The sequence below is a fragment of the Dipteris shenzhenensis genome, chromosome 20 (assembly GCF_047967505.1).
Source record: "Dipteris shenzhenensis isolate YYH24624 ecotype China chromosome 20, Dip_SZ_1.0, whole genome shotgun sequence".
NCBI lineage: Eukaryota > Viridiplantae > Streptophyta > Polypodiopsida > Gleicheniales > Dipteridaceae > Dipteris > Dipteris shenzhenensis.
In genome coordinates, this window is record NC_141615.1 from 3637881 (window position 1) to 3754887 (window position 117007).

General features: G+C 41.7%; 2 protein-coding genes across 3 annotated transcripts; one reads left to right on the forward strand and one right to left on the reverse strand.

Moving 5' to 3' along the window:
• Nucleotides 1-15081: 15081 nt before the first annotated feature.
• LOC147889143 (uncharacterized) lies at nt 15082-17615 on the reverse strand. The gene is made up of 4 exons (XM_087391765.1): nt 17155-17615; nt 16189-16906; nt 15957-16103; nt 15082-15791 (listed from the first exon to the last, which is right to left on the reverse strand). The coding sequence occupies exons 2-4, from the start codon at nt 16728-16730 to the stop codon at nt 15377-15379; spliced, it is 1104 nt and encodes a 367-aa protein (XP_087247891.1). The 5' UTR covers nt 16731-16906; nt 17155-17615; the 3' UTR covers nt 15082-15376.
• A 33860-nt stretch (nt 17616-51475) lies between these two features.
• On the forward strand, nt 51476-112053 carry LOC147889144 (uncharacterized). Of its 2 annotated transcripts, none has more exons than XM_087391725.1 (4): nt 51476-52234; nt 78495-78590; nt 101284-101493; nt 111848-112053. In XM_087391725.1, the coding sequence occupies exons 1-4, from the start codon at nt 51530-51532 to the stop codon at nt 112013-112015; spliced, it is 1179 nt and encodes a 392-aa protein (XP_087247851.1). In that variant the 5' UTR covers nt 51476-51529; the 3' UTR covers nt 112016-112053. The 2 variants fall into 2 exon arrangements, with proteins under 2 accessions (XP_087247851.1, XP_087247852.1); XM_087391726.1 differs by having other exon boundaries at nt 51476-52001; nt 78541-78590.
• The last annotated feature ends 4954 nt before the right edge of the window (nt 112054-117007 follow it).

The window sequence follows — 117007 nt, forward strand, 5'->3', positions numbered from 1 at the left end:
AGTTTTGGGAAACTCAGGGAGTAGCGTATGGCTATGGGAGGAGATGTAGAACCCCATAGCTAGTGCAAGAATGGGATTGTTCTCTTATGTGGTAACATAGCCATGCTCTAGGTTGTCTCATGTCCTGTGGGTCATGAGTATGGGAGGTGGCGTGGCATGGGAGCACTTCAGGTTGTGGTGTAGCGGTTTTGTGAGCAATATGTTTTGTAGTAGCAAATTTGATTGTTTGGTATGGTGCAGCTTCATGATGGCAATGATTGCTCAATTGACGTTGGTAGGTAGACGGTGGTAGTAGTTGACAAGACCTTGTGTGGGACCACATGTGGTGTGTGCTCATTGTATGGTGAGCTAAATTCCATGAGTTAGAACAATGAACAATGATAATTACATGATCCTTATTCTTCGTCGGTAATTTGTGGGTCCCTTAGAGAATAGAACGCGTTTGACATCCAAGGAGAACAGATCTAGAAAGGGACGTGTTAAACCTAATTTGGCCTTTGCCCTCAATGTCTCTGGTCTTTTAAATTTATTTCTCTGCTGTTGCTCACCTACTCCCTCTCCACATGCTTCCTCCCTATGTGATGTCCTTTCCACAATGCCTCCTCTCCACATGCAACCCAATCCCCTCTTGTTTATGAGTCAATTGCATGTTGACTGAAAAATTAGTCGGTTGCATGGGTTTATGAGTTGGTTACATGTTGGTTGAAAATGCGCGATACATCTCCCATTTTAGCTCGTGGATTTTGAGGTTTGGTCCTTACCTTTTATAGGGACGAAAGGTGATTTCCCATGACTGTATGTACTTTCCTCGCAAGGTATCTACTTGAACAACTAAAAATAGACGTGCAAGTCTTTCCCTAAAGGTTTTTCATAACACAAGATGATCCTTGCTTGTGATTCTAAGGTACTCAAGCGACGAAATCATATTTCTTGCTACCAAACTTGTGATTTATATTAATACAATTGAAACTCCATTTCTTTTATATACATGACCTTAGCTTTCAATCAGGAAATACTTCAGTATGAGATTTTTTAGTATCATCTTTATGCCTATCTTAGCAATATTAGCCCCTTAAAAATATGTATTGTGCATATGTACGTTTGCCTAGTGAGTGTCATAATAGGTGCACGTATGTTGTTACATGTATGTTGTATGAGTGGTGTTGTGTGCATGCTAATAGGTAGTCATTTTTGTGTTCAAGGGTTGTTGTGCATGTTGTGTTCAAGGTAGTCCATATTTCGTGTGTTTGGTATGGGTGACGTGTTATGTGTGTCATGTCCATGGATATCAAATGTTATGCACTATTCATAACCAAAATAAGCTACTCCCCAATTCCAACATTACTAATCCTAGAGGCCCTTATCAACAATTGATGAACCACTTTGCAAGCCATTTTTGGGTAAATTTAGTACATATAGATGGACTTTTCTCCCCACCAAGCTTGAGGTTTCATTTTTTTTTTCAATAGATGATAACCTATGTGAGTAACTTATTAGGCGAAAAAAACTTTTGCAAATAATCTATCCTCAGATTTGGACCAAGTGGACTTGGGACTTAAAATTTGAGAATTCACATTCAATGCCTGGAGCAAAAAATGAGATCCCCAAAACACCTCATGTATGAGTCTTGTACTCATGGCTCAATATTGAGCATGGAAAGAAACTAGTTCTCCTAGTCCTCAAAACTCAAGGGTCAACATTCAGGATATGAATCTTCAATAATAATAGATGTAGCAATTGCTATAGATAAGTAGCCTTGGCATTCAAAACTTGAAAAAGAGTTCTACAACCAATCTATCCTTGGGGTTTGTGCCAAGTGGATTCTAGAGCTAGAGTCCAAGAACCGGCATCTAGTGCGCAAAACTTTACAATTAACATTGCAAAAACCCTTATCGATTTTATTTGGCATCCATAGCTTGAACTCTTAAGTGAGCATGGAGCCCGTTATCATGAATTTCGAACCCTGAGTTCGGCATCTTGAATAAATATACTCAGAATACATTAGGTACATCTAAAATTAGTAGCATGGATATACCCAAAATTTGGAGATAGTGAATCCAAAATGAATGAACTCATAATCTGCAGTAGGTGACTCTGTGATTTCAAAGAGGCATATCCTATCACATAATAAGTATGTTTAAAATTAGGAATGAATAACCTAGATCTCCCAAAGTATGTGGGTTTGGGATCTCGATTTTAGAGCAAGTACTCTTAGATACCAAATTAAGTATAGCTTGGATTTAGAGCAGATAGGTCTAGAATCAAGACTCTAGGTTGATTGACCCAACTCTCAAAGTTTTTATCAATTAGGGTGGAGGACCTGGATCAAGTAGGTCAAGATGTGGAGTTTGGAATAGGTGAATCAAGATCAATAATGTATAAGATAGGCACTTTAAGGGAAGTGTAATAAAATCTTGTCCACATATGTGAAGACTAACTAGGTATATTCCACAAGCATCAAATGCGAAAAGACCAACATATAATAAGTAATGTAGGTATGTAGTCAAAATCTAGAGTGCACAATATTTTAGTCCAAGTTGCCATGCCGAGATATATGCTTTTGGTGGAAAGGATGACATAGGGTTCAAACACACTCTATCTTTGGTGCTATGGACATGCCTATTACTTTGGAATGGGAGTTATTCTTTATGCTCCTAGACTTGTATACATGTAGAAATAGAAAACATGTAAACACCCAAATGACGAGTAAGATAGGTAAGAAACAAAAATCAAGGGTGCACAACATTTTACATCCAAAGTGCTATGCTAAGATCTATGATTTTGGTGAAAAGGATGACATGGGAATGGACACATTCTCCCTTTGGTTCTATGTATAAGCCCATCACGTTGGAATGTGCCCCACACCTTTTACTGGTCTCTAGTTAGATCACTTTTCAAATCTATTTGGCCATCATAGGTGGTTTGATGAGGGTTTTTAAAAAAATCTAGATATGGATTCTCCCAAGTCTCTAGATGCTCTTTCTTGACACTAGTGAACTAGAAGATGGGAATTTTGTATCATGTGTTGCAACATTCAATAATATTTTCAAACATGACTGAATTTATTGCTAGAAAAACATGGCATTTCCTATACACTATGATTCGAGCAATTCTTTTTTTTATCATTTGAATTTTTCCTTGGACAAGAAGAATTAGGATTAAACCCTTGAGCATTTTGGTATGAACAATTTGGATTGGCGTTGGCACGAGATTGATGGATAGGCAAGGTAATAATGGAGGCAAAGGTGGAAGTTTGCACCGAATTCCGCTGGTGTAAACTCAATACTTTGAGCAATGAGTTGGGTTTCATTCAAGGTCTTAGGGATCTTGATCTTGCATTTTGTGATATCTCCTTACATAATTAATGCCACACAAAAAAACACAATTTGAGGCCTTCAAGCATGTTTACATCTACCCTCAATTACAAATGCATCAGCTTGACCCTAAATTGCGAAACACTCTCTATTTGAAGTTGCTTCAATTCTTGCAATTGTATGGTTGCACCTCTGCATGTTTTCGAATTCCCAAATGCCATCATTAGAGTAGTGTAAAAATGAGGCCACTGTCTGATGAAATCCTTTGTTATTCTTGGTTGTATTCTATTTAGTAGGGATATGTTTTAACCATTGAACTTGACCGGCTTCTCTTGCTACTGTCCTAGTAATCTACATGAGCTATTGCAAATTTCTATGTGAACAAGACAAGCTACATGATTTCCAATCAGTCTATAGGATGGGAATGGATACCGTGAGGCCATTACACCGCCATGGTGAATCTTGGACATGTTGCGAAAGGTTGTGGAAGCCCCACCAGCTCAACGTGCATTTAATGTTTTGAAGAACAAACCCCCAACCTAAGCGCTTGGGTAGAGAGTCTTGGTTGCCCAATGGGCAAGTTGCATGATTTTTGGGGCCAATTGTGCCTCTCCATGTGACTAAACGTCCCTGCATTTTTGGCAGGCAGACGGGTAGGGACGATGTATAAAACGCACAGGCAAGACAACACATGGGCAATGGAAAAGAATGGTATTTTGAAGCCCAGACTCCTGTTGCATAAACTATAGTTCATGGAAGCCCAAAAAATATATATACAAATAAATTTTGTATTCCTCACAAAAGTAAGGACCATTTAATGATGTTGGACCATAGATCATGATATGTGTGTGTGTGGGGGGGGGGGGGGTAGTTTGTTAGAGTTTGGAGAGTAGAAAAATAAGGGTAGTAGAAAATGAGAATGAGGGGGAGTCTTGGTAAAGAGAGATAAAATAATAATAATAAAGAGAAAATAATAATAAAGAGAAAAAACATTTATAAGAAAATTTTATGGAGAGTAAAATAAAATATAGGGTAGTGGAAAAGTTGTAGTAAAGACGAAAATAAGAAATAAGTAAGACAGGACATTAAGAAAATAAGAAAATAAAGAAAATAAGAAAATGAGGAAATCAAGAATTAAGAAGATAAAGAGGTAGGAAATTAAGAAATTAAGTTGAACCAACAAACAAATAAGGAGACTCGAAAATAAGAAATAAATAAGAAAAGATTCAGAAAAAATTACAGTAAAAAAGGAAGAAATTAAGGGAAATTAATAAAAGGAAGAGAAATGAGAGATCTAGGGAAAAGGGGGAATTTTAAGTGAATGCAAAGGAAAATGGGGAATAATTAGTAGAGGGGATGAATATATAAAATAGGGGGGGGGGGCGGGGGGAAGAAGGTGAGAAGAAAATTAGAAAAAAGCTGTTCAAAAGGAGGAAGGGGTAGGAAGTGTGTGTGTGTGTGTACCCGCCTTTGCCCCAGCAGGGTACATCACACTAGGTGGGACAGTAGGTCATCGCCTAGTGTGATGACCTACTGTCTACCTAAAAAAGATAGAAGTGTAAATAAATCAAGCTTAAGTTGAGGAAAGGTATTCGAAGAGATGTAATTGTGGATAATATTTTTGTTCCTGTCAGGTTGGAAGCCATAGTGCTTGCAAATGTCAATGAGAGTGGATAGGTGAAGGAAAGCTTCAAAGCTATCTGAACAAGAATAGAGGATGGGCAAGATAAAGATTAGGCAGACTTGGTATGAGGAGAGAGGTCGGTTACTATGGAAATTGATAAGGGATATAGTGGGAAAATTGAGAAGTTTTTTCTTCCAAACGAATGTGGTAAAGAATTCTCTTAGGAAAGGAGTAGAAAGGGTGATGTACACGTTAAGAAAAGTGGTAGAGAGGTTGATGAGATTTTGATTAGAGTCACTACATTTAAGGGAAATAATGTGTAGAGGATAAATGGTAAAGGGGTCATCTTCATGGAGTGGTTTGGAAGGGTCAAGAAACTTGGTAATGGAAGGATTATTTATGAAGAGGATGTCGTCAACAAATCTGAAGGTATGGAGGAAGTCAGAGAGGAGGTGGGAATGACCAAGTCATGCAAGTTTTTTTATGAATTTAAATTCGAAAGAGGTAACATAAAGGTGGCACCAGAGAGGGGAGCATGCAAAACCCATGGGCATGCCTTGAGATTTGATCCAGCAATGTGGGCCAACTTGAATGACATAAAAGTGGAGTAGGAAGTGGTTGTAGCTAAGAAATGTATCAAAACTGTAGAGGGTTTGGACCTTGGATGATTTTGTAAGGAAAAAACAACCGTTTTTTTGGAATAATCCTTTAAAACCTAATTTGGTAGCAATATTACAAAAATACAATAGGAAATTTATGAGACTGGAGGTGCCATGATGAGGAATGGCTTCATAACAGTTTGCAATGTCAGAAGAGTAGAGAGAGTGGATTTCTTGGGGTAAATTAATAAGGAATTGTAAGTTTGAATCTATGCCCCATAGTAAATTGGTGTTTACATTAAGGAATCTTTTACAGGTAACATGGATTCTATCTGGAGATGACATTTTTAAGCTCCTTAAATCTTGAAGAAATAAGGTTGGTGAGAGGAGAGAAGATGCAGTCTCGAGCTTTAGTAAGCCAACAAAGTTGTGTTTGTGTGCTTTATAAGTGCACATGAGATAAGGAAGGTTATTGGAGTTGTAAGGAATCTTAAGGGAGTCAAGCATGTTTGAGATGGATGCTAGTGTATCAAAAGGTGAAGCAGTTTGGGGTACAAATACGGGAGAGATTATTAGGACAAGGGTGATTTTTTAGAATAAATATTTGCAAAGGAAAATGAGAGTTTGGGATGCTTTGTCCAAGCCAGTGATAAAAACATGGTTAGAAAGCCAATTTATTTCATCAAGAAGAGTTTTTTTTTCTAAAATGGAGTGTTGGGTTTTTAAGGTTGGGGAAATGAAAGAAGAATCTTTTCCAAAAAAGGTAGGAAAGACTTGCTTCATAAGTGGTGTGATCCAAATTAAGACAGAGACAAACTTCTTGGAAGATGATAGTGAGTGATTGAAGTGGTGCATGAGGATCTAAGGGGATAGTGGGAATGTTATTGAGGCCAAAAAGGTTATGAGAATGGACAAAGGGATGATGAAAGAAGTTGGGGTCCGAAGTGCAAACATGCAACAGATCATCAAAAGGTTTAAATCTCTTAAGTGAATTACATTGACAAGTTGAGCTAATTGAATTAGCTAGGAAGGTAAGTTTTGGTTTCTAAAGTAAAGATCTAAGGGGTGGAGTATACTTCCAACTAAATTAGGAAGAGTCGAAAGTGTGGAGAATGTCAGAATTAGTGTTTGCAGTGTAGCAGCAATGTATCTTTGAAAAGAGATTTAGGGGGGAATTAAGTCAAAATCTTGTTTGAATAAAGAACATGAAAGTAATTTGAACATTTTTTCTTTGGAATAGACTGAAAAAGAAATAACCCATTATTGAGTAATTTTATGGAACGTACCTCTAGAACCTTAGATGGAGCGATCTGCAAAAGCCAACAAGTTGGAGACGATCAGTGTTTATCCAAGTCGATGGAGTAGTGTGAGAAATCATCATTGTTTGGTGTTTTTCTTTTGGGAGCAAAGGTGGTGGAAGATTCTAGTTGGGACTCTTTAACATGAGAGGCGAGAGAAGGGTTGCTAAGCATGGTAGAAGGGATAAATTTCTAAAATTTAGGGATGTATTTTGGGGGGGATTTATGCCTTCTTTTGGTGTTGAGTGACTTGGACTGAAGTGTAGTATCCCAAGTGTACTTCTGCAAAGACAAGAAGAGGATTGGTAACAAAATTTGTGTAAAGTGTAGGTAATACCAGTTTAATGAAAGGAGTCAAGAAGCTAAAAAGCCTTGATGACTAAAGTGGACTATGTGCAACCGTCCAGAGTTGCAGGGGAAAGGACATGTGTGTGGGAGACAAGACAACAACCCCTTTGCATAGTTAAAAGACAAAAGAGTCAGGGAAAAGGATAGAAAGAGAACATTATAGAATTAAGGAGTGTTTGAATATGTAGCTACGTAAAGCACCTTCGAAATTGCATAAAAAGTATGTAAGAGTTTTGATAAGAAGTGCCAACAATGTTTTTGCAAAAAATTAGAGCTTGGTGAAGTTCTAACAACAAGCATCTCTTTTATTGAAGAGGAGAGTCTGCATAGCTGCCACCATCCAATAAGAAAACACGATAAGAACCAGATTAACTTTAGTTGGAAAGACATGTGTCATAAACACTCCTTCCTTGTTATTAGGATCACAATAAATTAGAAGCTTAACCAAGAACTTAGGAAGCTCAATGTAAAATTAAGAGTGAAAATGGATGTATTTAAAGAGTGTGAGGTGGAGTAAGAGGGTGAGAGATTTCGATGTGGAAGAAAAAAAGGAAAATTGGCTACGACAGTGCATGCAAGAGGATTGGGTCAGGACAACAAAGAACTAGAGGGGAAAAATTTAATTAAAGAGCTTAAGGGGTGATAGGTTGATGGGAGTGGATGATAATGAATAAGAGGGGGAATTAACAAATCTAAAGGGGGAGGAAGGAATTTTTTTTAAAAATCAATTAGAAAAGGTGATTAAAAAAATAGCAACGAAGATAAAATAACAAAGTTGAATAGATGTAAGAATAAAGGGAAATTTAATAAGAGCTTGAAATTTGGTGAAAGAGTTTAATTGAGCAAAGAAGCAATACGGTAAAAATTAGGGAGGGGAGGGGGGGAGGCCGGGGGGAAGTAGTAGGAGAAACTTTAGGGAAATTAGAAGAGAAAATATTAGGGCAGATAGAAGGGAGAATTGAAGGGAAAAATAAAGGGGGAGAATGTAAGTAGAAAAGGGGGACGGGAATGAAGGGATATAAGAAGAGGGAGAAATTGGGGTTTTATAAATGAGGAGAAGTTGAAATTTATACAAGGGACATAAGTTAATAAAATAAAGGGAAAATTTTAATAAAGTACATCATAAAAGGTAATGAAATAATGAAAGGGGAAAAAATCAACTAAGTGGGAACTTATAAAAAGTTAGAGCAATCAAATGTGAAAATAAGAAGGTAAAAATAAAGAAAAGAAAGAAATTAGAAAAAAAAAGGTTTAGAAGGTTTAAATAAAGAATTAGAAGGGGGGGAACAAAAAATTACTCGAGAAGGGGAAAGGGAATAAGTAGTAATAAATCGAGAGAGAAAATGTATTGGGGGAGGAAAAAATGTTTTAATGAATAAAAAGACAAAAAAGGGGGGGGGGTTGTTTCAAAGAACTTTGAAGTAAAGGTCAATAAGACCTATGAGTCCATTCGTGAAGAAGTGTGATGGTCAAAATACAAGATCGGGCATGACTCACGGAGCTAGGAAGACCAATCGATAGAGAGTGTGCAGATGGGTCAACGTAGATTCGTAGAAGGTGGAAGACTTGAGAGTCAATACTCGCAGGCATCATGTCAAGCATCAGTGTACCAGGGGGATTGAAGGTGCTATCGACATGAAGAACCGAGATTTAGTGCATAGTTTGAGTAAAGGCACTTGAAGACAGGAGAGTTAAGCCTCATGCAAGGTGAAAGGGTAGCATGAAACATGGTGTAGCAGTTGAGACTGAGTGGCCACTGTGGCGAGTTGCAGTCTCCGTCAGGGAATGTGAGGGATTAAGGAGTACTACAGAGTTGGGTCAGTGTAGAGGACATAATTCAATCAATGTAGGGAGTGGAATAGAGTTGTGGATGAATGCGAGGTAGGGAATTAATTGTAAGAAGGCGCATAGTCAAGTAGTGGAGGGTCAAGTGACTAGAACGGTTAAGAATCGAAGGGGTGGGGGAGTTGGGGAGTTTTTTTTTTTTTTTTGGTGAGGGGGGGTAGTTTGTTAGAGTTTGGAGAGTAGAAAAATAAGGGTAGTAGAAAATGAGAACGAGGGGGAGTCTTGGTAAAGAGAGAGAAAATAATAATAAAGAGAAAAAATATTTATAAGAAAATTTTATGGATAGTAAAATAAAATATCGAGTAGTAGAAAAGTCATAGTAAAAGAAATATAGGATGAGAGATGAAAATAATAAATAAGTAAGACAGGACATTAAGAAAATAAGAAACTGAGGAAATCAAGAATTAAGAAGATAAAGAGGCAGAAATTAAGAAGTTAAGTTGAATCAACAAACAAATAAGGAGACAAGAAAATACGAAATAAGTAAGAAATAAGAAAATATTTAAAAAAAATATAGTAAAAAAAAAGAAATTAAGGGAAATTAATAAAAGGAAGAGAAATGAGAGATCTAGGGGAAAAGGGAAATTTTAAGTGAATGCAAAGGAAAGTGGGGAATAATTAGTGGAGGGGATGAATAGGTAAAATAGGGGGGGGGGGGGGGGTTAAGAAGGTGGGAAGAAAATTAGAAAAAAGGTGTTCAAAAGGACGAAGGGGTAGGAAGTGTGTGTCCTCAAAAACTCATTGAGTGCTTCACACACAACACGACTAATATGCAAAAAGCAATAGTATTTTGCTACACCTCAATAAATTTTAAGGCATGGATACAAAGTTCCCTTGACATAATTATAAGGACCATCGAATTTGAAACAATATCAAGAAAATGCCATCAATGTATCAATTGGGGTTTTGGAACCATCTCAAAATATGCTATTTACCTTCCTTGCTTGGCCATTTTGACTCAAAAATTATGTTCAAAATAAATAAGGTATAAAGTGCACCATATTAAGGAATATGATAATTCTAGAGGTATTCCTTTAGCATGTCTCCATGCATGGTTTTCAAATTGAATGATATTGGAGGTAACCCATGTCTTGATTTCAATGAATGTGCATGCTAAAATTGGTAACCATTTAAAAGAAAAGAAATGTCAAAAAGTTGAGGAAGCCATCCCTCTCAAAAATCTAAGGTTGACTTGAGGGATCTCCCTCATCCTTCACCTCTTGCGGCCTAAGGGCTGGTGAGGATCCCTAACCCTACCTACTATTGATGAGGTGCTCAATGTTTGCAATTCTTCATGGCATGCTTGCTTGGTTTTCTGCAATCCACCTGAGTCCAAGCCCTCTGAAAGTCTAAACCCAAGGAGTCTAGGTTGCAAGTTGCTATCTATATGAATGCAGAGTCTGGATGCATGGCAGCCTCGTTGTTGACTCTTTGGTACTAGTAGACCTTATTGAGCCTTTGTCCTTACTGCATGAACCCATGAGAATCTTGGATATCCAAGAGACCAAAACCACACATTTCGTTAGATGCAAATGTTTAGTTAGAAGGTTCTACTTCAAAAAAGTTGAGAAAACTTCAAAAAAGATTTCCAGCATTTGTTTTTGAGGATGAAAACTCTCATTAAGTGGGTGTAATGTTATGACAACAGTAATTCTAGGATTCAAAGTGAGAGCAAGGCTGACAATGGACATGAAAATAGACTATGTTTGTAAAGCATCAGGCTAGATAAGCACAATCATAAAGTAAAGGTATGTGTCCTCAAGTTTGGGTTTAGTGGGAGCTAGTATAGTCACCGAGTGGACATGAGTGGTGCGCACTAAGGTGGTGTTCACGTATAGAGAGGGCCAGAAGTATGGTCAAGTAAGCTATATGAGGCAAGTTAGGTAAGGGAGAAAAGTACACAGATGGCTATATAGAGGCGTGATTGGGTGTGGTGAATTGCATGCTCTCAATCCTCTTCTCCTCTAGTGTCCTTACATTAGTCATTTTGTAAGAGTGACTGCAAACTTACCTTTATAATCAAATTTTGCACCATCGTTGAGATTTTTAGTATATGGTCAAGCAGAAACATTGTTATTACGCTATGGTAAAGGATTATTTCATTCTTAAAAGTATTATCTAGTAGCATTACATAAGTTGCAAGTGGGAGGTAGTTTTTGAATGTAGCAAATTTGTTGCTTTCTTGGAAATAATTCAAGGACTTCAAAGAATCCAGAGTTGAAAAAAAAAAGAATCACCCATGAATGTTAAGATCAATAAAGTTGAAAACAAGATGGGTGGATAAAGACAAGGAGCTACCCAAAAGTAGGGTTGGAAATTCAATAGCCCAATGAATATAAGAAAGCTTGGGATGATGTGCGTGTAGAACATCATTATTACACTATAGCAAAGGGTTAATTCTTTCTTGCAAGTGATAGGTCATTTTTTCCTATAGTAAATTTGTTGCTTTCTTGTAATTCGAGGAACCAAAGGTCTTCAAAGTTGGAAAACAAAGAATCACTCAAAGACTCCAAAATGGGGAAACAAGGATCACCTATGAATGATAAGTATTGATAAAATTGGAAATTGGGTAGAGACAAACAAGTGAGCAAATGTGGATTTGATGATTTGAGAACCTAAGGCATCTAAACAATAATAATGTATGTGTGTGGCGCATGCGTGCACACGTGCTTTTACAAAAAAAAAGTGTTTGTGTTTGTGAAGAATAATAGTTATTATATCCATCCATGGGTACTCAATCTAGAGAAGCAATAAATTGCTTACCATATAGATATGTTCTTTAATACTTTTTCTTTATGAGAAATTGATGTTGAAAGCTCGTCATTCAATTTTGTTTTACAACATTCCTCACCTTCTCCACCTTGAATAAATCTCTTGAAATCATAAGAATTTTTCAAGTGATACACTTGAGGCTCTAGACTATAAGATTCTTTCACAAGATCCATCATCTCTATGAAAGTGAATGCATCATTTCTTCCAAGCTTCTTAGAGAATGTATTGAACATTTGATTTATTTGATTAGTAAAGTATGACCAACAAAGAGGAGGCTTGCATATTTTCAACAATTCCCTTTTTCACAAGTGTACATGTTCATGAGAAATATTTGGTTTTTATTCTCTGAAGCTGCATTGTCAAGCTAGATATATACTATTCTTAGAAAGGGCTCTTCCCACAATGTGATAATGCAATAAGTTCATATGACTATTAGATATGGATCATTGTACAAATTTGTATAATTGAGAAATACCTTAGCTTGTAGCCTTTTGTGCTATAAAAGGTGTCCCACAAGGTGCATTCGCACAAGGGTTTCTTTTGTCACATCTTTTGGAACTCTCATGAAATGTGGCAAATATCTTCCTTTTATCCATACCATTCCATAAATATCCCTAAATATTTATCGAGATTCTTGAAGTACTTTCTTTTATGCTTCACCAATGTTGAGCGTTTTTTATCTCATTGCTCTCTATGGTGTTCAAGAGTACTATTGATTAAGCATTCTTGAGTGTTCTTGAGCTTGGTGCTCTCTATGATGCTTAAGAGAACTATTGGTTTAGCTGCATGTAAAAACACATAAAATTCATTAAACATGTTGAAAATCTTTTAAAGAATCAGCATGTACATGTGGTACCTCCTTTGCTTTGAGGTTTCTATGCTTTGCCATTGACTCTTGAGGTTTGAAATCACATACACTACATACTCCGATTCTTACTTTTTGGGCTATCTTAAAGAAGTTCTTCCACAATTTGCTAAAATGGTTGTAGCTAGCAAAACTTTATTGCCTTGTAATATCTCCTCCTATACAATATGTAAACCTCAAATCTTATGAGATTGTCCATCAAGTGCAAAGTCTTCCTATTGTGGTCATCGCTTTTGCATTCCTAGCAAAGTAGCTTCCCATTCGTTCCCCAAGCTATGAATGGTTTTAAAGACTGATCTACAAATCTGTATACTCATTAAACAATACTTTGCTTGCTCATTCTTCATAAGGGTGATTGTTGCATTGAAGTAATAATCTTTTTTCTCATGATTCAATCCCAAGTATTATGTCTTCATAGCTCTCAAATTTCTCACCCCTAGTTTTCCTAAACAATTCTAAACACAACACATGCTAGTGCATGTTTCCCTCAATTGAGCCTCTGACATCAAAATTGAATCCTCCTCCTCCCATCACTCATGAAGATTTTATCAACGTGCAATCTATTTTCTACAATTATTTTCTAGGTTATATGATGAGACTGAAGGCTCTTGGGGGGTGATGAAGCATACATTATGGAATGACATGAAGTCAGCCTTACAAGATCATAAGTTGAGACTAAGACCAACATCCCGAAGCTCACTGAAACACAAATAGAAACTAGGTACACCCACAATAATGAAATGCCCATAAAGAAATGCTAGGTTATATAGAGACATAGCATTGATCTAGCAAACATGCATCGTTACCCACCCCTAAAAATGGATTTATAAGAACCCAAAAGCACTAAAATAAGAAAAAAAAAAAAGGGCTTTTGAGGTCAACCTTTGATATAACCTTGGACTTAAAAACATTATTTATGTTGACTTGATCATCATGGTCTATAAATTCGTGAAGCATAGCCCTAATTCGTCATTACTTATTTTTCTCTAGATCTAACATCTCCACGCTCCCACCACTACTAATGAGCTCACATAAAAACATTGGCCCCATGTGATCAGTAAATATCTACGGCCACCTTCGGATTTCTTTCGCACTTTTCAAGTTTATACCATGGATGTACTTGATTATTTTAGCCATTATCATCCTGTTTCACTCCCTACGGCTTAAGCAGGCATGTAACTTCAGCTTCTATAGCTATTCTTTTTTCTTTCAAACAGTTAATAATATTCTCTTTTTCATGCAAAAAAAAAAGAAACTCTTTCTTTAATTGTAATCCTTTCATTATGGAGCACCTTTGATTAAAAAATTTAGGTCAAGCATTTTGACACACTTCTAATTTTTAAAGGCGTATATCTAAAATGGCTTCCAAAGTTAATCTATGTGACACCTTTGCAAATAGCTTCATTTTTGCTTTCTAATTCAAAACACAATTGTTTTCTAAAAGGATTGTTTTTGCCAAGATTTAGCAATTTACAATATATTAAAATCATAAAAATATATTAGCCTTTAGATTTGCTACCCAAAAATAAATGAAAACAAATGAACTTATGGAACCCTTAATAATGTGGTTCCATAAGACTTATGGCATGCTTATGACATTAAATATAGAAAATGAGAAAGGGGTGCATAAATTTCTTTTGTGCCTCATCTATGCATGTTTCAAAGGAAACTAAGACATCCTTACTCAATTCGCTAATTGATCACTCCTACATGATAGATTATCTTTCCATTTTTTATCCTACTTGAAAAATAAAGTGGAACTCATAGGTAAAAAATGTGTAAATAAGAGTAAAATATTATAACATGATAGTTTGTTGGGTATATATTTGTTATTCTTGAGCATTAGAAAATATTATGCAGTCTTTGTGAATTTTGTTTCTCATTCATTTAGAGTCCTTACTAATTATAAAAAAAGGGCATGTATAAACAAATGATCACTCTAGGAATATTGTATGCACCAATCATTTGCAATACCCAATTAAATTTTTCTTAGCATATCTATAGATTCTATAAAAGACCCAAACATATAGCAAGCATAAAATATAAGTTTCTCTATTCTTTCTAAGACATAAATGTAATGTTGGAATATGTATTCAAAAAGAGGCATTGTTAAAATACCACTTTGTTAGAAAGTTTTACATACATAAGGATTATCATTACTTAGTAAGAATTTAAGGTTTTAGTGGAATTTGCATTTGTAACTAACTATGGGGTTTTAATTACTCCCTAGACATAGGTGATATGGGGGATAAACAAAGTGGCCACCTTATACCTGTACTACTCAATTCCTCTTAATGTACTAGAAACATAAGATATCTTTGTGAAACTCAAAATGATACATCCTTTGCCAAACTTTTGAAGTAAGTGTTCCTATACTCACCTATTCGTAAGTGCTACCTAATCAAATATATTTTACAAAACTTTCTTCTACATCTTACAATACAAAATTCCATCTATTCAATCAAATGATGCATCTCAATTCATCACCTTGCCTAATACATTGGCAAGCCCCTAGCAAGAAACCCTACTAACCAAACTTAACAATTGATCGTCTAAGTGATTGCTCCTTGATGAGTATACTCCATGTCGATGGTATTTACTCAAGCAAAGGCCCTAAGAGTCCACATGATAATAGAAAGCATCAAATACAAAACTTCATTTGGGGGTTCTGTATTCCATTTGCAAGCTGGATATATATGCAAGTGATTGTATCAACTCCTAGGGAGATCTTCATTGGGAGCACGGATGAAGCTTATAGGTCCAAGAAAACCTTTGAGCAACCCTGGATTTGGGTGCATGTGGAGTGTATTATTGGCATCGATGTCATAAAATTGATCCACCATGCAATGATCAACTATAAGCTGCCCATTTAGACTTTGATCAACATTGTGTGGCGAAGATAAGATTTGTTGCTGATGATGAAGTTTAGGAGGGGCATGAGTACAAGTTGCTTCATCTTCAATCGCTTGCTCAACCAATTGAGCACGGAGAGAATCGCTAATCGGGTTGGGCCTATGATGTAAGTGAATTCCCTCATAGCTCACCTCTAAGATGCCTGGCTCTACACTTGAGCGCTCCACTTGCTTCTTCACATGGCATCTCGTATTTGTGCAACGGTAATAGCTCCTATAGAACCATTCCCACTAATTGACCTTAATCCACTAAAAAATAATCAAATCTATAATTTTCTTAAAGTCCATTTTATTTCTTTGCCAAGCCTACCATCGAGGTGTATACTTCATGTATGAAGTTTTGAAGGAGGAATCGAGAGAGAGCCAAAGTCTTGCATACCTTGGATGGGTGTTGCTTTTAATGAATTTTTGACCATACTTGCGCCACCGATATCCATCTTCCACCATGTCTAGTTCACTTTTGATCTTCAATGTGTATCTAGCTTCTGGGACGGTTCTCTTATGCACCTTGGTTGCCAAGATTGCCCTGAAATGTGCAGGCAAATTGTTTGATCATTCCCTTGCATTCTACATGGAATATAACATATAAATTAGAAATAATGATGGCTCACAATTTTTTCTCACGATCAACCCGAACAAGCTCTATAGCTTCCTGAGATTTTCGAGGTAAGAGAGTTGTCTGGCCTCCTTGTAGCTTAGGAGCGCCTTCTCGTGTAGATAGCAACATGCAGAGTGAAGTAGTTGCATCATGAACACTCCCTTGACAAGATGGTGATAAGCAAGGAGGGCACGTGTTGATTTGTGGAGTGGACAAAGCGACCGGACTCGTCAAAGCTAAGGCTGATTCGATGTCCATCAAGGTTGGCCCAGCCCATGTACGTTGGCTACATTTCTTGGAAACCGGCACCGAGTCACACGTGGCAAAGGATGGCTGATCAGCCTTGGCGTTGGCGGTGACGCCTTCCCAGTCCCAACTCTGCCTCGTCTTTGCACCTTCCATTGGAAAGTCAACAGCCGTGTCGCTGTAGTAGGGCGTAAATTTGGAGTTTTTATTTGTGCTCGATGGGAATTTGGCTGAAGGCGGGATTGATAGATCGCTGAAGAGGCCAGAAGAATGAAAAGGTAAGCTTGCAGCATCGTCCTGCAAAGACATCTCCGACAGTAAATGTTTATAGCTCGATAATGGCTCCCAACTAATCTGTAGTGTTACGATCGAAGGATTAAATCATTCCCATCTTCCGCTCCAGTCATCCTTATCATGCCCGTGCAGCTAACAGCCCCCGCCCGCAATCGCCACCGCTTTGTTCGCCTCCTGGTTACTACAAGTTTCTATATCAATCAGCCAGCGATGTTAGAATTACGACAAAGACCGACTGAAGCTGAAAAGAAATTGATTAGAGAACTCAAGCTCAAAATAGGGCGACCAAGCGCTGACATTTAGTGTTGCTATGGGAAAGACAAATCTGAATCGACGTTGTATTCTGTGAAAGACGTCAGATTTAAAGAAATGAAGCGAAAGTCCCAGTTATTGGGCAGAAGGCGATACAGCAAAATATGCAATTCGAGGGAGAACAAACCTGAATCGCTAAGTTTCGTAATATAGGAAGTCAAGTTCTCTAATCCAAGACTCTCGGGACTTTCCGTGCAATAAACGATTGCCCTGAGGATCTTAGCCGCCGAGCGAGCGTATAGTAGCCTATATATGCCATAGAGTAGTGAGGCCGTGGATCGAGATTGAGCAAAGAAGACGACAGAGTCACGGTTCACGAGGACACGAAGACTGGCGCACCAGAAGAGATGGACTCAGAGAAGGACCTAAGTGGCGGGGTGAGGGGATTGTTGACAAAAACTCTATACGATATGATGACTGGTGGGCGACTCGCTGGCGGTAGGTGCTGCATGCGTATGGATGATCGGGAGAGACGCGCCAGGACAAGGAAGAGGCGATTCAGCGACCCGAGAGAGAGAGACACACAGAGAGACAGAGAGAGACAGAGAGAGAGAGACGAGGGTGGCGGGTGACGCGACCGCTAATAACTTCGCAAGGCCAGCAACCAAGCTAACAAACACCGGATCATATCTGTATCAATAATGGAACCTCAAAAGTCTAGACATCGCGACGATAAAGCACTCTGTGATGATTGACGGAAGGCAAGAGTTGCTTGCCACTTCCAAAGGCAAATGTTAATGCTTCAGTTCACATTTTGCTTTCCAACCTCCAACTCTTCACTACAATCAGCGGCAGATCTCCCTACTTTTATTCAGTAGCTCCCATGGCGTTGTCGTTGGAACTTGCTTACGCTGCCCATGAACTTCTCATTGCTCGACATCAGCATCGCATGTCCAGTCGTGCACATGCTACCGCTCTCGAACCTGTGCTTTGCCCCAGCTAGACTTTTGTCAAGAATGACGCACGCACTCTAAGATATGAGTCGATGCTCGAGGGTTGATGGTAATATAATTGAACATCGATAGAGTTCGCTTTGGGAAAGGCTGACGCTCGTAGCTGACTCTATTCTCTGCCAATGTAGGATTCCCTACTTTTCCCAGACGAACGATTATCCCGTTGTCCGCTGGCGAGTCACGATATTCCTTTATCTCAAGCACGGACCTGGACGTGGACCTTCGCCTTTGTTTCCAGATGATTGGCCATCCACCAGCAACGAACGATCTCCGATTCTCCGCCCTCAAGGCTCACAACTGCCTAGCCTAAGGTAAATGATAAGCAACAAGCAGATATAATCATATAGCAAGTTTATCCTTATTTAATGCCTGCCCGCGCCTGTAGTAACACACCTAACTGTCTAGACAGCTCGCAACTAAAAGACTCTACGAGTGGGGCACGTACTCAGGAGTAACATCTCAACGGTTTTGCAACAAGAGGCCAAAGGATGATTGAAGATTGTTCATTGTGGGAATTTGTTGCCATTGCGAGATCAAACTTCGAACCTTCGAGATGTCCAATAGGAGGATTGTTGTTGGCCTGCCCTCAAGGTAGCCTTAGCAACGATGAGATTTTGGCAAAGCACAAATTAGGCATTTCTTGAATTTTTGGAAGTGCATTTTTTCTCTTGGCATTAGACTTGAATGTAAACTTTAAAGTGGTTGACTTTGTCTCTCTCTCTCTCTCTCTTTTCCCTTCCTAATCTCCTCAAGTCTTCTTACACACGATCTCCAGCTTTTCTCCCACACGCCCCCTTCTCTCTCTCTCTCTCTCTCTCTCTCTCTCTCTCCCTTTTATCTCCTCTTCCTTCATACGATTTTCAGTGGATTCCTTTTTGTTTACTTTTTTGATCTTGGGCAGGCCTTATGAATGATTGAATATCATTTACCTTGTTTCTCACACTTGACCAAGACGGAGGACAATCCATGTCGGACCACACTTCTAAGTTTTAAATTGAAGCCTCTTCTACAAAAATGGAATTCTAAACCTTTTAAAGGAAGTTTGAATTTGTTAACTCTGAAATATACACTTAGAAAAGTTTCAATAAGATTCGAATAAAGCACTACCACACATAAAAATGCTTAACAAAGTCTAGAAACATAGGAGGGAGTATGCTCATGAAGTGCAAAATGTCATTATCTTTTTACAACCATTCGAGTGGGGGGGCTCTACCTCGTCAACAGGGTCAAGCACCCCCCTCCACATTGAGTATCTTCACATGCATCTCTCTCTCTCTCTCTCTCTCTCTCTCTCTCTCTCTCTCACACACACACACACACACACACACACACTCTCACTCAAAGAACTCATCTAAGTATGGATATAATTAGCAATTGCCTTGGGCATGCAAGTCACGTATATTTCATAGAAATATTAAAGCTTTGAAGGTTTGTACTTGGTGTTGGCTTTTGTAATACATTCACCTCCATTCTCCCAATGAAAACTCATAATATGCCAATCATTTGTCATCACTTTATACTACTATATAGAGAAGATTAGTAGATCTCCATTGTCTAATTAGGCTAAGTTCTAGCCCATAATCCACATGAGTTTCATAGAGGGCCCTGGCTTTGTAATTCTCTAATCATAATGCAAGAACACTACAAGTTATTGGCCAAATTTTGACACAAATTTCAATGAAAATTTGTGAAGAATATAGAAATTTTCTAAAAAAGAAAACGTTGGTATACTGGCTGGACGAAACATGCATCCAAATGAGATCAAAATGAACTCATTAGTGCAGTCATTGCTACCTGGTGCAGTTTTCATATAAAATTTCAGTACAAGGAGATTGGCGCTTTTCAATTGATACATACTTGACATAAAATACATTTCAATTTTTTCCTTCTAACATTGAAAATGTCGGTATGTTAGTTCGAATGTCCATTGCAAAGAGGACGTCGGTATGTGTGTCGGTAACTTATAGCCACTGATTGTTTGCATTGATGTCGGTATGTTTGTTGGCAAATTTCGACACTATCTTCTCTACAAAAAAATTGTGGAGCAAAATAGGGCTTGTTTGAGCCCCATCCTACCCCACTATAATTGTCACATCTTAGTTCCTTACTGAAGAGTGTAGTACGAAAATGAATAAGTACAGGATAAGTAATGCCACAAAAGAGCTACACAATGGTGAAAATACTACATAAATCTCATGTCATGTAGTACAAAAACGAATACAAGATGGCCGAACGAGGGCTATGTACAAGATGGCAAAATGTCCAAAAGGTGACTATATCCAAGATGGCATCATGGCCTAAAGATGGCTATGTACAACATCATAGATATACTAAGCCAAAAAATCTTCTAATCATCCTCCTCACCTTCATCATTCTCATTCTCGTCCTCTGGATCTCTGCCATTGCCACCTCCCTCACTGAAACCCTCACCTGCAAGTCTAGATTCTGAGCCCTCATCTGTGTCGTTGCTTGGTCCACTCATGCTCTAAGGATGTTGTATGTAACAATTTGGAAACTATGATGAAAGATATATTTTAAAAATGGAAAGGAAGATGATTGAGAAGGAGGATGATCGAAGACTAACATGTGGGTGTGCAGTTGCCATCCAATCGATTGTGGTTCCCTCCCTCTCCAACTTCTAGAAACAAACATGCATGCCATGGCTCCATGAATAGTCCATTTCATCCTTTGTCAGAGCCCACCTAATCCCTGATATCTTGTGAATCCAAATAAATTTTTTTTGATGAATTGCTACGAGCAAAAGAATGTATTCAAATGAAAGCTAAAAATTACAAAAGAACTATGTAGCACAAATACATACAATGACGATTTTGGACCTCGCACCGCTCCCAAGGTGTGAAGCACCTCTCTTTCACAAGTAGGCTCACGCTGCTTTTCCTTGCTTTTTTCACTTCTCTAGTTCTTCATCCATCTCCTGGATGGCCCGCTCCCAATCATTTGGGTGTACATGTTGGGGCTTTGGCTTTCCTTCACTCAATGCACGATGTATATCCGATCAATGATGTTTTAAAACTTTGCCCATGCAATGTTTCATCCACTTGCTACTATAGTCTAACTCACGACCAGGAGACCATGGTATCTCTGAAGCATTTCTACGATATAGCCTTTCTTGTGGAGAGATTGCTGTGGCCAGGGATCCATGATATCTTGATCAAGGACTACACTCATTATTTGCCTCATGTGAGTCACAACCTTGTCACCTTGTGCATCCATAATGAGTTCCTTTGATGCATCCGCATCATATTTTAATAGTTTGTCTAACAGATGCTAGAAGTTTTGGGTGGGGCTATAGTACCAAATGGAGTCTAAGTAGTTCCTATATCTAATGGCATGGCTCGTGTGGTGGGAGAGGTACTAGGTGGCATGGAGGCAAGCCATTAAGATGGGGTCGTAAAGGGGGACTCTACTACATCGTCTGCACCACCACTTCTGTAACATGACCCTGATCTACAATGATGATGACGTCGTCGGCCCCCATGAGCTATTGACGATGCCTGACTATGAGCTGGCGACTCCTGGCCACCATGAGGTGGCTTGCTATAGGGACCGGTCGCCTGACTTGTTAGAGAGGACCGAATCGACACCTAGTGATGAGACTGGATAGCCCATTGGAGTATGTCTAGCTGATCTGACTCATGCTAGCTATAAACTCATTTAGCTGGATTGGACTCATTTGTGAGATCCGTTCATTCACAGATCTATACATGGATCTCTGGCTACTCTCCAATCCTAAATACCTGCGACTAGACATAGCTATTACATTGATGGGACACAAACAAAACAAAACAAAAAAAGCTTGAATCAATATGTGTTGAATTAACCAAACTAAGCTTGAAACTAATTAACATGAAAATTGCAATGGAGAAAAGGAAGAGAGGGGATGCGAAATGCAGAATGTGGAATGCGAAAAAGAGACAGAGTGTAGAAAATAGAGGAAATGTAGAATGCGAAATGCAAAAAAACATGAGAATGCAAAATGCAAAAAAGAGCAAGAATGCGAAATGCATAATGTAGAAAAGAGATGGAGCGTGAAATGCAGAATGCAAAAAAGAGAGCGTGTGTGGAATGTAGAAAAGAGAGATTGCAGAGTGAGGGAATGCAAAAAAGAGAAGGGATTTTTAATACGGAATGCAAAAAGTGAGGAAGTGCGGAAAGCAAAAAAGAGAGGATGCCAAATGAGGAATGTGAAAAAGAGAAGGGATCAAAAAGTGGAATGCGAAAAAATGAGGGAATGCAGAATGTGAAAAAGAGAGGGAGTGCGGAATGCAAAATGCAAAAAAGAGAAGGGATACGAAATGAGGGAATGTGAAAAAGGGAAGGGATGCATAATGCAGAATGTGAAAAAGGGCGGGAATACAGAATGTGGAAAAAGAGAAGGGATGCAGAATGCGGAATGCAAAAAAGAGAAGGGATGTGGTATGCCAAATGCAAAAAAGAGGAAAAGGGAAAAGAAAAGAGAAAAAGGGAGAAGAAACGAGGAAAAAAGATGGAATGCGGAATGCGAAAAAGAGGAGAGATGTGGCATGTTGAAGGTGGAAAAGACATGGAATGTGGAATGCAAAATGCAAAAAGAGAAAAAAAGGACAATATAAGGGGAAAAGGAAGAAGAAAAGGGAACAAAAGGAGAAGAAAAGTGAAGAGAAGAGGGGGAAAAGGGAAGGAAAGGAGAAAAAACAAGGGAGAATAAAAGGGAAGGCAAGGAGAAGGGAAGGAAAGAAAAGACAAGGTAGGGAGACAAAAAGAGGGAAAAAGAGAAGAAAAGAGGGAAAAGAGAAGAGGAGGAGGAGACAAGAGAGGAAGGATAAGAAAAGAGAAGAAAAGGAAAAGAGAGGAAAAAACAGGGAAAGGAGAAGAAAAGAGGAAAGTGGGAAAAACAAAAGAGAAGGAGAAGAAAAGAGAAGGGATGGAGAAGAGAAAGGGGAAGGAGAAAAGCGACGGGAGTGTGGAGTGAAAAAGGAGAAGAGAAGAAGAAGAGAGAAGAGAGGGAGAAGAAAAGAGAGCGGAAGTAGAAGAAAAACAGAAAAAGAGAGGAAAAGGGAAGGGAGAAGAAAAGGGAAGGGAAGGAGAAGAAAAGAGAAGGTAGGGAGAAGAAAAGAGGGAAAAAGAGAAGAAAAGAGGGTAAAAGAGAAGAGAAGAAGAAGAAAAGAGAGGAAGGAGAAGAAGAAAAGACAAGGGAGGGAGAAGAGAGAAGGGAAGGACAAAAGAGAAGGTAGTACAGAATGAAAGAGAGGAAAAAAAAGAAGGGAGGGAGAAGGGAAGGAGAAGAGAGATGGGAGGAAGAAGAAAAGAAAGGAAAGGAGAGGGGAAGTAGAAGAAAATAGAAAAAGAGAGGAAAAAGGACACGACAAGAAAAGGGAAGGGAAGGAGAGGAAAAGAGAAGGTAGGGAGAAGGAAAGAGGGGAAAAGAGAAGAAAAGAGGGGAAAGGAGAAGAGAAGGAGAAGAATAGAGAGGAAGGAGAAGAAAAGACGGGGGGAAAAGCAAAAAGGAGAAGAAAAGAAAAGGGAAAGAGAAGAAAATAGGGGAAAAGAGAAGACAAGGAGAAGAAAGAGAGGAAGGAGAAGAAACAGAGGAAGGGGAAGAAAAGAGAAGGAGGGAGAAGAGAGAAGGAAAGGAGAAAAGAGAAGGGTGTGCGGAATGAAAAAGAGGAAAAAGGAGAATAGCAGAAGGAGAAGAGAAAAAGAAGGGAGAAGAAACAAGAAGAAAAAAGAGGGAAGTAGAGAGAAGAGAAAAAAAGAAAGGAAGGAGGTGAAAAGAGAAGGAAAAAGAGGGGAAGTAGAAGAGGAGAGAAAAAGAGAAAGGAAGGAGGTGAAAAGAGAAGGAAAGGAGAACAAAATAGGGGAAAGAGAATGGAGGGAGAAGAAAAGAGAAGAAAGAGGAGGGAGGGAGGATGGAGAAGAAAAGAGGAGGGGGGAAGGATAGAAAAACAAAAAAGAGAAGAGAAGAGGGAAAGAGGGAGTGAGAAAAAGAAAATTCTATGCCCAACTCATTTGCTAATGCTTAAGGCATTGCAAATGGCCAATATAAGACATAATGTGAACAAAAAAAGAGAGAAAAGAAGAGTTCCTTACCTAGAGCTTGGATGCTAGGAAAAGAGAGAGATTAGGGTACCCTGTGGATGCCTCTATAAAAGAAAAAATCATACCATTTTTCATTATAAGAACTAATGAGAAACAAGAAAGGAAGGAAAAGGAGGCAAAGCAAAGCAAGAGAAAGAGTAGCAACAAAGCAAGGCAAAAGAGCAAAGCAAAGGAGAAACCACAAAGCAAGGCAAAGGAGAAAGCAAAGCAAAAGAGAAACAACAAAGCAAGAGGTATTCGTATTGTTGCTTCTTTCATGAAAGGGGATCAATTACCTTGACAGAACTTGAAGAAGCTTAATGGAGAAGAAGCAGGTGGAGAGGAAGCAATGTGGGAAAGGAGCTTGGTGGAGAGAGAGCTGGGTGGAGAGGGAGCCTGGTGGAGAGGGCTTGGTGCCAAACTTTTTTTAAATCGAAGGGAAGAAATTGAAAGCTAGGTCGTGAGTTGTGAGGTGAAAAGTGTTCAAGTTTCTCATTTTTTGTTCTTAGAGCCATCAGTATATCCATTGGTGGTAGAAATACACACGTCAATATGTCTATTGGTATTTTAGTCACTAAATACCGATGCCAGATGTGTGCACTTGATATATTTGGCATGTTTTTAATTTTTGCAGATGGATAGGGAAAGTGGAAGCTCAAATGCAAAAGGCCCAACGCATGGGAGCAAAGAGTGGCTTCCCGCCGTAAGGTGCATTTGTCCTTGCAATAAATGCAAGCAAATTCGATGTGAGCAGCAAATTCGATGTGAGCACCTTATTATTCTCAAACACATGCAAGAATATGGGGAAATCACATAAGATGCTTTTCAAATTCTCGACGCTCATTCAGCGATGAGTCGATGGTGCTCAAGTTCATGATTACTTGCGTATTTCCAAACTAGCGCTATTTACAAGTTCGTACCCATTTTATAGGATGCGGAGGGGGAGAGACCACCGGTTACACTTGCACTTGACTTGGGCATGCAATCAAGGAGATTTAGGCAAGATTCAAGAGGTGATGCAAAAATGCATAGATCAGCCTTGGAGCTAGAGGATAGCTTTCCTAATGTCCCGAATGAGGATACTCTCCCTGATGTTGTGAATGAGGGTATGGACGACATGATCGATGCAATTTTTAGATGCACGTCATTATATGTACACATGATGTCCGAGTCTGAGAGTTTCTTGGGGGAGTTACAATCTACACCCTTTTTTTATGGTTCTCTCCTATTAAAATTATGGGCTTGCCTTTCGATAAATTTGCAAGCAACATATGATTGGTCAGAGATTAGTGTCTTGGCCTTATTGAGGTAATTGCATTTATATCAAGTGATGTTTGGATCTTATCTTAGCAATTATTCATATCTTATAAATTACGATAGGTTTCTCTAAAAGATGTTGCCTACACCAAACACATGCTTGCATCAAGGGATGTTGCGAAAAAGATGTTGACAATTGTGGGGATGGATTATAACACTATCCATGCTGGTCCTGATGATTGCATTCTCTTTTGTCAAGAGCATGAGATGAATGTAATTTATCCAAAGGGTGGGGTGCTTTGCTATCTATGAGCTTCGAAATTCTTCTCTCTTGGTATAATTTTGCTTTATCATCTTGACATAATGTTGGATTATTGTAGGACCCATTTGAGGTCGATCTCTTCTCATCTCGGCAATGCCTTGCTTGTAGTAGCTTCTATCGAGATCATTCACTGGCGCATTACCTCGGCCAAGTAGAAGGGCACTTTGTGGTTATCCACAAAAAGTTCTCACCATGAGGCACTGAGGACCTCCTCAATGCTTTTGGAATCAATTTTCAAGGTATGGCATTGACAGTAGTAGCCATGTCCCTAGCCAGCAACAATGACAAGTGCCTTGATGCTCTATAGACTAGGTTTAGATCTAGGAGTCTATTTGGGAATTCAACCAGCAACGCTGATACCTACCACCATCCAACATGCTTAAGTTAGGATATCTTAAACCAGAAGGGAAGATAAGTGTCATAGCATTACTAGACTTGTTATCAATGTCCAAAATATAGAGTAAAAGATTAGACCACGAAAAATAAAAGGATTAGGAAAATTCCTTAATCCTCATACACATAAAATATCCCCACATAAGCATAAAATTAATTATCCCATTATAAAGATATAGCCATATAAAAAAGCTAATGCTATTAGAAAAATATAGGAATGTACTTTTTTATTCTAAAAAACTTTTTCTTCAAACTTGGTAATGCATTTTCTTTTTGAAATTCTAATTTTCTACAAGATCTCATGTTTTGCCTACAACCCAATGAAAAATGCCTTTTAATAAGGAAAAACAACCTAAAGATTTTAAGGTACTTAAGGTATAAAGAGGTCGAAAAAGGCCTAAATGGACAACTGTCCAAAGGTCTGATGGTCCAGTTTAAAAAGTATCAAGGACCCAAGGTACAAGTAAAAGGTCCTAAGGTCCTAAGGTCACATTAAAGGGCCTAGACAATTTAGATGAATGGCCTTTAACATATGTAAGGCATAAGGTCCTTATAAAAATCCATCCCATGGCTCGAGGCCACAAGACTTGAGGGATCAAGGGATCTAGACTCCCACGCTATATGTCTTGGACTGTGTAGTCTAATTTAGGGTAAATGAAGAGCTTCACCACACTGCCCATCGCACAGTCCATTAATGGCTCTCTAGGACACCTAACTAAACGTCACCACACTACCCATTGCACAGTCCATTAATGGCTCTCTAGGACACCTGCCCGTGTGTTGGACCAGTCCAACATACCCAAGGGCCCATGGAGTTGGGACTCCCATGCCGCACTTGTTGTACTATGTACAATGTATATCAATGTATATGACTATGACCATCACTGCACTGCCCTGCATAAGCATTATTAATGGCATTGTGTATTACACTTAGCATATCGTGTGTATGCATAGTCAGTGTTGGTCATTTGGCTTAGAGACTCATGACTCAGCATTGTTCATGGAAGGCTAGTACATGCCTAAATATTTGGATAGAAGCGCCCACATACTTTGACCGTCAGAGGATTCAGGGTGCCTTACTTTGACCTGTTGACTGCGTAGGCATGTGGGGTTTAATGCATAAGCATTTCCTTATGCATCATTTTTCAAGTATGAAACGAAGGTGGGAGGTAGCATCCACTTACCTTGTGAAGCCGTCTCCATAGCCAATCGTAAAATCTTATGCACACATTTCTCAATGTTCCCCTCTTGAAGTAGAGGTGGCATTTATAGCAGTGCCTCCTCAATAAATGAAGGGCTATATTGGGAGACGAAGGGTCCTTTAGAACGATTCATTTTCCCTTATGTACACAAATCGTCTTAGTCTTGGGATCTCCAAAGAATCCCAATAATTACACAAAGATTAAGTAGTCTATAATTAGTTGTCCAGTGAATATTGGCCTTCGAGTCTTTAATAGCATGAGTATTCATGCATATCAAGAGACCCATTCTTTACCCAATACCCCATGATCATAGTACACACATTTTTTTTTCTTAAAAACCTTTTCTTTATGATTTCCCCTTTATAACAAGGCAAGAATTGTCCCTAATTCCACACTTCTCTTGAGTCCAAATTTTTTCTCCTTTTTAACGGTTAATTTTATGTAATTGCCATAGGCTACAGTCAATTATATATGCATTGGAGTTGTTATATCTTTGAATAAATATATAGGTCATGTGTCATTCGACCTATAGCATAGAAAAAATCCTTTTTATACATGGGACAAAAAACCCAATCCTTCCTGACCAGAATTGTCAGGAAGGTGTGTGTGTGTGTGTGTGCGCGCACGTGCGCATGCGTGTATGTGTGTATGTGTGTGTGTGTGTGTGTGAAAAAAGCTAGGTCTCAGTCTCTATAACATGTTATGTTAAATTTTACAATTTTTATTTTTTCACTTCCAAAAACTTACAATATGTTCTTACTTTCTTGTTTTAATTCGTTTCTTTTAGAGTGAATTTTACAATATATATATCTTAAAGTACTCCAAAATACGTATAGAAATGATCTGGGAGAGTACACTTTCCAAAAGTACTTACAAAAATGATTTTAGACATTGCACAATCCAAAATTAATGAAATGTGTGTTAAGGGAAGAATTTCCTTGCATGGATTTGCTTCTTGCAACTTGTTTAACCTTTCCCAAAGATTAAACAATAGACACATCAACTACATCTGTGGAACCTTTTCTTTCACTTGCTGTATTAATTTGAATAATTGGCTCAAAGTGGCTTACACGTGTGCATAGAACAATCATCATATAGAATCTATAAAGGATTTGCACAGAAAGTCTCGCCATACCTCACACAAATTCTCTTGTTTAATAACGACCATTCATAGATTGCCTTTTCCAAGTATGTTGATGCCCATAGAATAGGAAAGTGATCTCCCCATAAGGCACCTCGCAATGCTAAGATGCTCGTATGTGCTCATTATTCATCACAGGTTTGCACACCATGCAAGCTATGCAAAAATCCTTTGCATAAGTATGTTTTTAGGCAACCTATTGCCTACTCATTCTTCCTATTCAAAGAAGCAACAAATTTTTTGAATTGATTCAACTCGAATCATTTTGCTATTAAGTTTGTGTTTGCCAGATAGTGTATTGTGTCAAACAAGCAATCCCCCAGCCTATACCTTATAGTCTCTTTCACGAACATAGCTCCTTGTGTAAGACGATGTCAATTGAATTATTTTGTTCAATTTCTACTCAAAGATTCATTTTGTTCAATTTCTACTCAGACAGATGTTTTTGTAGATGTACCAAGGACAACAATTTCTTCTTGAAATAAGGCATCAACAAAGCAAAGGTCATTTATTGACAACAAGTCTTAAGTCTCTGCGACTTGCAAAGTCATAGCAGTGCTCTTCATAGCACATAGGGTTCTAGGTTTAGGACCTAGAGTTATTTCAATAATTGGTTCAAAATGAGAATAGTTCACAGTTCTATCATCATACAAAATTTGCAAAGGATTCAAAGTATATTTTTGCTCACATTGCATGCAAATTATTTTACTCCCTATTGGATTAGCCATCCAAGAGCCAACTGTTTTATTGACTATTAGAATAGCCATCCAAGAGCCATCCATTCAAGGTACTCTTTGCAATACTAGACCCCATGCAATGTGCGTACAAATTCCAAAGACAAACATATTTCTACACCATCCACCACTTGTTCATCATTATTGTGCAAAGATGCTATAAATTTCTGAGCTGTTGCAACACAAAGCTCCTCAGATGTCACACTTCCTTGTATTAGAAATCTTACTATGTTAAACAATCACATACTATAATTTATAGTTAGCTACACGATATATCCCCCGTTTTTGTAACATTTCATCAATTGTTTTGCATGTTGCCATTGCAAGAAACATTGCTTCTAGTTTTGATCCCCCTTTTGTTCCCCCTATCCCAAACAATTTCATTGTATGTTAAGGAGACCATTATGCCATGCATGCAAATGCCCAGCTTGAATTGAGATTGTCCTTATCAGGAGCCATAGCATAAAGATTCAATCTAGTGCAAAAAAACATGATAATATGAGTTTTCAAATGCATTCAACACACAACATTGTTGCAAAAACTATACTTTTAAGAAATGATTAATTAGATTACTTGAACAATAGTTTCTTTCAGGCCATGTGGGTTTGCAAAGTAGCTTTTCTTTCTATAGCACATAGTTTCTCAAAAATGGTTCTATAAATTGTCCAAACAACAACCTTTTTTTGGCTTTTACAACTTTTGTTGGATTGTTTAAAACAACTTTTCCAATCACACAGTACTGCTACCCAGCAACAATTATTGTTGCTAATCAAACAACATATTTGTAATTAGATTTTTCTTCGGTGTTAATGTCCTATGGTGTGTCATCATCTTCAAAATTCACCAATGGTGTGTAAGTGGTCAACAGGTTCCCAGATGTCAGCCCAAACTATCCATCAACACGTATAGCGTTAATTCAACACCAAAACTCCTTTTCATTCTTTTTTGAAATACTCATCGATAGAAGTGCTTATCCCTAAAAGGGGAGATATCCAAGAGTCTTTAACATTTGCTCAAACTTCGGCACTGATTCCTAACTATAGCCAATTCTCTAGCTCTCAGCTGTGGCATATGCAGTTGTAGATACTCTTGCCTATTCTTTATAATCTTGTTTGTGTTTTGCAAATTGAACATGAAGTAGAAAATAGATGAGCCATTTGTATGAATGTTAGCTCATTGTTACAGACCTGCAAGAAATAGAGTATAGTGGCAAGAGATGGTCATGTGCCAAATTCAAGTAGAACCACAAATTCATTAAATGTTGCCAAGAAGAAGAAAAAACCCCACAATATACTTTGCACTTACAAATTCAGTGATGTTGCCTTGGGCTTGGTAGTATTGGTAAAATCTTAGTGAATCTCTAAATAGTAGGTGCATCAGTTACTCGAGTAGATATTAAAAAGCTTGCAAACTGTAATTGCTTCTTACTAGTGTGCTTTCCAATTGTTGCATTTTTTATCACATAAATAGTAGGCCGTCCATCATTCAGTGCATTTAGCATCTCATTTTTCATGTGCTCATGATCACCATAAAACATTAGCCATGCAAATAATAGAGGAAGGAGGGTTAAAAAGGCAAAGGAGAAGAAAGAAGAAACTTGCATTAGTATTGATGTCTCACTCAAAAGCTAAACACCAACATCAACATTGTGAAGAAATCCACTTACAATTGAGCAATCATCTATGGTTGTGCCATCAGCAACTTTTAGGTAATAACTCATGAATTTCTCATTTTATGTGTCTTGGCATCTTTTAACATCATTGTGGCAATTGAGCCAACTGGATATGTAGCAATGCTTTGTAATAGTTTTGTGATTGATTTATTCTCAAAGAATGTTGATTCAATCTTGTATGTTGGGAGCAACATGATGACTATACTTCCTATTAATTTCAATGTTGACACTGAATCCCCCTTCTCCCATTCAAGATTCTTGGTAGCATTCCAAAAAAATTCAATTCTTACAGACTTACTTGACCTGATTATATTCTCATGCCTAGCAATAAGGTATATGCCAATCTACAATGTAATTATTGTAAGACCGTCCTTGTCCCTATGGAATACAATAGAGGACAATGACTCACATGCTATCAAGACACAATGTGGGCCCAAGCAAGCCCATTTTGACCTCAATGACACATGGCTAACACCAATACACATATTTGGAAACACTAAGATTTTTAGCTCTTTTTTTTAATAACTTAAAATTACGCTAAACACCTTCTTGTCCTTCAGGATAGGTTGGACAACCTCTGAGTCTATGGCTTGAGGTAGAAAAGATTAGTACAAAAACAAGCCAAGCATTTCTTAAAGTTGGGTTCCTCTAAGAAAAGGTACTTAATGTAACCTACTGGAACCCAAGGCTTTTTGTAGATTCATCAAGTTGATATGCAAAAGCATTTAACTTGTCTTGCATGTAGTTGATGGGATCTGTGAAGACATCCTTGGCTCTCATTCATGTGCCTAGGACATCTAAGGACTTGTCAAACATCAAAAAGATATTTGCTCTTACATTGGGGTACAACAAGTTCTTATTCCTATTATAGGTACCATAATGATTCAAAATTAATCCCTCAAATATAACTCATTGCATCCTTGGGATTATGTCTTTTATCATAATGACCTACAACTCAAAACTCTCTCTTTTGTGACTTTGCTACTTGCTACTATATAACGGCTCCTTGCTCTCATGCTTGCCATCTTTAGTGGTGGACATTTGAGAACCCTTCTTCTCAATACTAGCTATCGATCTCATTTTTTAGGCACTTGATGCCTCTCTCTTAGAAATAGACATTGCTTTTCTATTAACTAATGGACTTTACATGTGCACAAAAAAGCTTAGAATTTGACTATGCACGTTATATATGGAAGAAAGAGTGCGGCAAAGAAAATACTAGGACTGAGGAATTTGCAAAATCAAAGGCACTATCACTTTCAAACTTGTGACAATGGAGGAACAATACAAATAAAAGGCTTTAAAACTAAAGCAAGCAATCCTTTTGAATAAGCACACAACTTCAAAAACTCATATATCAGTAAATGTTTCGTCTTAGTATAGAAAATTTTGATTAAACCTACAAATTCCTTAAACCAAGTCTTTTGCATAGCTCTATGCCATGCTCATTATCATTGTTCGTACAAATGGTAGTACCCCGCATATTAATTATCATCACTTTTTTCTAAGTGCATTCTCCTTGTCAACATGTCAATTGCCGGGGCCAAGATATTGTTATTGCCTCATACTTCCTCTAATCAATCTCCTTGTAATCTTTATTAATTTAGAATCACTACCATACTGTTGTACCAAAACCATTCCTTGCAACCCCATGAAACCTAGTACTGTTGTAATCTAAGCAACACTTTTTTATGCCATTAGCAAACCACATAGATGACATTCTAATTTATTCACACAACCAAGCAAAAGTACAACCGGTTGTTAGAGAACAATGCACCCACCTATGAGCCTCCAATTTGTGGGGACAAATGGGCATAGGACAATTTGCATTGCATACCAGTAGCAAACACAGGCTTTTTGAGGCTAGGAATGAGCCGACTAGTAGGTTATCCTGCTAGCCCTGGACCCTAGCCCTGGACCTCGACTAGAAAGTCAGCCATGTTGTAACCCTTCTAGCCTTCTATATAAGGGGCCCCTTGCCCCCCTTATTTCTCATCAACTACAACCTCCACAAAATCCTATAGAGAGGTAGTGTGGAGCAAGAATAATCTACTAGAAGAGTTCCAACTTCAAGCTAGCCCCTTGCTAGATATCTTGCTCTCGCCCTAAGCTTGGTTTTGTGCATTATTTTCTGGAGGAATACATCCAAGTTCTCTCTCATCTTCTATCTCTTGTATATGTTGTCTATAATCTATCTGTTGAGTGAAGTTCTAGTGTGTGGTTTGCATTGTTAAGTGAGTGATATGGAGCTATTCCTCTTTTGTAGAGGGTGCGAGGTTAGATTGATTCTATCCCTCATTTCCAACGTGGTATTAAAGCACGGTTCTCAGCTCTAGTCGCTCTCACATTAAATGAAGGACTTCTTCAAGAAAGGGACTCCGATTCAAACCAGGTTTGTAGAGTTCCATTTCAACTACCGCACTTCTATTTGGAGATTCTTTGCTGTGTGAAATTTACAGCAAACGTGTCAAAGTCAGAAGCCTCTTTTGCCACTACTATTCATACTTCTTCCACCAGTCATGTTCCCTTTTATACCATCCCTAAGTTTGGAGAGTCTGGGAAGCTATATGGGACAAATTACCCCATCTAGGAGGTAAATATCCAGAGTCACCTTGTGGCCCAGAAACTATGGATGCTCACGGTGGGAGTGGTTGCAAAGTTGAAGGATGTTGTAGATTACAAAGGTAGGTTTTTTGATGCCGATGGTTGGACAAAGATGAACTTGAAGCATGGGAGTATAGAGGAGCCCAAGCCTCGGCTTTAATCATAGGGATGATGGTGGACTTTGTGATTCCTCATATCTAGATGGCTGATACATTAGTGGAGGCATGGGCCACTCTGAAGGACTTATATGAGCTAGATAACATTTCTCGTATCTTGACTCTCTAGCACCAGCTTTTCAATATGAACATGGATGAGGGAGAGTTTGTACATGAACACCAAGACAAAAGCCAAAGTGGTAACATATCAATTGGCATTGATTGGTCAAAAGGCAAACACATGTCAGCTGGCACAGTTGACACTCAAGGGTTTACTGCGCAGCTTCAAGGGATTCATCACTAATATGACAACAGGACAAAGGACCAAGCCTCTGACATTCAAAGAGATTGGTCCATTGTTACTATAAGAGGAATCTCAGGAGAAGTTGTACAATAGGGATGATGATAAAGCACTTTTGTGAAGTACAAGCCCGATAAGGGCAAGCCCAAGGACTCCAAACTTAAGGCCAATGACTCAGAGCAAAAAAAGAAGGTAAAATGTTTCTACTATGAAAATCTTGGTTATTATGTGAAAGAATACCAAAAGAAGGAGTCCCATAGCAAGGAGGAGCCCAAGATGGACCTAGCCAACATCACTAGATAGGTTTTATTGTGCATAGAGCACTACTCTGCTCATATAGAGAGTGACCACAAGGAGGCTTGGTACATGGGTAGTGGTTCCTCAAAACACGTCTAAAAGGCTGAACAAGTGGTGGCCCAAGGTGTTGAGGAGGATGGCTTATAGTGGTTACATGCTTTAGTTGTTCATGGGGACCATGGGCGCTCCAAATGTAGCATGAAAGGTTTGGTCATGTCAATTATGATACTCTTACAAAAATGCAAAAGTACAAGATGGTGGAGGGACTTTCACCTATCAGAAGCACAAAGAAAGTCTGCCAGCTTGCTTGGAGGGCAAGCAACATCAGGGAGCGACTCCCACAGGAGGCTACATCAAGGGCTAAGGGACCATTGGAGCTAGTGCACTCCAAAATTTGTGGACCAATTTCAACTAGCTCATTTGTAGGGCCCAGGTATACTCTTCTATTTGTGGATGACTTTAGTCAGAGATGACTTGCATCTACTGCTTGGCCAAGAAGTCTTAGGCATTTGAGAAATTCAAAGACTGGAAGACCAAGGTAGAGAAGTAAACAAGAAAGGATGTCAAAGCATTCTATATTGATTGAGGGGGGGAGTTCAGTGATTTTTGCAGAAGCATGGGATTAACTGTCAGCTTATTTGTGCTTGCACATCTCAGCAAAATGGGGTTGTTGAGCAAAAGCACCGAATGGTTATAGAGATGGGATTGGCCATGATCACAAGGAGAGATCTCTCAAAAGATTTCTAGGGTGAAGTAGTAAATACTACACTTCACATACTCAACATGACCAAGACCCATTGCAGATACGATGCCCTATGAAGCATACTATGGTAAGAAGCCCACTATCTCTCATCTAAGGATTTTTGGTTTTGATGCATTCATACATGTGCAAAGAACAAATCTAGATTCCAAGAGCAAGAAATGCATCTTTGTCGGGGGTATTATGAAGAATCTAAGGGATATCACATCTTCAAGCCGGTGAAGAGATAGATATCGATCAATAGGGATGTGGTCTTTGAGGAAGCAACGTTCCAAGCAAAAGAAAGGTCATCAAAGTTCCCAAAGTTTCAACACCTAAGTTGACCGTTACAGAGGTACCACTGACGGAAGATCCCAAGGAACTAGAGGAACTCGAGGAAGAGCAAGATGCACCAAATCCACCACTTGAAGCCAAATTTTGGTGATAGAAAGTTACCGACATGATATCTAAAGATTCTCGAGTCACAGACATTCTCGAATTGAGTTCTAGAGTTCGAAGGTCAAGACGCAATGTGTCTGCACCCTTAGCCAACTTCGACTTGGTGGCTCAGCTCCATGATCTCTAGACCTTTGAGGAGGCAAAAGATATACCAAAGTCGCATGCTACCATGCAGGCAAAGATGGACACCATTATGAAAAATAATACCGAGGACTTGGCGGCCAAACCCTACAAGCAAAAGGTAATAGGTACCAAGTGGGTGTACAAGCTAAATTTCAAGTCTGATGGGAGCTTGGACAAATATAAAGCAAGATTGATGGTAAAAGGCTATGCTTAGTAAGAGGGACTGGACTTTGATAAAACCTTTTGTCCTCACAGCCCGAATGGTCACTATTCAAACCATGATTGCTTTGGCTTCCCATCAGGGATGATCCCATATTCTAGATGGATGTGAAGTCATCATTATTGAATGGAACCCTGGAGGAGGAGGTATATTTTGATCAACCACTCGGTTTTTTGGTTCCAGGGTCAGCTTCAAAGATATGCAGAATAAAGAAGGCATGGTCTGCTGGGCTGAAAAAGGCCTCAAGAGTGTGATACCAGTACATTTATGTATTCTTAGACTCAAAGATTGGGTGAATCGAAGCCCATTGGATGTGAACTCTATCTCTTTTTAGAGGGGGTAAAAGACTAGTTCTAATCCAACATGCATGCAATCTGATCCTTACCAATGACCATACCAGGAAGATATCTTAGGTCAAGAAGCTACTCAAGGAGTTCGAGATGAAAGATTTGGGATCTCTCTCCACTACCTCCTTAGGATCAAGGTCAAGCAAAACAAGGATAACATCTTCATCTCGCTAAAGAAATACTACCGGGAGATACTAAAACGATTTGATATGGAGGATTGCGAGGATGTTGTGACACTAATGGAAGCTGGGAATAAGTTGAGCATTCATGACTCTTCAAATCTGGTAGATGCTAGTAGGTATGATGGTTGGTGGACAGTGTGCTTTATCTAACCAACACCAGGCCGGACATCTCCTTTACCATTAGGATGTTGTGTTAACTCTCTTGCAAAACCTAGGGAGAATCATTGGAAGGTAGGTCTATAGGTGTTGAGGTATCTGAAGGATACTTGCACACACAACATTACATACACCACAGGGATTGAGTTAGGTAGATTCTATGACTCAAATTTGGCAACTGACAACGATACTAGGTGTTCAACTTCAAGGTCCTGTTTTGTGCTTGCGTCAGGGGCCATTTCCTGGTGGCTAAACAAGAAACAACCCTTAGTTGCCCTTTCTTCTATAGAAGTGTAGTCCTGAGCTGTGTGTATTATTGCATGCAAGATATTGTGGCTCAAGTGGATACTTGAGGATATGGATGTGATTCAAGAGGAGGAGATGGTGGCAAGCAGAGTTGCATATCCCGCACAAAGAACCTATAGTATTTCATGCACAGATGACACACATCAAAGTCCATTACCAATTCATATGGGAGCTCATCATCGATGATGTCTTGGAGGTGATGTATTATCTCACCATCAAGACAACTTTTTAGACATTTTCACAAAGGCTCTCCCAAGGGAGAAAATGGAGCACCTCATTCAATGCATGGGGATTAGCCCACGTTTGTTTCACTGAGAGGGGGTATTAGATATCAATGCACCCACATATGAGTCCCTAATTTGTGGGGGGAAAGGGGCATTGGATCATAGGGGGATAGGGCGATAGTTTTGGGTTGCATACCAGTAGCAAATCGAGGCTTTTTGAGGCCAAGAAGGGGCCGACTAGCAGGTTGGCCTGCGAGCTCTAGGCTGCCGACCAGAAAGTTGGCCAAGTTATAGTCTTTCTAGCCTCTTATATAAGGGTCCCCTTTTCCCCCTCTTTTCTCATTAGCTAGCACAGCCTCCACAGAAGTGTGCAAAGAGGCAGCATGGAGTAGGAGTACTCTACTTGTCATGCTAGCCCCTTGCTAGATATCTTGTGCTCACCCAGAGCTTATTTTTCCCACTATTTGGTGGATGAATACATCTAATTTCTCAATCATATTCTCTCTTGTATATGTTATCTATACTCTATCTATTGATGAGGTTCTAGTCTGTGGTTTGTATCATTGAGTGAGTGAGATAGAGTTGTTCCTATTCCATAGAGGTTGCAAGGTTAAAGTGATTCTATCCCTAATTTCCAACATGGCCAATGTGCAGGAGCAACCAAATAGTGAAGAACACAATATCAGATCTCCCAACCAAGATGTAGCACCATGTGCTTCACACTTACAATAGATCCATCATAGGAAATTGTAGCTACACTTGTTTTTTGGAGGTAAAACATTACTTTCCCATGCAATGATTTGATGCTTTGATCCAGGTGTGCATTTAAAGCTTGGAGGTAAAGCATTGCTTGCTGTGAAATGATCCAATGCTTTGATCCAAATGTGTGTTTAAATCCTGATAACATGAATGCATAATATAATAAGTCGGGCCTATAAAGATACCCCAAATGTGCCAACTTGTGCAAAATTGCTATGTATTAATTAGGCCTAGAGACTAACAAGTCACTAGAATGTATGAAAGTCTCTATATCTTCTTTGGTTGTGATTCGACTGACTTGCCTCCATCTGTCCATTCTACTTTGATATTCAAAAACCTAGGAGAGATGTTGTGATCTTTTAACCCTTGAATATAGCTTTTCAATTGCTCTTGAAATTCATGAAGCCATCGGGCTCTCCATACCAATACAAAGCATATGGCACACCCTTGCCCCCATTGGAACAATAAACATGCCAACAAGCCTACCATCATTTTTCTTAGTGTAGAGCATTGGCATTGCTAGGCTTTGGATAAACTCACTCGGTGTTAAGAAAACCTTCCAATAAAATTTTTTTGGAGTGCCTTAATTAGAGTTGTCATGATCTTTTCTAAAGTATTATAGCATTAATCATGCAAATAAAACTCAAGTCTTTTTGCATCCCCATGTTCTCAAAGTAACCCTCAGTAATTTTTTTCTTCAAAAAGCTATAATAGCCAATTCTTTAGACCTAGCCATGGAACTTGCAATTAGAAAGAATGGACATTCATTCAATAAGAGCATAATAGTAGCTCAAAATACCATAAATCTTATCAAGACCCATCAATAAAATATCAACAAATACCATATCATATTTACTTCAAGAAGAGACAAGTAAAACAACACAGGAACAACAAATCCTTAGAACATTGCCTCCAAGAATGGCAATGTAGTGGAAGCTAAGATATGTAGAGCCCAAGTACAAAATTTCAAATGTTAGCACTATGACAAAACTGCGGTGCAATCAATATCCTTGATTGGTTGCATTTAATTACCAGGATCAAGGTTCCTTGACGAGAATAGGGGGCATGCAATATCTAGAGTCATTTGTTTCTTACGGTTTGCTCTAAGCATCATGCCCAATGAAACATGCTTGACAACCTTAACCTTAGTGGCCCATTGGTCATGGTGCTTGGGTTCAGCAAGCCAGCCGGCAACTGGGTCTTCAGATGGAACATCAATACCCAACATCTCAAAATTTGTATGATACCGCTTCACTTGGCTGACTCGCTCCTACCACTTGATCCCCATATCCTTACATAAATCATGTATGTTATCATGCATAGACCGAGGCTCTGTACATGATTGCCAATGAGTTGCTCGAGTTCCCATAAAAGCTTGCACTAGTAGATAGGTAACTCAACCATTGTAGGCTTGGGCAACTACCGTACTCAGTCTGTGCTCAGTCTTGAATATGTTGTGTTGCCCTTGAGTGTGCTCCTTCACAAAATCGTTGAAATCTTGTATTACCTTATCATATATTGAAATAACTTGTTGTACAAGCTCCAAAATTTCTTGGTGCATGGAGGGTGCAGTAAATACTTCATCAGCTCCTAGATGTCAATAAACCCTATAACGGTGGGCATCTCCTCCCTACACAGAATATGCCGCAAAACTTATGTGGTAGCCACAACAACTAGGAGACCTTCATCAAGCAAAATAGGTTTGGCATAGGCAATCTACTCCATTTGCACCTCCTTATCTGACACCTCAGCCCAAAACTCGGATCTACACTGATGCATCAAAATTGCAGTCCATTTGTATCACCTAGTCTATATATGTTATTATACTAAAGTGCAACATCGGTAAAGTTTGGCCATGACCCCTTCTGGCCCCTTTGTTTGTGAATTCCCCCCATGGGCTAATGAATGTTGGCCTAAGGTACCTATTTGTTTGCTCAGAACTGACTGTTTGAGCCCACCAGTTTGTCCATCAACTCAATCATTATCTAGTGGTTATCTGCAAGATAGGTTAATGGATGTTTGTCACTTGGAGAAGGCGGATGAGTTATTGGAGTAGCTAATATCTCCATCTTCGCTTGAAGCTATGCATTCTCCTCCCATATAGCCTACCCTTGTGCAACTATGTCCCTCAGGCACGCATCTTCCTATTCTAGCACCTCGACCTACTGGCTTTGGTCACCTACTACTGTGCGTGCTCGCGGTCTATACAGCACATTGCATGTTCATGTTCTTAGCAGCAATGGACACCACCATGCTCTGGGCCTTGTTTGTGAGGCTCTCCTGGTGTTCGAGCTCATGTTGCAGATTGCCATAATCTGTCCTTAATTCTGTATGCGCATACCACAACTAAGAGTGAGCATGGACCAGGTCATCATGAACTACTTGCTTGCTTTCCAACTGCTCTTTCAAGGACCTTTAGCCCTCTACAAGTTGGCAGTCTGCTCTTCAAAGAACCTGGTCACCTCTTCCTAGTACCCGTTCTGTAAGAACAAATAATGCTCTAGCATCTAGGGAGGGATCCAATGGTTGGCCAGATAGTTTACGGATTGCGCCACATAAACCATGTTCTCTCTCAACACCTGCCACCACTGACTTTCCATGATAGTGTGGTCTAGAAGCTCCTTCTTAGTGAGCATCGGGTTTGAGAGGAAATGGCTCTACAAGTCCAAGGCTCTGAAGAGGTGTAGGGATTAGTGGCAAAGTAAGAGGGGCAAGTGATGAGCCAACCCCTTATTGCTTGGCTTTGTGCACGGGCTCTCAGCTTCCTCCTCTTTTGGTGATTCTTGATCCATCGTTTCCCCACCTTCACCATTTCCTTTGCATTGGAGGTGCCCTAGTGGCTGCTATTCCCCTCCAATTGCTCTTGTTCCTTGGGGGTTCCCTTGCCGTTGTTCCCCTCATGATTGTTGTGTTCAGAGGTGCCCTCGCCACCGCTGTTCTCCTTTGGTTTCCCTATACCCTGGTTCTCGTTGCCTTGGTCATCATGATGTTCTTACTCTTGTGCCCCTTCTCCCTATTTATCTTGTTGTTCTTTGGCCTACTCCTCTTCACCTTCGTGCTCCTTGTCACGTCTCTCTCGGTCATTCTCTTCTTTCTTATGCTTCTGTTCCTTGTCTTGTCCACCTACTCTATAGTTCTCGACCCCTCCTCACGGTAGTGCACCTAGCCATGGTACTCGCCCTGACATTAGCCTATGATAAAGCATGCATAGTGGGGACCAAGCTTACAATTTGTTTGTTTGATGTTGACTGCTCGAAGCTAGTTTTCAAAAGCCTTTTCAAAAATCATAAACCCGAGTCTAGAATCTCTTCTACCAGCACCTCGTCATAGACATCTTTCCATGGCAGTTGAGCAAATTTCAAGATCTGATTTGACACAAAGATGCTAGTAAGAACATCATCTGAGAAATCTATGAAGGGGTGCAGAGGAGAAACATGAGAGCTACGCTTCCTCTTCTATCCCATTTGACAATCTGCCATCACAATAAAAATGACAAGGCCAAATACAAAGGAAGAAGGTTGTGAGGGGAGCTGTAGGTGAAGAGCAGACTGGCTTGACAAGGATAGAAAGCTCAAAGGGATGAGTGGAAGTGTAAAAATTAAAGCACAAAAGAGCTTAGAGATATCTTTTGGAGATGATGAAGATGATAACGAGTGAGTATACTAAATTTGCAAATGGTTTTAATCTCTGGAGCTTCTAATCAACTATAGTAGTCATTCAAAATATGTGAATACAGTGCCCATCAAATCAATGGTTGGATGATTCTCCCTTACTTCAGCATGATGTTTCAACATTTATGAGCCCTTAATGTTAATCATGCCATGTGGTGGCACATGATGCACATGGTTTAGCACAATTACAGCTAGCTGGCACACTATCTTGTGAAAAATTCACCGAGCCATTGTCGACTGAGTGATTTATTTCCAAGTTCAATATGTATGAGGAGCTCACTTCTCGTATGGGTTCACCTTGCTTCCATTGTGCAACTTGGAAAACACATTACCTTCCAAATCTGCGAGTTGTACCACCCCATTGTCAAAAACTTCTACCAACTGATAGGGTCCACTCCACCCCAACTTAAAAATGGTTTTGATAGGCCCCAACTTAGCAGTATAGAGTAATATAAGCATACCCTTCTTTAAATGCTTGGGCACAATATGTCAATCATGCCAGGCTGTCCTTCTATGCTATACTACTGTCTGGTGACCATGTAGCTTGGAGACGTAACTCATCCATGTAGCTTAGCTGATGCAATCATCCCTTGATTGGTTTTGGCTCACCTAAATGATGCTCGGTAGCTACTCAAAAACTCGGAACCACAAATTCTAAGGGAACAACTACTTCTAGTCTAAAGGCCATACGAAAATGTGTGAGGTTGATAGTTACCTTGTAAGCCATCTTATAAGCCCACAAAGAAGAGTATAGCTTGATGTCCCATTTACCTTAAGCACATTGTATTGTCTTTGTGAGAATGAGCTTCAAGGTCTTAGTTGACTCAGCTTCACCATTGCCATGAGCATAATAAGTAGTGGAAATTGTGTGCATAATTTTGAATTCATTTTTAAGTACCTACATCATATCATTGAGAAAATGTGCACCTTGACCACTGACAAGCTATAGAGGACATCCATGCTGACATACAATATTTGCATAGAAAAATTTAGCTATGCTTTGAGCCGAGTTATCTCATAATGCCTTTGCTTCTACCCACTTTGTAGCATAGTCAATGGCAATGAGTATATACTTGTTTTGAGTGAACTTTGCCGGTTTAAAAGGACCAACGAAATCCAAACCCCAACATTGGAAGGCTTCCCAAGACCTAGTGGGTTGCAAAGGCATAGATTGGTTAGCCAATAACCGTCCAGTGCATTGACACACATCACACTATGTACGCTTGATTTGAGCATCGTTGAACAATGTCTCCCACTATAAACTTGCTTGTAAGACTTTTCGAGCAGTTAACTCCCCTTGAAATTGCCCTCCTGATGGACTGGAGTGAGCCTTATGTAACACCACTACACGTTCATGGGGTAAAAACCCATCGGCAATAAGAATCCCATCTGCACACTGTCAGTAGAGCTGCCTACCAATCAGAGTATATTTCCAAGCATTAAGAGCTAATTGCCTGCGCTTATCTCGAGGCATAGTTTCAAGGAATATGCCTTGAGACAAGTAATTGACCAACTCAACATATTCATTCTCACAATAATCAATTGCAAACAAATCTACATCTGGTAATTCCATATCAACTCCTTGAGTTTGCTCGGGTGATGGTAACCTGGAAAAAAATCAACGCCCACATGGGTCCTACCTAGTTTATGTAGAATCTTGAAATTGAATCCTATTAGCAGAAGCATCCAACAAACAAGCCATCCTTGAATGATAGTCTTGTTAATAATGTAAAGTAAGGCTTGATGGTTTGCATAGAACACAAATGGGATTTTTGAGTAAATAATGCCTTAGGGTTTGCTCATTAAAACCATTCCCAAAGATTCCCGCTCAGTGGTGCTATAGTTAGACTCTGTAGGTGTAACTAACCGACTAGCATAATATACTGGATAGTTCAACCGACCATCCGGATGTGCTAGAATAATACCCAATGAATAACCAGAACCATCCACATGCACATGAAAAATGACATCCCATCCTGGTTGTCTAAGATTTGGAGAAGCCATTGCTCAGTTTTTCAAATCATTGAAACCTATAGTTAACTCGGCATTTCATTCAAACTTAGTATCCTTTTTTGTCAATTTATACAAGGGCGCTGCAATCTTAGCAAAGTCCTTGATGAACCTGCAGTAGAAACTGATAAACCCCACAAAAGAACATAATTGAGTTAAGTTCTAAGGTTCATACATCTCCTGGATGGCTTTGATTTTACTTGGATCAGTTCTGATTCCATCCTTAGAAATAACATGACCGAGTAGAATACCAACTCAGACAGAGAACACACTCTTAGCATGATTCAAAGAAATATCCAGTTGTCTACACCTCAGAACGACCTTCTCAAGATATCCCAAGTGATCGATATTCGACGAATACACACATAAATCATCTAAGTAAATTGCAATGAATTCAGTGAGGTAATCTCTAAAGGTTTCCACCATAAACTTCTGAAATGTGGACGGGGCATTCCTCAAACCAAAAGGCTTCACTTTGGTAGCATAAGCACCCCACTCTGTAATAAAAGCAGTCTTTGATTGATCTTCAGGAGCCACTGTAATTTGACTATGCCCACTGTAGCCATCCATTAATGAGTACATCTCATGGCGTGTGACTTGATCTAAAATTTCATCAGCAAAAGGTATGGGAAATGGATCTAGAACTGTCTCAGCATTTAATTTTTGATAATACACACACAAACTCCATTAACTCCATTAACCGAGATTCAACATCTTATGGAAATGGATCTTTAACTTCTAGATTCTTGGGGAACAACAACTCGAAACCTTTCGAGGATTGGTCGATATACACACATCTTGACATTCTGTCTTAATAGTCATCTCCTCTGTACCCCAATCATGGATTACTTTTGCACTTTTCATCCAAGGTCTCCCCAATAAAATTGGGTACACATGCTGCTCCATAGATCACAATAAAACTAACTGTATAATAGATACGGGCCTATTGAGGTGACCACATCTTGTAGCATACCCTTAGGATCAACTGGTCATTGATTTACCATATGAACTCAAAATGACGATGGTTTATATGAGTTGAAATTCAGCCTTTGGGAAATTTCTTTAGAAATTATGTTTACTCTTGATCCTCCATCCACTATTACACTTGGTATAGTATGCTTCTTAATCTTGATAGAGTGATGACTGGAACTTCTTCATCCACAACTAGTGTATCAATCATCACAGGCATCGTGGCTAAGGTTTGCACTTCTTTGGGTTGCTCGATGGATTCCTTGATCTGTTGAGCAAAGAAGTCACGACAGTATGGAGCTATTTGCGTCAGCTCGGTAAAAGTTAGACTGACTTGCATATTCTTGAATGTTTCCCATGCTCAGGCTAGCTCTACACTAGTTTCATGTGGCATCAACTCTGACAAACTTCGATTTGTTAGATTCATTCTAAGCCAACCTGACTATAATCAACCTGTCGGACTTATTCCACAGACCAAGAAAAGGCTTCAGTTAGAATCCATTTACAAGTTTGAGCAGAACAAAGCCATGGATATCCCTTAACCAGAACGTCCCCTAGCTCATATCCTCAATGATTTTGAAGGGCCCAACATACCTCAACTTTAGTTTGCCTGGAAATTTGCCTAGCCTAGAGTTGAACATCAAAACCCAATCCCCTTCTTTAAACAACCTGTATTTTATGTTCATGTTCACCCATGCTTGCCTTCGTGATTGATGATGAATCATTTGTGTTGTATACCGGCTTTTTAACTAATCTTCTTCGAGATGTGTGAGTTGCTCTTGGAAAAATTCCACTAACTATTCTGGATCCAATTTCTCTATTGTGATCCACAGGTTGCCCACAATGAACTCCATCGGAACGACGGCTTCTAATCCATAGACTAGTTAGAATGGTGTCATCCCTGTGGTGACTTTGTATGCTGTCTAGAATGCCCACAAAGCTGAGTCAAGTTTGGTATCCCAGCCCTTCTTATTTTCCGACACTATCATTTTTAGATTGCGTTTGATTGTTTTATTGGTACTTTCTGCCTGCCCATTACATTGTGGGTGATATGTTGATGCCACTTTGTGTACAATCATATGAATTATCATTATTTTCTTCACTGCCCTCCCCAAGAAGTGGCCTCCTTGATCCGATACCAATTCAATCAGACATCCGAACCAGGTTATGATCTTTTGGTATAGGAACTTCGCTGTACTACCCGAGGAGTTATCTCTGAGTGCTTGTGCCTCAAACCACTTGGTGTAGTAATTTTTTGCTACCAAAATGTATTGATTCCTTGTGATCTATGCCACAAGCTTTATCGGACCTACAAAATCTAATCCCCATTTTTGAAATGGATCGAGTGGAAGGATAGTATTCAGAGGTAACTAGTCCACATCAATAGGTTGTCCATCTCTTTGGCAATACCAACACTTGACCGCAAATTCGTGAGAATCCTTCAGCACTGTCGGCCACTAAAGTCCGGCCTGAAAATTTTTCATTCCTGTGATCTCACTGGAAAAATGTTCGCTTGCTACCCCTTGATGAGCTTCTTGTAACACTACATGTTGCTCATATTCTAGGACACAACGTCGAATCACCTAGTCGATTTCCCACCTATACAACGTGCCTGCAATTGCCATAAATGGTTTACTCCTTAGCGCCAAGTGGCATCATTGGTTCTTCGTAAATGTCTCTAGGCAAATGCCACCTGTGAGGAATTGTAACATTTGGTCATACCAGTCTGTTGCTTTTATCACTTGTACGATGAACAACGTAGAGTCCCAGTAATCCGAGATGCCTTCACCCACACTTTCTCCTATTTCTAGTCTGCTCAGGTAATCTACCACCAAGTGTTGTCTTCCTGGTGTATATACCACTCGGTATTGAAAATCTTGTAACAACAATATCCACCGGGCTAGCCTTCTTGATGGCTGAGCCTTATTCATTAAGTACAGTAATGCTTGATGGTCCACATGGAAGACCACCTAATTACCCAGAGGTAATGTCGAAACTTCCGTAGTGAGTAAATCATACCCAATCCCTCTCTTTTGGTGGCTGAGTAATTTCTTTCCGTTGGCATGATGACAGAGTTTGGCTTGCATGATATATCGATTGGAACCACCCAAAGCTGTGTGTTTGCATCAGAGTTTGGCTTGCATAATATATCGATTGGAAACACTCGGACCTGTGTGTTTGCATCAGTACTACCCCAATAGCAATGTCCGATGCATCTACGAACACATGGAATTCCAGGTTCTAGTCCAACAGAATCAGAATTGGTGCTACCACTAGCATTTTCTTCAGTAATTGGAATGCTTTCTCATGATCCTCTTTCCAGATGTATTGTTCATTCTTCTTTGTCAACTTTATTAGAGGTTGACATATGTGGGATAGGTACTGAACAAATCAGTTGTGCCACTTGATTTGGCCAATAAATCGCATGACTTCCTTTGTGTTTTGTGGTGCCTTTGCTTCCTAAATGGCCGCCACTTTTCTTGGGTCAATTGCCATTCCTTCTTTGAAAATAATGTGCCCCAGTAGAACCCCCCTTTGGACTGCAAAAGCACATTTCATTGGATTTAGATTGAGTCGAGACTCCCGACATGTGATGGAACATAGTCTGAGGTGTTCTAGATGATCTTCCTTTTTTTCAAAGATGCTAAAATCATCTAGCAATACCCTCATAAATGTTGTGAGATTCAAGGCAAACACTTTTTGTATCCAACCTTGGAATGTAGGTGGTGCATTCTTTAAGTCGAAATTCATGACATTACTGGTGAAGACCCCCCATTCTGTCACAAATGTTGTTTTGTCTTTATCTTCCTTAGCTATTTGGATCTGGTTATACCCGCTGAAACCATCCAAAAAACTGTATACCTCATGTCCAGGGACTACGTCTAGCATTGTGTCGCAAAAGGGTAAAGGAAATGGATTAGTTATAGTGGCTGCATTAAGTTTTCTATAGTCCACACAAACCCACAATTTGCCATTCTTTTTTGGGACGATCACAATGGGTGACAACCATGTGACCTTATCCACTGGATAGATAAAACCAACTCTGAGTAATTTGCCAATTTCTTCCTTCACCAACTTCGCATGGTTTGGATTCATTCGGTATCTCTACTGCACAACTGGTACTGCATCTTGCTTGAGGTTAATCTGGTGTACATAGAGATTTGGATCCTCCTTTCATATCTATATATTCCCAAGCAAATATATCTTTGAACTCCATCAACAATAGAACCAGATTCTCCCCAAACTTCCCTATTGCGTGCATACTGATTTTCACTAGTTTCAATTTTACTGTCGTCCCTAAGGTCTAGCTCTTCCAAATCATCCTCCTTTACTCTTGACGTTCTTTTAATTTGGCCCTCATATGCTTCCAAAGCTTTTTTTATCACATGTTCATTTCATTTTTGTTGTGTGCAAAATTATCCTCCACTTCTTTGTCAAATTTTGAGCCCGTGACCATTTTGTCTGACTTTTTCCAGAGCCTATTACGTTTTTCAGCTGAAACCTGACATACCTGGACTGGTTCTACCCTGTACTGGTGCGCAATGTGGTTCACATCCACTTCAAACAGAGGTTGCATCTAGGAATTCCTGCTCCTCGTCATCGTCCATTTCTGTGGGCATGTTGACGCATGTGCAATCAACACCCAATCCTCCATCCAATAATGCACCTTGTATTTTTTGACCATTGTAATGTACTTTTATGGTCAAGACCTTATAATCCACGTCATCCAGTTCAACCTGCAGATCTGTCGCATCACCTTGGTACTCTTCCTCTTGCGGGGTTCCCTTTGTCTGCTTTGGATTTCCCTTGTCTAGAAATTGCTTAATAATTTTTTGCAAAATGCAGGAACTAGCCTCAACAATTGATCCAATGTAATCTTTATTGATGCTTGAAGAGACCATCCTCCAATGATTTTATGTATTCCATTTCCAAATTCCGATCTGCGGATTTTACTTTAGACTTATTCATCAGATTATGCGTCGGCCTTTTTGTTGAATCGCCTGTCGGATTCACCGTCCCGCTCGATTTCTCCTTTGCCTTCTGCCAGATCGGATTCTTCACCTCTTTAGCCTATATCTTATGTATTTCCTTTAGCGTTGATGTTCGGACTACTTCTTGGTCTTGCCAGCACAAGTGCTTAGGCTTTCTTTCTTTGTCTTCTAGTGGCTTTTCCCTCACTAGTCCCTTGGATCGTATCACGGCTAGCACATCAACTTTTTTGAACTCTCCGCTGGCATGTCCTTGATGAGCATGCATCCAAAGTAGTCACATAACTCATATTGATCGTATTGGCGATTCTTTGCCAAGCACATCCCTCCACGTAGTGAAACTTTTGGAACTTCCTGAAGTATTTCCACGTTGGCTTGTGGCATTGGTTGAGGTTGTTGATTCTGGTATTGGTTCCGAGGTGGGTATCTTGTGATTGTCAACCCCCTCTCTAACAAATGCTTCACCCATAATGGGCAATTCGGTCCCGGTCTGTGATCTTCCAATGCCTGACAATATCCACATTCTTTGGAATTTGGTCCCCAATTTCTTTGTTGGTACCAATTGCCTTGTTGCGGTGGTTGTTGCATCTATTGCACCGCTTCTGTGGCATTCGCCCTAACAAAGATTACGTTAGCTCTTGTGGCTGGGATCCGTGCCTGCTATTGGCCCTAATTTATTTGTGCATTGGGATTATACTAGCACACCTCTGTGGGGTGATTCTTCATACAAATGCCACACTAAAACTATGGTCGGTTCCTTGTCATTCCCAGGTTCTGGAGTTTTTGCTCCACCAATCTCACTACTTCTTTCGATTTGGAGGCCTTTTTCGACTTTGACTTCTGTTTTTTCTCTTTTACCTTCTCCTTTTTTGTTTTCTTTGCCGCCTTCTTCTTCTTCTTCTTTCATTTCTTTTTCTTTTCATCATCGTCCGAACCATTGTCAGGACCATCATTGCTTGTGGCGGATCCACATTCTTTGGAATTCAGTCCCCAATTTCTTTGTTGGTTCCAGGTTCTTGTTGGCTCCAATTGCCTTGTTGCAGTGGTTGTTGCATCTGTTGCGCCGCTTTTGCGGCATTTGCCCTAACAGAGATTGCATTAGCTCCCATGGCTGGGATCCGTGCCTGCTGTTGGCCCTAATTTGTTCGAGCATTGGGATTATACCAGCACACCTTTGTGGGGTGATTCTTCATACAAATGCCACACACTTTCACCATCAGTGCTTTTTTATTCTTTATTTTGTTGTTGTGTCCGATCTCTTTGGAGTCGAAATTGAAGGCATGTCCTTTGCGAGATGGATACTCCGTCATCTCTTTTCTCTGACATTCATTATCCTGCATATGTTGTGCCATGCCCACATTTATTTTTCACTTATTAGGTTTTCAAAACAATTCCGAAACCATACTTGTTTTGTTGATTATTGGAAAGGTCGGAACTCGCTTCTTTATAGATTTTTGGATTTTGGGGAACTGCCTGCTTGCTTGCGAGACTGCTGTTCTATCTTCAGTTTTTCGAATCTCTGTCAAATAGTGCTTGTAATTCCATCTGATAGTTGTCCATCTTGATAAATTTGTACAAGATCTGCATCAGACGTTTGTACATTCAATATACAGATAGACATGGAAAACTATTAATGAGATTTCATTTACTTTCCAAAAACGTTCACTTAATACATTCTCTCTTCTGGAAGATCCTCCTTCTCTCACACATCGTGCCGATTACATATTTTCAGTTACAACTGATCTCCAAAAGTCACACCTTTACGATTGTACCCTTTCGGATCATACTTTTTCCTCTTGTCCAGGTGGTCATTTATGGCATAGTTTTGCTTATGCTATTAAAAAAATATAGCTCTACATCCAAATCAAAACTAGAATTCATAGAAGCCTCACGTGTTTTACAAAACATCCAATGCAATGTCTATTCAAGTATGGTGTGAATGCCCAATGCGGCAAACTTATTGACATGGTAACGACTCGCACCAACAAATTGTGCTTCACTTGCATAGAAGCTTCTCTTTGCTTCCACAACCTTCCACAATGTCGTTGAAAGTTTTTGCAACAAAGTAGCTAGTTGTATCTACTCCCATAACCCCCTATTTTTGTTAGGAAAATCTGTCCCTCAAAACCAAAACTATTGAGCAAGACTTCATATTTATCTTGTTGTTGCAACCACACAATAAAGCTACTTGTGAAGAGCTCTACCTCAGCAATAACACTACCATTGGAAATCGTCCCAGGTGGTTCTATAGCCATGTTCACTTGGTCCTCAGGCTCCACCATGGTAAGATTTTCCCCAGCTTCATCAAGTTTCCTTTGAGCCAACACAACCAGCTTCGGACAACTACACGTGCTCTCTGCTTCAACCACGTGCCATCCCAAAGAAGCTACTTCTCACTTGGGAATAGAATGCCACTAGCATAGTCTACATGCAGCTACATGTTCCCTATGATTGTTGTGATTTGCTTGCATAATTCAGCTGACCAATCCTCTTTGTTATGTTTCCTAGCTTAGAGAGTAGAGTCAATACATCTTTTATATTGCTTATTCTTTGCACAATGCCTTGATTAAAATCATCCAATAAAGTATCTTCTAGCTCAAGATTTTGAATCATTCTATTGTCCATGCAAGAAAAACTGAGATTACTTCTCTTTGCACATGAACAAATAGCTTCTTCTATTCAGCCATCATTTAAATGATTCCACAAACACCGAAGCAAGAACCACCAGCCTAAGAACATTGCTAAATCACTAGCACACTACTATAAGATCCTCTTGACTAATCCAAAAATAACTATTGAAACAATCTCCAACAACAACATGACCAAAACACACACTTGCATCCTAAAGCAAAGCAATGATCTTGCATGGAAACATGTATATCTTTGTTGCAAGAAATAAGGTTAAGTGATTCATTATTGATTCTCGTAGTTCCACAATTGCTCTACTACAAAGCTTATTCCTAGGGAGGCACGAAGCAATGATCTTGCACTGAAACATATATATCTTTGTGCAAGGAACGATTTGCAAGGACATATCTAATTCTCATTGTTCGAAAATTTATCTTCTACAAAGCTTATCCCAGAAGGCACAAACACCCCACATTCTAATGTTGGAACCATATTGCTATAGAAGAAAGGAAGCGTTTTGCTTTGGTACTTAGTCTAGCATTCATTCGTATATATTTTTCACTAATGCCTAGCTATAACCAAGATATACCTGTTGAAACTAATAGCTGCGGATGGCTCTCTCGCTAGTCATGACGGCGGCCAGCAATCCGACACCACCACCACACATGCGCTTCCAGATGCAGGCAAAGGCTGCCCAACAGAAACAGAGACAGAATCCCTCCTCCGAGAACGCTTGGCACGACACAGGTGCTCATCATCCAGGTAATGAGCACGGCGATTCCACGGAAAAAACCAGGGCACACAATCACTCAAGACTTATCTCAAAGACCAAACAGAAGAAGTTGCTCAGAAACGAGCAAGAAAGGCAGAGGAAGTCTCTGGTGTTGCAAGCTTTTCAGGATTTCTATCATGCACTATACCGTGACAGATGGCCGTCCCTTTTGTTTGCACTCGAATCAGAGTCCCGCTCAGCTTGTCTCATGAATAGGTTGGCTGATCCTCAAGTCTTCGCGCAGAACATGGCTGGAGTCTCCAACCTCACTCGCGTTCCATTCGTTAATCTGCCAGTGTACGAGTGCTCAGGTCGGTTCCCTCCCCCTGAGAGAGACAACAAAAACATTTACGCTTGTTACATGCTCGATGCTGCATCTGTTTTGGCCACGGAAGCACTCGAGGTATCACGCGGAGAAAATGTCCTTGATTTATGCGCGGCACCTGGAGGCAAGTCAGTCGCCATTTTGCAGCAATTGGGCCTTCCGTCGGGGAACCTCACTGCAAACGAAGTGTCAGTTGAACGCAGGAGGAGGCTCTGGAAGGTTTGAATCCTACGCTGCTGCAACCTTAGTAAAGCGAGATATAAAATCAAGAATAAGAGATAGAACCGCAGTAAATTCACAATCGTGGCTGCTGCTGTCAACCTTCTGTAGCTCAAGTTCTACCAAGGTCGAGCTCTTCGGCACTCTTATCTATCGTGGCTGCTGCTCTCAACCTTCTGTAGCTCAAGTTCTACCAAGGCCGTGCTCTTAGGCATCTAGTGAGCAAAATTGGCGAGACCTTATACAGAGATAGTGGCAACGCACTTAACAGCCTGAATTTGGTCATTTTCCTCAATACAATGTACAAAGGCAACTGCACGAGATTCAGATCTCCAATGCTGAAAATAGTTCTGCCCTGATTCACTCCAACACTAACATCCTTGCTCTTAACAATAGAGTAGGAAAGTGCTGCAGAATTTTTGTAAGCGTAAGCATAGCACTTTCTCATCTCATACATTTGACATTTGTATTTTACCTGTTTCTGATGTTCCATTTATTTTAAATTTCGTGCTGCTGTGTTATTGAACAATAGAAGTGTAGTCACTTTGTCCGGTAGGAATCTTGGTATCAAATCAATATGCCCGAGCCCCCAATCCTACACAAGTGCGATTACTAGAGAATCTAGGCTCGCCCCTAACATCTTGATACCTAGCTAGACCTCTCACACAGCCGCGGAACAGAGAACAAATGGAAGAATCTTGAACCAAATGGAACACACATGTAGATCCATCTTCAAAGAAAGTGTGCACACAAGAATCAACTCACACATTTGGATCTGGAGCAGTAGACGGCAGTAGAACAGCCAAAATATCTCCACATATATTGTGCCTACCCTCAGAGATCCTTGTACCTGCAGCGAAGTGCTGCCCCGGATGCTCTATAAACTGCTCCCAATACTATGCCCTGCACTTTCTAAGGCTGTATAGTCCCTTGAGCTTCAGTGGTGACATGCTCCTGGAATCCTAGACCTGCAAGCAAACACAAAGAAACGACCATAGAACAACATAGATGGTTGCAGGCCCAACCCTGACGTCGTCGACAAGGAAAGACTCGAGAATTGGGACGTCCCCTCCGAGCCATGAGCTGAGCTGCTGGTGTCAGAAGTCAGTGTCCCCCACCTGTGAGCCCCCATATGAGGACATGGGGGGGCATATGACTGTGAGCGGGAAGAATATTGGGGGGCTATCATGGGCTGCAGCATGCAGCATATGGCTGCGCAGCAAGAGCTCCAAGGCGGGGGCTGGAAAGGGTGCGGCAGCAGCAGCAAATTCAACCCTTGGCAGTCCTATTTATAGGCTGCCTGGGGGGGGGGGGGGCAGTATTAGCCGACCAGGCTGGTCAGCTGTCACGGGGACGTGAATTTTGTAAGCAAATAAACTATGACTAAGTTTGTAACCAGTTTGGCCATGGGGGAGTGGCCTAGAGGAGCGGTGAGCTCCTTAAAGCCCCTAGTGTTAACATCTAACTGGACACATTGGCTAGACCTAACTGCTAGAATCACAAGGCATGGCATCACTTTGACCTGGCGGAGGAGTGTGATGGAGCTAGGAAGTTTGCCCCCAGATAGATTTCCAAGTTTCACGTCGGACGAGGGGTTAAAAAGGATCAAAGGTTGCCCCTAGACAGTACCAATGTTTGTCATTGGTTAGTGGGGTTAGAACCTTTAAAAGTTGCCCCTAGGAAACTAACGTTTCCTTGGTACAGGGATATTACTGTGCCACATGTCAAGCATGCACCCTACTAGCTCCAATTTTAGCATCCTCCTCCTATTAGGGCAGTTGGTGTCCACTTCTTGAGCCTATTTTGGAATTCGCCACCTTCTTCCTCTCCTGTTTGATGCGCCATACCTTCTCCAAGCTGCTGGTTGCTATTTCGCTGCTGCTTTTCACCGTTTCCTTGCTCTCCAGTCCTGTTGCATAGACTGCGAATTTGGAGCCCTTCTTGGTGCTGACCTACTGCTGTACGGCGGAAATTACAGGCTGTACAGACTGACAGGCAGTCCGTATAGATTGTATGGAATCTCTTCCTGCTGTGGGTACCTGTGTACAGCCTGTATGGACCTTGTTGCTGGTGCTTTGTATTTGCACGCAGCCCGAGGCAGTGCTTTCTTGCTGCAAATTAGGGTTTCTTGCTGCTTTGAGGTCTTTGGCGGGGTTCTAGATACCATGGGAACCTGTTCTAGTGTGGAGCAGGGGGTTTTGGGTTGCAGCCCGTGCTGTGGGTGCGCAATCCCGGAATTCCAGCCCAGTTTCTCTTTCTTTTTCACTATGGGATTTATTTCTAGTTCTCTATTTGAAATTCTCTACGGGATTCCCTGGGTTTGTTGCCATCACTCAGTTACAAAGGGTGAACCCAAGTTGATATTAGATTGATGAGGTCAGAGGATGCCTATGCATTGCTCTTGCAGTTGGGATGCACAGTTTGCTAGTTGATGCAGTGTGTGCCTAGTGTGGGCCGGTGAACAGTAATAGCTAGTGGGAATAGTTCAGGGTGCGCCCTGGTTGTAGTCTATGAGACTGTGAAAATCCTGATACAACAAGCTGTGGTAGTGGAGCTACTAAACGAGTGTCCATACCAATGCAAAATGCAAAAATGCAAAATGGGAGTACTAAGTCCTAAGTACAACATAGTCATGTCGATGGTCGACTATATATCAATCTCAGCATCATCATCAATATCAATATCATCATCATCATCGGCAACAGCAAGATATCAGGATGGATGAGGCAGTGGAGGCATGAAGTCGGCAATAAAGTGCTGTCGGCCACTCAGAGGTGCGGTCCTGGCACGTCTCCTAGTCGTAGCTCTGCGTCTGACTAGGGCTGTTGTGACCCCTGTCGGTCGGGCTCCGACTCTAAACAAGGAGTGGATGTCCCCAAGTGTGATCTGTGTGTCGACCCTCTGTTCGAGCTGTCGGGTCACAGGCTCCGGGTCACGATCATGTCGAGGCCTCATCTCGTGGGGGTCCATGTGATCTAGCTGAAAGAACTCCGTGATAGAGCTCTGAGAGGGATCAGCCGAGGAAGAAGTCTGCTCCTATCTCCGTGCTCAGAGTATCCTCTCACAGTGTCTAAGTGCCTCATGAATGAAACCTGCCAGACACTGCTGGTCTGGGTAGAAGAGGAAACATGCCAAAATCCCATAACTATCCCTCAAGAGGCAATGGAAACGCCCTCAGATCTCATAGTACACAGGACACCTGAAGATGAAATGCTCCTCTGTCTCAACCTCCTGCATGTCACATAGTGTGCATATGCGCCTCTCCCTGAGTAGTCGCTCGGCTTTTCCGCTGTCGATGTGAAGTCTGTGTGAAGAGACCCGGAACTGCCCAAGAGAGATCCTTAGCGAGTGGGGTAGGTGAATCTGCGTGTATCCAGGTGGGTCAATAAAACCCTCCGCTGTGATATGTAAGAAGTGATCTCGTAGAAGCTAAGCTTCACTGGGAGTTCACTCGGTCCCAACCAAGTCCGAAATGTGTGTAGTTGTAGTAGATCCTCACGGATAACCTGGTTGACCTCGTGTGATAAGAGGGGAGAAAACGGAGCATCCATGCTGTACTGGAAGGGAGGTAGTCTATCCATGTGGAGCCCCAATCGCTCAAACCATCTCTCTGTATGTGCATACCAACACCTCTGGTCTCCTCCTATTGCAAGTGCCATACAAGAGGATAGAGCTATCCATGGTAGCCTGCTACACCCCGAGGTATAATCCCCATATTCCCTAACTCGGTAGAGATACGTGATGACCTGAAATGCAGCATCTAGCTGTAAAGGGGGTGACCCAAACTCAGCCTGAATGATCTGGTGAGGAACGGATGACTTACCACGAATCATCCATGATAACATGAGAACCTGTAGCTGCTCCACACGGGCCCACTCTGTATCCGACAAGTCTGGCCCCCAACAAGGGCTGCCGTACATCCCTGTTGGTCGAACCAAGAAGTCAAAAAGCAACCCCTTGGTGCGTGGATCCTGAAAGTGCGAGCGGAAGCACTGCCTCTGTAGTCCGGCCAATGAAGCATACCCTCTACTCAAGCGTGCTTGCATCACGGGTCTCATAGTGAAGCTGGGTCCGGAGAAAATAACCCCAAGATAAGTGTATGATGATACTATCTCAACAAAGGACCCCGCAAATGTGAACTGCTCCTGACGCATGATGGCTCGAGATGTATTGAAGATCATGACCTTGGTTTTACCCAGGTTGACCTTCAGATCATGAGATTCACAAAAGGATTGTAGTGCGTCTAGGTGTCTCTGAAGCCCCTCTGCTGAGGAAGACAAGAGAGCCACGTCATCTGCGTAGAGCAAAATCTGCAAGAGAGCAACCTACACCCCCCTATGTTTGCATCACTGTCTCAAGCTCGTCAATGTAGAGGCCAAACAAGGTAGGCGACAAAGGACACCCTTGTTTGACCCCGATGGTGCTCATGATCTCGTCTGTCCATCCGGATCTTGCTCGAACTCTGCCTGAAACTCTCTCGTAAAGTGCCATTACAGCCCAAATGATCTCCTGGTCATAACCCAAGTCCTGTAGGCGCCGTATGAGGCGGGCTTTCGGAACGTGTCAAATGCCTTGCAGAAATTCACAAAGCAACAATAAACCCTCTGCTTCCGTGACCTCACCTCCTCGATGATACATCTGAGCATGAGAATGTGGTCCATGGTTCCATGATCACGCCGGAATCCGGCTTGTTCTGTTGCTCTAAGTCCTCGACACTTTGCAAGTTTGCTAACCTCGGAGTCAAGTACTGATGCATAAATCTTGGACATGACATGTCCAATCATAATGGTCGTGTAGTTCTCTGGGCTCATGGGATCCCCTGCCTTGTGGATGGGTGAGATAGTGTTAATGGTTCAAGTGTGTGGAAATTCTAAACAAACAGCTTCATTAAAAAGCTTTGCTAAGATCGGGGATAGGAGGTTAATCCCATATGCAATGAACTCAATGCATAGCCCTTCATGATCCTTCGCTCGGCCATTGAAGTTTCGTTACGGCATCCTTTACCCCTCCTTTAGTGAAGAGGGTGCAGGATGTGGGACGAGGCATGTGTGAGAGGTTAGGGACTGGCTGATTTGGGATGTCATAAAGTGTGCGTGCATAATCAAACCAGATCTGAGTGTCAGTGAGTGGCAGAGGGACCGTCCTTCTAGAAATCTCCACCAGAAGTCCTTAGAGTTGTTACTAAACAAAATGTTCAGTAGCTCCTCGTTCCGACGAATGAAGTCTAGTTTCTTCCTCCGTACCAGTCTACGATATTTGCGTAGCGTATCTGGTGCGCTCAGAAGACTGTTTTTGGTTTCGAATCTGAGTTGACGGCGTAAAGCCTTACACTCATCATCGTACCAACTATTACAGGGTACGGTTCCAGGGGGTGGTGGGTGGGTGGAGCGGGTGGTGTGGGGGAAAGTGTGAATGGCAGCCTCGTGTAGTGAGCGGGTGACAAGGGCCACATGATCCTTTAAAAGGGGTATGAAGTCAATATAAGCGAGAAGTATGTACAGACGGCCAAAGTAAGAAGGTGAGTGATCCCGATCAAAGCGTATATCGTGGTAGGTGGAGTAAGCACTGAGTGGGGTGGAAGGTGCTGTGTGAAGGGAGGTGGAGATGCTAAAGAAAAGGTATGTATGATCAACCCCTAGGGGGAGAGGTGCTACAGTGAAGTCAGTAATGCGAGATGTGAAGACGGGATCCCATGATGTAATCAACAACACTGGAGCCCCCCCATGTGGAAAGCATGTGAAACCACGTGAAGTGGGCCATCTATCAAGACCATTGTAGATAATGAGATCATTCTTGCCGAGGTCTAATAGGGCCTGCCCATAAGATGAGAATGGACCTTGCCTGTCAGCCGAAACCCATAGCATACCTGCCTCCTCAAGGTCAATATCTGGCAGTAGAGTGGAATCATCTCTGAAGTCAAGAAGTGGTACTTGATGGGCCCTTGTCCTCGCGATGAAGTCCCCCACTAGGAGGACTTCTCCATGGCTAGAGAAGTCAACGATGGACTGATAAAGGGCAGCAAATGGGGATGTCTCATCATCACCTCGGATATCTCTGGCAAAGTGGGAGGTCTCAGGGGGGAAGTAGCAAATTGCGACAAACAGATCCCGGCTGTCCATGTGTCGAATCGGGATCCAAAGAAATCTGGAATGTGTATCTCTCTGCTTTACTGAAATGGTCCCCCGAAGTGTGGATCTAAAAAGTACAGCAACTCCACCTGAACCTCGAACTCCTCCTGTACCCCTCGTCTCATCTCTGTAGGCAGACTCCCATGTATATCCGCTAACTATTGGAAGAGGGCGCTCTGGACTGTGATGTGTCTCTATATAATAGACTATGTCGTGGCCTGTATAGGATTCCGAGAAGTTCCCTGGTTCTGACCATAAGGTACCATTACAGTTCCAAATGGTGCAGGGTAGGGTCTCGGATATTTGAGTCTCATAGACCCTGCTTCCCGATGTAGGGGAGGGGGCAGGTGCCCTACGGGGGCCTGTAAGAAGTCGTCCCTCTCGTACCACTGTCCACTTCCCCTCCTTTCAGGCCTGATCCCGCTGCTGCAGCAAAGAGTGCCTCTCCTCAACCTGTAGAGGTGTGAGGTCCTCATCCACAGAGATCACTGGCTGATCTCAAAGGACTGACCTGCGTCATAGAGCTGAAAGTCGTGCCTGAGTGTCATGGAACCGTATGATCAGGGGTCGCTCTCGGTTGGGATCTCTCCCCACCCGCCATGCCCGATCTATCCTGTGCTGAGCCACACCCAGGATAGCGGCCACGAACGCAGTCGCATCTACCATTGGTGTAGCCTCAGTGCATGGGATTCCGCATACTCTGATGTTGAGAGCCTTACTGGCTCTCTGCTGCTACTCCATGAGGGTAGCCGAAATGGTTACCCTTGTGGGTTCTCGTTTGGCCATGTCAACCCATCTGGAAGTCTCCTCAATAGCAGATTGCATGCTCGCAATCTGTGCCTCGACCACCGGGGTACTCCCTGGGACAGTGTGTATGGCTGGGACCTCCTGTCGGAGCTGTATGATATCTTGTCTGAGTCCCTAAATAAGACCCGCCTGCTCTTGAATAGCCCTAGTCTGCTCCTGTATGATGCGGCTCTGCTCGTGGTTGAAGCAGACCTGCTCCCGTGCGAAGCGAGTCAGCTCCATCTCACGCTCAGGAAAATTATGTATCTCCATGAACAAGGTCTCACGGGCCTCTGGTGTATCGGCCCATCCATGTCCATGTTGAAATTGTGGTGACTGTGGCATGAAAGTGTGGGACTGAGTTCGGAAACTGGACGTTGACTGGGTGAACTGGGTGAGGAACGAAGATGACAGTGGAATGGATGAGGTAGTCCCAACGGGGTGTGGGAGCGTGGGCTGATTGAGAGGGAGAGGGGAGAGTGAAGCGTAATGCGGAACAGTGTATGACACCTCCGAAGTAGGGGTCATAAGCGGTGCGAGAGCTGTAACAGGAGAGGAGGGGAAGGGAACAACAACCGGTGCCATGGGCATGAGTATGTCACTGATTGTAGATGGGAACTGGAGCTGAGCCTGAAGCGGGGGCTGAAGTCGAAGTAGAGATAGAGATAGAGGGAGCTGAGGCTGGAGTTGAAACCGAAACTGAAACTGTAGTTGGAGCTGAGGTTGAGGTAGAGATAGAGGCTGAAGAAGCTAAGGCGGGTCTTGCCTTTGCCTTGCTGTCTACCCCAAGTCCACTTCGGTTGTAACATGTGTTCACATCCTCCAATTTCAGTTGTGTCGTTTGCTTTTTTTTTGTGTTGTTGTTGTTGTCTTTCTTGGCTTTGTCCCCCATTTCTCTTGGACCCTTTTTTTTTTCTTTTGGGTGGGTGCAGGTCTTAGTGTCCAATCGGGAGCGGGAGCACCAGCTCCCCCCCCATAATGGGAGTTACATCTAGTGCGAGGTGGTGGTGAGGCGGGGTGGAAGCTTGAGGTGGAGAAGGAGAGGCTAAGATGGCGAGAAGTTTTTTTTTTTTTTTTGGGGGGTGAAAAAAAAAAGGGGAGTTGGCTAGGTAGGCTAAGCGTAGGGAGGGGGGTAGGGGGTGTAGGATGTAGGCGTAGGATGAGTGTAGGGCGTAGGCATAGGGGGCGTAGGATGAGCGTAGGGGGCGTAGGGGTAGGCTGCGCAAAGGGGTAGGCTGAGCAGGGTGCGTAGAGTGTAGGCTGAGTGGGGTATGAGCGTAGGCAGAGGCTGAGCGTAGGGAGAGGGAGAGGCTGAGCGTGAGCGTGAGCTTAGGGAGCGTGAGGAGAGCAGTGCGTGAACGTAGGGAGCATGAGCACGCGAGCAAGTAGCAGCAGCTATGGCAAGCAGGAGCAGTTGGAGCAAGACAGAACGAGCTGGAGCAGGAACTGGAACGAGCTGGAGAGGCAATGGAGATAGAGTCCTTGACGGAGAAGTTGACGAACGGATGGAGCTACGGCAGGTTGGCTACGAACGGAACGATAGGAGAGGCGATGGAGCGATAGGCTATGGCGATGGAGCAGGAGCGATAGGCTATGGCAAGAAACAACCCTTAGGTGCCCTTTTTTCTAAAGAGGCGGAGTACCGAGTTGCTTGCACTACTACATGTGAGAGGTTGTGGCTCAGGTGGATCCTTGAGGATATGGATGTGACCTAGGAGGAGGCGACAGTCGGTATGTGCGACAATCAAAGTTGCATTTTCTATAGAGGCGGAGTACCGAGTTGCTTGCACTACTACATGTGAGAGGTTGTGGCTCAGGTGGATCCTTGAGGATATGGATGTGACCTAGGAGGAGGCGACAGTCGGTATGTGCGACAATCAAAGTTGCATTGCTAGCACATTGAAGTCCATTACCATTTCATATAGAAACTCATCATCGATGATGTCATGGAGTTGATGTATTGTCTAACCGCCGACAATCTTTCCGACCTGTTCACGAAGGCTCCTATATAAACCCCCCTTCCCCCCTCACTTTTCCATCAGCCATAGAAGCGCGGAGCAAGAGAAGACCTACAGAGTGCTCTTAGCTTGTGGTCCAGACCTTGCTGGTCCTTTTGTGCTGTGTTTTGCCCACTACTTGGTGGAGGAGTAATAGCTGAGTTCTCTCTCTCTCTTGTGTACCTGTTCATACTCAATTGTTTGAGTGAGGTATTCAAGTGTGGTCTGCATCATTGAGTGTAACACGGAAGTGTTCCTATTCCGCATAGGTTGTGAGGTTAGAGATAGTCTTTCCTTCATTTCCAAGAGCTGGCACATCCCCCAACGAGATCCCAACCAGCCTAGCATCCCATGCCACCAGGTGGTGCCCAAGGGCCTTGGATCATCTATCGGGCCTTGGGCTTTGCTAGGAAGCAGGTGCAGGTTCGCAACACGATCCAGGATCCAGACCGAAAAAGAAAAGCTAAGCTTGCTCTAGCTTGCACACTGAAACTTGAGCCCTTGGGCTCCTTATATAGGCTCGAGCCCAGTGCAACTAAAAATAGCAAAAACCCTAATTCGAACTCGAATCCATCTGTGCCCTTGGAACTCAACCTAAGAATTGCCTGCCTAGCCCCAGCCTCCCCAGGCTTCATGAGCTAGTCCTATGTGCCTAAAGCACACATCAGATACGGTCCATGCACATGAGATACTCCCAATCAATATCTTCCTTGTAGAATCCTTCGCAACATGATCTTTGATTTAGACCGGTAAGGAAGAGCTAAGCTTGCTCTAGCTTGCGCGCTGAAAACTAAACCCTTGGGCTCCTTATATAGGCTTGAGCCTAGTGTAGCTAAAAATAGTGGAAATCCCAATTCGAATCTTGATCCATCTATGTCCTTACAACTCAACCTGAGAATCGTATACCTAGCCCCAGCCTCCCCAGGCTTCTTGAGCTAGTCCTGTGCGCCTAAAGCACACATCAGATACAGTCCATGCACATGACCACGATGTCCGCGAGGAAAAGACTCGAGAACTAGTACGCCTCTCCGAGCCACAAGTTGAGCTACTGGCTTATTCCCCAACCAAATCCCAACTAGCCTGGCGTCCCATACCAACAGGTGGTGCCCAAGTGTCTTGGATCATTTGTGAGGTTTTGGGCTACGCTAGGAAGTAGGTGCGGATCCGCAACACGATCCATGATCTAGACCGGAAAGAATGAGCTGAGCTTGCACTAGTTTGCGCGTTGAAAATTGAACTCTTGAGCTCCTTATATAGACTCGAGCCCAGTGTAGCTAAAAATAGCAAAAACCCTAATTCGAACCCTAATCCATCTGCGCCCTTACAACTCAACCTGAGAATGGCTTGCCTAGCCCCAGTGCCCCTAGGATTTTTGAGCTAGTCCTAAGTGCCTAAAGCACACATCAAATACAGTCCTTGCACATGACAAGTGGCCTTTGTGTACGTGCCCTACAAGGCCCCAAATGTACCCTATAGATAGGGGAGGGGCTGATTTGCCCTCCCTTTCTAGATCTGGCCGACCTATAGAGTGTTTAGTCTGTACAACTACCGATTGGAGCCCTTGGATGGCCTCCAATTTGCCCCAGCTAAAATTTATTGAAAGAATGAGTAGTCTTCTTGATTAATAAAAATCTCTTAAGGGGATTGATGACTATGGCATTTATTATTGAAGTTAAGTGGAGACCTAACTAGTCATCTAGAAAGAAAATGGAAGTTAGGAATCGTACAACGTGGACTTGGTTATCACTATTTGGATTTGATAGTGATGATTGAGTCTGAACTTCTTGTGAGAGTGTAAAAATAAAGAATAGAAAGGTTAAAATATCTAGTGAGTGCAGTTAGAACTTAGAATATGGATTTGACTTTAAGATTTCTTGATGAAAGTCCAATTAGAATGGCTAATGCACACAGATTGTTACATGTGAGGTGAATGGTAAAGTTTTCACGACATTTAACTCTATTTATTATCATTCTTAGATTAAGCCATGCAAGGTTAAGATAATTTGGTCACATTGAAAGTATACTTGATCATTTTTGGCAAGACGTCCAGGTATATTAATTAGAATACGACTTTTAAGGATGATACGATGGTGTTCAATCGATAAGGATTAATATTTCATAAATGCACATTTTGATTGGTAGATCAAGATTGATTCGGTAATTAGAGATCTCTTATTTTTTGAGTGCTAGCAAGCATGCAAATCATTGTGCTATCATAGACCTACAAGTTGATTGAATAAGATGAAAAAAGGTTTGTCCAGCACGTAAGTGTTGATCAAATCAATAGTTTTTTGAGTGGAATACTTTAGACCAATTGGCTTGCTATATCCTGGAGGATTACCAAAAAGCGAGCGACAAAAAGCGAGCGAGCCAACAAAAGCGAGCGATAAAAAACAATAAAATATTTATAAATCCCCCATTTCAGTAGCAAAAAATAATAACTTATTCAAAAGACCATATGTTTCCTCAATGCTAGAAGGTTAAATATGCATATAACTTGAAATTCACTAACACTAATATCACATCATCCATGAGATAGTTTGTATGTTTAATTTCTAAGTCATTGTTTGTATCAAAGACAAACCCTACTGCAATCAAGTTCTCTCTTTCCACTAGAGTAATTGAGATCATCAATGCAACCTTCCACACAAGTGGGGTGTTTCCAAGGCTCCTTGCATGGATTAGTCTAGATTCCATGCATATGTAAATGCTTAGCGTTTTTAACTCTGTTCACTCTTGGAACAAAACCCATGCTTCTTTGTTACTGCAAAAATATCATTTCCTAATGATTTACTCTTACCACCAACTAATCTTACTAATGCAACAAATTGACCACAAATTCATATTTTGGTGCATTAAAGTTTACTAGATGGTGCACAAAGACATGATAATCATCTAAAGTATGCCTTGCTATTTGATTTGATATGTAACATGACCTCGTTTGGACTTGTAAATCAAATTATACAGGGATGTGAAAATGTCATCTTTTGGGCCAAAATAGGGAGCACGTTAAAAGAGGATATTTTTGCATCCTTGTATTTTTGCAAGATGTCAACATTTGATTGTTTTGAGTTTTTAATATCCGTGCATCTTTTGATTGTCAAATATAAATGGCATAATGTTACATATCAAATCAAATGACAAGGCATGATTTAGATGAATATCATGTTTTTTTGCACCATCTAAAAAAATTATGTGCATCAGAATATGAATTTTGTGAAATTCTGTCCAATTTCTTGCACTAAATTTAAAGCAAAGTTTCCCATAATAGGAAGTTTGAGAAGACACTGTCTATTTTGGTTTAAAAAAAACCAAATTTTAACATCCTTTACCTTTTAATTACACTTTGGGGATCACTCTTCATAAACCCATAAAGCATGTGCAAGCAAGCATGTGTTAAAAATTACCCCTATTCTTGCATTATTACATTTTCTCATGTAAATGATTAAACCCATGTACCTATTTATATTGTCAATCTTAAAATTGTGATATTCCTTCATAAATCCACATATATAAATTACATTAAGTCCCCCCACTAATAAAAACCCCTCGATGCACTAAAGTGCTATGTTACATGTTTTTGAGTAACCCCCCGAGGTAATTTCCAAACCCAAATGGGGTCATGTTACAATAGTCCTTTACTTTAAACTACTCAATTTCAAGAAATGTGACACATAACCACCCTTTTGAATACTTTCTACTTCAAGCAATTATTTTATAGAAAACTTAGATTCTTTCTTTGCTTGCTTGATTTTCCAATCACTTCAACTAATTGTTGCTCGCTTTTTTGGGCTCGCTCGCTTTTTCTCGCTCGCCTCCTATCTCCTGGAGTGACTTCTTTGAGGAAGGGAAGAAATATCTCCAAGGTAATTATCTAGAGTTACCCTAGACAAGATAAGAAGAGGAAATGAGGATAAATGTATAAGAGGCAATGCATCCTGAGCCTACTAGTGAACTGTTGAATTGAACATTAAAGGTGACTAGAGACATCATTGGTGACCAAAGCTTGGAGTTGACTGGACACTTGACATGAAAGTTTCTTGGGAAGGAAATTGGGTTTGAGCTTGGTTGATCATTCTTAAATTGTTGTGCCCAGTACTAAGGATAGATCATACTAGAGAATATGTCAAGGGCATATGTCTCAAAATAATGATTAGATTGGGAGAGCTACATCCCAATGGTGGCACCCATGATTATACTAAGCATGTATGGCTCTAGGCCATGGGTTGGAAATGCTTAGATAGGAACTTTAGTTCAATTCTTGGTTGTAAGAAGACATAAAATAGTGTGCAAATGAGCTAGGTTACGCATAGACTCTTGCATAACGGAAGAAAGGCTATCAGAAGCGCTCAAGATAGAGCAAGACGGAATGTGCTAGTTGGTGTTACATCCCTAGCTAACCTCAGCTAGATAGTGATTCACCTATGGGTTAGGGGAGACCCGAGTGGGTGGAGTTAGGAGTTTGTGATGAGTAATCCTAACTAGAGTGATATATTTGGATGGAGTTCTAGAAGGGAATAGGGCTCATGTTGTAAATGTAGTTATGGACTGTGGCTATACATTGGCATAAGGGGCTCAATGTTGAGGAGACTAATCAATACCTAGGCAGTGATCGCTACTAGAGGCATGGCAATATCTGATGAGCTAGGTCAATGTATTCCTTGTGGATGGGGATTTTTTGATATGGGACACAGAGGTCACTGACCTAAGGTGGGCCATGTATCTTTCCTATGACATCCTGTGCTGGGGGGTGAGCAGATTGCTCTATGGTTGGGTAGTGAGTTCGAGGTGATACATTCTATGGTTTGGCTCCTAGAACATGGTTTGATGAAGATGATCTTGGTAGCAAAGTAGGCATATGAGAATACTAGCAAAGAGGCAATAGTTGAAGTCCATGATAGTGGTATGAGAGTAGATTTTTGCTGGAAGAATCGCTGTGGTTAAGACGCCTTCTATCTATGAGTGGTTTGTTAGAAGTCATTGGCCCACCTATGAGCCCCGAAATGAGGAGGACAACGGGTCAGTTGACTGTAGGGGGTTAGGGTAAACTGTACCAGAGCTTGGCATAGCTGCTAGGACTGTTTGGAGCAGTGCTGTCATCGAGGAATCACCCTGGAACACCTGTGACTGTAGAAGACTGATCTGTGTGGCAATAGGGCTGGAGGACAGCCAGAAAAGAGCACTGCCAGGGCCTATTTACAGCCCTGGCCATGGCCACCTACTACAGGAACCGATTGCGGGTCAAATAGCAGCCAAAGGGAGGGGTTCCAGAGCTTGTCGGCGGATCTGACGTCAGTAGGTCAGTCACTGAAGCCCTTTTGCAAGGCAGGGTCTGCAGAGAAGTGTGCACTGTTTTTACAGAAGAGACCTCAGCATTGTAGTCACCCGGGATTACTGTTTTGTACCCAGCACCTTGGCTGGAAGTTTATGGTCTGTTGAGAGCTGTTGTTCACACTGTTGTGGATGAATAAAGCCTGAGTTGTCTCTCTTCTTCTCTTCTGTCTGCTCTATCTCTTTGTGAGTGTGTCTAGAGTGAGTGGAAAGGGTCTCTGGGATATTCCACTGCGTGGAACTTTGATTGATTTGTACTTTGTTCTCTTTGACATGGTATCAGAGCCTACATCAGATCCTGTTTTCACTCTGAAGGAAGGAGTCCCTCCACGTTTGAAGGCGACCCTGATTCAAAGGAAAGGTGTATGCTGAGCTGTTTGGTCGCTACAGCAAGTTTTCTGTTCATAGCTATGACTACAAAGACTTCAAAGACCTCTGTGTTGGGGCTTTGGGTTTTGATGCTGGTGGTACTTCCATTCCTTTGGTTACTGCTTCCACAATGCCCTCTGTGACAATTCCAAATTTCGGAGAGGCAGGGAAGCTTGATGGGACAAATATCATCACGAGTAGGAGTGGAGCTGATGCCCAAGGATGCTTCAAGAAAAATTACCATGGTTGTAGATCCAGACGAGCTCGAAGCATTGGAAGATAGAGATGTCCAAGCCCGTGCACAGATCATAGGAATGGTGGCAGACTCAATTATTCCACATATCCAGACAGCTGATACACCAGGTGAGGCGTGGACGGCTCTGAAGGACTTGTACGAGGCTGGGCAACACGTCTAGGATCCTATATCTCCCAGGAAGGGGATCAAGTACATGGCGATCCCACAAAGGCAAAGGTGGTGAGAGACCAGCTGGCTTCAGTTGGTCAGAAAGTGGAGTCAAGCCAGTTAGCATTGCTGCTTCTTAGGAGTTTCAAAAGCTTTGTGACTGCTATAACAATAGGAGAGAGGACCAGGCCTCAGACATTCGAGGAATTAAGCTCCTTGTTGATGCAGGAGAAGGCTAGAGAGAAGCTCTACGACCAGCTGGCTTCAGTTGGTCAGAAAGTGGAGTCAAGCCAGTTAGCATTGTTGCTTCTTAGGAATTTCAAAAGCTTCGTGACTGCTGTAACAATAGAAGAGAGGACCAGGCCTCAGACATTCGAGGAATTAAGCTCCTTGTTGATGCAGGAGAAGGCTAGAGAGAAGCTCACTGACACCAACAATAACAAGGCATTTTTGGCAAAGGACAAAGTCAATTCCAGCAAGGGGAAGGCTAAAGACGACTCCAAGGGTGGCAAGGCCGGGGATGCAGAAAAGAAGAAAAGGGACCACTACCAGAAACTTGGCCACTTCGCAAAGGATTGCTGGAAGAACAAGCCAAAATCAAAAGGAGTCGAAGTCCGAGGAGGAGATCGAATTTGAATCAGCCAACGTGACTAGAGGAGAGCTTTTCTTGGTTTTTGAGCTTTAGAAGCATTCAATACTTTTGTAAGAAGCATGAAATCAAAAGACAACTAACCAGAGTCGGCACTTCTCAGCAGAATGGGTTGTGGAGAGGAAGAACTATGTGATAGTAGAAATGGGATTGACAATGATGAGGGGGAAGCACCTCTCCGAGGCCTATTGGGGTGAAGCGGTTAATACAACCATGCACATCCTGAACCGGTCGAAGACAAAACTCCTTATGAAGTCTATTATGATAAGGAACCTAAAGGTTTTGGGTTCTAACGCATATGTACATGTGCATAGGATTCCAAGAAACTTAACTGTATATCTGCTAGGTATAGTGAGGATTAGAAAGCATATCGTCTTTTTGACCCAAACAAGAAACAAATCCTCATCAAGTCGAGGAGAAGGATGAAGAATCTGAGGAGTCAGAGATGGAGCAAGACCACTGGAAGCAAAGAAGCCACTTCCAACAGAGAAGCAGCTTCCACGGTGTTATGTGAGGATGCTACAGGAGTCTTGGTCTACAGAAATACCGGATTCAAGTTCTGGAGTAAAGCAATCTCCTCGCATTTCGAGAAATCCTACTGTGAGCTTCGCATTCGTGGATCAAATTGATGAGCTAGTTCTTTTGAAGAGGCGAAAGATGTAATAGAATGGCAGGCAACCATGAAGGATGAGATGGACACTATTTTGAAGAATGACACCTAGGCCTTGCTGGAAAGATCGTTCAAGCGAAAGGTGATTGGTACTAAGTGGGTGTACAAGGTAAAGGTCAAATCCAATGGGAGTTTGGATAAAGACTGGTATTCAAGGGGTATGCTGAGGCAGGGGGTCTCGACTTTGATGAGACCTTTGCTCCTACAGCTGGGATGGTGACCATTTGGACAGTGATAGCATTGGCTGCCCATCATGGGTGGTCCATCTTTGAACTGGGACATGAAATCTGCATTTTTGAACGGAAACCTGGAGGAGGAGGTGTATGTAGAGGTTTTCAAGTTCCAGGCTCTGCTTCTTAGAAATCTGCATTTTTGAACGGAAACCTGGAGGAGGAGGTGTATGTAGATCAGCCTCAGGGTTTTCAAGTTCCAGGCTCCGCTTCTTATTTGTGCAGATTAAAGAAGGCTCTGCACGGGCTGAGACAAGCACCTAGAGCGTGGTGCCAATGCATCGATGAGTTTTTCACCAGAATCGGGTTGAATCGAGGTCCATCAGATGCTAGCGTGTCTCTTTTCAGAGGGGGGGAGAAGGTTAATAGTGATCTTGTATGTAAATGGCTTGATACTTATAGGTGATCATAAGGTGAGGATCTCACATATCAAGAAGTTTCTAATGAAGGAGTTCGAGATGACGGCTTCGTTACTTCCTTGGGATAGAGGTCAAGTGGAAAGAACATAGCATCTACATCTCTAAGGAGAAATATTGCTGTGACATACCAAAGCCGTCCAAATGGAGGACTACAAGGAGGCAGTGATGCCAATGGAGGTTGGGCTGAAGCTGAGTGCTTAGGATACATCTCAGCTGATTGATGCCAGCAGGCAACGGAGGTTGGTAGGCAGTTTGCTCTATTTGACCAACACTAGGCCAGATATTTCTTATTCCATCGGTGTGCTCTGTGAGTTTTCTTCGAGACCCAGAGAGAATCACTGGAAGGCAGGATTACGGGAGCTGAGGTACTTGAGGGTACTAGCCCATATGGTATCACATATAGCACATGCATGGACTTGGGTGGTTTCTGTGACTCAGATTGGGCAGTGACTGGGACACTTTGTGAGTGAAAGGGAGAGAGCAAAGTGTGAGAGCAGGAGCAGGAGAGAGAGAGCTGAAAACGATAGTTGCAATAGATGAGTGTAATACAACTGAAGAGAATGATAGGTTTTGTCTAAGTGACAAAACCTTATCCTTCACTAACCGTAGTTAGTGAACTAACTATGGTTAGGGGGAAAAACCTCTAAGTGAGGGAAAAGTGCCCCTAACCTACTTATTACATTACATTGGTCACTGCTAAATTATAACAATAATTCTAACACCCCCCTGCAGTGCCAATGTCATGTACAAGGAAATGATCAATCACGAAAAGGAGAAGTTCAGGGCACTGCGAAACGCCTCAAACTTTTCACGTGGAAGTGCTTTGGTGAAAATGTCTGCAACATTGTCATGTGTTGACACATAGATCATACTGATCTCTCCTGCATGCAACTTCTCTCTGACGTAGTGATAGTGAACCTCAATGTGCTTCGTGCGAGCATGAAACACAGGATTCTTTGCCTCTGCAATAGCACTCTGACTATCAGTGAGAATTGGAGAAGGACCCTCCAATGAGAGATGAAGATCAGCAAATAAACGACGCAGCCAAACACATTCAACTGTCGCTGTGAAAGCTGCCCTGTACTCAGCTTCACATGAAGAGGTAGCCACTGTAGATTGTTTCTTGCTCAACCAAGAAATACAAGCTTTGCCCAAAAAGAAACAATTGCCACTTGTGGACTGCCTAGTGTCACAGTCTCCAGCCCAATCTGAGTCATTGTAGGCATGCATCTGCAAGTCACCCCCCCTGGGAAACATCAAGCCAAAAGACTTGGTACCTTGCAAATAACGGAAGATGCGTTTTACAGCCTGCCAATGCATAGTTTTTGGGCTGTGCATATATCTGCTCACCTGAGAAACTGCAAACTGAATATCAGGTCGTGTATTGCAGAGATAAATGAGGCATCCAACAGCCTGACTGTAGAGTGTGACATAAAATGATTCACCTGCTTCATGCATTGTAAGCTTCAGCCCCGGCTCCATGGGAGTAGCTATGGGCTTACAATCCTGCATGTTGAATCTGTCCAAGAGTTTCTGCACATACTTGGATTGAGACATAACGATGCCACTTTTCTCTTGAGTGAACTGGATCCCCAAATAAAAGTGTAGCAGTCCCAAATCTGACATGTCAAAAGTGGTCTGCAATTTAGCTTTAAAATGTGCAATATTATCTTCATATCTGCAATATTATCTTCATGTGACCCTGTGAGCAGTAAGTCATCTACATAAAGAATGATGACTAAAATGTCCCCCCCATCCTTCTTGATGTAGAGGGTGCTCTCAGTTGGACTATTGTGCAGCCCCTTGCTGGTCAGAAAGGCATGAATTTTGGCATACCATGCACGTGGGGCTTGTTTCAGCCCATACAAAGCTTTATTCAGCTTGCATACCTGAAGTGCATTTCTTGAAATTTCAAAGCCTGGAGGTTGTTTGACATAAACCTCTTCCAACAAGTCTCCATTAAGGAAGGCTGTTTTTATGTCCAACTGATGAACATTCCATTGAAAATTTGTAGCCATGGCGATAACTGACCGGATGGTTGTCATTCTGGATGTAGGAGCAAAAGTCTCCTCATAGTCTATGTCCTTTTTCTGAGCATATCCTTTTGTGACCAGCCTTGCCATTGTACCTATCAATGGTCCCATCTGGCTTTCTTTTAACTTTGAAAACCCACCGTGTACCTATGGCATGTTTACTTGGTGGCAAATCGACAACTTCCCATGTCTAATTTTTCTGAATGGACTGCAACTCATCGTGCATGGCATTCATCCAATGCACATTATCCTGTGCCTCTTCAAATGTCTCAGGCTCCTCCTCATGCATCAGATATATCAGCAGGGGAACCCAAGGCAATGGGTAGTAATCCCTCAAAGACATCATCGGAAGAAGTAGGCAAATCAAATTCAGCTTGAGTATGAGCTGAATTTTCTGAAAATATAACATCTCTACTGACAATAATCTTGCGTGTGACAGGATTGTAGAGACGGTAGCCTTTGCTCTCTGCACTGTACCCAACAAAAATGCATTTGATTGCCTTATCAGACAACTTATGCCGAAACTCAATGGGCATATGAGCATATGCAAGGCATCCAAAAACACGGAAATGATCCACAGAAGGCTTTCTATCTTGCCAAACTTCATAGGGAGTCTTGGTCTTCAAAGCTTTTGTGGGTGCCCGATTCAAAACATAATTGGCACACATGAGACCTTAAAGCCAAAATTTGTGAGGCAATTTTTTGCTTTTTAACATGCATCTATCCATCTCCATAAGAGTACGATTTTTCCTCTTAGCTTTGCCATTTTGCTGAGGAGTTAGCCTCACTGTAAGCTGATGTACAATGCCCTTGTCTTTCAAAAAAGCATCAAAATCTGTAGACAAATACTCCCCTTCTCTATCTGTGTGTAATGTCTGTATCATCCTGATTCATTCTCAACCATGGCTGCAAAGTGTTTGAAAACCATAAACACTTCTGATTTGCGTTTCAGCCCATAAACCCAAGTGTAGTTGGAGTAGTCATCTATAAAAGTGACAAAGTAAAGACGACCACCCAATGATGGAGTCCTCATGGGACCACAGACATCACTATGGATAAGCTGTGATTTTCGAACAGCTTTTACTAATCCATCCTTCTTAAAAGGAAATCTGTGCATTTTACCAAGAATGCACTCTTTACAAGCATGTGGAGGAGGTGTTTCAAGAGGAGGCAATGCATCAACCATGGCATGTTTTTGAAGCATCATCAAGCTGCCATAATGCATGTGTCCATATCTGGCATGCCATAACTCCGCATTCTGCATAGCAGCAGCAGGAGTGCAAACTGCAAGAGCACGTGCTGGTCTTTTCTCATACATGTCAAGCTGAAAAAGACCACGTAACAAAGTGCCAAACAATCTCAAGGCATAGTCATTTTCTCTGTCATGGACTGCACACTTGTCATCTTAAAAAATGACCTGAAATCTAGCTCTGTTAAGAGTGGACACTGAAAGTAGATTTTTTGTGATACCAGGCACATACAAGACATCAGAAATTTTGAATATTGAGCCATCAATGGCTGTAAGTTCAACTTCTCCTATACCACGAACTGAATAGGAGGAGTTGTTGGCACATGTGACTTTTTTACCAACGGGTGGTGGATGCAGAGATGTGAAAAGACACTTCCTGGAAGTGATATGTTTTGAGGCACCGCTATCAAAATACCATGTATTTTGTGTCTCATTGACATTGAAAGCTGATGCATCCTTAGAAGAATCATAACTGCATGTTAGAAAAGCATAAGAGTCATCATTACAAGTGGCTGTACTATCCGGAGCAGCCGACTGAGAGTCTGAAATGCAAGACAAGAAGGCATAGTCGTGCTCCACAAGGTTGGCTGTAGCTTGCTCATTGTCAGATGCATGAGGAGCTGAATCTGAAACAGCCATACCGGAGCTGTTTTTCTTTTCTTTTGCAAGCCTTTTCTTGCATTCTCCAATGTAGTGACCTGGCTTTTTGCACTAATGACATATTCCCTTCTTCTTGGGCTTACCTGCATCACCCTTAGCCTTTTGAGAAGGCTGTCCTAACCACTGGAAGGCTGATTTGCTGAAGTCTTTGCCTGTCCCTTTACTTTAGGCTTGAATTTTGAAAGCATGGCATGTTCACCTGCTCGTGAAGCCATGTTTTTCCTGGTCTGCTCTTCCTGCAACAGAAGTCCTATCAACTTGTGAAAATTGAGAGGATTTGCACCCCCCCTCAATGACAATTCAGCGAGGTATGAAAGCTGAGATAAGACTCAGGAAGAGAATTCAGAGTAGTGGTAATCATCTCTGAATCAGGAATGATCTCATCAATATTCAGCAACTGCTCTCGTAAATCCTGTAGCTTTGTGAGGTGCACTGACATGGAGTCACCCTCTTCCATATGTGTATGAGACAATTCTCTTTTCAAAAAAGACACCTTGGCATCATTCCGAGCTGCATACATGCTCTCCAAAATATCCTATGCTGCCTTTGAGGTCTTACACGACCGGATATGCGGAATGATGAATCTTTTCACTAAAAGAGAAATACATGACAAAGCTAAAGCATCACGTGAATCCCATCTCTTCTGCTCTGGAGTGGTAGGTATAACTGCACCAATAACTTGTGCTGCAGCTGTACTATGTGCACAACCTCTGCCTCCTCCTTGTTGGGGAGGGGTATTAGGTTCCACATTTACTGGCCGGAACTCATCCCCATTTACATAGTCCCACAAATTACGGGAAATCAGAATATTGCGTATCATAAAACTCCAGACGGAGTAGTTGGTACCATCCAGCTTATCCTCTTGTGAGAGACCACTGAACTGGAAATTATTCTGATTTTGCTGGGCCATGTCTGAGAAAGAAAATATAGCAAATGCAAATCTGAATTCCCTTGCTGGAAATGGAGTGCACAATTCCCAAAAAATACAGCCAAACACTGGCTTAAAATGCAACTCAAATCTCTGTAATGTCTCTGTCAGAAATCTGCCAGAGCATCCAATCTCTCCCAAAATCTGCCAAAAGTGCTTCAAAACACTCACAGAAAGGCAGTGTGAACTTAAACCTGCAAAATTGCTCTCCCAACACAAAAGCCCCAAATTGTGGCTTGAAATTGCAGCTAGAAAGGGGCAAATGGTCTGAAAGCCCCAAATGTTGCACAAATTGCTCTCTGCCTACAAAAGCCCCAAATTTCACCACAAAATTGCAGTGTGATTGCAAAAGCCCCAAAATTTTGCAATTTCTGCAACAAATGTAAAAGCCCCCCAAATGTGACAAAATTCCCAATACAGAAAATGTGTCCAAATCTGCCCACAAAATGGCCTGCACATCAAATTTCTACCTCGAATTGTTGGAATATGGAAGCAAGAACTAGAACTAGAAACTGGAAATGAAATAACAAGATTGAAAGACAAGAAATACCTTGAGAAGAGTGTAGACAATACACAAGCTAGACTGATAGATTACAATGATGTGACCCATGAATATATGGGCCAAAGTACAAGACATAAAGCAAGAGTGCTTATGGGATAATTGTAGAAGTGCCACATGGCACACACTCAAGACATAAAGACTAGACTTAGATTTAGACAAATGTAGACTAGGAAATAGTACACTTAGTGTGCACTTATCTCCAACACCCTCCTTAAGTGGACACTAGGAGTAAGACAGAAAGACAAGACTAGAAGACAGACATAAAGACTGATAGACTGAGAGACAAGATAGAAAACATGACAGACAAAAGATCCTGAGACACCCCTCCTCAAGTGATATCCTCATATGGGTCCACAAGGGTAGGGGCAAGATGGATCTAAAACACAGTCAGATTGATAGACAAATAGACAGACAGACAAGACTAGATAGACAGAAGATTGACTGTAGACAAATAGAAGACCAAGACACTAGAACCCCTTGACCTACATCATCGGTGGTCAAGGTGGTAGACAAGACATAGAAGTAATCAGAAAGCCCACTTCTCATCATGTGAGGAAGGAACAGCAGGATCAGCTGATGGAGATGTTGCAGCAACATGGGCTGAGGTAGATGCAGGGGCTGATGTAGAGGTTTTGGAGTAGCAGTCCCTCTCCCGGTGATTATCACGGCCACAAATGGTGCATGGATGAGCCTTGAAACAGTCCTTCTCCATATGATTAGTTTTGCCACAATGGGTGCAAGGCTTTCTTACCTTAGAACTTCCTTTCTTTGCTAAAAATGCAGTGTCAGTTACCTTTCGTTGTTGAGTTCTTTCTTCCTCTTGGAGAGCATTGATGATACCCTCAAGAGAAGGATTATTATGATAGTTGAAGTAGTGACAAGAGTAGCATAGGTGTCAGGTAAGCTTTTGAGAAGCACAGCAATAGCAATGTCTTCGGAGATGGGAGACTTGACTGACGCAAGCTGAACCATAAGACTGTGAAGATAATTGAGATGAGAGGCTATAGTAGCTCCTTCGTGCATATGTAGATCAAAGAATGAGATCATAAGTGCAATCAGATCGGGCTCCAAAAAGGGTATCCAAAGTGATCCATGCTTGAGGAGCAGACTGTATGTCGGAGATGTGATGAATGTAATCATCTCCAAGGCCGAGCAATATGATAGCATAGGCTTTGTCGTTCTTGGCAGTGACAACTTGCTCAAAGGGACCTTCGGGAGCAGCACGGTGAACAATGTCCCAAAGACCTTCTTTCATAAGATGGCACTTGATTTTGATTTGCCAAGTATGAAAGTTGGACCCATTGAATTGGTCGATAGATATGAGAGAATGAGAGGAAGATGCCATGTGGGAAGGTCTTACCTCTTGCTAGGATGCAAGGGCAGTGTCTATTCCCTTACAATATTGCAGAAATAAATGAGAGGAGAGATCCAAGAAGCCGGTTCTCTCACCACTTTGTCAAGGCCATAGCATATGACAGCCCATCGAAGCAGGAGGAAGCAGCAAAAAAGAGAGACTGCTCAGCAAACTGAAAGAGGCAAAGCACAGTACCTTAATCCCAGGCAGAGGTAGAGGTGCAAAAAAGGGCGCAGTCCAGGAGGTCGAACAGATGGCGCAGATCTCCGTGAAGATGGAGCAGATTTCGAACAGCAGCTGGAGAAGTCGGCCTATGCTGGTACGGACTCCGTACAGTCGTACGGACTGTACGGACAGCTGAGTACGGACGACGTACGGACAGCACTGATCTGTACGGATAGCAGGTACGTTGATGCAGGAGCGGGTGCAGGAGTGACAGCAGGACTGCGCAGATCTGGCGCTCAGATCTGGCAGAAATGGTGCGCAGATCTGGAGCGCAGATCTGGCGCAGATCTGGAGCGGGAATACACACATCTGGCGCGCAGATCTGGAGCGCAATGGCGGGGCAGAAAGAGGGAGAAATGAGAAGAGGGAGAAATCTGAGAAGAGGGGCAGATCTGCAGCAGGGGAGAGATCTGAGAAGAGGCAGATTGAGGGGAGAGAAGAGGGATCAACCTAGCTCTGATACCATGTTGGAATATGGAAGCAAGAACTAGAACTAGAAACTGGAAATGAAATAACAAGATTGAAAAACAAGAAATACCTTGAGAAGAATGTAGACAAGACACAAGCTAGACTGATAGATTACAATGATGTGACCCATGAATATATGGGCCAAAGTACAAGACATAAAGCAAGAGTGCTTATGGGATAATTGTAGAAGTGCCACATGGCACACACTCAAGACATAAAGACTAGACTTAGATTTAGACAAATGTAGACTAGGAAATAGTACACTTAGTGTGCACTTCTCTCCAACACGAATGACACAGTCCGTACAAAAGTACGGAACTGTACGAAATGTACAGTCAGGCTGTACAGCTGATGACACAGTCCGTACAAAAGTATGGAACTGTACAGAATGTACAGTTAGATTGTACGGATCTGACGGCAATGTACGGCGATGTACGGATTTGACTGGCAGTTTGTACGGATGACGAGGTCGACGCGTGCAGGTACGGACAATCGTACGGCAGCTGTACGGACTGACGGAGTGTACAATCTATACGGGGCTGATGGACGAGTTGGCGACGAGTTGTACGGTTGACGGTATGGGGGCCGTACGGTTTGGCGACGAGCTATACGGCTGACGGCAAACTGTACGGATAGGCTACATGCTGTACGGCGCCTGTGTATGGAATGTACAGAACAGCCAACGATGGCTGTACGAAAGCTGTACGGGCTGGGGCTGTACGGGGACGATGCAGCAGCAGAAGCTTGGGCAGGTTGACTTGCAGGAGGAGCTTGGGCAAGGAGCTGGGAGCAGGGTCAACCCGCTCTGATACCAAATGTGAGTGAAAGGGAGAGAGCAAAGTGTGAGAGCAGGAGCAGGAGAGAGAGAGCTGAAAACGATAGTTGCAATAGATGAGTGTAATAAAACTGAAGAGAATGATAGGTTTTGTCTAAGTGACAAAACCTTTCACTAACCGTAGTTAGTGAACTAACTGTGGTTAGGGGGAAAAACCTCTAAGTGAGGGAAAAGTGCCCCTAACCTACTTATTACATTACATTGGTCACTGGTAAATTATAACAATAATTCTAACACACTTGTGACTTCGCGTTCGGCAGATTGGTTTCATTCTTGCTTCAGGGGTTGTTTCATGGCTAAGCAAGAAACATCCAACAGCCGACTGAAGAGGAGCTTAGCTGCAGGCGGAAAGGGGCAGGACCGAGGCTGAACTGGAACAGGCATCAGTGTTACTAGTGACAACTAGGTTTAAATCCTTCTTCGAGTTCAGCAAGAATTTCAAGTCACCAGTTTTATGCACACATTTTGAGGAATAGGAATCGAAGTAGCTAGTGTTGCATCTTCCAGTACAACTGAGCCAAGATTCGACTAGTTTTATTTACGCTTACTTGGGAGTATTTATCTTTATTTCATAGCTCAGCTTTACTTTTCTAGAGGATGCAGAATGTTTGGGTAGCCATTTTGCAGAGTTTTGCTGATTCCATGATCATGTTTCGTTGCAGCTAATATACTTTTGGTTTCTTTCTCAAAAGATTGCCAGTACATGCTCTTTGCCATGTCACAGACCATGCTCCTAATTTTTGTGTGGAAATTATCCATGCCATGGTCCAAGCTACTGGATGGTTTAAGATGTTCAGCTTTTTCCTATGGAGTAATGTGTGAATTGAGAAAAGAGAGAACTCAGAAAGTTTGGGTTGCTCTTTTACAGTATTCTGTTGATTTCATCATCATGATAGGCTGCGGCTACTTGCTTATTGGGTGCTACCTCAAAGGTTGTTAATGCATGTGTTTTGATGTCTTTTAGGTTATAATGGACTATGTTCCTGAAAATCTGAGACATTGTGTGTCAGTGACTGGTCGGAATGGAATGCGGTGGTCAGAGTCTAAATTGTATGATAAGGTACTTATGTGGGCATAGAACTTCATTCCTTTTATCAAATAATTTTGTCCATCTTGATAGGCATGGTAATAGACTTGGTATATTTGCAATACGAATGAAGTAATAATTCTTTATAATGCAATGACACGAGTACACACATGCATATGTGCACCACTATGTCTCGCTTATACAAGGAATTTGCTTAAACTAAACGTTACGATCAGAACACCAAGAAAATCTCAGTATGCCTCTAAAAGATTAGGATTGTATTTTTACAGATGAAGCAAGTCAGTGATATGGATATGTGCTGCGAGATTCAAACTTAAGTGACTCATCATGTTGTTATGCTGACATGTCATCCAGCAAAAGGTGATGTGTTCTGTATGACTAGGGGTGGCAGATACAAGGTGGCTTGTTCAAATAAAGAAACTCATCATAATTTCAAGCATTTAGACAAACAGTGAGCCTAGAATGAGAGTGAGGAAATAGGTGGATGTTAGACATTGTTTCAACTCTGTATTCCCAAGCACAATGCCGGGTTCCCGACCCACTTTTTTTTTTTTGTGAAGAATTCTTTTATTGCTGTAAAATAATTACATTTATAGTTACTTCGAAACTGAAGTAACTATTACTCAACTAAAGATCTCAGTATAAGCTGTATACATATCCTGATCAATCAAACGAGTCTGAACACAATCATAAAATGATTGCTGTAGAGATCGTTTGAAAAAGATAAAGGATGAAAAAAGGGGATCACCAAAGACTCTATGATTTCTGTCCATCCATAAAGTCCATAGTGCCCAGTAGTGTACCCATATAAAAAACAAATCAAAACCCTGTCTCAGTGGATGAAAACCAAACAACCAGAAAAGCCTGCCAAAAGTAGCAGTAGGAAATCTCGCTCGAAGCCTCTGTCGGATGAGAGCGATGAAGGTGCAAGTATGTGGACAGAACCAAAAAATGTGTAGCACAGATTCAGTGGGGTGTAAGCATCTGTGACAAACAGCCGGAGCAATATGTCTGTGTGCAAGTAGCTGGCCAGATGGAAAAATGCCAAGCAGGACTCGCCAAAGAAAAAGTTGTTGTCGAAGAGGGACGTTGTAATGCCAAAGGAGACGCAGCCTTTTGCTCCACCACTTTAGTGGGCGATCCATATGCCAAACAGTATTTGCTCTGTTAGAAATCCAAGGCGGAAGTAATAGCACTTTATACAGTGATGGCATTGTAATATGTGAGAACTTCAAGGGACGGGCTGAAGAGTAAGAAGAGCGTAAAATCCAATCCTCAAGCCTGTTCTGAAGTTCCATGCGAGGTACTGGCAAAAACGGTTGAAGCATTGCTGAAATCCGATGCCAGAGAGGACGATAATGAGCTCCCAAACCGTATTTGCTGGCAGCCATGGAAAAGGATAAAAGTGTGCCATCATCCTGAAGTACATCTGCCACATAAGTGATGCCTTTGAAGGAGAGAAAGTAAGAACGTCTTGGTTCTTGAATGGCCAAAGAAGGGTGGAACACTTTAGACCAATAAATATTCTCAGCCCTCAAGGAGTTTCCCAACAAAGAGTCTCGGCCATGCCATTCCAAGTGGGATAAGATATGTTTCCAATCAAGAAGGAGGCGAGAAACAAAAGGGCAGCCTCTGATCTTGCCTTGGATAGAGCCAAATATGAAATCTCACGGAGTGGGCTGCCAATGCCCAAATGCAGAAGTATGAATATGTAATAAGAGAGAGCGGATCATTAAAGCCCACGGCTGATCTCCTTGCATAAACTGCAACATCATTTTTCCTCTGTGAGCAAGTAAATGCATGTGAATATTGAGAATGTTCAGACCCCCGTGCATCTTTGGAGAACAGAGACGATGCATAGAGAGTAATCTGAGACTTTTCTTGCCATTTTTAGCACACCAGAAAATTTCCATGATAGCTGACATAAAGGAGTTCAGCTCTGCCTTAGTGAACATAATGAGAGGCAGATAAAACTGTATGTATGCTATCAAAATGGACTGTGCAATTCGCAAACGAACATGTAGTGGCCAAGTTGCAAGCTTCCAATATTCAAGTTTTGCCCTCAACTTTGTCAACACCCAATCAGTTTGTTGGGAAGGGGTGAGTTCCCAACCTAGAGGTTAGCCGAGATGTCGAATAAATTGAGAGGCGGGGACAATTTCCCCAGGCCACAGAAGACTGTGCCATTCCTGTTCATGCAATGGCAACAATTTTGATTTCTGAAAATTGACCCGAAGACCAGCAGCCAATCCATATGTAGAAAGAGCCTGCATAATCATGGACAGATCACTGCGAGTATTTTTTGGAGTAAAGAATGAATCATCAGCATATGCTTGAGCGATCATGTTGCGACTGCGAGTAATCTCCAAACCATGCAACTGGTCAGTGTCCAAAAGGTGGTCCGGATATTGAAGCATCGGATGAGTGGCTATTGCAAAAAGTAAGGCACTTAGGGGACATCCTTGCCTAACAGAACAGCCAAGAGTCCAGGATGTAGAAATATCCCCTGAAAGTATGCAGGCAGCTTTACTATCTTGATATAGCCAAGTGATAACTTGCTGCATTTTTGTGCCAAATCCCAATGCGTGCATAGTCGATGAAATAAAATCCCATTTAACCGTGTCAAAGGCTTTGGCAATATCAACTTGCAATAATAAAACATCTTGCTGCGTGTATTTGGCATATTCAATTCCAACATAGGCATTAGCAATGTTATCTGTGATATGCCTACGCGGGACAAAGCCATATTGGGCAGAATGCAACCCATCATGTCGAAACCCCTTTAGCCGATCGACAATCATTTTTGTAGTGACTTTGTAAATGACTGGCATAAGGGTGATAGGTCTCCACTCTGCCAAAGATTCACAGATTTGTTTTTTTGGAAGGAGTTTAACAATGCCTCTCTTCCATGCGTCTGGCATTTTCTGATTTTGCCATGCAGAATTCACCATATGCAGCAATGTATGCTTCAAAAGAGGCCAATATTCTAGAAAAAACTCAACCGTAAGACCATCCCATCTTGGAGATTTCCATCTTCCGCAAGATTTGATTGCATCTGACAGTTCCCTCTCAGTAAAAGGTTCCTCCAATTCCAAAGCTTGAGTAGTGGAAATAATAGGAGAAACATGTTGTAACAGCAAATTTCGTGCAACCAAAGCTTGCTGTGAGGGAGGAACTACAGAACCAAATTGATGAGAAAAATGTTGCACACAAACAGAAGCAAGCTGTGACCTCGAGGTGGTCCATGATCCATCAGGCATAAGCACCTTGCAAATTTCTGTTTTTAATCTTCTCTGATGCAAGCTTTTGAAAAATTCTTTGGAAGAGCAGCCTTTATCTGTAAAGGCTCTTTGTCTGGCTCTAGTCTCCCATTTGACCAGTTTTCTATGATCATTGAGTTGGAGACAATGTCTGGCCTGGCACAGTGTTGTTTGCTCATGCTGTTTGCTCATGCAGGGACAACGAACAAAGATGGCTGAGTTCAGTGAGGTCCTGACAAGTAAGTTTGGCCTGAGCAATAGTTTCCCTCAGAGTCTTCATGTAAGACTTGCCATAACTTCTTATCACAATTTGCATTTTGGAAACAAAAGAATCCCAGGCATCATCAATATGAACATGGCTGCGAGAAGACAGAGAGTGAGATGCTTCAGTAACCATGGCCTTGAACACAGCATGTTGCAAGTAGCTATTGTTCACGATCAAATGGCGCCTTTGTGGCAATCTATCATCTGGCATATCATGAAAGGATAACCGCAACCATAGAGGTGCATGATCTGAATGCACAAAGGCATAGTCAATCCACATTTTGCATGTAAAATCCCCATTTTGTTGCGGAGCTACACTATACCATCGATCTAGACGGGCCTGATAAGAAGAAAGAGCATTATGTTGGAATGTGTATCTAGGTAACAAAGGTTGCAACTTCTTCCAAAGGTCCACCAAATCCAGATGCATAAGTAATTGTGACCATGCATGCCTTTCGGGGGTTAACATGTGAGTATGTCTGGAGGTATTGTCTCCCTGTTGAGGAGCATTATTAAAATCCCCACATATAAAGGCATGATATCTCCATGGATATTGTTGCATGGCATCCCAAATTTCAGTTCTTTCTCTAGAGGATTGGGGTGCATAAACAGAGGCAAATTCAAACACCTCTCCTCGAATATCGCATTGAAGAACAAGCCATCTGCCTTTGTGGTCATTTAAAGCATTAACTGGTTGGAGCTCATGTTTGATCAAAATGACCACCCCTGAGAAAGAGTGCTCTCCAGCATAGAAAATGTCATAGCCACAGTAGTGTCCTATCTTTCCTGCATAGACATGTTGGTTATGTTCTTGTAATGCCACTATGTCAGGCTGAAATCTATTGATGTACAGCCACACTATTTTCCATTTCCTACTGTCACACATCCCCTGGACATTGAGTGTAAAACATTTGATATGAGCAGTCATATTTACAGATATTTATAGTAATATAACAACTATGTACAACAGTAAATTTCATGATGTCAACCCTGCATTTCTATCTCAGGGTTAATGTTTCTCCCCTGAGAAGAATTATCTACTTGAGGTGTAGATAGCAGAGCAGCAACCTCTTCCTCAGGGAAGAGTGTTCTGCTGGCTGTCACTGCAGCCCATGTGATCCCAATTCCTGTATTGACCTTTGGGGTGTTTCCACTGGAAGACGCACCATTCCAAGTACGAGGGGGTGGAAGTCTTCTAGCAGAAATAACTTTTCTTGGACTTTGCCATCCATCAATTGGAGGTTTCTGTCCTTTTGTTGAGGGTTGAATAGCAGGAGGTGAATGTGAATAAACATTCCCATTTGAAACCACTGGAGCTTTGCCTTTATCCTGAATTCCAGAAAGCTGTCTACTGCCTTTGTTTTTATTTGCAATAGAAGTAGGAGCATCCTTGGTAGGCATTTGAACCGGTAAAACAGCAGGAGGCATTTTATGCTGATTCATTGGACACTGTGAAGCCATGTGTCCAAATTTTTTGCAGTCAAAACAAGCCTCTGCAAATAATCCCCATTTCAGTTTGTAAAAGACACTTCCCATGTCCACATTATTCACCGTGACTGAATAAGAGTCCGGTGCGGGGTTATCAGTATCCCAGAGAATGCAAAATCGATTTGAATTGCCATTAGGCGGTGGTAGGCAGACCACTTTGCCTAAAGAAGCTGCAATTTTAGGCAAGAGTGAGGCCATGCATTGTGGGAAATCTACAACTTCAACCCAGACCGGGGATCTATGTCGGATTAAAGCTTGATAATCCCTTGTGGGAGACCATGGCAATACATGCACCATTTGTTGCCCAAAAAACAAAGAGGCAAATGTTCCAAAAGCATTTGTCTGTGTAGCTCATCCACCATAATAACCTAAAAAAAACCCCTGGCTGCATAGTGCACTTTGCGAACAAACGAGCCAGCCAGTGTGCGAGTCAACCAGTTGCCTATCTCTGCAGTAGGTGGCATCCGGCCAGGAAAAAATAAAATTACTGCATTTTTGGCATATTCTTTGACAGGATCCACAATTTCATCTACTTCCACCATGAGGCCAACTGATGGAACCGAGTCTTTGCACTCTTTCCTGGTGTCTGCAAATCCTTCATGCATGACATCATAGACCAGTTGGGCCTCAAGCGTATCATGTACCGGGTCATGCTGACCCTCAGCCTGCTTTTGCTTCTTGCAGTGAACCAAACGTTCCTTTTGAAATGTCTTTTCATAGGAATATTCAGCCATAGCTTTGTAAAAGGTGGAGCTCAGAAAGGAGGTACCTGTAAAGTGGTAGTGGAGGAAAAAAACCAGTCCCAAGAAAAGCCCACAGGAAGCCCACAGAGAAGAGCAAAAGAGTATATTTGTAAGGAGAAAGAAGGGAAAAAAGGATGTAGAGGCCAAGATAGGATAGAAATCAGTTCTGTAGAGGGAAAATAGAAAAACACCAGCAGAAAAACCCCAAATGAAATATATTTCAGAGGGAAATAGCAGATTTTGGCGATGGGAAAGGTGCAACAGACCCAGAGACTGAAGAGGGAAGAGATAGGAGCGAAAGCCTTAAAGATCAGGGTGTGATTGTAGTCCGGATGCAAAACCCTGTGCAGAAAACAGACCGAGAACCAGAGCTGATGCAGGAACAGCAGGCTGCAGCAGGCGGAAAAGGCCATACAGCTGTATGGAAGCTGTACGGAGGTTTGACGTACTGTACGGCAGCTTATGTCTGCTCGAAACGATCAGGTTCAGGGCGTTGATGCAGCGCAACAGGGTGCTGATGCTCACGGGTTGGTTACGGGATGCTTTCGGGCTGATCTGCAAGGGCTGGCTCCTCTCACGCACCCTCACACACACACACCGGGTTCCCGACCCACACCCACACTCATTCCTATGATTCTTGAGAGCTTGATGATATTTTATGGTTTTGCTACCAGCCCCTGCGATACATGCATGCATACTTATCTAGAGTAGAATTACGCACTCAACATTGGATGATAAACAAAAAGTCACCCTCATGCATTTATTGGCTGCACATTATCTATTACACCTTCCGTCTTAGGATTGTGCTTGGAGGCTACTAAGATGAGAGGAATGGAGAGTGTTGCTTCTTGATATTGTATTGCAGTGGAGCTTCTATTACAGCCTGCATTGGGCAGTGTCTATACGGATCTACCTCCTCTTTCTATCTTGGGTGCGTGTGCCCATTCCCGCTCAGTGGCTCCACCCATTCAGGTTTTTCCTCATTGCATTTGGTTTTTTGTCTCATAGACCCTTTGGTCTTTCTAAACTTTCTTTCTAGGTCTCCCTCTCCACCCCTCAACCCCTCCCCGCACGCCAGGCCACGGGCTCACGTCGTTAGGATTCACGCTAGGGCACACAAGCCCTCCCGTATGCTCCAACCCTTATACGCACAGGCGCACACGTCACGGGACTCCCACCAAGGTACACGGGCCCTCCACACTGCTCGTGATGCCCTTCTTTGGTTGCCATTGCAGGCATGGCCTGCTACTAAGTCTGCACACAAATCGGGGGGGCGGGGGGGGGCCCTATTTCCAGCCCCCGCTTAGCGTTTTGGCCTTTGGGGTCTGTCACGGGCTGCTCCCAGCCTTTGTACCTGCAAGCAACAAAGAAACACAGAGAGATCAGCCCCTTGGTGAAAACGGGGATAAAGGGAAGGAAAGCATCAGTTCAACTGTTCAACTAAAGATCTATTAGAGCAAGCTGTCAAAACAGGTTCAAATGTGACAAAACCAATCCTCTCAGCAATTGTGAAAATTCTGTCTCATAGACCCATTGGTCTTTAGTAGACTTTAATAAACTTTCTTTTTTTTCCTTTCTTTCTCTCTCTCTAAACTAGATTACCTTTGATGTGCACAAGTGCATGATGAAAACCCTCACATGGTATCACAGCCAAGTAATTTCTTAGAGAAGAAGTTCAAGAAGACATCTGGGAGAAACATATACATGGCTGGTCAAGATAATTGGATAATCTGCATACACCAAGGCTGATTGGTGCTTGAGGGGTTGATCCACATTAGCCAAGTGTGGAAGACTATTTCTTGCCGTCTGGACAAGGGACCTATAGTGAGCAGTGCAGCAAGCCATCGAGAAATATATTTCCAGTTTGCTGTATTTTTGGACAGCAAGGTCTCAGTTTTCAGCTCTTATATTTTCAGCAAGAAAAGATTTGAGATGGAAGCAACAAGATATCTTCCCATTGCTAACTTTGTGGACCTAAGTATTCACTATGGAAGATCAAGGCTTTATGCGGTCCGTCGGTACCTTTGCAAAGCCCAACCGATGGGGTTAAGCGCTATATTTTTCAACAACAAAAGCCTTTCATACGATAGAGACTTGCACTGGCGGTTAATCATCAACATCCGCTAGACACATCAATCGACTCGCAACTCCTCCATCAAGAACTAGAGCAGTACAGGTTTGCAAGGGTGACACCCAGCCTATTGAATAGGACATAAACAATAAAATCCACATCTACATATACCACCAATGTATATCTACATGATTCCCTACGTTAACAACCCCTTTGTCCCTAGAAGCTTCTTTCCACACTTAGCATCTTGCCAAGTGTCCATTCCTTATACTTCTCCCCATAGGTTATTCTTATGCTTCTCTAAAGGGGTTACAATTAAATGCTACTTGTATTAATCACCCCTAGGCAATTAACAGCCTACAACCTACAATCCATGCATAAGGAAATCTTAGGAGACCTTAGTCCCCTTTCACCCCTCATCAAGTACTTTGACAAAACCCCGTCTTTGGCCATTAGTTTGACCGTGTAACCTGCAAACCAAATAGAATCTAGACCATGATTTCATATATAAAACCAAACCAATACGTACAACAATTTACACACTAGGTTACATCAAAGGTCTTATGGTCTATCTAAAGATTTCTGTTAGCCAATCCATCCGAGATCATGTCGCATTCAAAACGGAACGTAACAATAGTGACAGCTTTATCTATCTAAAGACTTTTGTTAGCCAATCCATCCTAGGCCATGTTGCATTCAAACTAAAAATTAACAATAGTGGCTCCAACTGTGTTTATGGGAGGAGTAGGATGCAAATGCGGATAATGTGATGTCATTGATTCTGAGATCTTTCAAAACCTAGATTGCAGCTTATGCTTGGGTACTGATGAGAACATAAGGGTAGCCTTGCTTACTAAGTTATTTTATTGTATTTTTCTCATGTACTCATAATTTTATTTAAAGTCGCTTACAAACTCCTTTCTTTCCTTTGTTATTTTGCTTGTTTAGTAAAAATTTTAATTTGTAAGATTAGAGTCTTATGAAGGTATATATGAAGATTAGATATATTCTTGTCTTATGAAGGTATATATATAATTGATTCAAATGGCTCGTAGCGTTAATGATGCATGGCTCATTTTCAAGCATTGGTACAAGACCGGCGTTTTATACTCAAGCAAAGGGCAAGGGCAAGGGAAAGGGAAAGGGAAAGGAAGGATCTTTAAATAACGATGGTCATCAGAAAGGATCTTCCGATTCAAAGAGAAGGTTAAGTGCTTCTTCTATAACAAGATGGGGCATTAGTAGAAGGCAGCCAATAAGAATGGATCCTTGCATCCGAGCAACATAGCCTATGCTGTCCATTAGCAACCTCAACTATCAGCCCATGGTCGATCTCTGTGGCAACAAGCCCCATCTCCTATAGACTCTGGGGGCTGATGAACTGTGCGCGCTTCCACTATCCACAAGCCTATGAACAATCTTGCCCTCAATGTCACCCCTCAACCCATAGTCACCAGAAATGTTTCTAGAAACGGGTTTGGGGTTTCAAATAGAAACATTTTGAAAATCTTAGAGATGTCTCACCTAGAAACACACATAATTAATAGAATATAACAATATATAATTTGAAACACTAAAGTCTAATACACATTTTTGAGGACTCAAACTTGCATTCTATTGATTTTATTGTCCCCATGGGACCACTTCTAGTGTCTAGACATGAATGATCATCCTCATTTTTTGTCTGTCTGTCACTTCATAATATAGTTAAAAGTTAAAAGAATGAGCTAATCTCCTCGTTTAGAGAGCAAAAAGAGTAGGAAGAAAAGGCTCTAAAAATCAGGATTGTGGGGATAGGGAAAAAGTGAAGATGAGGACATGGAACAAGTCCTTGCCAAGGTCTTCTAGAAAACAATGTACATTTCTTCTACAAGGTGGCAGAACTCTGCTTACAAAATTCACGTCCCCGTGACATACCCCCCTCTAGAAACAACAAACATAATTGTTTACTCTACTCCAAATTATAGCAAATAACAATGAAAGAGATAGGGCATGAATAACCCATCCAATGATATACAACTGGCCATGAACATATGGTCTAGGAGAGCACGTGAATCCATCCATAAGTCCAGGCATAACCAACTGGAGTGACTAGTACACTCATCATAAGGGTCTCATGGCAAAAATACTATCAGCCAATAGCACCTCTGGTGAACATGAAGTATCACCAAGCGACCCTATGATACCCTATGAGCTGTCCGTCGTGAGGAGGTGGAGGCATGACCCCCCTCGTGCGCACTAGGTACTGCTCCAGACGGATGCTTGGCTGAACCTGTATGTCCCTCAAGTGCAATCGGCATAAGCTGGAATGCATCCAAATAGAGCTGCACTAGCTAAGGTGAATCTGCTTGTTCACCTTCCTCCAACCACTTCGCATCCAGCGCTGAATAATTCTTAAACTTTACCAAGTAGCGATGCTGAGTGCGACGCCGTACTTTCCTGTCAGAGTTATTTCCAGGAGAGGAGGCCTTCAGAGTAGGGAAGAAAGGGGAAAAGCCAAGATAGATAGTGGTGAAATTCCAGGACGTGTAGTCTCATACTGGGAAACAAAGACCTCACATGAAGCTAATAAAGTGTGAAAATCAAGGTGCTTGAAATAATCAGAATTGCAAAGAAAGAGGGGAAGAGTGCTTATTTGAAAGATGGAAAAGTTATCATCATAGAGAAAGAGAAGGGAAAGGAGGGGAGAAACAAAAATAGGAACTTGAGACTCATAGGATGGAGGTATGGAATATGAGAGGATGGGCCTTAGACAAGGCTGTTGCACTGGAAGAGGAAATCTCTAGCTGATATATTTATACCTCTAGAGACATGGGAACATGAAGAAAACAAAGCCCCAGACCTACAGGGAATTTTAAAGACATCAATATGGAACACCAAGAGATATATAGGAGGAAGAGGATTTGTGGGGATTGCATGCTACATCAGCAAGAAATGGGAGAAGTCAGCCAAGATCATCAAGGAGGACATTGTTAGAATTATTATTATATTCTAGCAGTGACCAATGTAATGTAATAAGTAGGTTAGGGGCACTTTTCCCTCCTTTTAGAGGTTTTTTTCCCTAACCATAGTTAGTTCACTAACTACGGTTAGTGAAGGATAAGGTTTTGTCACTTAGACAAAACCTATCCCACTTCTTGTACTACTCACTGCATCTATTGCAAGCACTACGTTCAGCTCTCTTGCTCTCACACTCTCTTTTTTAACATTTGGTATCAAAGCAAGATCTTGCTCTTTGCTTCCTAGCCCGCAAGCTTCCTGCTCCCAGCTCCCCGCTCCTTGCCCGCAAGACCTTCTTGCTCCAAGCTTCCTACAGTCCGTCCGTACAGTTCGTCCGTACAATATGTACGGACTGATTCCGTACAACAGTCCACGCTTCAGTTCTCGAGGTGCCGTACACCCTACGTCGTATGTACTTGCAACGCCGTCAGGTCCGTACAGTCGTATAAGCTCACGGAGCTCCCGTAGTTCGTACATTTGCTGTACAGTCGTCGTACACCCGTTGTACTATTTTTCGTACATTCATCGTACGACATCCGTACTTGCACGTGTGGATCGCCGTATTGCTTCCGTACACTTACCGTACACCTTACGTACAGCGTCGTACAATGCCACTGTACATTCCGTATAGTCGTACGAACTGGTTCCGTACAAATACACAGTCTGTATCTGTTTTGTACGTGTGACTGTACTTCTTCCGTACAGCTCTCCAAAGTTTCGTACACTGTACGTACGGATTTTCTACATTTTGCAGCTCGTGTACTTTTGGTTGGCATCTGCACTTCTGTTCAGGTTGTCCAAGAAATTGGGGCTTTTGCAATTACACTGCAATTTTGCAGTGAAATTTGGGGCTTTTGCAGGCAGAGTGCAATTTGTGCAACATTTGGGGCTTTCAAACCTTTTGCCCTCTTTTGTATGCAATTTCCCACAAGAAATTGGGGCTTTTGCATTTGAGTTGCAATTTTGCAGGTAAAAGAGCATTTTGGAAGTTTGCAAACTGGACTCAGTACAAGTCAAATTGCAGACTTTTGCCACTTTTTGCAGATTTTTGGGCATTGAGCAGAGCATTGTGGTGCATTTTAAGCCTTTGATAGGCTATGATAGTATTTGTCACTGTGGGCATATTTTTCTTTGCAGATTTTACTTGTGCATTTTATATCCCAAGAAGGGATTTCACTCGGTCAATTTGCTGTATTTTTCGAGATTATCTGGTGCAAATGGCTCAGAACAACTCAAATGAGGTGTTCGGGGTTCTCACAAAGGAGGATAAGTTGGATGGCACCAACTACTCCTTGTGGAGTTTCATGGTTCGCAATATCTTGGTTGGCATACATCTTTGGGATTATGTCAATGGAGATGAAGAAAGACCAGATACAATGCCTATACCTGTCACTCCCACTGCTGGAGGCAGGGGAAGAGGTACAAATACAACACAAGTGATTGGAGCAGCCGCTCCAGGAGCTCCCATAGCAGAGCAGAAAAGATGGGACTCTAGAGATGCACAAGCTCTTTCAATAATTTCTCTTTCCGTCAAGAGATTCATTATACCTAATATTCGGTCATGCAAGACATCTATGGCAGCTTGGGTAATACTTGAGAGTATGTTTGCAGCAAGAAATGATGCTAGGGTTTCCTTTCTGAAGCGAGAACTTTTCCATACAAATATGGAGGAGGGAGATTCCATGAACTCTCTCCTCACAAAGCTTCAGGATCTCAAGGAACAATTGCTGAATATTGATGAAGTCATTCCGGATTTAGAGATGATCACTACCACTCTGAACTCTCTTCTTGAGTCCTATCTCGGTTTCCACACCTCACTGAATTTGTCACTGAGGGGGGGCAGCAATTCTCTCTCCTTTCATGAGTTGGTAGGACTTCTGTTGCAGGAGGAACAAACATGCAGAAATATGGCAACCTGGGCTGGTGAGCATGCTATGCTCTCCAAGTTCAAACCCAAGGGTAAAGGGCAGCATAAGCCACATGTCAATCAGCCTACACATCAGCATAAAGCTGATTCTGGATAGTCTTCTTATAAGGCACAGGGTGATACAAATAAGCAGAAAAAGAAGGGCATCTGTCATTATTGCTAGAAGCCAGGTCATTATATTGGAGAGTGCAAGAAGCGCATAGCCAAAGAGAAGAAAAGGGATTCCGGTATGGCAGTGTCAGATGCATCAGTTCCACATTCTCATGATGGAGGAGATGTTGCAGCCAACTTGGTTGAAGAGCACTATGCCTTTTTGTCTTGCACTCCAGATTTTTTAGTGGGTAGTTCAGATACTACAGTCACTAATGATGATGATCCATATGCTTTCTTGACTTGCGGTTACGATCCTTCAAAGGATGAATGCTCTTTTAGTGTTGATGAGACACTACATACTTGGTATTTTAATAGTGGTGCTTCAAAGCACATAACTTCCAAGAAAAATATGTCTGTGACTTTGCATTCTTCACCTACCAAGAAGAAGGTAACTTGTGCAAATAATTCTTCTTATTCAGTGTGTGGAGTGGGAGACATTATTCTCACATCCACTGATGGCACAGATTTCAGAATTTCAGATGTACTCTTTGTGCCAGGAATTAAGAAGAATTTGCATTCAGTGTCCTCCCTCAATAGAGGAGGATTTCAGGTTGTTTTTTATGATGACAAGTGTGCAGTTAGAGACAAAGAAAATGACTATGCTTTGAGGTTGTCTGGCACTTTGTATCGGGGTCTTTTTCAGCTTGATTTATATGAAAAAAGATCCCATCTTGCATTATCAGTTAGCACTCCCACTGCTGCGATGCAGAATGAGGAGTTATGGCATGCCAGGTATATAGGCACATGAGCTATGGCAGCTTAATGACACTTCAGAGGCATGATATGGTTGATGCATTACCTCCTTTGGAGTCGCCTCCTCCTCATGCATGTGAAGGTTGCATTCTTGGCAAAATGCATAGGCTTTCCTTCAAAAAGGATGGTGCAGTAAAAGCTACAAGAAAATTGTAGCTTATTCACAGTGATGTCTGCTGTCCCATGTGGACACCTGCTTTTGGGGGTTATCTCTATTTTGTTACATTCATAGATGACTTTACCAACTACACTTGGGTCTATGGTCTCAAGGCAAAATTAGAAGTGTTTATACATTTCAAACACTTTGTGGCTATGGTTGAAAATGAGAAAGGACTCAAGGTGCAGACACTTCGCACAGATCGAGGGGGGGAGTATATGTCTCATGAATTTGAGACATTTCTGAAAGAAAAAGGCATTATGCATCAGCTTATAGTGAGGCTTACACTTCAACAAAATGGCAAAGCTGAACGGAAGAATCGCACCGCCATGGAAATGGATAGATGCATGCTTACAAGTAAGAAGTTGCCTCACAGGTTTTGGTTGGAAGGCCTCATGTGTGCCAACTATATTTTAAATCGGGCTCCTACAAAGGCCTTGAAGACAATCACTCCCTATGAGGCATGGCATGGGAGAAAGCCTTCAGTGGACCACTTCAGAGTTTTTGGTTGTGTTGCATATGCCCACGTGCCTGTGGAGTTCAGACACAAGTTGTCAGATAAGGCACTCAAATGCATTTTTGTGGGATATAGTTCACAAAGCAAAGGCTATCGTCTCTACAATCTGCTACACGCAAGATTTTTGTTAGTAGAGATGTTATATTCTCTGAAAATTCTGCACATACACATGCTGAATTTCAGATTCCGGCCTCTTCAGATGATGTGTTTGAGGGGATGCTTCCTATTGCTCACCGGATCGAATAAGGAAGTAATTGCAGATTTCAAAGCCCAATTGAAAGCTACATTTGATATGTCAGACTTGGCTTTTTGGGGATCCAGTTTATTCAAGAGAAACGTGGCATTGTTATGTCTCAGTCCAAGTATGTTCAAAAACTCTTGGATAGATTCAATATGCATGATTGCAAGCCTATGTCCACTCCCATGGAGCCGAGGCTGAAGTTTACAATGCGTGATGCGGGTGAATCAATTGATGTCACACTCTATAGTCAGGCTGTTGGATGCCTCATTTATCTCTGCAATACATGACCTGATATTCAGTTTTCAGTTTCTCAGGTGAGCAGGTATATGCACAGCCCAAAGATTATGCATTGGCAGGCTGTAAAATGCATCTTCCGTTACTTGCAAGGTACAAAGTCTTTTGGCTTGATGTTTCCCAGGGGGGGTGACTTGCAGATGCATGCTTACAGTGACTTAGATTGGGCTAGAGACTATGATACTAGGCAGTCCACCAGTGGGAATTGTTTCTTTCTAGGACATGCTTGCATTTCTTGGTTGAGCAAGAAACAGTCTACAGTGGCTACCTCCTCATGTGAAGCTGAGTACAGGGCAGCTTTTACAGTGACAGTTGGATGTGTTTGGCTGCGTCGTTTGTTTGCTGATCTTCATCTTTCATTGGAGGGTCCTTTTCCGATCCTCACTGATAGTCAGAGTGCTATAGCAGTGGCAAAGAATCATGTGTTTCATCCTCGCACGAAGCACATTGAGGTTCATTATCACTATGTCAGAGAGAAGTTGCATGCAGGAGAGATCAGTATGATCTATGTGTCAACACATGACAATGTTTCAGACATCTTCACCAAAGCACTTCCACATGAAAAGTTTGAGGCATTTCGTAGTGCCGTGAACTTATCTCCTTTTGGTGATTGATCATTTCCTTGTACATGACATTGGCACTGCAGGGGGGTGTTAGAATTATTATTATATTCTAGCAGTGACCAATGTAATGTAATAAGTAGGTTAGGTGCACTTTTCTCTCCTTTTAGAGGTTTTTCTCCCTAACCACAGTTATTTCACTAACTACGGTTAGTGAATCACTTAGACAAAACCTATCCCACTTCTTGTACTACTCACTTCATCTATTGCAAGCACTACGTTCAGCTCTCTTGCTCTCACAGGAACTCATTGTGGGCAGACATGATACAATGTGTCAAAGAACTATGCGAAAGAGAAGGTTAGACATGATTTCTTTGTCAAAGAAGCACACAATGCCATAATGGAAGAAAGATAGGGAGGCTGGGCTGAAAAAGCTAGCAAACAGAAAGGCTCTAGACACCCAAGGCTTGGTGGCTGAAATGCTTAGATGGGGTGGGACAAAGACAAAGAGGATGATTACCTTGCTCATGAATAAGGCCCTAGAAGAAGGCTTGCCCTCAAAATGGCAACTAAGTAGGATTGTGCCAATCCACAAGGGAGGGGATAGCAAGATGGAAAAAAACTAAAAGACCATCATGCTGGCAGCCTTACGGCGAACTATATGGAACCATTCTTGAACAAAAAATCAGCAAGTGGGTAGAGAAACAAGGGGTCAGGGCATCGTCACAAGCAGGTTTTCGTCCCAAGCACTCGATGGTAGATCATGTGGTAGCCATAAGAGCAGCAACTGAGGGAGCAAAGAACAAGAACGGGGCCATTTATTGCTACTTTGTAGACTTCATTCGACACAGTACCATGTAAAAAACTATGGGAGAGACTAGAAAAGCTTCAAGTTCCCTTGGAACTCAGAGAAACCACATACAGACTCTACGAGAAGGTACTAGCTGAGCTAGCACAGCCACTTGTAGATGGATCTAGTTCCGAAGAAAAGGCGATGATAAGCGACGATATAGGGGTCAAGCGGAAATGCCCCTTGTCACCAACTCTCTTTGGTCTCTTCATAGTCGAGTTGGAAGATTGGATGACAAAAAATAGCAAAGGAGTCCACTTACGCACGATTATTGCTCATTTATGCGGATGACGTGGTCTTCTTTGCAAAAGATAAGAGTGATATGCATGTGCACTTGGATGCCTTTATAATTTCTGCAAAATTCAAAGATGCAGGTCAACATAGCGAAATCCAATCGGGTCTCAAAATAAACAGATAGCTTTCACATTTGAAGGGGAGACTATGGAAATAGTCACTTCAAACACATATCTAGGGCTGGATTTTACAGGTAATTACATTCTGCTAGACAGGATGATGCCGAAATCAAAGGAGCATTAAACGCCAAAGCATCTTCACAAAAGCACCACCTAATCACCCACATGTCCATGCAAAAGGCACTCCATGCATTGTGACACTCGTCCCCCCTATCCACTAAACTAGACCCAACCACAGTTTGCTTCTCTTGACACCCCCCTCAAACGAAGGATGGGTGAGTGAGATCCTCTGTGCTTGTTGTTGACAAATTTACATGTCCAAACCCAAAAGGGCCTTGTATCAAGACAACAGTCCAAAGAATCCAAACAACATCAAAAGAATTCTTCACAAAAACAAAGCGAAGAATATTAAAAGGCATGTTGCCTTGATAAATTCGCAGCTGATCAAATTTGAGCAACACGACACAAACGACACATAGCTTTGATGGTCTCAACCCTACTTGGTATTTTCAACCTTATTACAATGTTCAGGCTTGACTCAGGCGAAATCATCTTAGTTGCAGTCATTCACTTCACATAACCGTGCAACATGTTGAACTTCCACTGCATGAGCTATTCTTTGGCCTTCGTTGCTTCCTTGTTTCGCTTCTTTGTGTCTTCAGGTTTTCGATAATAGAATTCTTCTCGATGACTCGGTTTGTCACAATAGCTGCACTTGAAGTCGGTTGGAGTATCCTTCTTGATTTTGCCAGTAGATACTTTGATGCAGATGCTCTTTCTACCTTGTAACCTTCATTCAGTTTCTGCCGTCGTTCTTCATCAAGGAGTGTTGCTATCGTACTATCAAGAGACATATCTGCATTCACTCGTAATTTTTTTGTTATCTCATCATAGATCGGAGGGAGTCTTGAAAGCAATACTGCTCTAGAGTCATCATTGTCAACTAGGTCTGCAGTGTTCATAATATGGTGTGCATGGTGATTGATGAATTGCCGCTTCAATAAAATGAAATTTTCAAACGCGGATCAAAAAGAGTCTCAATTGTGACCTAGTTATCATGTAGGGACTTTGGGAGGTCCAGGTGATGATGGAAGTTGCTACCCAGTGCTCTGCCAAGTATGCCGAGTGCTCTCTCATTTTTGGATTCCCACAGGCTCGTCGTATCAGGAGCTTCCTGCTTGGCTTCACCGGCCATCTTCTTTTCTGACCTAGAAACCATCCCTTCTCCTTGAAGTACAATCGAACACTTAACTGCCATGCATGGAAATTCACAACATTGAAGGTCTCGAGCTTCACTGACTCTCCCTTTGATTCGATACTAGTGTAACCTGCTTTGATACCAAATGAAGAAATCAATAACTATTTGAACTAGTATACTGCATGCAATATAACAATAGGAGTAACTAAGAACACTGCAAAAGATATAACCACTGAAAATACTTGTATTTCTTGGAATGCAAAAGGAACTACATGTTGAGCTGAGTTATATGACGAGGTCAAAGGTTGCTGCAGGAAAAATCCCGCTTTGGATCACGGGCTATTTGCTAGGCTGATGCCGGAATCAAAGGAGTGCTAAACGCCAAACCATCTCCACAAAAGCACCACCTAATCACCCACGTGTCCATGCAAAAGGCACTCCATACATTGTGACACTTGTCCCTTTATCCACTAAATCTATCTACTAGAACCAACCACAGTTTGCTTCTCTCAATAGAGATATCCCTTCAAAGGAATCTAGACTTTTACTAGTCATGGTAAAAGGAGAAGTATCAGCTCTAGAATCTTTTGAATGTACTCAGAAGTTGGTTCTGGCTCGCTCACTCAGTTCTCATTTGAGGTTTTCGAATAAGTTACAGTCAACATTCATTTGAATGTTCGAATTTTGATTCTTTCCTGAATCAAGTTCAGTGCGGTTATTTAATGTCATGCCAGACATATAGTTCCTCTTTCAGAACTGGATCCTGTATAGTATCTGTAGGGTAGTATCTGTACTGTCATCCCTTAGAATCCATCTGAGTACCCATAGGTACAAGACAAGAATTAGTATACTTTAGTAGATATCATATTTAATTACAGCACCAAAATAAATTTCTTTACATGAAGTTAAATATGACTTTCTTACCCAAAATCATTTGGTAAATTACTAGTCACTTTAACCAATATCCTTTGGGTAACTACAGCCCATTGGGTATGTCTTATTAGACACACTCTCAATAGATAATGCAAGATACTACAAGGTATCAAGCAGCTGAAGTTCTCAACTTCATCAGCTCTTAGCAAAGTTATTAGCTTTGCTAATGCTAAGTACTTGAACCATATACCAATTGTTAACATCAAGGGCCTGTATGTAACAGTTCTACATTCCCTGCCACATAGGAATTCTGATGCATCCACAATAGTATCGGTAGTGTCCATACCATTCCTCAGGATGACCTATCTGGATCATAAAGTGTAGACCTTTGTTAGATCCATGTTCATATGAAGGTCTACTAGAATCCTTTTCAGGATCCATGAATCTATTACTAGACTATGGAAAATCATGCCAGATTTTCTCCTCTCTCCCTCCCTTAAAGATAACATAAGGGATCCTAGAGATATAAGCAATACCATGGCCATGAGGGAGAGGTGCGGGTAGAAACTCAGACATGTATGCAACTTGACTACATCATGTCTGACATGAAGAGTTCCGTCCATAAGTTCAACTCTTACTTAGAGTTACCTTTAAGTTACGAGAAGGTATTCTTTACCAAGGAGTCCTCTTCTTTTCTTGCTTCACCAACGGGAAAGTAACCCAAACTGTCTCACCAAACGGGATCACTTATCCCAAGTGTAGCGAGAATTCCATGTTTCACTCCCGCCAAATCCAGGCATAAACAATTGCATAGCAGGTTGAGATTAAGCGATTGAAAGGCAGGCGGCAATAGTAGGCTGGACGAAAAAAACCGATCAGTTACTGGACAGCAAACAACAAATCGGCAAAAGATAAGTTATTCACTATCCATTTTTGGATTTCACCAAGCCTATGTAGGATTAAATAGGCCAAGGCTGTGCTTGAGATAAAAGGCAATTTGAGCTTGCAGAGCCTGATTCATGAACACTTGTGGCTGAGTGCTAAAAGTAATTGCTAACCTTAAAAAGTTAACTAAAATTGATGAAAAGCATACTACTATTAGCCTTTGATCCATCACTGAATCGGAACCTTACTTTATGAATTGACATCATTTACCTTTAGTGCAAGGAAACCTTGGCTGAAAGCTACCTCTATGCAACCATGAATTAGCACCGTCTGCCATCAAAACTTCAATGCACTGAAAGAATATTGCATGCACCCACTTAAATTCATGCAACTAATTCACACAACCACACAATCTCCTTGACTTGACCCAATTTTGGGGGGACATGCAAGGAGTACTGCAATTAACAATTGTTGCAAATTCCTCACCTCCAAAAAGAGGCAAAGTAGTCCTAATAGTTTCTGCTCAGTTCTAGCCAGACGTCCTACTTTCCCTCAGCAATCTCATCATTTGTTAACGCTTAACAAGTTGCTGCATCTTGAGTCAGCTTTCAAGGACCACATCAAAGCTATCCCACACTGCTCAGGGAACCGATTCATGTGATTCTCACATCACCAACTCTACCAGTTGGTAATTTGGAGTCTGAGAGTTTCTAAACTGCTTGTTCAAGCCGAGCCAGTTTTACCAAGAGTAACATCTATCACATCGCTTTTCTGCAATATTGTTACAGCCAAGCAATATAGTGCTGGCAATAAAGGGTGTTGCGGGACTTTCTGCTACAGCTACCTGTACTGCAAATCAGATCTCAATCCAAGCTGTTCCTAAATAATAGAATCAGCTTTTCCTCAAGCACAGAGATGCTTGTCCATCTAGGATTTTCTCAATCCATTTCTAGTAGCTTCTGCTAGGAGCATGTGCGATGAACATACTCTCTTAAGAAACCACACTTTCGTCTAGGGCAACTAGACTGGACAAAGCTTGAAGCTGGCTCTAATACCAAATGAAACATCCCCAAACCAGGTCTAGTAAACATCAGACCCTGATAGGGTAAAATTTCAAGCCAGAGTCCTAACAAACCACGGGATGTACCCATTTGCAACCCCTAAGGGTTGGAGCTAGCAGCTCACCTCCTAGCTGTAGGCTCAATACATCGAGCCACCCTCGAGCTAGAGGTCTCACCACAGAGAGCTAGCCAACCTGTTAGCATGCATGCCCTAAAGTGGCTTTACTTTAGTTTGCGGGCCATACTTTTTGCTGAGCTACTATCATATTAGCAAGTCAACTCTGTTCACAAGATCTAGGACTCATCCTTGCTAGCTTTGGTCACAACCCTAGGTTATTCATCATTGGGCTATGTTGATAAGAGTAAGGCATAGACCACCTCTAAGCTTAGATCTAAGCCTAGATCCCGGTTTGTCTGACCTTGGCTTTGGTTAAGCCTAGGACTCAGTTAGTCCAATCATGGACGTAACTCTTTGTGTCGTGTGTGTCCTCAGTATCTCTGGCTTGGCAGCGTCACATCGTCTCTCCTTGCTGATTCACGCTGCCCTCATGTCAGCTAGCTTCTCCTCCACCCCTTTTTTCCTAGAGTTGACTCAAATGCATAGAAATCTGTGACATATCATTGTGCTTGGTCTACCTCGGCAGCTTGCAGCGCAGTCACCTCCTATTGGTGTGTAATTTGTCTTAATAGTGTCTCTCTATGCCATCGCATCTCAATCAAATAGAGCCCAATGTAGACCTGGTCATAGAAGTGGATCAACTGTGAGAGTGGACCAAAGCTGTATCCCTTTGGAAGAGGCAATGGTATCGTCCCTGGATCTCATAGTAGGCTAGGCAGGCACGCAAGAAGTGCTCCTTCTTTGTCTTGACCTCCCCAAGCATGAATAACTTACAGATTCGTTGCTCTCTGGGTGTGCCTGTAGCTCTCCCTGCCTTAATCCTCATCTGATGGGACGAGATTTGCATCTGCCCAATGGCAATCTTCAAAGCGTGAGACCCCTTTGTTCCTCTAGGTAACGGGGTCTGATGATGAGTCCATACATAATGCCTGTCTGTTAGGCTTCCAGTTTTTCCATATGGCATTCCAATAAAGGACAGCCATGTGGCAATCACATGTGGACTCTACACTCAAGCATGTGGGCTGCATGCAGTGTCTGTGACACCTCAGTACTCTAATCAAGCTCAAGAAGAACGTCAAGTCAAGCTTATTGCACTCCTTATTTGGGGATCCTAGATGAGGCATTGAGCTTTATTCTGGCAGGGCCTTATTTATGCAGGAGTTCACAATGTGCTGCCTTAATTCCTCACCAAACCAACCATTCTAGAGGGTGTCATGCACTCGGAGTTATCCAATATGTTAGTACTACAGCATGCATGAAGATCTCCTAGTCAAGCATCACTTTCTTTATTCCTGTCCCAATACTCTCATGGGATGAGATAAAGTAGGTTGTGGACAGGTGGGATCTGTAACCTCCTTGTGGTTATGCTTATGTTTCTGAGCCATATATCTATGGTACTTAGCTTAAATCATGTATGCTGGCAGGTGGTCTACGTATGTCCTTCAAGAGATGCATTAGTCTCTCCCTTAGATAATAGTTTGTAGCCTTCCTGGTCTCACAATATCTTACATAGGGGTTGATGGCCTCTCTTTCCTTATACGAATTATTTGTCTATGTAGTTGCTTGCAATTTTCCTTTAATTCATGTTGGAGTCGTGATGGGCCTTTCTATGCTTTTTCGCCAGCAATATTGCATTGGACCTCAAACAAATAGGCGTAACAGCATTACACTTTGTGTTTGCCATTCCAATGATGTTGCTTGAATATGACTAGATTATGCATCTTTTTATTGATTAAGAGACTGTGGATGCTAAAAGTGACTTTGCAACAGCCAGATGGTTTGAGAAATGCTGAAATATCTGTAATTTAAAGCCAAAGTGTGTGGTGAATGTGTCATTGCAGATTTTGGTGCACCTTACACAGTTACTTATGTATTCCAGGTGTTGGTGGATGTGCCGTGCTCTTCTGAAAGGCATTTATTACAAAATCATGAAGAGCTTTACAAATGGACAGAGCAACGGACTGTGAATTGTGCCAAGAGGCAACTTGCTTTATTGAATGCTGGTCTAAAGAGTGTCCATGTTGGTGGTCTGGTGGTTTATTCAACCTGTTCTATAAGCTATACAGAAAATGATGGAGTGATAGAAAAGGTACTTTGTCTTATCATTTTAGAGTGTGAGCAAATACAATGTATCATATTTGTGAGAGCAGCAAAAAGAAGGTTGTTAGCAGATAATTTCTACAGAAGCAAAATGAGCTTCATAACACTTTGTTTACCACTGAGAAGTCTCCAGGATCCCACTACAATTACCTTACAGGGCAGCCCTTTGAGAGCTAGAGCCTCTACTAAGTGAGTTCATGTGTGCACGGTTGGGGACCAATACCCCGTCTCCTCCCCAATCGTCCACAACTTTGATCCTTTACAAATTACCACTCTAGGGTGTCCAAACCATTGACCTCCTCTGTGTCACAGTCGGTAGTCTCTGCCTTGAGGAGAAGTGTCCCTCCTGAACCCAAATCTGAAGAAGACCAGGTTTGGCATATACCTCCACCGACCATCCTCCATGTGTCTGAGATCATAGTGCATGAACAAGGCTTAGAGGGGCATTGCTGTCCTAGAGAATGGCACCTCCAATGGGCCTTGCAGCCCCTGATTCGGGGTAATTTTCAGACCTGTTTCAGCATTCTTTTAGTGGTCCAGCCAGTTTCAGTCCAGATGCACGCTGCTGCAGGTCGTTTTCCAGCAAAAACAGGTAAAAAATAGTAAAACACAAAGTGCAGCTGTTTTTGTGAATTTACTGTTTCAATTCAAGATTCGACAGGTTTTAAGGCCACCCTTGCTGTGTATCAGCTTTTGTGCAGGGGGAAACCTAAAAAAGCTGCCTTTGCTGTTTCAGGACCCTGAAACAGTTTTGTAAAACCTAAAACAGGCGATAGAGAAAAGGACTATCATATAGTCACTATAAACTCTTCAGAGTTTTAACCAGCTGTACAATTATGATAGCATCTGCATGTGTGGCAACAATTTCTTCTGAAATGAAAGTACAGAATTATAACATGCTAGATTGGGTCATGTGAACTATGAGAGTTCATGGTTATTGCAGAGACATGGGATGGTACAGAATGTCTTCTTTGGAGGTTCCTCCAAAGGCATGTCTGTGAAGGGTGCATTGTGGGAAAGATGCACAGGAATGCCTTCTAAAGGGATGCGTCTGTTAGATCTGAAAGAAAATTGCAGCTCATACACAGTGATGTGTGGTCCTACGAGGACACCATCTTTGGGACATCATCTATATTTTGTGACCTTCATGGATGATTTTACCGAATTCTCATGGGTATATTGCTTATAAAAGAAATCAGATGTCTTTCAGTGCTTCAAGCTGTGGCTATGGCTAGGAATGAGTTAGGGTGGAAAGTGCTGACTTTGAGACTCGATAGAGCGTTTTGATGGAAATGGCCGGATGCATGATTAAGGGAAAGGATTACCACAGATTTTGGATGGAGGTGATAATGTGTGCAACTGTTACGCTCAAGTCGAGGTAACATGACCTCGGAAGGGTCAGTCGGCATTTTCCTTTAAAGGATCAATGTTTGTATTATATTTAATTTGGGCTTCATGTAAATGATAAAAAAGGAATCAAGGTCAAGGTCCTTGGTGAGGGTGACATGGCACTAGACTAGGTGGATCTAAGGCTAAGGGACCTAAATGCATGAAATGTGCCAAGGGTCAAATGGTTTTAATGATTTCCCAAGAGAGGGGTAAATGATGCATTAAGGAGGGACCCTAAAATGAAGACATGTGGCATACTAGATCCATCTAGGGAATTTTGGGGCTTGGTGGAATTGTGTAAGTAAGAGCTTCATGTAACGATTTGAATAAAGAGAAAAAGCTGACTACTACCACCGAGGTTGGCTGGGAGGAAAATCCTTGTGCCTGTGCTCGTGATTCGACGTAAAGGATATGAGTAAACAAGTTTGCATCTAGTATTTGGTATCAGAGCCCTGGTCGTGGGATTGCATCGGGTTGTGGGAGTTGGAGCGACGCTTCGCTCAGAGTACAAAGTACGTTTAGGCTTGCCTTGGTCTGTCGTGCGGGTGTAGATCATCAACGAATTGTGTGAGCTGGTAGTTTGATTGGAAGAAATGCACATGAAGTCATACGGGATTGGAGTCAAAGACGAAAGCTGTGCGTGGACTTTGTGACGAGAATCTGACGAGCTGTTGACGATTTGAAGGCGATGAAGCAGGAGTTCACGACTGCAAGCAGAGGGCTATTCTGTCGTCACGGGACTTGCATGTACTACTTGAAGGGCGCTTGGAGTTCGATACCAAGGTCCATTTGTCTGGTGGAAAGGAGTTGCGTTGGATATTTGAGTGGCACACGTGCAGGTTTACGGGTAGTTCGTTAGCTTGGGTCGACGTTGAATTATTCTGGGGTAAACACAATTAAAGGCGCCCCAGGATATTCAATCCGATGGTGAAGAAAACAAGCCGATGCGACTATTCGCGATCCTGCTATCCTGCAATTGCGATGACGTTCGCAAACAACTAACCTCTGCAAACGCACGGTCGTCTCTATATTTCTTGGAATCAGTTTCACGGATACTTTGATGTTGCGGTTGGTTACGGTGGCAATTGATATCCAAGACAATTGGGAGTGACAAAACTGACGAGCAGATGCGCGAAGCAATTCTATTCCCAAACGAGTCCATCAACTGCCTCAATACTCCCTGTCGATCATACAGGAACCAAAGCCAAACCATGGATGAAAAGCCTTGAAATTTTCTTCTAAGTCTCCTGAACGGGCAGCTTTCTCACCGACTTGTTGCAGTGGCCACGTTTGGTTGCTGCCTATGAGTCGATTGCAAAAAGAAGTCCATGTGGAAAAGCTACGTAATTTTGAATTGGGCTGGCTGCTGCCTTCATACGTAGGGCTCTCTTCATTTGAAGGCGAGATAATAGAAGATAAATGTTGAAGTGAGAGCTGGGGTTTTTTCGGTCTCCAACGAGGGTGTAGCTGAGCCACAACAAGAACAACTTGATCTATCCATGTAGCATGAATGACCAGGGAGCTTTCTATGCCTTTTACGTTTTGTTGTGATATATGCTAGTTTATTTGCCTCCGTATTTGAGTTATTTCGGATTGCAGGAGTTTCCCTAGTATAGGGAAAAGTGGGGTTTGGTTACAGTGTGATATATGCCTAGCTAGCTGTAATTTGGAAGTTGGACTTTCGAATTGTAATTACAATTTCAAGCGGTGTTTTATTATTTTTTTAAAAAAAAAAACACCCATTGATCTAAATGGAAGTAGAAGAAGAAGCTTCTAGGATGGATCCGGTAGAGTCGGGAGTCCGGCCGACCCTGCAGGTGTCGCGTCCAGCAGGTCATACACTATCTGGCAGAATTGCAATGTTAGAGGATGCCTTGCAACAGATTTTAGCGCAGCAGTTACAAGCAAATGTAGGGCAATCTTAGCTCAGGAAAATGGTACATAGTATGTCTGCTAGACCATCCCATGAAGAGAAAGGTAAATCTCCAATGGAACCGGAGTCCAGTGTTCATACGGTCGAGCCTAGGAGGGCTAAGGTGCCTAATATTGCCAATTATAGGCCAGAAAAGTATTTTGGTCGGATGTCTGACCGTAGTTCCGATATCATTGAGACCTGGTTACACAAATGGGACGAGGCCTTCGCCATTTGTGAAATCAGGAATGATATGAAGAAAATCCGTGAGGCCATCCATATGTTTAATGAGGTAGCGGATAGGTGGTGGATAAAATAGTAGAAAGATGGAGTAGCATCCACTACTTGGAAGGGGTTTAAAAAAGAATTTAGAAAACACTTCTTACCTCTTGACGAAGCATCCTGAGCTTGGGATCAGTATCAAAACCTTCGTCAGAGAAATTTATCAGGGGCAGAATACACTGATAAGTTCAGAGAAAGTGTAATGAAGGTTGATGAACCTCTACCTCAGTCAATCCAAGTAAAAGATTTTATTTTTTGATTGAATGATCGGATAAAGATGGAAGTTCGGGCTAAGTATGCGAACACGCTAGATGAAGCAATTGCCATAGCCTTGAACTATGAGGATGCAAAAGAGAATAGACCAAGTGGGTTTGTGCAGGTTGGGACTCTGTATGGGTACCCGAAGAAAACTGGGTTTAAGAAGAAGTGGATTAGCAAAGGGAGTGCCTCATAGCCTAGTGGTCAAGCCAAGCAGGTGAAACCAGTTGAGACTCCTAAATCAAGTACCACCATTGGAATAAAAAGAAAAGTAACACCAATGGCAGCCCGGGCTTGGTCGAAGTCTTCTTTGAACCCAGAGCAACCCAGAGAGCAAAGGGAAAAAGCGAGGAGAGTTTTGGATGCCTTCAGCCTCATCAGTGGAAAGATTGTCCACGAAACAAAGATCATCGGATGGCTGAGATGGGTGGTCTCAGAATGCGACGTGGAAATGGAGGGAAGTCCCAGAGCAGAACATATGCAGATTCAGCTAGTGGGATCTTCTCAAAGGTCAGTACCTGTTTTGTTATGTGTGTCTGTTGCTAAGTTAGTAACTAGTGCACCTGATAATATCCCGTCAAAGCCCGCAGCAACGGGGTATACAGCCTTTGATGATACGGAGTTAATTAAGATGAAAGGGCAAGTAGCTGATCATGATGTCATTGTGTTGTTTGACTGAGCGTCAACGCATAATGTAATTAACTCCAAGCTTGTAAAGAGGCTGAAACTAAAGACTAGCCCATCTGACTATGCATATATAGTCAGAATGGCAGATGGAAGTTCAACTGAAGTATGGGACCAAAGGGTTACCCAGTTGGAGCTGCCCAAAAGGGATTTGCTTTGTATGGATCAATGATGCCTAAACTCCCCTATGCCTGGCACAAAATCATTGTTTGCCAACCAACCTTGGCATTGGTATTCAATGTGACATTCCAATTTGCCTACAAGAAGTTGTGACCAGCACACCATGCAGCCCCAATGAAACATAGTTGCACGAAATGCCGTTTCGGGAGCTCGAAACAGAAATGTCGTTTCCTGTTTCGAAAACCTGCTTTTTTGAAAATAGATTTTTTGGTAGCTTGCTGCTGTTTTCTGACATGATTCATGATCATGGATGCTACTATAGGTGCTTTTATTTTTCTGATATGTCACATGGTTCATGAATCATGATAATAGTAGATACCATGGATGCGTTGAACTTGTGTAGTTGTAAATTGTAATCCATTTCAGATTGTTGTTAGGTGACTATTGAATCATCATTCATGAATGATAGATCATAAAATCATTGATGTTGAAGCATGCTGCATCATGCATTAGGCATGACTGAATTAATGCTAAATAGCATAATTTCTCACTTTAAGCACCATATTGATAATTGTATTATGTATAAGCGATTGATTTTTATACCTAAATTGTACCATATTGCCGTTTCTTGTTTTGTTGTTTCAGCTGGGCATGAGACGTCGTTTTTCCCGTTTCTCCTGTTTTTCGTTTCGTTCAACTTTCGGCTGGCAACTATGCAATGAAAGCACTGTCAAGAGGCGATGTACCAAGCCGTAGCTAGAAGAAGCTAGTTCGCTGCCAGAGCTATCCTTGCTAGGATAGTCTACTCAAGCTATAGTATAAAGCTCACGTTGAACACTCTCTAGCACGACAATCAGTTGCTTTGCTAAGATGTCAAGGCCTACCTAATATCACAAGTATCTCACCATCTATCCTTTGGGAATCCAATGAAAAATTGAAGCCCTCTCCCAATCGTGATTTCCTTAGTCTACCCCTTGATTTACTCCATCTTAGCTCTTGATGTCTGACAACAGGATAGAAGTCGTTTGAAGCTGGTTTGAGTTCTCTTGTCACTATCCCTTTCATGTTGATTGCATTTGGTCATTTTAAAAGCTTGTTGTTGCTCCATTTGTTGTTGGAAGCCCCTATTGGCCATTTAGGCAATGAATAGGCACCCAGTCAGAGGGTGTAACCAGATTGGAGTCAAAGGGGCAGTGTGTGGATTTTATTCCTGTATTAAGGTCACTTGTTCAGTTTGAGATTTGTGTTGATGCTTGGTCACCCTGAGAGGCTGGTCAGTGGATTGTGGGTTTGCCAGACCTGTTCAGCAAGTTGGATGCTTTGTGGAATGCTTAGACACCTTTGCAGTTGGTGATGGACAATGGTGAATGCCTTAGCCTTGCCTTGGCACTTGGGCACTAGTGTGTGCACTAAGATGGAATGCAGGTTGTAGCCAAAGTTTGGCTTAGACAGTGGAATTGCCCATGGGGCAGAGCACAAGGGGCCTCCTCCCCGACATTATTCATAACCCTCAAACTAGTTTTCAAGAGAGGAGCATCCTGGACATCTTTAATTTTTCAGAGGCCGTTCACTAGGCACGGGAGAATCCGTAACCTCTCGCAATCCTTGTTTTGCATTTTAAGAAGGCCTATGATAAGGTGGATTGGATCGTCTTGGAGGGCACCATAAACAAATTGGTCTTTTCAGATTGATGGATGTGTGATTTTGTATGTAGGAAGCTCCAATTAGATTCTTATCGGGGGGGGGGGGGGGGGGGACCAAATTGGGAAGTTGATTCTCTCTCTCTCATTCAGTGTGATAGGGCTGCTCACCCCCTCCCTTTTTTTCTTTGTGGTGGAGGACAAGGGTACTCCGTACGTAGGCGGACGGATTAGTAGGGGTGCACTTCCCAACCCAACAAGACAAGGTATTGAATTCAGGGTTTGCACATGACACGAGGTTTGTGGAGGGTTCATCCTAGACCCTAGAGAGGCAGCAATGTAAAATCTGTCCAATCTCCTTAGAAGCTCATCATGCCGGCATTTGCCAAGGAGTAGTGGAGGGTTCCTTACATCTTGGTAAACTTTGCCTCAAGCCCAAGATCTCGACCGTTGGGATGATGACTTGCTCCCATGTGTCCCGCTTTAAGGGACCACAAATGCGAGCAGAGAGTGGGAAGTGGCCATGGGATCTCTTTCAGAAGAAATCCACTTGAAGGTTTTCTCTACAAATTCCATATTGTTGAAGTATCGTCCAACAATCTAGGAATCCATATTTCGTAAATCCCATCATGCTAGCACTAGCCAAAAGGAGTCCTGAGGCTCCCTGCATCTTGGTAAACTTTGCCTCATGCCAAGGATCTCGACTGCTAATGGAGATGATGAATTGCTCCCATGTGCCCTGCTTGAACGGAGAAGGAAGCCCCCCAAGCTTCCTCTCCACAAATTTCACATTATTGAAGTCTCTTCTAATAATTAAAGAATCCATGTTTGATAGACTTTTTTGAAGTTGTTGCAAAAGGGTGCTCTTTGCTGGAGGCCATTCAGGATCCCAAACTTGGCATCGCCAATCCTTAACATGAGTTTGGTAGAAGGACATAAAAATGTCCTAGGACACTTTTATATTCTATTAACTTAGCCACTTCCTAAAATTGTTCTTAAGGAATTGATAAGGTATTTGGGGTTTCGATTATCGTCCATAATAGTTTAGGTGCTGAAAAAAACTTGGAATTATTATGGATTGAAACTCACACTAGGACTTTGAGTATAGCCTAAAGTCTTAAGGTCAATCTATCATCAAAATTTCAAGCCGTTTTCTCAACTTTTAGATAAAATGACTCTGCTTCTTGATTAGAATGAGTTTTTTTAGTAGTTTTTAATTCCCATAGTCTAATAATAACTGTAGTACATATGTTTAGATTTTTTTAGAGTTAGATAATCATAGTTCTATGATTTATGGACTAAAAATTAAAATTTGTAAATTCGATCTTTTACACATTCATTTGTCATGTAAAACAAGTTCCAAACTTAACCATATTTTGTATATTTCTTCAATATGATATTATGGAGTAGCATGAGTTTTTAGAGGCTCTAACATGACGTGGAACATCAAATTAAACCTTATTTTAGTTGTTGATTATAGTGCAAATTTATGCTAATTTCAAGATACAAGGATTAATTGATATCATAGGAAACTTCAAAGGTCTAAAGTATTTTTATAGAGGGGATCTAGTCATAAATGAGTGATAAATGGAAAACTCTTATATATATAACACATTTGGATACTTCAGAATTATAAGCATGAGATTTGCTATGAATCCTATTTTAGATCCTGCCTGGGCGAAACACTGTGTTACTATACTTTTGTGGGCACTTTGTAATCATGTGTGATGCTATTTTTTGTTCCTTATATTTTTAACAAAAAGTCTTATTAGTCTAATTTAAGCTCAAGAGAGGGAATCCTCGAAAAACATATCAAGATTAAGTTCTGATTTTTTTGCCAAAACATCAATAGGACACTTCTATGTCCTGTTTTGCTACCAAACTAGTGTTAAGCTAGCGATATTGGGCATCTCACAATGCGCTCACCCTAGTCAAGAGGCTCAGGGGCAAGACCTAGCCCCCTGGAGACGAACTCTCCTACTACATCCCATAGTTGGGGACCAAGTCTTTGGGCTCCTTCTATTAAGGAGGTGGCTAACGTCTGCGAATGTTGACTCCCACATCATCTCATTTTGACACTGTGTGGCTTGTAGGTAGCTGCATCTAAGTCCTGCTTCATGGGATTGCCAACTCTCAAGGGTCAAATCATAGGAGGCTGAGGTCTCTTGTTACAAATCTGAGCACAAAGTTGGAAATAAATAGGTCAGTTCTCACACAAAGCTGCATAGTAAGAGTAATAACAACACACAGATCAAAGTCACCTGCCCTAGTGTGCCATATGCTACCATTGTTTACAATTTATTATATTCACTAAGGAGCTAAAGCATACATAGATGACGGCTGAAGTCTTAAGAAGGTGATGTATGTCTTGGTTGTGTGACTGTCATTTGTCACTTCAATGTTACTAGATACCAAAACGTTACCACATTATCATACTCCACCAAACTTTTATATGGTTTGTATAGAGTTTACTCATGGTCCATGTTTCTTGACAGAATGGATTTGTCGGGAACACCTTTGAAGATGAGCTTTGGAGGACGCATCAATAAGGAGGAGGGCGTAAGGATATATGGGTGTCTGTTTTGGGATTGTATTATCCTTCAATTGGGTCAGGATGTGTGTGTATTATTTGAGATCGGTGAAGGGTTTTTTTTCCAGGATTGAGAATGTTTGGGGCTGTGATTGATGGCTTGGATCTTTGTTTTCTGTATTATCCTTCAGGATGTATGTATACGATTTGGAATTGGTCAAGTGGTTTGGTTTTTCAGGATTGAGAATGTGTGCTTGGACCTTTTCTTGTTGTCCTTAAACTTAATCATTGGTCAGAGTAATAGCACGTGATGTAGAGGGTTGGGCTATGTTGGAGGGAGGCTGGAACGTCAACTTTTTCAGCTGGTACATTTAACTTTTTTGAAGCTTCAGTCCTTGTGAGAAGTATCCTTAATATTGAGTGGATACTAGTGAAGTCACTTCAGTCAGATTGTTTGAACCATTACTTTTCTGGATGGCTATCTGCGTATGGGGACTTCACGGTAGTTTTTATGTAAGAATCATTTATGTAATCGCTAGTGTCATCCAAGCTAAAATTTGTGGCAAGCTGCACTGGATTCTCTAGATTACACAGGAGGCTTCTCACTGTTTCAATGCAGGTTAATTGGTTTTGGGAGCAAGCATAGCGGAGACTGAGCTTCCAGTAGTACTATTTTAGCAGGAAATGGCGACAATCTGAGCTTCGCCTTTAGATTATCTTATGCTGGCCAACTGAGGAGATAGCATTTAGTCCTGTCAGTAGGAACAGGAAAACATGTATAACTTTTTCCTTGAATTTTTTGTGTATGATGTATTATTTGCATTGTCTTTTATATTCTGTTGGGAGCAATTTTTCATACATGATGCTGTTCTCAGGGACTCTCTATTTTGATGGGCTAAAAAGAGACATTTCCTCTGTCTTCTGTTCATTGCAAGGCCTAAGCTGAATCTTTTTGGTCCTTAAGCCTCTCTCTCTCTCTCTCTCTCTCTCTCTCTCTAGGAATCATAGATGCAATCGCTAGTGTTACCCAAGGTAAAATTGGTTTCAAGCTGCACTGAATTATCTAGATTACACAAAGTCCAGGAGGCTTCTCACTACTTCAATACAAATTTGGGAGCAAGCATAGTGGAGACTGAGTAGTACGTATTTAGCATGAAATGGCACCAACCTGAGGAGATGGCATTTACTCCTGTCAGTAGGAAGAGGGACACATGTAGAACTTTCCTTCTTGATCTTTGTGTAGGATGTATTTTGTAGACGTTCTGCATTGTCTTTTATTTTCTGTTGGGAGCTATTTTTCATACACGATGCTGTTCTAAGGAACTCTCTATTTTAATGAATTAAAAAGGGATATTTTCTCTTTCTCCTGTTCATTGCAAGGCCTAATATCAATCTCTTTTGGTCCTTAAGCCTCTCTCTCTCTCTCTCTCTCTGTCTCTCTCTGTGCAAGTTTGCTCGAGACTACAGAACGTCTTGATGCTTACATTCCTCACAATTGTCACACCGGATTGTTTGTGATCTGATGCAGGCATTGAAGAAAGGGAAGAATGATTTTGAAGTATTGCATCGGACATGGCTGGTTGGGGAGAAAACAGCATATGGATGGATTGTTCTGCCTGATGCAGAGGGTGGCTGGGGACCTTTTTACTTCTCTGTTTTGAGAAGGACTCAAAACACATCAGACAGTGGTTGTTAACATGATATGGTGATATGCTTTTGAAGCTGCACCAAAGGACTAAATTACCCGGTCCAATTACCCCGTCTCTCTTTGTCAAGGATTTCAAATTACCTGACACACCTACCTCGGCAGCTGTACACCGTCCAACCATCTTTGTTACTCATTTCTTTTCATTAGCTCCCTTGGTGGAATTGATTTAGAAACTTTGTCGACACACCGACATGGAGTTAGCATTGATTTAGCTTCCTAAATCGTTGATTGTTGATTCACACGATATGACCGGGTCTCCTAGTAATAGAAGCTAAAAACTTTGAAAAACAAGTTTAGGATGCTTTGGCTCTATAGATGGTGAAAGAACCAGCAAGAAAAGGAAGGACTGAACCTGGAATTTTTGAGCGGCAAGCGCCATCAGTTGCAACTAATATACTATGCTCAATGATAATGGAGGCCCGTTGCTGCATCTGTCATCCGAAATGGAGATTGTTAGGTTGCATTACCTATTGTCTTTGTCTTCTACGCTTGATTACAAACGTGACTTGCTACTGGTTCTACAGTTCCAAGTTCCTTTTCTCTCTCGAAGAATTAAAATAGCTGATTATCTCGTTTGCAAGGGTTATGCTATACGTTAGTGTTGTTGTCTTGTCAATCGGGTTGGAGACAAGGATCCGATGGGTCTTGTTCCGCAAGTCGTGCTCCAGGTTCTTGAACCCAATTCGTTTATGGAGACGCAGCACAAACCCACAGGTCCATGAGAGACTGCTACAATTTGAATCTTCCCTATTGTGCATTAAATGTAACGGGTGGCTGGCAGGCAATCAAAATGAACGGGTAAAGCTCCATCGGGTCAAATCATTGGGGTCCCATGTGCAACTCCAGGTCAGCTGGGAGGTGGGATCCTTCAGAAACAACAAACGCACCACGGTGAAATAGTCGCTGCTCTTATGGGATAAAAATAGAGAAGGATAGTCGATTGAGATATGATCATGCTTGCAAACCACATGAAATCAGAAAAGATGTCGAGATGCTCCACTCACGAGGCCAACTACTCGTTTGGTAGTTCAGGAAAAAGAGGAATGCAAGCTTGACTGTTGCCATTCAACTCCACTAAGTAGATAAGGTACGTAAGAGAGACTTACGAAACAAAGATTTTGTGGAGACGGAACAATTTTTTAGCACGAAAATGGCTTTTACTTGAATTCTGCTTGAGAACTCAATACTTCTCCGCTACCTTTATGTATTGTAATTTCTACACATGTTTTAGTAGGGTGAACGGCATACAAGCAACGTTATATTGATCACTACGCCCTTGCATCTCGCCCAGTGAAAGAAGCACTTCATCCTATGCTTGCTCTGGATCTTTTTTATCGGTTGTTTAGATCTGTCTCAGCTTGGTTGGATATGCTTGAACTCTTACCTTTAGTTCATGAGTTGCCAGCATGCTGGATATACTCAAACTCTTGCCTGAGACTCCATAACACTTTGGTAGCCAGTGAGCACAGAGGTCTTTGGCCACCACCCCTTCGCTATGAACCACAACAAGTCTTTCAAGTGTTGTCTCACGGAGATTTACTTTTAGCCTCTTGATGTTTGCAATGACGCATTATTTTATACTTATATAGTAGTATGATGTCTATCCAGTGTGTCATCTCTGATGAAAATAAAAGCAGCACTTTGCCCATTCCTTATGACTAGTATATACCGGATTTTGTCATGTTTAAGGGATTATCTGTTTGATTATGACTGGTGAGAATTATTGAAGATCTTTTAAGTTGAAGTTATGTCAATATAGACTCAGATAACTTTAGCAAAACTTTGTGAAATGTCCTTTGTAACCGTTGGTAACATGACTGTACAATGAGGATCATCCAAGGTTGTTATCATGATCATATTTTGTGGTTGAGATCCTTTAGAATTGAACTCAAGACATGAAGTGAAAATTTTTCCAAGACTTGTGAGAAGCCCCCAGAATCAGTTGACGGGATATTGTCCCTTGTAATTAGGAGGAGGGATATTTTCATAACATTTCTTTGACTTTAAGTACTTAAAAAATAGCCATTGGAATTTCATTGCCTTATCTTACACTAAAAAGTATGTTCAACTTTTTGCCATTGACAATTTGTTTCATTGTTTTACACATGGTTTTGGCCAATCCCCTTGTATATAGTTGATGTTCCCACTTGTATGGGCCTTATGGAATAAATATTTACTCTTTAAAGGGTTTTAATGCTACCTTGAAATATTTATAAACCTTAACTTAGTGTTGATAAATGATGAAGGCCATCATTTTTCATATATTTGTCACGAGTTGCTAACTTGAAGTGCAAGGTAATTTTCCATGGGGAATATCTTACCCTTAGGATGATCTTGGATTATTTGACAATTAAATTGTTTTACATGGTAGATTTCTTCACACTGCTTATAAGGATCTTATTTATGGTTCCTTGATGTATATAATGGATAGGGAAGGAACCATTATACCCACCTGGGGGTTGAGATGGGTAATGATTGAGACACATGGTTAGGGATTGTCTTGGATGTGAGTTGAGTCAAGACGTATTTTACCCTTTGATTTATACGTAGGTTTCTATACATCATTTTTTGGGTTCTTGTTTGCGGGCCTAACATGATTCAACATCATGACTGCTTGAGAACTGATCAAAGGACAATGGGATCTTTGATTAGCCTATAGACTTTCTTGGGAATTGCTCTAACAGTTTATAAGCATTTTATTAAATTGTATAAATGCAAATCTCTTATTATTAACAAATACTAGAATGCCAATATTTGATTATGCGAGTCTAGATAGAGTGACATGGATTACAATTGTGTGCCGACATTGAAGCTTGGCTACCATAGCTTGAATGAATTATTCTAACTTTCATTTGGTTGTGATGGTGTCATGTGAGTCAGCATACCTCTCCATTGGATTTGCATTATGAAATCTTTGGCGTGATTTAATGGACTCATAATACGACGTTGTCAACTTCTAGAAGGACTTAGTGGCGGATTATCTCTATTTCATGTAGTATAGGAATGAAAAAACTATTGGTGATTACTCTTAACTCTTTTTGTAATTTGGACATTTTACTAGTATGAATGGGAATGTTTGTGTTGACTCCCACTTTGATACCATGATTGAAGAGGTTGGATATTAAGGGATTACTCTCACTTGGTGTTTAAAAAGAGCAATGGCATATGTTTGCATTTGATTTACTTTAACATTGAAAATTGGTCAAGTAGTGCAGTAGGCTAAATCGTTTGGTAGGACACACACACACCCCCACACACACACACACAGAGGTGGCCATAGACTATATCACTAAATGGAAAGAGTCTTAGTAAAAAAAGTCATTTTTGTAGGCTTTTCTTTTGATCGTGTCCTAGAGGGTGTTGTGCATGCTTCAACCTGGACGGAATCACTTTGAGGAGATTGTGTTTGGAGTCTAGTTTCAAAGTAACCCAGATCAAAGATTGGTCAATCTGCGTACATGATTGCATGTATGACTGCATGCTAAGGCATAGGAGGTGTTGAATGTCCTACATCAAACGTTTCTGTAGTCTTGGATCCAACCACTAATCAGCATGAAGTAAGGACTGTAAACTACAGCCATAAGTGCATGTTGAAACACTAAGGTTTCCCAGTTTACAAGATGTGTGTAACAATCTTGAATCTCAGAGGAAGATGATTGCCAAGTGTCATAAATTGTAATGAACTGCCAAATACCAAGAGTACTGAGCTGATGTCAAATGTGTGAATGTGTATACCGATAATAGAACCGAATGGATTGTTGCCACTGGGAACTAATCGGGTAATATGAAAATGCTAGACTACATGTTGAAGTGCAAAATGCAGCAAATGATTTTTGTCTAGATTCATTTTATGTGCTGGGTACGCCACAATGGATCATCAGGTGGTTCCAATGAAGAGGTAAATATTGCAAAGTGAAAATCTCAAATGTAAAATTTGAGGTGACAAGTGCATAGAGCATGAGCTGTCAAGCAATTTTGCCATTTAGAGCTTCTCCAAATTCGACGTGGATCAAAAGTTATGGCTCTTGAAAAAATGGCCAAACTTTGATCCCAAGAGGGCCCAAAAACGATGATGTGGACAGTGGGTGGTCACATGCTAATTACAAAGTTGTGCCTGTATGGAACTATGTGCATAAGTGGCACATATAGAGTGGCATGATGACATGGCATGTTGACATAGCACTGCCATGTGTCAAGATGATGTGGTAGGTAGTTGAGGTGGCAGTGGTGACTTGGCACTAGTGTGAGATGGTAGCCTGCACTGTGTGAATAGTGATGATGTAGTAAGGCATATGCGTTGATGATATAGCAGGGAGGCTGACACTACTAATGTGGCACTTTGAATAAGGTAGGTGCTTACATGGCAAGTGGGCAGCTCTATTGACGTGGCAGATGGTGTGCCACAGGCACATAAGATAAGGTTGTTACATAGCAACCTAGAGACCAAGACTATTGTGGTTGAGTGAGTGCAACCATGTGTAAAAGTTAGAGCCAACGTTGGTGGGGTGATTAGATTCTTCAAAATGTTTTAACGTCTGGCAAAAAGATTTTGTTCGAGAGAAGATTCTGATGATGTCTGTTTTTACCTGCTCGCTGTGCTGTTGGCGTTAACTCGACATATGGTAGTTGTTTGAAAGGCCGTGTGGGTTGTGGCGTTGCATGTCGCAGGCATAGGCTCATAGGAGACGCCGTCGTGTGCCGATCGTTGGAGCTCGTGCTCGAGGCCATTTGCTTTGTGTAGCCACTTGTCGTTGGAGGTGTTGCAGGAGCTGCGCTGACTGTGGAGTCAAGCTGAGTAGTCAGTGGGCATTGCAGAGCTCGCGGTGGAGGCTGGCTATGCTTTTGTGTTGCAGTAGTCATGATGGCCGTCGTCTATTGAGCTGAGATGACAGGTTGCATAGTCTGGTGTGTATTGGCCGTCCGCGTTGTGGATGGCGCTGGATAGGGATGCGTAATTTCATTGTTGATGCGCCTCCCTTT

What these genes read in the sequence shown, in the direction of transcription:
- LOC147889143 (XM_087391765.1), bottom strand. Translation starts at nt 16,730, where the DNA reads ATGTCTTTGCAGGACGATGCTGCAAGCTTACCTTTTCATTCTTCTGGC. An exon ending in GTTGATCGTGAGAAAAAATT is followed by an intron (nt 16,104 to 16,188) that starts GTGAGCCATCAT and finishes TGCACATTTCAG; the next exon opens with GGCAATCTTGGCAACCAAGG. An exon ending in AAAAGCAACACCCATCCAAG is followed by an intron (nt 15,792 to 15,956) that starts GTATGCAAGACT and finishes ATGGTTCTATAG; the next exon opens with GAGCTATTACCGTTGCACAA.
- LOC147889144 (XM_087391725.1), top strand. Translation starts at nt 51,530, where the DNA reads ATGGCTCTCTCGCTAGTCATGACGGCGGCCAGCAATCCGACACCACCA. An exon ending in GCAGGAGGAGGCTCTGGAAG is followed by an intron (nt 52,235 to 78,494) that starts GTTTGAATCCTA and finishes GATGTCTTTTAG; the next exon opens with GTTATAATGGACTATGTTCC. An exon ending in AGTCTAAATTGTATGATAAG is followed by an intron (nt 78,591 to 101,283) that starts GTACTTATGTGG and finishes TATGTATTCCAG; the next exon opens with GTGTTGGTGGATGTGCCGTG.